The sequence below is a fragment of the Lygodium microphyllum genome, chromosome 10 (assembly GCF_053477565.2).
Source record: "Lygodium microphyllum isolate KBCC chromosome 10, Lygodium_microphyllum_v1.1.10, whole genome shotgun sequence".
Lineage (NCBI taxonomy): Eukaryota > Viridiplantae > Streptophyta > Polypodiopsida > Schizaeales > Lygodiaceae > Lygodium > Lygodium microphyllum.
Window position 1 is genome coordinate 158,252,037 of NC_141144.1, and position 144,179 is coordinate 158,396,215.

The window sequence follows — 144,179 nt, forward strand, 5'->3', positions numbered from 1 at the left end:
TTTTCCCATAAGGAAATTCGTCATTCTAAACTTCCATGCCTGGAAGTTGTTCTTGTCAAGCTTTTCAGTGACAATCTGTGAAAGAGAATCAGATGCCATTACAGAAGACTGCAAAAAATTCTGTCACTGCAAAAACCACAGCTTCAGCCTCACAAGGGCAAATCTGCAAAACTGGCGAAAGTGGTATTTGACCACACAGTCACTTCCTAGTGACGATTTTGCATAAACAGGAACCAAGGATGATTCTGAAACTCCCAATGTCTCTGCGCACAAGCATACGATGCAATTTCTACAGTAACTTTTCACCGACCTGTAGAACAGTGGTCGCACAGCATAAAACTGAGCCTTTTCTTGAGTGCGTGCAGAAAACTTCCGTCTGCAAAACAGGCCCCGAAATGGCCTCAAATCAAAAAAACAAGGTCGCCATGGGCTAAAGCCCTCCCCCGCAGCATATACTGCCCTCTTGCTTCACCGCGAAGGGCGTCTCAACCTGAGACAATGCACTCCTGCAATTTCCAGCTGTGCTACCTGCAGAGATCTGCTACCAAAACAGGAAATGAAAGCAACACTGCTCCTCTTACCAGACCACCGCGAGCTTGGCTTGCTTTCTTGAGCTCCTTACCACGAACAAGGCTCTGATACCATGTCAAGATTGTGGGAGAGAAGGAAGGAGTCTCGCTTGAAGCTTTCTTGCTTGCACAATGGGGGAAGACACACAAGGGTGGAGGCTGAAAACAGTTTTCCTCTTCTTAGTTGTGTAAGCCAAAAAAACTCAAGTACAAAGAAAATAGAAGAACCCTCTATATGGGTCTCAAACCAAACTCAACTAACTAAGGTGGCATACTAACTGAGCCACGAACTAGAGTAGATAAGGATAGCTATCATGTAGCTATTATTCATGGGCGGTGTACCAACCGCATCTGCAACTAACACGTCGGTGACATAAATGCACAACGGTCACCCTGGCGTATCACGAGTGGAGCTCGATATCTCAACAATGTTGAGCTCATTCTGAATAAAGATCCATTTGAGACTCTTATGGTTGGTTACTAGAGTAAACTTGTTACCCAACAGGTAGTGTCTCCAAAGCTTTAGAGCATGGATGACAGCTAGTAATTCCAGATCATGCGTAGCATAGTTCTTTTCATGACTCTTCAATTTCCTTGAAGAGTATGCTACCAGATGACCTTCCTGCATAAGTACACACCCCAAGGCAAGAATGCTAGCATTAGTTACTACCTCGAATTCCTTATTGAGGTCTGGAAGTTTTAGAATAGGTTCTGATACCAAACTTTGCTTCAATCTGTCGAAGCTATTCTGTTCGGGAGTTGACCATGCAATGGAAGTCTGCTTCTTCAGTAAATCCGTCAGAGGTGCTACAATCAAAGCATAGTTTTTGATGAAGACCCTATACCATCCTGTTAATCCCAGAAAGCTACATATCTCTATGATGGATACTGGTGTTGGCCACTCAAGCACATCTCTGACCTTGGCTGGGTCTACTGATATTCCTTGTGATGATACTATGAATCCCAGATATTCAATCTGACGCTTGAAGAATGCACACTTCTTCATTTTTGCATACAGCTTATGTGACCTCATTGTCTCAAGGACAATCTGAAGTTGAGGTTCATGATCTTCTTCCTGTTTAGAATAGACTAAAGTGTCATGGAAGAAGAAAAGCACGAAATCATCAAGATATGGCCTAAAGATATCCTGCATTAACCTATTGAAGGTGACAGGTGCATTCGTAAGCCCGAATGACATAACTAGGAACTCAAAGTGCCCATATCTTGTATTGAAGGCCGTCTTTGGGACATCTTCTTCCTTGATCCTTATTTGATAGTAACCTGACCTGAGATCAATCTTGGAGAAGATCTTTGCACCTTGAAGATGATCAAGAAGCTCATCTATTCTAGGAATAGGATACTTGTTCTTGACTGTTGATTGATTCAACCCTCGGTAATCAATACATAGTCGAAGTGTCCCATCCTTCTTTTTCTGGAATAGTACTGGAGCTCCCCACGGTGAATTGCTAGGCTGGATGTAGCCCTGATCTAGCAGTTGCTTGAGTTGTTCCTTCAACTCAATTGCTTCTGGTATGGACATTTTATAAGGTCTCTTTGAAATTGGTACAGCTCCAAGTACCAACCTAATCTCATGATCCACTTCTCTTTGAGGCGGAAGTTCTGTCAACTCTTCAAGGAATACGTGCGTGTATTCCTTTAGCCAAGAAGGTCCTTCATGAGACTCTTGGTTTTGATCTAATTTGTTGAGTTTGATCAAGTAAACAGGTAATCCTTTTCTGACTCCTTTTATGATCCGAGATATTTTGGCCAATAGGATTCTCGGCACTCCAGCCTCGCCTTGAGTTGTGACTAGTTCCCCTTGAGAGTTTCGAAAGGAAACTTGACCCTTTCCACAGTGAATGTGGGTGTCGTTAGGCTTAAGCCAATCCATTCCGAGTAGACACTCATGGATACCTAAATTCATGACTCTGAATTTAACCGAAGTCTTCTTTCCTCCCAGAAAGAATTCCACCTTAGCAATTTGCCTGGTATAAGTAACCTCACGACCATTTGCCAATTCCACAAGCAGGGTAGGTGCTTCTACTATGGCTATTCCTAATCTTTTTGCACATGCTGGTGAGATAAAGAAATGTGTACTGCCACAATCAATCAAGGTCTTGAAACTTTTACCTTGATAGTCCAACGGTGTCTAAATCACCGAGAACTGGCGATTCGGCCCTTTCTTGTGTAAAGCGGCATGGACTGTCGCTCTTTCAAATTCTGCTTCCATGGTCGAATCTTCCTCTTCTTCTTCTTCGCATCTTTGCCTAATTGCAATGCAGGCGGTTCTTCCTCTTCCTCGGGCAGCAGCTCCTTGACAACGGCCTGTTCCTTGGAAAGGCACTTGGCGATGTCCTCCGCCAAGCTTGGGACATTGCCTCTTGAAGTGACCGGGTTCATTGCAGTGGAAACAACAGAGGTTTCAACCATTACTTTGAGTAGGAAAAAAATTGTTGACATTATTGATCCTTGCTTTCTTTCTTGTCCCTGATTATGACCTTGAACTCTTTTCATTTGAGGTCTGAATGCTCCTCTATTCGGGTCATTATAAGACCAAGTTTTGTTACCCCTTGGTATAGCTTGCACCTCCTGAAATACTTTAAAAGTGAGACGAATTTAGAGTAGTATGCGTCAAGAGTGAGCCCTAGCTGTTTTAGCTCGTAGAACTCGTTCATTTTCTGCGTGCGATATGCAGGTGGTAAGTATCTTCCCTGCACGTCTTTCTTCAGCTTCTCCCAGGTAACGGATCCCTCTGCGATCCCTTGATCCTTGCACCATTGCTTCCACCAAAGTCTAGCTTCGCCGGTGAGCTTTAACTTGGCGAGCATAGCCTGATTGGCGGGTGCAGTACCGGCTGCTTTGAAGTAATCCTCCATGGACTCAATCCAAATTTCAGCACCAGCTTGGACGGATCTGCCTCTCACGTCAAACTCGGGTGGCTTAATCTGCTTGAGAAGTAACTTCTTCTCTTGGATCACAGCAGTACTTGATGTAGGAGGTGAATTAGGAACCTGTACCTGGGGTTGTTCCTAAATAAATATTTTTTTAATGTTATTATACGATATTCGATGTTAGCTTATATTATATCTTTAATTCAGCTATCTCGTAAACAATGTAGCTACTTAACTCTTATACACAGCCAGACATTGATAAAAGAAGTCTTTATTGGTATTTATATGGGCATAGCCCTTTCGAATACAACTTTTCATACAATGATAAGCCTATTTTTACATTTAGTTTGGGGAGAACAACATTGTATTGCATTTATCTACAGGAACTGTGTAATAGTAGGGTTTTGGGTCATGGATCTTCAGGAATCGATAAGTCATTGGAAGTTTAGGATATCCTTTCTGTTGGAATCCATACTTCTCATGGCGGCCCAATACTTTAATCTTGTCGGTGGGGATTACACGAGTTACTTCCTCATATACATATGAGTTCATCTCAACCCTCCGACCTCGAATATGTAAAGTTGAATTTACATGAGATTCCACAAAAACGAATAGCCTCACGACTTTCAAGTCTTCCAACCACTTGATCCTTTTTAGGTTGGTTTGTAGATAAGCAAACCGGTGGGCGGCTATATAGTAGATTCCTGAAGCACCCATCCATCTTCGTTCCATGTACAAAGGTGATGGATTATAGATCTGCTTCAAGATGTTCATCATCCCAATTCTTTATCTATAAAGCGGAGAATGCATTGCAGTCATAAACATGACTCGAAATACCAAAAACTTGTTCCACGCTTCGTAATTCTGCAAGACAGCATTGAAGGTAAGGAAATGTTTGGACAGCAACAATTGCTTTACTTCATTTCTTTGAGATTTCATAAAAACAATTCCGTTATTGGTCGGCTCTGATACCAATTGTAACGTGTCCACTAGTATCATCCAAGACACGTCTTAGCAGTCCATCGGAAAGGATGTCTAGAAAGCTCTGCCCGGCACTCCCATGGAATGTTACAGGATTTGCGATCTAGGGCTTTTCGCATCTGCCACATAGCGGAAGTATTATGGCCGTTCCCACCTAGGATCGACTGGAATTAGGGTTTTCCTGATTTGTCATTACCTAACAGCAACTAGCATCGGACCCAAGAGAACTACTTTACGTAGAAATGCCAGGTCCGAAGCGGATTCACGCTACACTTGGTTCAAGGAGAATGGGAAACGAGAGGGATTTCAAAGCTCAACCTCTCTGCCATAAGGCATAGTCCCATTCCGTTCCCCTAAAACAGGGTAAACCGGGTAAGACATAACTCTAGGTCAACACTTTCGTTGTTCGAGTCCTTTGACGATCATCCAGCTGTTCTTCGAGATTTGAGAAAAGTTCCTGGCCAACCTGGACCACCCAACCGTGGGACGGACCCATGGCCCATCCTCCGCACTTTCCTCGGTTTGTTTTAGTTAGGTCATTATCTAACACATTAGTTGGACATGTAACAATGAGCTTCTTTAACTAAACCGTTAAGCACTGGTTCCTTGACGTAATCTTATCACATGACATAGAAAAACAATATCAAACAAGTTCTTTATTAACATATCATCATATTTATCTTTGAAATACAAGGAGTTCCGCCCGTAGGCTTGTCCATAATCCACCCGAAGGCTATCCAGTAATCCACAAGGATCACTATTCCAAGTTTCCGCCCGTAGACTAGTATGCGGACCTCGAGATCCAATCCCGAGTCACGTTAGCCTCTTGTGCAAGACCCGCAAGGCGAGGGATTTACGGCCAGAGCCTCCCCCTAGCACCCAAGCGAGCTCCTACTCCAAGTAGTGCTCAACCGAGAGACCTCTCGTGACAGGTTCGGTCCACGTTCCCGGCACGGTCAACAACCCCCTTGGTTAGGGTCAGGCAGGCAGTCGGGGGTAACTGAAGCTGCCTCTCCCTTCAGGCCTTTAACCTGAAGTATAGATATTCATTTGATTTTCAATTCATAAATCAAACAGTGCTCTAAAATCTCTAGCAAGCACAAACATTTCCATTAATCGATCTTGTTGTTAGCGAACTGCTAAGGAAGGAATCTTTTCTTTTGAATGCATCTAGCACTCGATCCGGGGTACCTTGCAACTTGGCAAGATCCTTTATATTATGGGTTAGGGCGTACCCTATTAACCCAACTTGGTAAACCCTAAAGTTCATTGGATACTTTAGTTTTCGATTTTTAACCTTCCTTACTTAGAAGGATATCAAAGAATACATCCTTTTGCAAGATAACTTGCGTAAGAATCCGCCATCCTTGTTGAGGGTATTTAACCTTTCTTCTTGTGAATCAATCGCAAGACCATATGACTTCTTACATGCTGCGCAAGTCCTGCATCATAATATGCGATGAAACAATCCGTTTCAATTTCTTTAAGCTGACGTTTGTCAGACCTAGGGTTTCCTTTTATTATTTCCTTTAAGAACTAAGGGACAAACCCTAGTTCTTTTACGTTTACGATTTACTAACCCTACAATTAGGGAATGTGGGCAAGTATTAAAGGTATAAACGTTTCTTGGATTTTAAATCATTCCCAATGAATATTTTTCAGCATAGGTATTTCTAAGTTTATATTAATTTGGTTAACATTTAGAAGGTAATATAAAGATCACTTCCGCATGATTTGTTATCTAGGTGTCAATTGATTTTTCAATCCTAAACTTTATTGATTTGAGGTTAGGTAAATTTAATTAATCTTCATTTTTCCTTGCGAACAAAACTCATGCCAAATAAGCAATCTTTCCCTTGCTAAGTTATGCAGTTAGTAATGATAACGTCCTAGAGTTTAAGCTTGGTAAGAAACCTTTCATGAATTGCACCTTCTATGATGATTCGTTGTAAAAAGAATAGGGGTTAATGGTGCAAGATGCAGAATTATACCTTCTAGACCTAACCAAAGTATACTACTTTAGTGGGTAAATAATCTTGCTCATAATTCGTTTCAATGCATAATTCTTTTTGAAGGAAAACTATGTTTATACTTTATTTATTTTGCATGTTTAATTAAACCAAATTCCTTCGTCGTAAATAGCTAGGACAAAATATATCTTATCCCTAACAATTTATTAAAACTGATATAAAATTAAGAAGGAAAAACCTGTGTTTGGGGTGAGATATCCACATGGATACCAAGAGATGACCCTCCCACCGCTATTCCTTGGACTTTCTTAGGCGGAATCGTAGTTGTAGTCCTTCGAACGTGGAAGCTGCTTTACCTCCTTTTCAGAATTCCACCGTCGCTTCAATATTCTTCTTCTCTCTTTCGAGGCAAGGAATCATTAAGGGATTAACCACGAGAAAGGGGTAATAAGACCTTTAAGGTCTTAGCTTCTTCGGAGAAGGAAAGGTTTACAAAGCCTAAAAGAGCCCTATAGGGGTATATACTCTGTGAAAAGGGTGTGTGTGAGTGTGGTTTCAAAAAAAACATATGAAGGGGCCTTGGGAGATCTTTGGGCATAGGAGTGAAAGGGTATGGGAAGGGGGATCTTGAAGGGGTTTTTGGACACGGGGGTATGTTCCAAGCCAAGGGGAAGGTGAAGGGTGAAAGGGGGTTTCAAAAAGCACAAAAAGGGGGTTTATAGGTTAAATATGGGGGTTAGGGTGGATAAGAATTTTCAAGCCTTGGTTCTTTTTGGGGGTTCCATCCATTGGAAGGGGTTTTATGGGGGCTCCACGGGAAGGGCTTAAGGGCTCCACGGGAAGGGGTTAAGGGCTCCATGGGAAGGGGCTTAAGTGCTCCACAAGAAGGCTTAAGGGCTCCATGAGAAGGCTTAAGGGCTCCATGGGAAGGGGTTAAAGGCTCCACGGGAAGGGGCTTAAGGGCTCCATGGGAAGGGGCTTAAGGGCTCCATGGGAAGGGGATCTTAAGGGCTCCACGGGAAGGGGCTCAAGGGGTTAAAACCAGGGGGGGTTCCATCCATGGAAAGGGGGCGTAGGGGGAAAAGGTCCTTAAGGAGCCCCTTAGAAGCTTCCCCTCCCAGGAAGCTTCCTAGCTACGTGTAAGGAGGGGACCAATGGCAGCTCGGGCAGCGATGTGATAGACGGACTGCGGACTAATGGCAGAGATGATGCCGTCCTGGCCTCTGCGGCACTGAGTGCCTCAACCTCTCCCTCTCACAACATTGGCTCCCCACGTACTCTTTCCCCTAGGCTTTTACAGCAGGCGGCCAAATTCGGCTCTCCCTCCCTCACACTTAGCATGTGGCATGGCAGCTATTCTTTTCTTCTTCCATCCTCTTTCTAGCGGTAGCAGCACAAGGCTTAAATAGGGGAGGGGAGGGGGATCCTCCCTCTCCATCGTGTCATTGTGCATGAATCCTCCTTCTTCCAAGCTCCAGCAATAGGAGCTTGGTGTCCCATGCTTCCCTCCCTCTCCCTAAGCTCGACATAGGGGGCTGGGGGAAGGAGGGAGTAATAAAAAAAATTTGTCTTAATCTAATAAAAATGAATTATCCCAAAGCCCTATTCACGCATGATAAATTTAGATTTGTTACATCCAGGTACTAACCTAATGTCATGATCCACTTCTCTTTGAGGCGGGAGGTCTGTCAACTCTTCAGGGAATACGTCTGCGTATTCCTTTAGTCAAGAAGGTCCTTCACTAGACTCTTGCTTCTGATCTAACTTGTTGAGTTTGATCAAGTAAACAATTAATCCTTTTCTGACTCCTTTTATGATCTGAGATACTTTGGCCAATTGGATTCTTGGAACTCCAGCCTCACCTTGAGTTGTGACTAATTCCCTTTCAGAGTTTCGAAAGGAAACTTGACCCTTTCCACAATGAATGTGGGCGTCATTAGGCTTAAGCCATCCATTCTGAGTAGACACTCATGGATACCTAAATTCATGACTCTGAATTTGATCGAAGTCTTCTTTCCTCCTAGAAAGAATTCCACCTTAGCAGTTTGCCTGGTACAAGTAACCTCACGACCATTTGTCAATTTCACAAGCAAGGTAGGTGCTTCTACTGTGGCTATTCCTAATCTTTTTGCACAAGTTGGTGAGATAAAGGAATGTGTACTACCACAATCAATCAAGGTCTTGAAACTTTTACCTTGATAGTCCGACGGTGTCTGAATCATCGAGAACTGGCGATTCGGCCCTTTCTTGTGTAGAGCGGCATGGGCTGTCGCCCTTTCAAACTCTGCTTCCATGGTCAGATCTTCTTCTTCTTTTTCTTCACATATTTGCCTATTGGCAATGCAGGCGGTTCTTCCTCTGCCTCGGGTAGCAGCTCCTTGACCACAGCCTATTCCTTGGAAAGGCGCTTGGCGATGTCCTCCACCAAGCTTGGGACATTGCCTCTTGAAGTGGCCGGGCTCATTGCAGTGGAAACAACAGAGGTTTTGGCCATTGCCTTGAGTAGGAACAAAGTTGTTGATATTATTAGTCCTTGCTTTCTTTCTTTGTCCCTGATTATGACCTTGAACTCTCTTTATCGGAGGTCTGAATGCTCCTCTGCTTGGGTCATTATAAGACCAAGTCTTGTTACCCCTTGGTCTAGCCTACACCTCCTGAATTATAGGCACCGCTCGAATGAGTGCGTCCTGAAAATCTGATGGATGCATAGATTCGAGACTGGTATTTATCGGTGGATTTAAACCAGCACAAAATTTGGACACCTGTTGTGTCATGTCCATCTGCGACGCATACTTAAGAAGTGAGACAAATTTGGAATAGTATGCGTCAAGAGTTAGTCCCAGCTGTTTTAGCTCCTAGAACTCATTCATTTTTTGCGTGCGATATGCAGGTGGCAAGTATCTTCCCTACAGGGCTTTCTTTAGCTTCTCCCAGGTAACGGATCCCTCCGCGATCCCTTGATCCCTACACCATTGCTTCCACCAAAGCCTGGCTTCACTGGTGAGCTTTAACTTGGCGAGCATAGCTTGATTGGCGGGTGCAATACCGGATACTTTGAAGTAATCTTCCATGGATTCAATCCAAATTTCCGCATCTGCTTGGACGGACTTGCCTCTCTCGTCAAACTCGGGCGGCTTGATCTGCTTGAGAAGAAACTTCTTCTCTTGGATTATAGAAGTACTTGATGTAGGAGGCGAACTAGGAACCTCTACCTAGGATTGTGTCTAGATAAAGGTTTCTTAACGTTATTATACGATAAACGTTATTGATTTATATTACATCTTCAATTTTGTTATCACGTAGGCAATGTAACTACTTAACTTTTTATCCATTCTCATGCACAATCCGACATTGATAAAAGAAGTCTTATTTGTATTTATATGGGCATAGCCCTTTCGGAATACAACATTTCTTGCGATGATAAGCCAACTGTTACATTTAGTTTGGGGAGAACAATGTTGTATTACATTTATCTATAGGAACTCTATAATAGTATGGTTTCAAGTCATGGATCTTCAGGAATCGGTAAGTCATTGGAAGTTCAGGATATCCTTTCCGTTGGAATCCATTCTTCTCATGGCGGCCCAACACTTTAATCCTGTGGGCACGGATTACATGGGTTACTTCCTCATATACATATGAGTTCATCTCAACCCTCCGACCTCGAATATGTAAAGTTGAGTTTACGTGAGCCTTCCACAAAAATGAAGCTTCACGACTTTCAGGTCTTCCAACCACTTGATCCTTTTTAAGTTGGTTTGTAGATAAGCAAACCGGTGGGTGGCTATATAGTAGATTCCTGAAGCACCTGTCCATCTTCCTTCCATGTACAAAGGTGATGGATTATAGATTTTCTCTAAGATGTTTATCATCTCAACCAAGAGAATGTTTATCATCTCAATCCTTTGTCGGTAATGTGAAGAATGCATTGCAATCATAAACATGATTCGAAATACTAAGAACTTGTTCCACGCTTCGTAATTCTACAAGACAACATTGGAAGTAAGGAAATTTTTGGAACATCAACATTTGCTTTACTTCATTTTGTTAAGATTTCATAAAACAATTCTGTTGTTTGTTGGCTCTGATACCAACTGTAACATGTCCACTTGTATCTTCAGGACACGTCTTAGCAGTCCATCGAAAAGAATGTCTAGAAAGCTACGCCCGGCACTCCCATGGAATGTTACAGGGTTTGTGATCTAGGGCTTTCCGTGTCTGCCATGTAGCGGAAGTATTTCGGCCGTTTCCACTTAGGATTGACCTGAATTAGGGTTTCCCTTATTGGTCATTTCCTAACAGCAACTAGCGTCGGACCCAAGCGTACTACTTTATGCAGAAACACTAGGTCCAAAGTGGATTCACGCTACACTTGATTCAAGGAGAACGGAAAACGAGAGGGATGCAAAGCTCAACCTCTTTGCCATAAGGCATAGTCCCATTTTGTTCCCCTAAAACAACGTAAATCGGGTTCAATCATAACTCTAGGTCAACGCTTTTGTTGTTCATGTTCTTTGACGATTTTCCTACTGTCCATCATGATTTGAGAAAAGTTCTTGGCCAACTGGGACCACCCATCCGTAAGACGGACCTATGGCCCATCCTCCGCACTTTCCTCGGGTTGTTTTAGTTATTTAATTACCTAACACATTAGTTAGACATGTAACAACCAGCTTCTTTAATTAACCCGTTAGGCACCTATTTCTTCACGTAATCTTATCACTTGACATAGAAAAACAATATCAAACAAGTTTCTTATTAACAGGTCATCATAATTATCTTTGAAATACAAAGAGTCCAGCCCGTAGGCTTATCCACAATCCGCCCGAAGGCTATCCAGCAATACGCAGGGATCACTAATCCAATTTTCCACCCGTAGACTAATATGCGGGCCTTGAGATTCAATCGCGAGTCACGTTAGCCTCTTGTGCAAGGCCCGGAAGGCGAGGGATTTATAGCCATAGCCCCCTCTGGCACCCAAGCGTCCTCCTGCTCCAAGCAGCACTCAACGGAGAGACCTCTCGCGGTGGGTTTGTTCCACTTGCCTAGCGCGGTTAACAATCCCCTTGGTTAGGGTCAGGCAGGCAGTCGAGGGTAATTGAAGCTGCCTCTCCCTTCAGGCCTTCAACCTGAAGTATAGATATTCATTTATCTTTTAATTGATTTATCAAACAAAGCCAAACAGTGCTCTAAAATATGTAGCAAACACAAACATTTCCATTGATTTTTTTTGTTGGCAAACTGCTAAGAAATGAATCCTTCCTTTCGAATGCAACTAGCACTCGATCCGGGATGACTTGCAACTTGGCAAGATCCCCTATATCCTGGGTTAGGGCGTACCCTATTAACCCGACTTGGTCAAACCTTAAGTTCATCAGTTATTTCAATTTATCGGCTGGTCTTTAGTTTCCAATCAATCTTCTTTACTCAAGAAAGATACTAAGTTAGGATGATTATTCATCCTCTTGCAAGATAACTTGCGTAAGGACTTGCCATCCTTGTTGCGAGAATTAGGCCATTCCCTTGTGATCCAATCACAAGGTCGTATGGCTCCGCACTTGTTGCGCCAGTGTCACATCAAACTATGCGGCAATGGAGTCAAGAAACAATCTGTTTCAGGTTACTAGGCTGACATCGTTAGACCTAGGGTTTCCAAGTTTCATCTTGTAAGATTCTTAGGGACAAATCCTAGCTCATATTCAAAATATGTTTCACTATCCCTACATTCGGTGAATGTGGGAAAGTATTTTGGGTATAGGAGTTTCAATTTTGGTAATACGTATCGATTAGGTTATGTATTAATTCCTAGTGAATTTCTTGGAATTTAACTCATTCTAAACGAGTACTCCGGGGTTTAGGTATTTAGGTTTGTGCCAATTTGTTTATCTCTTGGAGATAATTACTTTAACATTTCATAAATGCATGACTCGTTGTCTATGCATAAATTAATTTTTCAACCGTAACTTATCGATTTAAGGTCAGGTATAGGTTAGGTTACTTCCGACTATTCTTTCTATAACTTTGCGATCAAAATTCATGCTAAACAAGCAACCTTTTCCTTGATAATTTATGCAGTTGACAAACGATAATTTCCTAGATTTATGCATCATAAGAACCATTTCATGCTTTGCACTTTCCATGATGATTCATTGCGAAGAGGATATGGGTTAATAGTGTGATATGCACTTTATACTTCTAGGGTTAAACGAAGTATACTATTTTAATGGGCAATAATCTAGTTTATAATTCATTTCAATGCATAAAGCTATTTGCTAGAAATGTGTTTATGCTTTCTTTAATTTGCATGTTTCATTTGAAAGTATTGATGACTAAGCTCCTTCGTTGTGAGCACATGTGCATTGAGAAACTAACCCATGTGGCTTGGGGTTTTGATATCTATCACATTTTCTATTATACGACTTTTAACCTCAACTATGCTTTATCATAGGTAAGATGTGCCATGTGTCCTTAAACTTATGTATGTGTCCTTAAACTATTCTCTCTAAGTTTTATATGTTTCTTTGGAGGTTAGTTATGTTGAAGTTTTCCATAGAGGTAGATAAGTATATGGATGCTTATTTTAGGACATTAGCCTTATGGAAAAGAGGATCCTTTTCGTCTCTTTTAGAAATGCACATGTAGTAGAAATGTGTGGAAGAAGATGAAAAAATGGCACATACAGTAGGCTCCTAATTTTCATAAATATTGAGCTAGGTCGCACGGTGCTCAATATTAAATTGTTTATCAATATATTTAACTTCATAGGGCTTGGTTGACCACCAAATAATGTTTAGGGAAGTGAGTAGAAGAGTTTTGCCAAATTTTGTAAAAAGGGATGAGAAGAAATGTCATATGATTAAGCGATCACTTAATTTAAGCCTAATTTGTTTGGTGACCACTTTCCACAAATTATATCTTGGTATGACTATTTCTAATCTCCCATTAAGTTAATATTATTGATATAGATATGTTTAATTTCCTATTCTGAAATGTAGGGAATCAAATTCCCTAGTTGTATAGCCTACAATTCCCTAATATGCTAGGTGGGAAATATGATTCCCTACTTATATGATCTATAAATCCCTACTTTAAGATGTGGAGAATAAAATTTCCTAGTTATATATAAGGAAATCATATGTGCATGACTAGGATGCCCTACCATGAGATGTGGGAAATGTAATTCACTAGTTGTGGAATGCAATTCCTAGTTATATATAGGGAATCCATATATACATACCTAGGATAAATTAGAGAACTTTCTACATTTCATAAGTTTCCCTACATAGGAATGTTTCAAAAGCTCCTTGTGTAGCTTCAATGTGCAGGATGTTGGGGCTCTAAAAAAGCGTCCCAATATCCAAAGAGATGGAGCAAATGGAGGTGGTAGTTAGGTGGGATGTCAAATCAAGTGCTTGACATGGACAACTTCCAGGTCAAAAGGGAACCCATCCTCTAGGTCATAGAATTGCTCATGTTCCACATCCTCAATATGCCCAACATGGTCAATATGTAATTCATCCCCATCATTGTACCAATCTTCCATGACATAGATACTATGAACCTTGACCTTGGCTAGGGGCACTTGGAGGCATGGTTGGTAATGTACTTATCCCCAAATTTAAAACATAGGCCTTTTTCCTTCTGTCCCTTCACAACATCCAATGAAATTAACTATTGGCCACTAGACTAGAGGGTGATGTAGTGGAATGTCTATTTTCAACATACTTACTCTTGGCATTAGAGGCAAATGCTATCACAAAACTACCATATTTTCTTTCAGCATGGAAGGGGGGATAAGTGGGTATTTTGGGGTTATTATTAGGCATGGAACTACCTCTAAAACCAGTTTCATATAAGGGGCAAATCTTGAAGGGGTACTGGGCTTTCCATAACCTTGCTAAAAATTTTCATTCTTACAGCACTTCTTTGTATATCTTTCAACCAATTGAATTACATCAAATAGTATGGGAGACTTTTGAGCCATGACATCCATTGGTAGGCTTGCTTCCAATCCATAGATGTACTTATGCAATTTGGCATCGTCACTAATGCTCTTCACATACATGGTCAAGCTCATAAACTGATTTGTGTACTCTCACACAATGAGATTACGTTGGTCAAGAGTGTACCATTGTCTTGCCCATTGCTCTTTTTTCACGGGGGATATAAATACTTCAAGCATATGCATTTTAAAGTCTTCCCAATTAATGATGTGAGTATTCTCTCAATTGATATAGCACCATCATGTGTGGAAAAATCCTTCCAAGTGGAGAGAAGCAAAAATAATCATTCTCTCCACTTGGAAAATCCTTCCAAGTGGAGAGAAGCAAAGATAATCGTTTGATCATGAGTGCGGGGATAGATATTGAGCTAGGACTCTAACTTGGATGTCCATTCCTCCAAGTCTCATGGTGAGGGAGATTACCCATTGTACTTAGTGAGAAGAATCTTGTTATATGTATATCACGAGGGCCTTCTTGCCTATGAAATCCTTCTTGTCCAACATATGATGATGTCCATTATTGCCATGTTGCCTATGATTTCCATGTTGGCCATTAATACCATCATGCACATGATGGGACTGATTCATATAAGTTCCATTGGGACTTCAAGGGAAAGTGGGGGAGCTTCGACCAATGGTGGGAGAGGGCCTCATTGGAGGGTTGGCTACATGGTTGATGGGGGAAATCAATAGAGGCTCATTATAGACATCAATGAAGAGTTCACCAACTTCACAGGTAGAAGGGAGAATACCCTTAGATCCAAGAATGCCTCATTGACCATGTACTGACTCCAATGGTGTAGGGAGTCAAAGCTCATGCTTGGATTGATTTGTCTTCTCTTGAGATGAAGCTATAGCTAGCTGAGCTAGAAGAGTGGTGAGTTGCGCTGAGTGTCCTAGAGTTTGAAAGGGCCATTTGTTGGATTTCTTCATCAAATTTGGGCATCATTTGGCAGTGGTCGGTGACCATGTCATTATATCTCTCCATGTGACAAAGCTTGTGCTAACATAAAGTGTGGTTGAGAAGGTTGTAGGGATCCATATCAGGCACTTCCTCATGCATATCACCATGATAATTTTTTGTTGAACTAGAAGCTAGGCTCATGATTAATGGAGATCTTGGAGCCTCTAATATCCCTTTGGAGTTCTTCACAAGCCCTACTTTTGCCTTTGTGGCCAACAATCTGGATGTAGTCCATAGAAACTAGTGTTAGGAAATGAGGTGTAACTTTTGGTGGGAAACTCTAATGGATGATATTTTTGATTCAAATCAAAGGGGAGGAAGTCCGCTTCAAGTTAAATATGAAGATTTATGACATAAAATTATCACATTATTTTACAATTGATTTTTGTGTCTATCCTAGAGTGGTCTACACCCTGTCCACAATGACCTTAGTGCACAAAAATAGCCATAGCTTTTAGACCGTAGCTTTGATTGGGTGGATTTCTTATTCAAAATAGAGGGGAAAAAGCCCTCCCACGTGTAATAATTTTTTTGTGTAATTTAATTTTTTTGACTCTCTTGATCGATTGTGATAAAAACAATGTCTGTCACTTGATGCAAAAGCACTATATGAATGTCTCATAGATTGAGGGGCCTAACAAACATGATAAGTAGCATCATGAGCATTCTGATCACCATCTCAAGCACATTTACATGTCCATATGCTCTATCATCACTACATAAGTTGAGGTTAATGCCATACATCTCTTCTAACTACGTACACTTCAAGTGTTGTATATATGTACCATAAGCACTGAAAGGGTATCCAAAGGAGATCATTTCATCAGGAGTGGTGGTGACCATAGGAGAGTACCTATGTCTGCATACAAGTATCAATCTATGGATTACTGGGAGATCATTGAAAAACTTTCCACCCGTTCGGGTTCTATACCCCTTCAAGATCTTAAGTGGTGGGAGGGTCACCTCTATTTTGGCTTACCACCTCGTGTGGCATCAACCTTTTTCCTTAGCCGGAGTATATATGACAAACATTTTTATTAAGCAATCGGCATGAGATGCATTAGAAAGGAGACATTGGGTTGTTTCATGAGATGCAAGAATGGACAAGAGCTATGATAGGGATTACCTTGGCAGTCTAGTGACTCACTGGCTGCTACTTACCCATTTACAAAGGCTTATTACTCACTTGTTATTAACCCAGGCACACAAGAGATCAAGAGGGGTTAATGTCAGTAAATGCAATTGAGCTGAGATCAATCATGTGGCATAAAAAAGCAATTAGAATATTGATTTCAATAGAAAAATGTATACAATGAGGGAGTGAACTAATAAAAACTTTGCAACCTTAATCTCTCGAACAAAATGAATCAAGCTCAACAATAGTAGATTAAGATAAGAGATTAAGATCGGATTGGCAGACCTCTTCTGTATTTGGAGAAGATAGTTGCAACATGATGCACCATGATGCCAATTACTTCATCAAGCAAACCCGATTGGTTGGAGCACTCCAATGGGTGAAGACTTCAAGAATTCGAATGCTTCCACTCATGATGCGGCTCGCAAGTTTGTTTCTGAGCTTGAATCTCAAATATAAAAAACTTAAATGGAGCTGTCATGGTGGTCCACTAAAATTATTTGCATGTTGAGTTGCATGACATCAATCTGAGTAAGAGGGGACAAAAGACGGTGAAGGATCTCCTAGAGGACTGAGCTTCCAGAGGTTGTGGGTTGAACTAAGAGCCTGGGTTGAGCTTCAATGGCTGCCTCAAACAATGTATAGCAAGGTTTTCACATGCGGGAGCTCAAATGCTAGAGGAGAAGATCCAAATCTTGGTCATTTAGTTCTCCAAGTGTTAGAAAGGCCAAACGAGATGTTGAGTACTAGAGAAGAAGGACAGGAGTAACAACACAATTTGTGTTGTAAATTGCAGGTTGTTGCATGGAGTTTCTATCTATTCTTGTTCACCCTCAAGGATGCTTAAAATGTTTCTAGGGGTGTGGGCAATCAAGCCCAGGTAGTGGCTGAGGTCCTGGAGGGGGCCTCAAACAAGATCTTGAGGTTTATGGGGGACTAGCGGCCATGATAGTTTGTAGGAGAAGAGAGAGAAGGAAGGCTGAGGTAAGAAGTAATTGAGATTTTTTCCCTCTTCTAACTCTTGAGTTTTTCGAATTGGCTTGGAGCCCTTTAAATTTTCATGAAAAGGAGAGACGACCTGCTAAGTTAGCCATTTTACCTCCATATATGTCTAAGTCTCCAGCCACAGCTCCTACTTGTTCTAAAAAGCTGAGACTAACTATGGTCCTTCCTACTATACCTGTACTTGTAACATGAGTAACTAGGGCTTGCGATTGGGAAAGTGAGAAACAAAAAAGGAGAAAAGGGCCAAAACTTGATGCTTTGGTTCCACTTGTAATGAATGAAGCTAAGAGGAGAGAGGAGAATGAGCTGAAGAGAGAGAAAGAAGATGAGAAGGAAAGACTAAAAGAGGAGAGAGAAAGACTGAAAAGAGGGGAGAAAGGAAAAGGAATCCATGAAATATGGAGGTGAAGGTGAAAAGTATGTTTTTGATAATAATTGGTTGCTCCAAACCAGGACTCTTACACCTTATATACCCCGGTCAGTGTGACTATGTGTTTAACCCCTAGTTCCTATGTATCCTGCTCATTACACTTCAAGGGCCACATCATTTTTATTTTTTTCCATGTACTTGTTGATATATTCATTGAGGTCTTTACAATCATCAAAATTATTCTCCATCTCTATGCCCATGCATATGTTGATGGTGTGTACATTGGTGTATTTTACGTATTGTACTAAAAATGTGGATTATATCATGTTATACATCATGAAAAAATGCTTCATGATTATGTTACACATCATAAAATTTTATTAAAGGTTGTTTTATATGCTTATAAGTTTTAGGATTTTTGTGCATTGATGTGTGCATATATATATTGTTCTCATAGTCAAGATATGATTACATCTACTGAAGAAAGCTTGTTGAAAAATACAGATTCTCTTATTAAAGTATAAATGTAAGTATATGGATATATGTATATGTGTGTATAGTGATATAGAATTTAGTTTTTGTGTGTGTCTATGCACGAGTGCATCTGCGTTTGTAGATTTGGACAACATGGAGAAAGTTTTAGAATAACATAAAACTATGTTAATAGAGAAAATTTAGCTTTGACAAGTTGAGGGTTAGATGGAAAAATGAGTTTCGACTTTATGATGGGCCAAACGGAGATCACTTAGAGGATATAGAGAGATGAAGTTTAAAATATACCTTCAAGGATTAGAAGAATCCCCTCATCAAAATTGGAAATTGTTTGCAACCACTAGCTAGGTAATGACACGACCCACAAACATCAATGGTCCTTTCATCCATTATGGTGGAGAATATTTTTTTCAACTCGGCCTTCAAGAGAACATTGTTGTCAACATTCAAGGAGGTAAGTGATGTTTGCCAACTAGAGTGTGTAGTTTGTATCCATATTCATGGAGTGTAAGACATGGATTCCCATAGCATATGGGCTTAACATTACTTTTAAGCTCATGCATATTGACACGAGCTACCATAGCGTGAGAGAACTTGGAGCATAATAACATGTTCTCCTTGAATAGGACTTCAAGATATAGCCTCATGTGATTATCCAATAGATTTCCTAATTGAATGAATAGCCCATCTCAAATATAAAATTTTCATGCAAAACTTTTGCATTTTTAAATGTGGGGCATATTGTAAAGATGTGATCACTAGTTTTCATTTTCCATTTTTTCCTTTTCAATCTTGCTAGGGAAAGAATGAAGAGAGAGTTGAGAGAGTGTGTGTTTTCTTGACATGATCTGTGCTGCCTCCTCCTACGCTGTACATATTGAGTCACACACAAAGGGAAAAAGGTGGCAAGGTTCGATGCAATACCATGGGATGGGGAACACTCCGATGTAGGGTAGCTAGTCCCTCACCCCCCATGCATAGCATATGAGACTTTACATAGTGTACAACCGCCCATAAGGGGGTAGAGAGAAACAAAGATAGGGGAAACAAAGAAAGAGAGAGAGAGAAAGAAAGATAGAAAATAAGAGAGGGAGAAATTTTAGGTGATGGATCAATTCTCATGACAACACTTAGCAAATCTTGAGTATCTCAAGCTATGGCTATTGTTTTTCATGTTTCTCATGGTCAAATACCCTCTAAGAAGGAGATTCCACAACGGATGAAATACACATTTATTGGAAAGGACATTGTTCATGTTTAGTTGGGTTCATACATACTCCATTATCTTCCTTAGTTAATAATCTTTTCTCTTGAGGAAGATAGTCTTATAATAACACAAGATCATGCACTTAATTGGTATCAACACAAGGTAAAGTATAAATAATATGAACAAGGACCCAAATGAGCAAAACTATAATAAACTTTATAGAGTGGCATGGATATTTCTAGCACCCCCTTTTGATACTTAATAAATTCTATAGTAACAAGTGATTGATGCTACAACAATGAATACTCAAGTCTCACACATAGACTAGATGTGCTTCAAAGACAACACAAAGAAGATTGAACAATTATGAAGTGTGGGATAAGAAAAAAACTTCCCACTTTAAAGAATAGGCCTTTTTCCTTCCATTCCTCCATAACCTCTGGGGAAATGAACCTTTGGCCACTTGAGCCATTGGAAGGTGATGTAGTGGAGTGTCTATTTTCAGCATACTTACTCTCAGTATTACAGCCAAGTGCTATCCCAAAAGTTTCATGCTTTCTTTCAGCATGGAAGGAGGGTGAGTGTGTATTTTAGGGTTAGTATTAGAAGTGGAAATTTCTCTCAAACCACCCCCATATGGGTCTGACCTCCATGGGGTATGGGGCTATTTATAACCTTGCTGAAAGCTCTCATTCTTATAGTACTTTCTTACATATCTTTTAGCTAATTCAATTGCATCAAATAGTATAGTGAGATGTACTTATGAAATTTGGCATCATCACTAATACTCTCCATGTACATGGTCAAATTCATAAAATAATTTGTGTACTCTTGTATATTGAGATTACAATAGTCAAGAATGTACCATCATTTTGCCAACCCCTCTTTTTTCACAATGTCATGCTGCTACACGGATGCAGTGCAAAAAACTCTAAAGTGCAAAATAATTCGACTTTATTTGTGATCTGGAGTATCAATGCCATATTAGTCATTAGTGTCAGTGTTGTCCATAGTATGGATAGTTCAAAAATATGAGATTTTTAGATAATTTTAGCCTATTTTGGATATTATTTCTTACAAATATCCTAAAAATCCATAGAAAACTTCTAGAATAGGGTGACGTGCAAAAAAACAAGTGGCTTTTCAAATGGTTTTCGTAGATTCTATGCAAAAAGAGGGGCTTTTGAATCTAGGTGTATGCGATCATAGTTTTTAGGTAGCAAATAACACTCTAGAATGAGCAGTAGAAGAAGGAGAAATCTCTGAAATTTTTGACCAAGTGTCCTCAGGCTTTACCCCCCTTTTGAAGCCAACAAAACCATCAGATTCACCACCTAAGCAACAAAGAAGAAGCTAGTGCTTCGTATGTATTTTTGGTCTACCAGGGAGCTCTAGGTTATGTAATGCTTAGCCATTGCTTTCAAGTAGTCCCCAACAAGGATTTTTTTAAATCATCTCAGGTTCTATCAATACATAGTGCTTTGAATCATTGAGCTTTGTCTTTATATTATGTAAAGGCTTTGGCATATTTTAGTCTCTTGCCTATTTTTTTCTTCTCTTCTATCTCCTATTCTCTACTTTCTTCTCTCTCTATTCCCTCGTGGATACGACCATTTGACTAAAGCCCCTCCAATATTGGTGAACCTGATGTGAAAGGTCATCATAAGAAAAGACAAGATGGGAGAACCTTCAAGCACAATTTCTAGTGATGTTTTACAACAGGTAGTGTAGAATATGAACATGCTTATGCACGTACAACAACAATAACATGTGATGTGGGATTTTCCTCAAATAGAAACTATTGTGATGAATGCTTTGTAGGTAGTAGAGCATGAGATGAAGTTGAGTAATGGTAGAAATATATTTGCATATTTGCATACCTATGCTCAAAAGATGAAGTTCTTTGGGTGTTAGATATTATCAATGCCCCACTCTCATTAGGTGCTACCAATGATCCATGGCGCTCAAAGTTGTAAGGCCCCCATTATGTGGAGAAGCCAAATGTGAGCCTGGACATTGGTTGAGTCCTGACTTGTATATTAGATGAGGTCTATGTGACCGGATGGCAAAAAGGTGACCATTGTGGGTCTAATATTTGGGTTAGACGGAGTGGTTAAGCTAGTAGCAACTCGAGGCACATTGCATCGCGTTGCGGGGTAAGGGAGTTAAAAGGGGCCCCTATTGTGGGGTCCGAGGCCCGATGGAAAAGGGAATATTCCCTGGAATATTCCATGGCCGACTAGTGGAGGCTTATATGGTAGGTCGGTCAGGCCAACCTCACAGCCTTCGTAGGCTATAAAAGCTAAATCCCTTCACAGTCATCGATCACTCATCTTTCACCCAGTCAGAGTTGTTGTTTCAGCTAACCTTAAGCTCTTCACCTATCTTCTGTCTAGATCTCCATCTAAGCTTCACGTAGTGGAAGCGCACGGGTGGACAGAGCCATCTTTGTATCACTTGTTTGGAGTTAAAGAATTTACTGATTCTCCTCTTATCTATTGTGTACTCTCTATCTCTTTCTCAGATTCTATTCACTGTGGTGTAATATTTTACATGGTATTAGAGCCCAGCGGGCTCTAGAGATCGGAGAGTGTGCAAGAGGCAAAGGCTTCAACAGCAAAGAGAAAGTATGTCGACTTCCGTAAGCGGTTCTGGCGCATCACGGAGCGATGTAGGAGGTGGTGTTGCTGTACAGGCTTTTCAACACTGAGGATTCGTCCACCAACCTTCAGCGAAGGCAAGTTAGATGGTACAAACTACACCTTGTGGAAGTTCAAAATTACAACTATCCTTGATTCTTGTGAGCTTCTGGAGACTGTGTTGGGGATTGATGCAGAACCACAGCCTACCCCCGACCCATCAAATCCTAGTGTGATGATTCCTTCGAATGCAGATCTTCTATAGCTTGGAAACGAAGGAATGTAGATGCATTGTGTGCCTTAGTTACAAGCTATTCTGACAGTGTTCTGACTTTGATTCAGCATACAACCAAAGCGTCAGAGGCTTGGAATGTACTAAGGAGTCAATATGAAACACGAAACCAAACAAGGATTCAAAACTTGGAGAATCAACTAGCAGTGGAGAAGTTTGCTGAAGGAGAGACGGTTGAAGCATTCATCACTCGGACTAAGAATCTGTGCGACCAGATGGCTGGTGTTGGGATACAAAAGACTAGCGAAGAGCTAGCTTGGAGGTGTCTTCCGATTTGTCCACAAAAGTTTGATGGACTAGTAACTGCCCTTAATACTCAAGTGAGATCTCAAGCTTTGACTTTTGAGGAGTTTTGTGCATTATTAATGGAGGAGGAGTTGAGGCAGAAAGCCCGAGAAGGAAGCAACAATGGAAATGCTGCATTCTCTACGAATGCAAAAGGCAAAGGTGGTTCCTCCACCAAAAATGATGGTGACAAAAAGAAGAAGGGCGAAAAGAAGAAGTTTCAAGGAGAGTGCTTCTACTGACTGTGACGGTTGGAAATGATGCTAAATGCCCTGCTGTGGGCACAAGTACTATTTCTTTTGTTGCTGCAAATGGTGAAGTCAAAAATCTTTCAAATGTGTTGTATGTCCCCGAAATTAGGAGAAATCTCTTATCAGTTGCTGCCATAACTGATCTTGGTCATGAAGTGAGGTTCAAGAAGATAGGTGCAGAAATTCTTGATAGTGCTGGCACAATTGTTGGCAAAGGAGAAAGAAGGAACAACCTGTATGAGCTAAGTGCTCTTACAGCCTCCGCTGGAGTGGGCACAAGTAAGCTTTGACATGAAAGTTTTGGACACATCGGATTTGCAGTATTGAAGGAGATGCAAAAGCAAGGTATGGTTGCTCACCTACCTACAATAACTGAATTGAAGGAACCATCTGAAGCTTGTATGATGGGCAAGCAACAAAGAAAGGCATTTCCACAAGAAAGCAAGAATAGAGCACAGGCTCCTCTAGAGTTGGTGTATGCTGACTTGTGTGGTAAGATGCCTACATAGGCCTTGGGGGGATCTTCTTATTTTATGTTGATTGTCGACGACTAGAATAGGAAGATGTGGGTCTACTTCCATCGTGATAAGGCTCAAGCTTTTGGTAAGTTTAAAGAATGGCTAAAACTTGTTGAGAATGAAACAGGGAAAAGTGTGAAGAAATTCAGAACATATGGTGGTGGTGAGTTCAACTCAAAGGAGTTTGAAGGCTTTTGCAAGAGCAAAGGGATCAAGCATTAATTGAGGACGCCTCACACACCTCAGCAGAACGGTGTTGTGGAACATAGGAATCGCACCATTGTGGAGATGGCAAGATGCATGCTAAAGGGCAAGGGATTGCCTAACCATTTTTGGGCTAAAGCTGTTAATACTGTAGTCTACATTCTAAATTGGAGCTACACAAAGGCTCTCAAGGGAAAAACACCTCATGAGGCTTACACTGATAAGAAACCATCTGTCTCACATTTTAGAATTTTTGGATGTGAATGTTATGCACATGTTCCAGATGAGAAGAGAAACAAGTTAAAACCAAAAAGCAAAAAATGTATCTTCTTCGGTTATAGTGATGAGCAGAAGGCTTACAAATTATATGACCAAGAGGCAAAGAAGATCATCGTGAGACGTGATGTGGTGTTCAAGGAGGAGCCGCATACAGTGGAGGAGGAGAAGGCAAGTTCTTCCACTTTATCATCAAGCGAAGAAGTAGTCCACTATGAACCTGTCTCGAGAGCTATCCCTATCCTTAAGAAGGAGGAAGCATCATCTTCAGATGATGAGAAAAAAGTTCACCAACCTGACATCACCCCACCGAAAAAGCCATTGCCGCCCTGGGTGAAGCAGCTCTATGACCACAATAATCCTATGCCTGCATCTGTTGAGGAGAAGGCAGACGGACCAAGGAGGTCTCCGAGAATAGAGGAGCAAAGGAGGGCTTCTGCTCACATAGTCAATATGGCCTTGATGGTTGAGATTATGAGAGAAGTAAAGAAGCCAACTGACTTAGAAGAAGAACTTGCAGATCCATCATGGAAGGCTGCTATGCAGGCGGAGTATGACAGCATAATGAAGAATGACAGTTGGGAGCTAGTGGATCGACCAGCAAAGCGAAAGGTTATTGGAACCAAGTGGATCTGGAAGGTAAAGTACAAGGCTGATGGTACCTTAGAAAAGTACAAAGCTAGACTGGTTACCCAAGGATTTTCACAAGTTGAAGGGTTTGATTTTCAAGAGTCATTTGCCCCAACTGCCAGAATGACCACTATTAGCACGGTACTTGCAGTGGCTGCCCACAAGAAGTGGCCAGTGTACCAAATGGATGTTAAGTCAACGTTCTTAAATGGTGACCTCAAGGAGGATGTGTACGTGGCTCAGCCACCATGGTTTGAGGCTCCCCATTTTGAGAACAAAGTGTGTAAGCTGAAGAAGGCATTATATGGGCTGAAACAAGTCCCTAGAGCATGGTACCAGTGGATAGATCAGTTCTTTTTAAACCTAAACTTCAAAAGATGTGCCTCACATACTAACTTGTATGTTTACAGGGATGGTAAAAAGTTTATAGTGATTGTCCTATATGTGGACGACCTTCTTATTACAGGTGACTATGAAGATATGATCAACCAAACTCGAAAGGCTTTGAGTTTTGAGTTTGAAATGACAGACTTGGGCTTGCTGCACTATTGTTTGGGGATTGAAGTCTGGCAGAGAGCCAGGAAAGATCTTCATCTCTCAGAAGAAGTATGCATGGGAGATCTTGAAGGCATTTGGCATGACCGAGTGCAAGAAGGGCTACACCTATGGAGGTGAATGCAAAGTTATCCATCGAGGATACATCAGCACTAGCAAACATTGGGAGGTATAGGAGGTTGGTTCAAGTTCATCTTCAGAGACTCGACATTGGGCTGAGGAGATAGTTCACCTATGGATGGACATTGAGGGGGGTGTTAGATATGATCAATGCCCCACCCTCATTAGGTGCTACCAATGATCCATGGTGCTCAAAGTTGTAAGGCCCCCATTATGAGGAGAAGCCAAATGTGATCCCGGACATTGGTTGAGTCCTTACTTGTATATCACATGAGGTCTATGTGACCGGATGGCAAAAAGGTGACCGTTGTGGGTCTAATATTTGTGTTAGACGAAGTGGTTAAGCTGGTAGCAACTCAAGGCACATTGCATCGGGTTGCGGGGTAAGAGAGTTAAAAGGGGTCCCTATTGTGGGGTCCGAGGACCGCTGAAGTGGCCCTTGGCTGGGGTGTCCCAAGGGGGCCAGCAGTCCCCCTGGTGGGGGTCTAGGGGCAGCGCCCCCGGCCCGATGGTAAAGGGAATATTCCCTAGAATATTCCATGGCCGACTAGTGGAGGCTTATATGGTAGGTCAGTCAGGCCAACCTCACGGCCTTTGCAGGCTATGAAAGCTAAACCCCTTCACAGTCATTGATCACTCATCTTTCACCCAGTCAGAGTTGTTCTTCCAGCTAGCCTTAAGCTCTTCCCATATCTTCTGTCTAGATCGCCATCTAAGCTTCACATAGTGGAAGCGCACGGGTGGACAGAGCCATCTTTCTATCAATTGTTTGGAGTTAAAGAATTTACTGATTCTCCTCTTATCTGTTGTGTAATCTCTATCTCTTTCTCAGATTCTGTTCGCTGCACCGTGTAATATTTTACATTGGGGTGGCTCAACTTGCATGGAGCCAATATTTTGTACGGGTCACTATACATGAATTGAAAACACGAGTTACTGAATTATACATGTATGTAACAACTCCAAACGATAAATAAACCATTTTAGAGGGAATAAAGGGAAAAAAATTTATTCCCTCCTCCCCCAGCCGACGTCGCGCTGGAGGGAAAGGAGGAAGGCCACAGAATGTAGCACGCTAGTGCCCATATGGGTGCTAAGGCCATGCGTGCCACCAGGTAAGAGAGGGAGGATGGAGGAGGGACAGAAGATGAAGGGAGTGTTGTCGCCACACTAAGCCATCGACGTGAGAGAGAGAGAGGGCTTGAGTGAACTGTTGCTGCTGCCTCTGCACGGACGAGATTTGTCAACATGCCGCCAGTCGCCGTTTAAGTTTTCCCCCCTCCCACGTGGAAGCTTTAGAAGCTTCTTGGGGGGGGAAGCTTCTAAAGGGCCTTCTTATCCCCCTTTCCCCTGGTGTTAAAACCCCCCTCACACCCCCCCCCCCCCCCCCCCCCCGGTTTCAACCCCTATAAGCCCCGCTCCCTTTTTTTTCCTTGAGCTTTATAAGCCCCTCCCCCCCCCCCCAAGAGAGCTAAGGCCTTAAGGGTCTTATTACCTTTTTCCCCCGTGTTTAATCCCTAAAGCCCCTATCCCTTGGCTTCGGGACCCACCCCCCCCCACCTCCCCCGTGTTCTATCTCTTGAAAACCCTTTCACCCCCCCCCCCCCCCCCCCTTTTCGTAAAACCTTACAAGGGCCCTTCTTGTGCCTCTTATTACCCCCCCCTCATGTTTAAAGGTCTATAAGCCCCTTTTCCCCCCAATAAGAGTGGGGCTTAGAGGTCCTATTATTACCCCCTCGTGCTTTTAATCTCTCTTAAGCCCTTTCCTTGGGCTTTGAAGGCCATGTAAAAAAATACCCCTTGGAACTCTCTTGCACCTTGTTTCTTTCCACACCTTTCTATTCCCCATTCGTGCAAGTTTACAAAGGCCATTAAGCCTTCCCCATGGCTTTCGATGGGTCTTAGTCATGAGAAATTTTGAAGCACCCCCTTCCGAAATCCCTACTTCAAGGAGGGAGCCTTCTAAAACTACTTTCGACGGATTGAGCAAGGGAGCGACGGTGGAATTCCAAAGAGGAGTTGTAAAGCTGCTTCCACGTCCGAAAGACTGTAATTGCGATGCCTCCTAAGAAAGTCCAAGTTGCAGCCGCGGGAGGGTCGTCTCCTAGTATCCATGTGGATATCCTCCTAGTTGTTCACGACGAAGGAACTTAGTCATCAGTACTTTTTAATGAAACATGCAAATTAAGAAAGTATAAACGCATTTCTAGCAAATAGCTTATGCATTGAAATGAATTATAAGACTAGATTATTATCCATTAAAATAGTATACTTCGGTTAAGCCTAGAAGTATAAATTGCAGCTCTCACTATTAACTCATATCGCAATGAATCATCATGGAAAGTGCAAAGCATGAAACGATTCTTACGATGCATAAACTCTATGAAATTATCGTTGTCAACTGCATAAATTAGCAAGAAAAAGGTTGCTTATTTAGCATGAATTTTGTTCGCAAAGAAAAGGGAATATTAGTTTAAATTAACCTAACCTATGCCTGACCTCAAACCGATAAGTTAGGGTTAAAAAAATCAATTTACGCATAGTCAACGAATCATGTGGAAGTAATCTCGAAATTATCTTCTAGAGTTAACCAAATTGGCATAAACCTAAAACACCTAAGTCGCGGAGTACTTGTTCGGAATAAGTTAAATTCCAAGAAATGCCTATACCTTAAATACTTGCCCACATTCACTGAATGTAGGGATAGTGAAAATGTAATTGGAAAGTGAGCTAGGGTTTGTCCCTAAGAATCTTACAAGATGAAACTTGGAAACCCTAGGTCTAACGATGTCAGCCTAGTAACCTGAAACAGATTGTTTCGTAACTCCATTGTCTCATAGTTTGATGCGACACTCGCACAACAAGTGCGGAGTTATATGATCTTGTGATTGGATCACAAGAGAATGGCCAAATTCTCGCAATGAGGTTGGCGGATCCTTACGCAAGTTATCTTGCAAGAGGATGAATACTTTAGTATCCTTCTTGAGTAAGGAAGATTAATTGGAAACTAAAGACCAGCCGATAAACTGAAGTAACAAATGAACGTAAGGTTTGACCAAGTTGGGTTAATAGGGTACGCCCTGACCCAGGATATAGGGGATCTTTCCAGGTTGCAAGTCATCCCGGATCGAGTTGCCGGTTGCATTCGAAAGGAAGGATTCATTCCTTAGTAGTTTGCCAAAAAAAAACGATCAATGGAAATGTTTGTGCTTGCTACAGATTTTTGCTTGCTATAAATGGATATCTATACTTCAGGTTGAAGTCCTGAAGGGAGAGGCAGCTTCAGTTACCCTCGACTGCTTGCCTGACCCTAACCAAGGGGGTTGTTAACCGCGCCGGGCAAGTGGACCGAACCTGCCACGAGAGGTCTCTCCGTTGAGCGCTACTTGGAGCAGGAGGATGCTTGGGTCCCAGAGGGGGCTCTAGTCGTAAATCCCTCGCCTTCCCGGCCCTGAAGAAGAGGCTATCGTGACTCGGGATTGGATCTTGAGGCCCGCATACTAGTCTATGGGTAGAAACTTGGATTAGTGATCCCTGTGGATTGTTGGATAGCCTTCAGGCAGATTGTGGATAAGCCTACGGGCTGGACTCTTTGTATTTCAAAGATAAATATGATAACCTGGTTAATAAGGAACTTGTCTAATATTGTTTTTCTATGTCAAGTGATAAGATTATGTGAATGAACCAGTGCCTAACGGGTTAATTAAAGAAGCTGATTATCACATGTCCAACTAATGTTTAGGTAATTAAATAACTAAAACAACCTGAGGAAAGTGTGGAGGATGGGCCATAGGTCTGTCCTACGGATGGGTGGTCCCGTTGGTCGGGAACTTTTCTTAAATTATGATGGACAGTAGGAAAATCGTCAAAGGACACAAACAACAAAAGCCTTGACCTAGAGTTATGATTGAACCTGATTTACGTTGTTTTAGGGGGAACGGAATGGGACTATGCCTTATGGCAAAGAGGTTGAGCTTTGCATCCCTTTCGTTTTCCATTCTTCTTGAACCAAGTGCAGGGTGAATCCGCTTCGGACATGGCGTTTATGCGTAAAGTAGTTCGCTTGGGTCCGACGCTAGTTGCCACTAGGAAATGACCAATAAAGAAAACCCTAGTTCAAGATCGTAAGTTGGAATGGCCGGAATACTTCCGCTATGTGGTAAATGCGGAAACCCCTAGACCGCAAACCTTGTAACATTCCATGGGAGTGCCGGGCGGAGCTTTCTAGACATCGTTTTTTATGGATTGCTAAGATGTGTCCTCAAGATACAAGTGGACACGTTACAATGTAGGATGCTAATTGGGTAACTTTCAAGAAGACACTCAGAGAAGAATTTTACATTGAAGACAATTACCCACAAGACTTTCTAGAAGTGGATTCTACAATTCAATAGGGCTCTTGTTGCTACAGAGTTATTAAGAGAATTTGAAAATTTATTTGAGCAATTCGATATTTCAAAACAACAAGCTCTTTTAAGTCAAAATTTTGAATTGTTTCTATATACCGAATATCTTGATCTTCAAGAGAAGCTCCATGATTTGTTAGAGGATCAAACTACAGACATAGGGCTTTAAAAAACCTAGAGGCATATTAAGAAAGTTGTTACTACATTGGTGAAAAATCATAGAAGAAGAGAAAGATTATATGTATCTCTCTTGCCCACCATTATGGGAAAAATAGTTGATGTATCCACTAAGCCACCCACTTTCGTGGCTAAGCCTATGGTTGTACATGTTGTTTCCACTATTAGGGAAAGTGTATTAGATTAATTGGTTAAACACATGCGAGATATTCAGTTAAAGGTCACAAAATTGGATAAGAAAGGACAAGAGGAGAGGGGATGGATAAGAGCTCTTAAACTAGGGAAATGATATATGTGGTGTCATAGTTTGCAGCATGAAAGGAAAGATTGTGCCACTTATCAAGAGGCCTTAGAATGAGAGATCATCTTTTGGAAAGATGGCAAGATCCATGCACAAGAAATGGGATTGACTCTCACTTTGAGATTTGGAAATAGAGGTAAGCAAATGTTGTTGGAAGACTTGGTTGTTCGAAATGCTTATGTGGTTGTACATGCTACTACTTTTGGTCTACGGTTGGATAGAATGCCTAGCCAAGTGATGGTTGGTCCGAAGATTGCAATATGGACACATGCTTTGCATGCAGCTGAAACGAAGAAAGTTACTGTTAGTGAAATGTATCATGTAGGGCAAGTCGTTCGTGACAAAAATGGTTGGGAATCACCACATATGTATATTCAATGTATACATATATAGCAAAAGTGCAAAACATGGATGTACTTGTGGAAAAGAAATGGAAAAGAGATGAAGATAATGCACATACATCTAAGGGAGTGAGAAGAAGTATGGATTAGACTAAAACTAAAAATGAGGCACCTCTCAAGTATGTTATGGAAGAGGTTGGGTAGGAGTAGAAACAAGATAGCAAGCAAGAGGTAGCTAGGATATAAGCTACAATATGATATTGAGTCACTCAACCACCAATGCCTTGGAAGATCCTATAATGAAAGAGTCAACCATTGCATCTGTAGATTTTCTTAATGCATCTAAAGAGGTTTATGAAGCTCATGTTGTACTTGATGCAGAGACTCTGTGGGAGATTGGTGAAGTGTTGAATGCACATGATTTGTAGGAAACCATTATCATTTCTAAGACAATTCATGATCTTGAGGATATGCCTTTAAATGATGTTAGATATAATGATCCACAATTGGAAACAGTTTTGGATGCTTTGTCAAAGGCCTTGATATACAATTCAAAGATACTTCAAGATATGGACTGCTTTACTATTCTCGTTGATGGTCAGCATGTATTGGATGCAAGTGAGCCTCAGTTTATGTTTGATATGGTATATAATTGTCAGTATAAGTAGATTTCCATGCATTGAACTCTAAAAGAGTAGACATGTTGCTTTTTCTTTATTGATGGGTACATTGATAGTCTTTATTGCTATGAATACCCAAGGCCTAATGCCCTTCGAGTAGATGCTTAGTATGATATTTGAGTTGTGAAAATGCTAATCATTTTAATCTATGATCCAGAGAGATGCCTTCTTATGTGCATGATGAGTGACAAGTTGATGCAATGGGTATTTTACCCGGGTGGTGCATTGCTAGCACATATCGAAGCATGTGTAGGTTTTGAGGTGGTGGATGTCGTACCATTACATAGACATAGTGTGAAAAACTCTAGAGTGCATCATCATCTATGTAATGTGTCCACTAGTATCATTCAGGACACGTCTTAGCAGTCCATCGGAAAGGATGTCTAGAAAGCTCTACCCGGCACTCCCACGGAATGAAAGGGGACTTGCGATCTAGGTCTTTCCACGTCTGCCACGTAGCGGAAGTATCCTAGCCGTTCCCACTTAGGATCGACCGGAATTAGGGTTTTCTTGATTGGTCATTACCTAACAGCAACTAGCGAACTACTTTACGCAAAAACGCCAGGTCCGAAGCGCATTCACACTGCACTTGGTTCAAGGAGAATGGGAAATGAGAGGGATGCAAAGCTCAACCTCTCTGCCATAAGGCATAGTCCCATTCCCTTCCCCTAAAACAACATAAATCGGTTAAGACGTAACTCTAGGTCATGGCTTTTGTTATTCGTTTTCTTTGACGATCATCCCGCTGTTCTTCGAGATATTGAGAAAAGTTCCTAGCCAACCGGGACCACCCAACCGTAGGACCAATCCATGGCCCATCCTCCGCACTTTCCTCGGTTTGTTTTAGTTATGTAATTATCTAACACATTAATTTGACATATAACAATCAGCTTCTTTAATTAATCTGTTAAGCACTGATTCCTTCACGTAATCTTATCATGTGACATAGAAAAACAATATCAAATGAGTTCTTTACTAACATTTCATCATTTTATCTTTGAAATACAAGGAGTTCCGCCCGTAGGCTTGTCCATAATCTGCCCGAAGGCTATCTAGTAATCCACAGGGATCACTATTCCAAGCTTCCGCCCGTAGACTAGTATGCGGGCCTCCAGATCCAATCCCGAGTCAAGTTAGCCACTTGTGCAGGACCCGGAAGGCAAGGGATTTATGGCCAGAGCCCCCCCTGGCACCCAAACGTCCTCCTGCTCCAAGTAGAGCTCAACGGAGAGACCTCACGCGGTGGGTTCAGTCCACATTCCTGGCGCGGTCAACAACCCCCTTGGTTAGGGTCAGGCAGGCAGTCGGGGGTAACTAAAATTGCCTCTCCCTTCAGGCCTTCATCTTGAAGTATAGATATTCATTTAATTTGTAATTCATAAACCAAACAGTGCTCTAAAATCTCTAGCAAACACAAAAATTTTCATTAATCGACCTTGTTGTTTGGCAAACTGCTAAGGAATGATTCTTTCCTTTCGAATGTATCAGCACTCGTTTCAAGGTGTCTTGCAACTTGGCAAGATCCTTTATATTCCGGGTTAGGGCGTACCTTATTAACCCAACTTGGTCAACCCTAAAGTTCATTGGATACTTTAGTTTTCAGTTCATAACTTTTCTTATTTAGAAGGATATCCAAGAATACATCCTTTTGCAAGATAACTTGCGTAAGGATCTGCCATCCTTGTTGAGGGTATTTACTCTTTCTTCTTGTGAATCAATCACAAGACTATATGACTTCGTACTTGATGCGCATGTTCCGCCATGAAATAATCCGTTTAAGTTTCTTTAAGTTGACGTTTGTCGGACCTAGGGTCTCTTTTTAAGGATTTCAGGGACAAACCCTAGTTCTTTTACATTTACGAATTTATTGACCCTACAATCAAGGAAGATAGTCAAGTGTTTAAGGTAAATGTTTCTTGGTCTTTAAGTCCTTCCTAAGGCATATTTCACAGCATAGGTATTTCTAAGTTTACATTAATTCCGGTTATCTTTTAGAAGATAATATTGAGATCACCTTGGCACGATTTGTTATCGTTATGACAGTTTATTTTTCAGTCCTAACTTTAATGCTTTGAGGTTAGGTAAATTCAATTAATCTTCCTTTTTTCCTTGCAACGAAACTCATGCCAAATAACAATCTTTTCCTTGCTAAGATATGCAATTAGCAATGATAACTTTCTAGAATTCAGCAACGTAAGAACCCTTTCATGAATTTCATCTTCTACGATGATTCGTTGCAAAAAGGAATAGGACTAATGGTGCAAGATGCGATTTTTATACCTTCAAGATTTAGCCGAAATATACTACTACAGTAGGCATATAATCTTGTTCGTAATTCGTTCTAATGCATGATGTTATTCGAAGGAAGCTATGTTCTATACATTATCATTTGTTCAATTAAACTAAACTCCTTCATTGAAAATAACTCGGAAAAATATATCCTATCCTTAACAATTCATCTTTGCATGATTGACTTAAAATCGATATAAAACCAAGAAGAAAAAAAAAACCTGGTTTTGGGGTGAGATATCCACATGGATACCAGGAGATGACCCTCCTGCACCTACTCCTTGGACTTTCTTAGGCGGCATCGTAGTTCGAATGTGAAGATAGCTTTTACTCTTTCTTCTGGATTTCCACCGTCTCTCTTTTGAGGCAAGAAGTCGTTCAAAAAGTTGACCACAAGAAGGGATAATAAGATCTCAAAAATCTTAGCTTCTTTGGAGAGGGAAAGGGTTTATAAAGCTTTAGAGAAAAAGGGTCTATAGGATATAATCATGGTGGAAGATTATGTGTGAGTGTGGCTTCACAAACATCTATGAAAACCCTTGGGAGATCTTTCGGGCACTGGAATGAAAGGACTTAGGGGTTTTTCAAACCCAAAGAAAAATTTGAAAGATAACACAAGGGTTTATAGTATGGGGGAAAAAGGCGTGTAAATAAAAGGGAACACAGGGTTTAGAAAGGCTTAGGGGTGTATTTTTAAAAAAATATGAGGGGTAAAACAGGGGGTTTCAAACACAAGATGGGACTTATGGATTTAGACACGGGGATTAAGGGTTTTCTTTTCCTAGAGTAAGGTGAACTTTAAGGGACTTGGATTTAATGTACCCCAAAAAAAGGGTTTTAATGTACCCCGGAAAAAGGGCTAAACGTACCCTGGAAAAGGGCTTTAATGTACCTCGGAAAAGGGCTTTAATGTACCCCGAAAAAAGGGTAAAATGTACCCCCAAAAAAGGGTTAAATCTACCACAAAAAAGGTTTAATGTGCCATGGGAAAGGGGGCTTGGGAGGAGGCCTTTAGAAGTTACTAGAAGCTTCTAAAGCTTCCAGCTACAGTCGTGGCAGAGAGAGGAGATAGGATGACGACAGCCAGCATGGCCAGGCAGCCATAATCCCAACGGAGCAGGTGGCGCCTCCTCGTACCAGCGGCGGTTCTGGTCATCAGCGACGGCGGCACGCGGCTCCCTCTAATCACGGCACGGCTTCTTCAGCTCTCCCCCCTTTTGCCGTGTACGTCATTGTTCCGATTTGGCTGCCACGAGAGTGTTGAGTTGCCTCCTGATTGTGTCCATGGCTGGCATAAGAAGCTCACGGCTAGCAGCAGCTATGGTCTTGGCGAGACACGTAGAAACACTGGTGGAATAGAGAGGGAAAGACAAAGATCTCTCTTGCTTTCTCACTGCCTATCAACCTCTCGACCCTTCCTCCTTCTCACCCCTTAGAGGGGATATTTATAGGGAAGGGGTAAGGCCTTCCCTTCCCCCCACGTGTTTGCCCGCATGTAGACTCTCCCCTCCACCTCATTCACTCTCCCATTTTACCACCATCCCCTTCCCTCAGCCACGCTTCGGCTGGGGGAAGGTAATGAAAAAAATTTCATTAAATCAATATTTATCCCTTATCCTCCTCCCAAGAGGAGGCTCCCATAGAAATACGGGGTTTTGCTAAGCTATGTCTCGATTGGGCTCAGTGGTGGCGAGTGTATTAGATTAACCCGTCCCAATGTAACATTGTCACTTCCCCAAGAGTTCACCTGGCCCTTATAATATATATATATATATATATATATTAACAAGAATATTACATTCTCTCCCCCTTAGAGGAATCGACATGTCCTCATCTCGAGATAAACTGGGGATATTGATGGTTGAGAGTGCCTTCTTCATCTACCTAAGTGGCATCCTCCTCGGGATAATATTTCCACTGGACAAGATATTCTCTCAAGGTTCTGGATCTTAAATGTCTCTCCCTAACATCTAAGATCCTATCCGGCCTTAGTTCAAGGACTCCTTGACTAGGCATTACAATTTGTTGGTCATCAAGTACATGGTTAGGGTTGGGTACATATTTTTTCAATAGGCTAATATGGAATACATTGTGAACCTTTAGGTTCTCAGGGAGTTGTAATCTATAAGCATTAGGTCCTAGGTATTTGAGGATTTTGTACGGCCCACAATACCTTGGACTTAGCTTCTTGCAGTCTCCTAGGGATAGAGAACTCTTTTTAGGGCGTACGCGAATGAAGACCATGTCTCCTTCTTCGAAGTCTCTTCCTTGACGCTTCAAATCTGTGTATGCCTTCTGTCTATCTTGGCTGCTTGGATGTCCTGTCTTATTGTCTTTATTTGATCATCCATCTCTTCCAACATTTGCCTTGACGCTTCAACCCTTAGGGTTGGATCGGAAAAGTTTAGAGGACTTCGACAATCATGACCATATAATGCCTGGAAAGGGGTCATCTGAATGCTTTGTTGGTAAGAAGCATTGTAGGAAAATTCTACCAAAGGCAAGTATTGAATCCACTTCTTGGGTTCTCGAGAGCAGTATGCCCTAAGCATATCCTCGATGACTTGGTTTACTCGCTCTGTTTGGCCATCCGTTTGGGGATGGTTGGCGGTACTAAAACAGAGTTGAGTCCCAATAGCTTCAAAGATAGCTCTCCAGAAGTGTGATGTGAAGAGAGAATCTTGATCACTAATGATTCTTCTGGGTAAACCATGTAGCTTGAATATCTCCTTGATAAACAATCTTGCAACGTCGGAGGCTTTATAGTTTGTCTTTACTGGGATAAGGTGTGCAACCTTAATAAGCATGTCAACCACAACCATGATGGAGTTGTATCCTCCCTGTACTTGGGGTAAGCCTATAACAAAATCCATACTGATGAATTCCCATTTCATTTGAGGGATGTCAAGCGGTTGCAGTTTCCGTGGCATCAAGATATGTTCGGCTTTGATATGTTGGCAAGACAAACACTTAGTGACATATTTGAGAACGTCACCTTTAAGCCTCTCCCAATGGTAGCTCTTCCTAACTGCATTGAGAGTCTTAGCATAGCCAGGATGTCCTGCGAAAGGGGAATCATGAGCTTCCCACATTATCATCTCCTTAAGTGACTGGCTTTTTGGTATACACAGCCTTGTTCTGTAGTAGACAAGTCCATTATCAATGGAAAATTCCTGATACTTAGCTTGCAACTTTTGATTCTGCTCCTTGGTAGATATTTCCTTTAGCATTGTTTGGTAGGCCAAATCATGGCATGCTTCCTCTCTAGCTAATTCAAGTATTGGATTGTTTGGCATATATACTTTTGTAGCTAGAGATCTGGCCGTTGATGGATTCTGCAAGATTAGGGAATTTAGGAATGCCTTGCGACTAAGTGCATCGGCAACTACATTCTCTTTCCCTGGTCGGTACTTGATTTCAAAATCATATTCCTCCAACACTTCAATCCACCGACGTTGCCTCATGTTGAGCTCGTTCTGGGTAAAGATCCATTTGAGGCTCTTATGGTCTATTACTAGAGTAAACTTATTATCCAACAGGTAGTGTCTCCAAAGTTTTAGAGCATGGATAACAGCTAGTAATTCCAGATCATGCGTAGCATAATTCCTTTCATGGCTCTTCAATTTCCTTGAAGAGTATGCTACTGGATGACCTTCCTGCATAAGTACACACCCCAAGGCAAGAATGCTAGCATCAGTTACTACCTCGAACTCCTTATTGAGGTCAGGAAGTTTTAGAATAGGTGTTGATACCAAACTTTGCTTTAATCTGTCGAAGCTATTTTGTTCGGAAGTTGACCATGTAATGGAAGTCTGCTTCTTTAGTAAGTCTGTAAGAGGTGCTGCAATCAAAGCATAGTTTTTGATGAAAACCCTATACCATCTTGTCAATCCAAGAAAGCTACGTATCTCTTTGACGGATAATGGTATTGGCCATTCAAGCACATCTCTGACCTTGGCTGGGTCTACTGATATTCCTTCTCATGATACTATGAATCCCAGATATTCAATCTGACGGTTGAAGGATGCACACTTCTTCATTTTTGCATACAGCTTATGTGTTCTCATTGTCTCAAGGACAATCGGAAGTTGAGGTTCATGATCTTCTTCCTGTTTAGAATAGACTAAAGTGTCATCGAAGAAGACAAGCATGAAATCATCAAGATATGGTCTAAAGATATCCTGCATTAATCTATTGAAGGTGGCAGGTGCATTCGTAAGCCCGAATGACATAACCAGAAACTCAAAGTGCCCATATCTTGTATTGAAGGCCGTCTTTGGGATATCTTCTTCCTTGATCCTTATCTGATAGTAACCTGACCTGAGATCAATCTTGGAGAAGATCTTTGCACCCTGAAGACGATCAAGAAGCTCATCTATTCTAGGAATGGGATACTTATTCTTGACTGTTGATTGGTTCAACCCTCGGTAATCGATACATAGTCGAAGTGTCCCATCTTTCTTTTTCTGAAATAGTACTGGAGCTCCCCACGGTGAATTGCTAGGCCGGATGTAGCCCTGATCTAACAGTTGTTTGAGTTGTTCCTTCAGCTCAATTGCTTCTGGTATGGACATTCTATAAGGTCTCTTTGCAATTGGTGCAGCTTTAGGTACTAACCTAATCTCATGATCTACTTCTCTTTGAGGCGGAAGTTCGGTCAATTCTTTAGGGAATACGTCAGCGTATTCCTTTAGCCAAGAAGGCCCTTCATGAGGCTCTTGCTTTTGATCTAACTTGTTGAGTTTGATCAAGTAAACGGGTAATCCTTTTCTGACTCCTTTTATGATCCGAGATATTTTGGACAATTGGATTCTTGGCACTCCTGCCTCACCTTGAGTTGTGACAAATTCCCTTTCAGAGTTTTGAAAGGAAACTTGACCCTTTCCGCAGTGAATGTGGGCGTCGTTAGGCTTAAGCCAATCCATTCCGAGTAGACACTCATGGATACCTAAATTCATGACTCTGAATTTGATTGAAGTCTTCTTTCCTCCTAGAAAGAATTCCACCTTAGTAATTTGCCTGGTACAAGTTACCTCACGACCATTTGCCAATTCCACAAGCAGGGTAGGTGCTTCTACTGTGGCTATTCCTAATCTTTTTGCACATGCTAGTGAGATAAAGGAATGTGTACTGCCACAATCAATCAAGATTTTGAAACCTTTACCTTGATAGTCCGACAGTGTCTAAATCACCGAGAACTGGTGATTCGGCCCTTTCTTGTGTAAAGCGGCATGGATTGTCGCTCTTTCGAATTCTGCTTCCATGGTCGGATCTTCCTCTTCCCCTCCTTCGCACAATTGCCTATTGGCAATGCAGGCGGTTCTTCCTCTTCCACGGGTAGCGGCCCCTCGACCACGGCTTGCTCCTTGGAAAGGCGCTTGGCGATGTCCTCCGCTGAGCTTGGGACATTGCCTCTTGAAGTGACCGGGTTCGTTGCACTGGAAACAACAGAGGTTTCAGCCATTACTTTGAGTAGGAACAAAGTTGTGTACGTTATTTGTCCTTGCTTTCTTTCTTTGTCCCTGATTATGACCTTGAACTCTCTTCATTTGAGGTCTGAATGCTCCTCTGTTCGGGTCATTATAAGACCTAGTTTTGTTACCCCTTGGTCTAGCTTGCACCTCCTGAATTATAGGTGCCGCTCCAATGAGTGCATCCTGAAGATCTGATGGACGCATAGATTCGAGACGGGTATTTACTAGTGGATTTAAGCCCGCACAAAATTTGGACACCTGCTGTGTCGTCCATCTGTGGCGTATACTTTAAAAGTGAAACGAATTTAGAGTAGTATGCGTCAAGAGTGAGTCCTAGCTGTTTTAGCTCGTAGAACTTGTTCATTTTCTACGTGCGATATGTAGGTGGTAAGTATCTTCCCTGCACGGCTTTCTTCAGCTTCTCCTAGGTAATGGATCCCTCTGCGATCCCTTGATCCCTGCACCATTGCTTCCACCAAAGTCTGGCTTCGCCGGTGAGCTTTAACTTGGTGAGCATAGCCTGATTGGTAGGTGCAGTACCAGCTGCTTTGAAGTAATCCTCCATGGATTCAATCCAAATTTCAGCATCAGCTTGGACGAATCTGCCTCTCCCGTCAAACTCGAGTGGCTTAATCTGCTTGAGAAGGAACTTCTTCTCCTGGATCACAGCAGTTCTTGATGTAGGAGGCAAATTAGGAACCTGTACCTGGGGTTGTGCCTGAATAAAGGTTTTCTTAATGTTATTATACGATAATAGACGTTAGCTTATATGACATCTTTAATTCGACTATCTCATAAACAATGTAGCTACTTAACTTTTTATCAACTCTTATACATAGCCAAACATTGATAAAAAGAAGTCTTTATTTGTATTTACATGGGCATAGCCCTTTCGAATACAACGTTTCATGTGATGATAAGCCAATCATTACATTGAGTTTGGGGAGAACAACATTGTATTGCATTTGTCTATAGGAACTGTGTAATAGTAGGGTTTTGGGTCATGGATCTTTAGGAATAAATAAGTCATTGGAAGTTCAGGATATACTTTCTGTTGGAATCCATACTTCTCATGGCGGCCCAACACTTTAATCATGTCCGCGGGGATTACACGGGTTACTTCCTCATATACATATGAGTTCATCTCAACCCTCCGACCTTGGATATGTAAAGTCGAATTTACGTGAGCTTTCACAAAAACGAACAGCTTCACGACTTTCAAGTCTTTCAACCACTTGATCCTCTTTAGGTTGGTCTGTAGATAAACAAACCGGTGGGCCGCTATATAGTAGATTCTTGAAGACCCCGTCCATCTTCGTTCTATGTATAGAGGTGATGGATTATAAATCTGCTCCAGGATGTTCATCATCCCAATTCTTTGTCTATAAAGCGGAGAATGCATTGCAGTCATAAACATGACCCGAAATACCAAAAACTTGTTCCACGCTTTGTAACTCTGCAAGACAGCATTGAAGGTAAGGAAATGTTTGGACAGCAACAATTTCTTTACTTCATTTAATTGAGATTTAATAAAAGCAATTCCGTTATTGGTCGGCTCTGATACCAACTGTAACATGTCCACTAGTATCATCCAGGACACGTCTTAGCAGTCCATCGGAAAGGATGTCTAGAAAGCTCTGCCCGGCACTCCCACGGAATGAAACGGGACTTGGGATTTAGGTCTTTCCACGTCTGCCATGTAGCGAAAGTCTCCTGGCCGTTCCCACTTAGGATCGATTGGAATTAGGGTTTTCTTGATCGGTCATTACCTAACAGCAACTAGCATCGGACCCAAGCGGACTACTTTACGCAGAAAATAAAGAACTTGTTTGATATTGTTTTTCTATGTCACGTGATAAGATTACGTGAAGGAACCAGTGCTTAACGGATTAATTAAAGAAGATGATTGTTATATGTCAAATTAATGTGTTAGATAATTACATAACTAAAACAAACTGAGGAAAGTGCGGAGGATGGGCCATGGGTCGGTCCTACGATTGGGTGGTCCCGGTTGGCCGAGAACTTTTCTCAATATCTCGAAGAACAGCGGGATGATCGTCAAAGAAAAGGAATAACGAAAGCGATGACTTAGAGTTATATCTTAACCGATTTATGCTGTTTTAGGGGAACGGAATGGGACTATGCCTTATGGCAGAGAGGTTGAGCTTTGCATCCCTCTCATTTCCCATTCTCCTTGAACCAAGTGCAGAATCATTTTATCTTTGAAATACAAGGAGTTCCGCCCGTAGGCTTGTCCATAATCTGCCCGAAGGCTATCCTGTAATCCACAGGGATCACTATTCCAAGCTTCCGCCCATAGACTAGTATGCGGGCCTCGAGATCCAATCCCGAGTCACGTTAGCCTCTTGTGCAGGACCCGGAAGGCAAGGGATTTACGGCCAGAGACCCCCCTGGCACCCAAGCATCCTCTTGCTCCAAGTAGAGCCCAACGGAGAGATCTCACGTGGCCGGTTTGGTCCACGTTCCCGGCGCGGTCAACAACCCTCTTGATTAGGGTCAGGCAGGCAGTCGGGGGTAACTGAAACTGCCTCTCCCTTCAGGCCTTTATCCTGAAGTATGAATTTCATCTTCTATGATGATTCGTTGCAAAAAGGAATAGGACTAATGGTGCAAGATGCGGTTTTTATACCTTCAAGATTTAGCCGAAATATACTACTATAGTAGGCAGATAATCTTGCTCGTAATTCGTTTTAATGCATGATGTTATTCGAAGGAAGCTATGTTCTATACATTATCATTTGTTCAATTAAACTAAACTCCTTCATTGAAAATAACTCAGAAAAATATATCCTATCCTTAACAATTCATCTTTGCATGATTGACTTAAAATCGATATAAAACCAAGAAGAAATAAAAAACTTGGTTTTGGGGTGAGATATCCACATGGATACTAGGAGATGACCCTCCCGCAGCTACTCCTTGGACTTTCTTAGGCGGCATCGCAATTCGAATGTGAAGACAGATTTTACTCTTTCTTCCGGATTCCACCGTCTCTCTTTTGAGGCAAGAAGTCGTTCAAAAAGTTGACCACAAGAAGGGATAATAAGATCCCAAAAATCTTAGCTTCTTCGGAGAGGGAAAGGGTTTATAAAGCTTTAGAGAAAAAGGGTTTATAGGATATAATCATGGTGGAAGATTATGTGTGAGTGTGGCTTCACAAACATCTATGAAAACCCTTGGGAGATCTTTCGGGCACTGGAATGAAAGGACTTAGGGGTTTTTCAAGCCCAAAGGAAAATTTGAAAGATAACACAAGGGTTTATAGTATGGGGGAAAAAGGCGTGTAAATAAAAGGGAACACGGGGTTTAGAAAGGCTTAGGGGTGTATTTTAAAAAAAATATGAGGGGTAAAACAGGGGGTTTCAAACACAATATGGGACTTATGGATTTAGGCACGGGGATTAAGGGTTTTCTTTTCCTAGAGTAAGGTGAACTTTAAGGGACTTGGGTTTAATGTACCCCGGAAAAAGGGTTTTAATGTACCCCAGAAAAAGGGCTAAATGTACCCCGAAAAAGGGCTTTAATGTACCCCAAAAAAGAGCTTTAATGTACCCCGGAAAAAGGGTAAAATGTACCCCGAAAAAAGGGTTAAATCTACCATGAAAAAGGTTTAATGTGCCACGGGAAAGGGGGCTTGGGAGGAGGCCTTTAGAAGTTACTAGAAGCTTCTAAAGCTTCCAGCTACAGTTGTGGCAGAGAGAGGAGATAGGATGACGACGGCCAGCATGGCCAGATGGCCGTAATCCCAACGGAGCAGGTGGCGGCTCCTCGTACTAGTGGCGGTTCTAGTCATCAGCGAGGCGGCACGCGGCTCCCTCTAATCACGGTGCGGCTTCTTCAGTTCTCCCCCCTTTCGCCCTGTACATCACCGTTCCGATTTGGCTACCACGAGAGTGTCGAGTTGCCTCCTGATTGCGTCTATGGCTGGCATAAGAAGCTCACGGCTAGCAGCAGTGATGGTCTCGGCGAGACGCGTAGAAACACTGGTGGAATAGAGAGGGAAAGACAAAGATCTCTCTTGCTTTCTCACTGCCTATCAACCTCTTGACCCTTCCTCCTTCTCACCCCTTAGAGGGGATATTTATAGGGAAGGGGTAAGGCCTTCCCTTCCCCCCACGTGTTTGCTCGCATGTAGACTCTCCCCTCCCCTTCCCTCAGTCACGCTTCGCCTGGGGGAAGGTAATAAAAAATTTTGCATTAAATCAATATTTATCCCTTATCCTCCTCGGAAGAGGAGGTTCCCACAGAAATACGGGGTTTTGCTAAGCTATGTCTCGATTGGGCTCAATGGCGAGTGTATTAGATTAACCCGTCCCAATGTAACATTGTCACTTCCCCGAGACTTCACCTGGACTTTATAATATATATATATATATATATATATATATATATATATTAACAAGAATATTACAATCTGGCCTTCTTATTGATCCAGAGAGTCAATGCCATATTAGTCCACTAGTGTCAGTACCCATCATAGTATAGGCGATTCAAAAATATAGGAGTTTTTGGATAATTTTAGCCTATTTTTTATATTTTGGATATTATTTTTTGCAAATATCCTAGAAAGGTATAGAAAACTTCTAGAATAGGGTGACATGCAAAAAACCAAGTGTCTTTTCAGTGAGTTTTGGGAGGTCTCATGCAAAAAGAAGGGCTTTCAAATTCGTGCACAGATGTGATCACAGTTTTCAAGCAATAAACAACATTTCAGACAAAGAGGAAGAATAAGGAGTGATCTGGGAGAATCGTGAGCAAGTGTCATGTGATTTTACCCCCCTTTCATCAAAGCCAATGAAACCATCAGATTTTCCATTCGAGGAATATAAAGAAGCTGGAGTTTGGTGTATGTTTTTGGTCAACTAGGGAGCTCCATGAGATCTAATGCTTGAAGATTACTTTCGAGAGGTCCAGGACAAGGATTTTGTTTATCATCTCATGTTCTATCAATACATAGTGCTTTGAATCATTGATCTTTGTCTTTATATTGTGTAAATGCTTTGGTAGATTTGAATCCCTTGCCTATTCTTTTTCTTATTTTCTATCTCTTATTCTCTCTTTCCTTCCCTCTCTAATCCCGCATGGGTACGACCTTTTGACTTAAAACCCTCTAACAATGGGGGATACAATTTTTTGAACCATATGCATTTTAAAGTCTTTTCAATCAATGAATAGATGATTCTCTTGATTGATATAGCACCACCATGTGTGGGTGAATCCTTCAAAGTGGAGAGAGCCAAAGATAATTTCTTGATAATCCGCAAGCGGATAGATGTTAAAGTAGGACTCTAACTTGGATGTCCATTCTCCCAAGTATGATGGTGAGGGAGATTTCCCATTGTACTTACTGAGAAGATTCTTGTTACAAAGATCAAGAGGGCCTTGCTACCCATGGAAACCTTGCTATCCATATATACCATGATGGCCATACGTACCTTCCTGCCCATACATACCATGTTGTGCATTTATCCCATGTTGCCCTTTATAGACATACTACCCATTTTTTCCATGTTGCCCATGATTTCCATAATGTCAAACCATTAATATCATACTTTCCATTATGTGACTAATTCATATAAGTTCCTTTGGGGGGAGCTTCTACCAATGGTGGGAGAGGGCCTCAATGGAGGGTTGGATGCATGGATGATGGGGAAGCTCAGCAAAGGCTTTCCATGAGCATGAGAGAATTCAAAAAATTCATAGATAGAAGGGAGAATATCCTTGGATCCAAGAATGCCATGTGTACCATGTAGGGGCTCTAGTGGTGGAGGGCATTGAGACTTGCACTTGGATGCATTCACCTTTTCTAAGGAGGAAGTGGTAGCTAGCTGAGCTACAAGAGTGTTGAGCTGCTCCAGGGTTTGCTAAGTTCGATCATTTTCTTTCTTCATCAAATTTTGACATCATTTGGCAATGGTTGGTGACTATATCATTATGCCTCTCCATGTGATGAAGCTTATGCTAACATAAAGTGTGCTAGAGTAGGCACTGTAGGGATCCCTATCAGGCACTTCCTCATGCACATCACCATGGAAATATTATATCAAGCTACGTTCATCATTCATTGAGGCCTTTGAGTCTCTCATCTCCCTCTAGAGCTCTTCATGGGACTTAGTTTTGCCTTTCTGGCTAGCCATCTAGATGAAGTCCATAGGACCCATTCTTAGTAAATGGGATATAACTTTTGGTCGAAAACTCTGATTGGTGAGATTCATGATTCAAATCAAAAGGGAGAAGGCCATCTTCAATAGTAGCTATTAAGATTGGTGATAGAAAATAATCATAATTTTCTACAATTGTATTTCTGTGACTATCATCCTAGAGTTATTTGCACCCTATCCACAATGATCTCAGTGCACAAAAATGGTCTTAACTTTCAAACCTTACTCTTCTTGGGGAGATTTTTTATTCTAATTAGAAGGGGAAAATCCCTCTTTCAGATGAGATATAGGGTTTAGTCTCAAGCATAATATAGAATTTTCTATAATTGAATCTTAATGACTATCCTGATTGACTAATATGACTAAAAACACTATTTGTCCTTGATGCAAATGCACTACATGGATTATCATAGACTAAGGGGCCTGTGAAAAATCATAAATAGCATCCTAAGCATACTGATCACAATTCTGAGCACATTTGTATATCCATATGCTTTGTCATCATCACTGCATAAGTGGAGCTTAATGCCATACATCTCTTCTGGATGTATACACCTCAAGTGTCATACATGGGTACTATAAGCAATGAGAGGGTGTCCAAAGGGGACTATTTCATCATCGAGAGTGGTGGTGACCATAGGAGGGTACCTACACCTGCATACAAGTATCAGACTCTGGATCAGAGGGAGGTGGGCAAAGCTACCCTTGGGCCAAGTTGTGTACCCCTTCAAGGTCTTAATAAGTGGTAAGGGAGGGTCACCTCTCTTTTGGCTTATCACCTCCTTTTTGGCATTGGTCTTTTTCCTCAGTCCGAGTATACATGGAAAAAAATTTCGTTGATCAATTATCATGAGATGCATTGGAAAGGAAACATTGGGTCGTTTCATGAAATGCAAGGATGAACAAGAGCATGGATAGGGATTACCTTGGCAGTCTAGTGACTCATTGGTGGCTACTACTACTTACCCATCTACAAATTCTTATTACTTGGGATTAATTTAAAGTACATAAGATCAAGAAGGAGTTAATGTGAGAAAATGCAATTGATTTAGGATTATTCATGATGCATTAGGAGGCAAACGAGGTATTGTTTTCAATGGGAATATGCATAAAATGAAGGATTGAACTAGTACAGTCTATGCAACCTTAAACTCTCTAAAAAAGGGAATTAAGCACACTAAGTGGATTAAGATGAGAGATTAATATCAGATTGACATACCTCTTTAGTGATTGGGAAAGATGGTTGAAGCATGATTCACCATGATGACAATTTCTTCATTAAGTAAGCCAAATTGGCATACCTCTTTAGTGATTGGGAAAGATGGTTGAAGCATGATTCACCATGATGACAATTTCTTCATTAAGCAAGCCAAATTGGTTGGAGCAATCCAATGGATATAAATAGGCCATGAATGCACGTTATATAGAGAATATATATATAGTGAACCTCCCGAGTGTGGAACCCCTAAAATTTGCATGAAAGGGAGTGAAGACCTACCAAGTTAACCATTTTACCTTCAAATATATTTGAGTCTCTAGTTATAGCTTCTACGTGCTCCAAAAAGCTGAAACTAACTATGGTCCTTCATTTTGTACATGGACGTGTAACTTGAGTAACTAGGATTTTAGATTTGAAAAGGGACTAGATGGAGAAAGAATAAAGAAGAAAAGGACCAAATCTTGATGCTTTGATACTAGTTCTAATGAATGAATCTTAGAGGAGAGAGGAGAATGAGCTAAAGAGAGAAGGAAGAAGAGAAATAAAGACTAAAAGAGGAGAGAGAAAGAAATAAAAGAGGGATGAAAGGAGAAGGAATCCATGGAAGATGAAGATGAAGGTGAAGAGTATGTTCTTGATAATAATTGGTTTTCCTAAACGCAAACTCACTACAAGGATACGAAGGCATAGCAATAGCGGTTTCTAACGCAAAATAGTGGTGTCGCTATTTGCATTGCTATTATCATTGCAAATGTGACACTAATAGTGACGTAAATAGCGTCGGTGCTCAGACAAAAAAACATAGGCCGAAACCCGAGCATGTTATTTTGCGTGAACAAACTAAAGAGAGAGCCAAAGGGAGAGCAAACTCCATCTTGAATTTGAGAGGAAGAGGGAGAGAAAGAGAGAAAGAGGGAGATGGAAAGCTTCTCAGTGCCACCGCCGCCATTCGCGAAGAAGAGGAGGAAGTGTACAGAGGGCGAAGAGGAGCCGTCGTCGTAAAGAGGAGCTGCCAAATCCATCCTTGGGCCTTTACAGTGAGTGCATTTTTCCTTCTTGCTTTATTTTTGTTTTTTCTCTTTTTATTTTACTTGTTTTTGTTAAAAATCATGTGTATTGAGAGAGGGAGAAAATATTAAATATAATAGGAAAAGAGAGAAAGAGAGGGAGAGGGAGAGGGAGGAAGAAAGAGAGGGAGAGAGAGGTTGTTGTTATTGTTATTTTTGTTTTATTTCATCTTCTTTTTTTAAATTGTTTGTTGTTGTTGTGGTAGCGGTAGCAGTAGTTGTTGTTTACTTTCTTATTTTCTTGTTTGTTGTTTTTGAGGTTGTCGTAGTTGTAGTAGCGATAGTGGTAGCAGTAGTTGTTGTTTAATTTCTTATTTTCTTGTTTATTGTTGTTGTGGTTATTGTTTAATTTCTTATTTTCTTGTTTATTGTTGTTGTGGTAGTCATAGTAGTAGTAATGGTAGTGGTAGTGATAGTAGTAGTAGTTGTTTAATTTCTTCTCTTCTAGTTTGTTGTTGTGGTAGTTGTAGTCATCATAGTAATGATTGTAGTAGTAGCAATAGTAGTTTTCTTGTTTGTTGCTGTTGCAGTAGTAGTAGTTTTTTTCTTTTCTTGTTTATTATTGTTTAGTTTTCTTGTTTTTTGTTGTTGTTGTTGTTGTTGTTGTTGTAGTTTTTTCTTCTTTTCTTGTTTGTTGTTATTGCAGTAGTAGTAGTAGTAGTTGTTGTTTTTGTTGTTTTTTCTTCTTTTCTTGTTTATTGTAGTGGTAATGGTTTGTTGTTGTGGTAGTCATAGTCATAGTCATAGTCGTCGTAGTTGTCGTGGTTGTAGTAGTAGTAGTTGTTGTTGTTGTTTTTTTTTTTCTTCTTCTTCTTCTTTTCTTGTTTATTGTAGTGGTAGTGGTTTGTTTTTGTGGTAGTCGTAGTCATAGTCGAAGTCCTCGTAGTTGTCGTGGTTGTAGTAGTAGTAGTAGTAGTGGTTTTCTTGTTTGTTGTTGTAGTAGTAGTAGTAGTAGTAGTTTTTTTTTCCCTTTTCTTGTTTGTTGTTGTTGTTGTTGTTGATTTTTCTTCTATTCTTATTTATTGTAGTGGTAGTGGTAGTGGTAGTGGGAGTAGTAGAGAGAGAGAGAGTTGTTGTGGTAGTCGTAGTCATCATCGTCGTGATTGTAGTAAAAGTACTAGTAGTAGTAATAGTAGTTTTCTTGTTTGTTGTTGTTGTAGTAGTAGTTTTTTTTCTTTTCTTTTTTATTGTTGTTTAGTTTTCTTGCTTGTTGTAGTAGTAGTAGTAGTAGTTTCCTCGTGCTCTCCAACGGTTTTCTCATTCGTTGCTAGAGACCTTTGTTTGAGTGGGGGTGTTGGAGCTATATATATCTCACCCTATCTAGACTAGGTCGCATATATATATATATATATATTTATTTATTTATTTATATATAGTGATTAATATGAAATAGTCTTTGGGAGTGTACATGCTGTGTCTCTTCTCTCTTGCATCTCGACATATCTTCTCTCTCTACATCTCAACAAGTTATAACATGCCTTATGTTAGTTACTATTCTTGGCAAGGACCTCCTTTATGTTTGCATAAATTTTATGCATCTAATGGTGCTTGTATGGACATGTTTTGATGTTGGGATATGGTGATAATGTCCTGAGATATTTTTGAGCTGATTTGAGCTATTCTTGAGCATATTTTAATTGTCATTTTGTTTTTGTAATGGAGTTTACATCTAGCACTTATCTAGACACATAATCCATAAACCAGTTTGATATTGGTCAAGTGCTTCAAGTGGTTGTATTGAATCCTTGGGTGTCATATACATGTATAGAGATATTTATTAGAGTTTTTGAATTGCAGATCTAAACTTCAATTTCCATTTTTGGATCTTGGTTTCACTATCATTGATTGTGGAAAATACACTTGGTTTATGCCTTGAGTAGTTGATGATATTTGCAATTACAACTAGTAAAATATGATAGGGTTCTGGAGATTGTTTGAAGGCACTATTGTTGCGTAATTGAAAAGACATTGCATTATTTTGAACTAGTAGCATTATGGCTAATACAACAAGAACTCATTATATCACTTAAATTGTGGGGGAGAAGCTTGACAATAAGAACTTTGCTCCATGGAAGTTCAGAATGAAAAAATTCTAGATTGGAAGAGGTCATTGGGATTTACGTAGTGGAGATGAAGCCAACGGACCGAGATTTCCCGATAGAAATCCTACTCTTGAGTAGTAGAGAGCTCATAAATAGTGGATGAAAAGATCTTCTAAAGTTCTACATTTCTTCTTCTTATGCATAGCAAAATGCTATGCTATGCAAATCACTAATGTCAGGCTCCAAAGGATGCATAGGCAATTCTTATGAAAAACTATAGCAATGTCACTCATGCATGGAAAATTCAATTAAAGTAACAATTCAATAACATGTCAAGAAATTGCAAAAGCATGCAATTTTATACCATAGAAATTAAAATCATTTCAAATTAGCATGCTTCTATTGGGTCAAAGATCAAGGATGGTGACATGATTCTAGTTACTTTAAATGATTTGGGCTAGGAATACAAAGCCTTTGACACATCGATTTCTATACAACCAAACCCCCCTAATTGGGATGAGTTATTTGCATTGCTACTACATGAAGAAGTCAAGCTTGGTTTGAATACATGTTTGAGTACCTCTAAGAGAAGAGATATAACCTTTTACTTTAGTCAGAGAGCTTGTGGTGGTAGGGAAAATGGAGCCTCTCCAAGTTGTGGTGACACTCGAAATGCTTATGGATAGCAATAATAAAATACCTTGCAGAATCAAAATACATGAGGTCAAAGAGGATGAGGATTCTTTCGAAGTAGGGAAAAATCACCTACAAGCAGGGGTGGTTCTTGGTAGCCTCATGATCAATTGAATAGAGATAAAGATTGTCATTCTTACGACAAGTATGGACATATTAATTTTTTCAAAATAAAAAGTAGGTTATTATAAAAGTAGAAGGCAAGCAACATGATTAGTATGCATCCTCTAGCAATCCTAGTGATGATTGGTCGGATATGCTATTTTCTATGACACATGTATCGAAGGTATGCTTGAGTAATGCAAGGCTAATGAAAAGTGGTACATTGACTCAGGTGCCTAAAATCATATGATCTCACATGGAGAATGGTTTGCAAGATGATTGCAAACACTCATGGGTATGTATGTACTAGTGATGATACACAACACTGCATCAAGCATACATGTGTTGTACCTCTAGTCATGCATGATAGAAAGATAAAGAGTCCATATGATGTGTTTCATGTACTATCTATCACACAGAAAGTATAATGGATTGCAAAAATGGCAAAGAAGAATCTACAAGTTTGATTTAATAAAGATAGTTGTTTCATTATAGAGTATGAAAATGGCTACTAGTTGATTTAAACTAAAGGCAGAAGGGATAGAACTATGTTTATCTTGGATGCTTCTATTCTTGAGTTAAAGGCAACCATGTTTTCTCATGACATTGGAGTAGTTAGAGATGTGAACATTTTGCATAAGAGCATTGAACATGTAAATATACAATGACTAAAAACCATGCATCAGAAAAAGATTATACTTGGTCTGCTGTCAAAGTTTAAGTATATGGAGTTAGTACATGTATGCTCCACTTGCCAGATCGGAAAGTAAGCAAGGATTCTGTAAAGAGTTTGGATGTTGTATCTCACACACAAGTACTTCGTTGAGTATGGCTTTAAAATGCAGCTTACATGGAGTTAGCTAAATGGTGTGGCAAAGAGGAAAAATAGGGTGCTTATGGAAGTTGCAAGAGCCATGCTAAATGAGAAGAATTTTCTGAGCTGTTATTGGATTGAAGGTGTTGCAAGTGTAATATATGTCTTAAATCAAACTCTTACAATTGGTATTCATGATCTTATACCATATGAGAAAATATATAGACACAATCTTATATCATCCATATTAAAGTCTTTGAATGTATTTCTTACATATAAGTGCCAAGTGACAAGAGTAAGAAGTTAGATCTAAAGGCTACTAAGTGTATCTTTATTTGCTACGCATAGGACACAAAAGCTTACAAATGCTACAATGCGACTAGTCATGTGAGACATTGGTTAGCAAGGATGTAGTATTTGATGTGCTAGCTTCATGTTATGGTGGTCCAAATGTGGTTATTTTTTATGGACCAATAGATGATACTCATGCTACAAATTATATTATGGATAGTACCATTATTAGTGGGCCTATAAGTGACACATCCTCTACTATTAGCTAGGTCACTTGTGCAATCATGGCTCTATGTCTAGTGACATGGATATATCGGTGAGGGGGAGGCTAGATAAAGGCAAAGAAAAATGTTACTAGGTCACTTACTTTTGGTTATGAGTCACTTGGTCGTGTCAATATTGAAAATGAGCTTAGTATACCATATGTTACCATGCTTGGAGTTAGGCAAAGCAAATATGTAGCACCTCATGAGAGGGAATTGTATAGTGCACTACAATTAAAAGGTTAGAGAGAGTAAGAAAGCCTAGTGATAGGTTGACTTATAGTGGGTATTTAGTCAAACACTTTGCTTACATGACTAAATTGATGGATCACAAACGAGCTTACGAAGTTCAATGAAGTAGTTAGCAATGAGAATTGTGGGTAGCTATGGATGAACAATATGCTGCGTTAGCTTAAAAGTGAAATGCAAAGTAGAAAGATCGCTGGAGAGATACAAAACATAACTGGTAACTAAAGATATGTGGAGTAGTATGGCCTTGATTATGAGGAAAATTTTAGCCCAGTTGTAGAAATGGACACTATGAGAACTATCATTTCTTTGGCATTGTTTAAGGGATGGAAGCTTTGGCAGATGGATATCAAAAATTGCATTTCTGAGGTTATAAAGGGTATGTGGAGTGGTATCGTCTTGATTATGAGGAGACTCTCAACCCAGTTGTAAAAATGGACACTTTGAGAACTATCATTGCTTTGGCAATGTCTAAGGGATGGAAGCTTTGGCACTTGGATATCAAAAACGCCTTTCTAAATGGAGATTTTATTGAGGAAGTGTATATGGAACAACCTAAGGGTTATGTATATCCTGATTTTATCTGAATCATTTGTAGACTAAACAGAATACTTTGTGGTTTTAAAAATGTACCAAGAGCATGTAATGCTTCAATTAGCTTGTATTTACAACAACTTGGATTTTAGATGGAAAATATAGATCATAGTCTATTCACTAAGACAGAGACAGGGTATACGGTTTTGGTTATTTTATGTAGATGTCATGATCATTACCAGCAATGATGAACATAGTATTGCAAAAATTAAATCCATGTTATATGCAAAGTTTAAAGTTAAAGACTTGGGAGAGCTGGAATATTTTCTTGGCATTGAGGTAGTGACTACAACTCAAGGAATTTGGCCACTACAGAAATAGTGTGCATAGGATATGCTAATCAAGTATGGAATGATGGATTGTAAGGCCATGGAAACATTGCTAGATTATGATGTCATGCTTGGAGTTGATGTTAGCAATGAGATAGAGAATGTTACAATACACATGAAAATGGTCCATCCTACCATTACTCATCTTAATCTCAATTATTTAGTGGGATTGATTAGTTAGTTTATGAAAAATCCACAAAAACCTTACCTGGATGTAGTTAAGAGGATTATGTAGTATGTGAGGGTACTTCTAATTATGGGATATTTTATGGGTTTGGAAGACAAGCATAAATATTATTATGATCATCTTTCATATTCGCATTCAGCCCATTCAACATCTCTAGGAATGAGATAGAGAATGTTACAATACACATGCAAATGGTCCATCTTACCATTACTCATCTTAATTTAAATTATTTATCGGGGTTGATTAGTTAGTTTATGAAAAATCCACACAAACCTTACTTGGATGTAGTTAAGAGGATTATGTAGTATGTGAAGGGTACTTCTAATTATGGGCTAGTTTATGAGTTTGGAAGACAAGCATAGAGATGTTGAATGGGCTAAATGTGGATATGAAAGGTGATCATACTAATGGTTATGCTTTTGGTCTTGGAAGTAGTATGGTCAGTTGGAGAATTAAAAAATAGTCTACAGTTTCTCTCTCTAGCATAGAGGAAGACTATAGAGGTGTGGCCTTGATGGACCTAAAAACGGACCGGCATTGGCTCATGCACTAGCCGGGCCTCGTCACTATGCACAAGACAACCCCTCGGCCTCGCGGCTAGGAGCGTCTATCAAAATCTCTGCCTTCCTAAACATTGCGTTTGTATACGTTGTAGTCCAACTGATCCTAACCCAATATTACTCCTCAGAGGGAGTCCCTTTCACATAGCCAAAAGGCTCAAATCACATACACATGGGGTTCCTCCTACGGCTGAATGCCGTCAACCCTCTGCGACTCTCCTACACCTTAGGGATTGGCCCCTCGATGCGTCGCTCAACATATAGACATTTCGCACAAAATCCACTCAAGGTACCAAATAAGCGTGTCCAGGAATGTACCATTGTCCTTACTTGATTTCCCCTTTGGGACCCGCATCTACCTACAGCATGGGTACCTCACTGCCTCTCAACGTAGGTCATGTCCTAATAAACCAATTGCAATGCATGTCCAGGAGCTGGTCACTGATATTTTCTAAATTCTTTTCATGCTCTATGCAATTGGTGGATGCCTAGTGCTCAAACATTTAGCAAACAGTATCGTTCACAAGTGCAAAAACATTCTTTTAATGGTTTCCAACTACCGTTCATGCTTCATTGCATGGGCCTAGCACCGAGGTGATCCTCGTGCTACTAAGCTCTTAATTTTAATTATCATCCATCCTAAATGCTATGCATAGAAATCAGCAAATTTCCATCATCTCACACTGCATTTAGACATATTTCAACTTCTCTACCCTTCCCCATTTAAATATTGCGTCGTTGCATAGATTTATAGGCATTTTACCATCATTTTATGTGAAAAAACCAGAAAAACACACACTAGAACAAGAAGGTGGGGTTGAACTAAGGCAAATCCTCATACTTCAGTCCCCACAAACATTCACAAACATTGCTCTTATTTATCCTTATTTTTCGAAGCCCAAAATGTATTTTTCCCCTATTTTTTAGGGTTTTTTTTTCACCATTTTCTTGCAAATTTTCCCATTTTCTCCCATTTTTTAATTGCTGAAAATTAAGTTCAGTTTATGAGCTATGGCCCTTAGCTCATTTCAGCAGAAAAAGAATTTTAGTAGGTGTGGATTAATTTATTGCATCATTTTTAGCCCAAAAAACCTATTTTCCTTCATTTTTATGGTTTTTCGTGTCTCGGTTTTCTATTTTCTGCCATCCCGCACATGTTTTTCTGATTTTTAAATGATGAATAGCCAGAAAACAACTCAAAGCACGACATACTCAAAACTCAATCCATATGAACACATTTTTATCAACCAAATTTGCATCAAAAGGCCATTTTCTTTGTAAAAACAATTATTACCGTGTCTTGCGGGTTTTTTCATTAAATCTGGCACGTCCCACGACTGATTTCCAGCCACGAATTCTGCTTGGAATCAGCAATCTACAATGATTTGGCATTGCCCTTCAGTCTCGTCAAGAATCGTCCGGCCATCCATTTCCATTCTACTCTTCCACGCACGAACGGGGGTTAAGAGGAGAGAGAAGGAGGAGAGAGAAATACTGATTCTCTCTCTCTCTCTCTACAGTCCACCATTGCGGGAGCGGAGACCGGCGATACGGAGCGTAGGATAGATGTAGTCAGCCTGTGTGCTCTCTCATATACCTTACATGGAGGCTAGCATCTCGATTATGGGGGGGGGGGGGCGCCGTTTTTTTCGTGTGAAGAGGAGGAGTTCAGCCTGCCGCCTGATTCGATCAGTTTTGGGTGGGGGGGGCTCCCAAAGGGCACCCCCCACTAATCACACCCTTTGCCTCTTCAAATTTGGCCACTCTCTTGGGCGTCCCGGCCGGTTCCCGTCCAGTTTCCGCATACGGACTCCGATCGTCAGTCTGAAAATTTCTGTGAGCTCGTCTCAACATCCCGCACTGACTGGCAGCTCCACTGACTGGCACAGGCGCACGGAAAAATTATGAAAATTCTCGGAGTGTCGTACGGGCGCCCGTCAAGCACTTGACGCTTAAAATCGTCCTAGGTCGAGCCGCCGCCTTCGTGGTTGAGCATTTTTCCCGGCATTTCCACATTTTTCTCCTATTTTTAGGCACGTTCCGGGGCCTAAAATCCATCCTTCATTGGCGACCACGGGATAGGACGACTCAGTCCGTTGAACCCACGAACATATCTGCACATAAACAACCAAAGGAGCATCAAACTGCTACAAAACAAATATGCAATAAAACACAGCACAATGCTCACCCTACCCTTGACAAAACCAAGGCATGAAATCCACGAGGAGTAGGCCCAGCATAATCTGCCAGAAAGCCTAAAGCTAGTTACTAACCGACGGCTTCAACACGGCCAGACTAAAAGAATTGTCAAAGAGGTTGCCCTAAGTGGTGGTCTGAATTGCCTACCTAACTAAGGACAACTGAACCAGGAGCTCCTCCTAGGCGAGGACTCCTATAGCCTGAATTTTATTTCATCATATTTTTTTTTTAGGGTCTCATTTTCCATACTCGGGCGTGTAAAAAGGAGGGAGTTGAGCGTAGTGACCCAAGGAGGACAGGGCATCGGCCTTGGGTCCTGTCCCGGTACCCAAGAACCTACCAAGCCCTCGCGAGGCGACACTTAATCCTTTTCTGATGCTCACTTTTGTTTTCGCTCCAACCTTCCTTATTTTCTTTTTTCTGGCAAGATGTCACCCCAAGGAAGGGCAAGGCATCGGCCCCGAGTCTGATTCGTCCCCAGGAACCTACCAGGCCTTCGCAAGGCGATGATCAACTGCTTTTAAGATTTTTCTTTTCTTTTCTTCTTTTAGGGGTTAGAACCCCTTTTTACACACCTCCGTATTTATATTTTTATCTTTAGGTATTCAGGGTTTTTTCCCTTTTTATCATCATCATTTTTTTTTCCTCTGGCAGGCTTCTCTATCGGCCTCACAACTAATAGTGACTCCTAGAACGGCTGCCTAGCAAGTCAGCAGAACAGGGTCACTAGAACTGCCTTCTAGGACAGATCTTTCAATGTTTGGCAATGCCTTCACAGGAGGCAACAACTAGTCAGACCTCCTTGAGATATACCGAACCTAAACCTGGGACTTCATGCCTTGGTTGCCGGTCCCCAACAAAAATATATCCCCTCGACAAGTACAAATACACATATAACAGGAAAGAAAGGTACTCATAAAGGAGAGGTATCACCTGGATTGGCCACAAGAAGCTACCATCACAGCAAAAGGCTCCTCCAGGCTCCACCAAATGCCACGAACCACGAAACCTGTCCAGCACGACACTTAAAACAAAAACCGCCTAAACGCACCCGCACCAGACAGGGGAATGGCCCTCTTGGCCTAATGAAATCAACATGACTTTGCTAATATATTGGCCCTCTTGGCCTAATGAAATCAAACAATAATTCTTTGATCAATGTCGGCCCTCTTGGCCTAACAAAATCAAACAGTACTACGCATAACATCCTCCTGGAAACAACTGCGATAGACATCAAAGCATAACATTCCCAGGGGGACAGGGCTCGTAGCCCTAAGCTAAGTGCATTAAATTATGACCCATCCCTCTTGCGTATATCGCAAGAGGTGTTCGCATCACATGTCGTCTAATTAGTCTGTGGGTCCAAGATAATAAAGCGAGATGAGTCTCGCCTACCCTCTGCATCACCCAGATCAACCATCGTCTGCCAAAGAGGGCATGTTCAGAAAGCATACCCCACAAACGACCAGGTCCTGTCTCATCGTCAATAGATATATCGGGACTAGGACCACAATTAAAGAAGAGGTCTTCTTCATACGCAAAATTAGCCAATGAATCGACAAACTGATTCCAATTCCGTGGAATCAGTTGAAAAGACACTCTATCAAATTCGTCTAGCAGGGCTATGGCAGTATGATGGTACATACAAAGGATGGGGTTTCGTACCATGTATGTCCCATTGAGTTGATTTAAAACCAACTGAGAGTCCCCTTTCACCAACAACTGGCGAATACCACCCTTCTTTGCAATATTCAAACCCATAATCAGGGCTTTGTATTCTGCCATATTATTGGTAAAATTCGCCCCGAGATAAGCAGCTAACTTCATGACAATGCGTCGTCGGGGGTCTCGGATGACAACTCCTACACTTCCTTTTTTGCCCGGACCCCTGGACGCCCCATCAAAGTACAAGGTGTACGTCCATAAAGGGTTTACATATCCCGCCATCCGGAACTCTACTCGTAATTATGGTAATCGAAATTCAGCATATTCAACGGGTGGACTGTAGGCTCCATCCCTCCATCATCATTGAATTCAACAGGGATGCTCGTCAAAATTTGTAGGCAGTGATGGTAGAAGACCTTGATCTCCCAAATAAATGTCCCGCCTTCTTGCTCAATCACCTTGTATCCTTTGCTCCACCAAATGAGCTTTCCCTGATGATACCTCTGTTCTAAATATGGGTGTTCTAAATAAGGGATGAGACGACCCATCAACCTCTATCACGATTTCCTTACAGATATTTGATCGATCGCGCCTAGACCTGCAAGGCAGTCATAGCATTAGTGCAATCAGAAATAATAAGGTTTAATCTTATTAAGATTAACCTTATTTTTAAATTCTATCCCCTCAAGGTCAACTAACAAGACTATGGATTTATTCTTTCCTATCCTAATGATCCTATAGGGCCCATCCCATTTGGGCTCTAGCTTGCCTGGAAATAATTCTCGTCGTGCGTCGTAATACAGAACAAGCTGTCCTTTCTTGAAGGTGTATTTCTTGGCTTTGAGGTCGTGCAACTGCTTCATTTGGCGCTTTGCCACTTCTTGGTGCAATAAGCTCTGCAACTTAAGCTCATCTAAATGTGCCAGTGTCGTCAAGCGCTCAAAAAGTGCGTCTTCATCGCTCAAAGAATGATTGATGGCAAACCGAATAGTTGGCAACTCAATCTCTAAAGGCAAGACACACTCCTCCCCATATACTAACTTTGAATGGGGTATGGCCAGTGGCTCATTTGAAAGTCGTATTATAGGCCCACACTGCCACGGGTAACTTTTTATCCCAATCTCGTTTCTTTTCCGACACAATTTTGGACAGGATGCCCACAAGCTGCTTGTTGGTGCTTTCAACTTGCCCATTGGCTTGCGAATTATATGGAGTTGTCTTGTTATGCTTGATTTGCCACATCTCTGTCAAACCTTTGATCACCTTATTTAGGAAATGGGTTCCTCGGTCCGACACTAATTCTTTTGGCGGACCAAACTGGCATATTATATGCTCTAAAAGGAAACTAGCAGTTTCTTTAGCATCATCTCTCCTTGTTGCACGTGCTTCTGACCACTTTGTAAAGTAGTCTGTTGCGACAATGATGTACCTCTTTTGCGTAGTCGACGACGGAGTAATAGGACCCACAAAGTCTATTCCCCACTTCTCAAATGGAAGTATCGCCATAATAGGGGTGAGTGGTCGTTTCCTATTCTCTCGACTATCATGTTGTTGACAAATATCGCATCTCTTAACATATGCAAACGCATCCTGGAAGATGGCAGGCCACCAATAACCTACCCTTAAAGCCTTTTGTGCTGTAAGTCATCCAGCAAAATGGCCACCGCAAGCAGAATCATGGCACTCTTCCAAAATGAATGGCACCTCATCAGGCATCACACATCGGCGATAGATGTCATCAACCCCTTGCCGATATAATGTACCTACGATCAAAGCAAACTTTAACGCTTGCTGCTTAATTTTCCTTTTCTCAGCCTTAGATAATTCGGATCCCGCCTCTCCTGTTGATAAATAATGCGTTATTGCAGCATACCAGGAGGGAATAGATGCCGTATCTATTTTAAATAACAACTCCATGTCACTACCTTCAGCCACAGATTCTTTCAGCTCCCCAAAGTCCACTAGACATTCCACGATGCCTTGCAACATTGGTGGCTTACTCCTGATTTCATAATCAAATTCCTGCAAAGTGATCAACCACTTTGCTAGACGATCGGGCGGTTGTAGCTTATTCATCAACAGTCGAAGTCCCTCCGCCTTCGTATAAAGCACGACTTTCTCATAGAGAATATAATGCCTGAATTTCTTGGCCCCAAAGACCATCGCTAGACACAACTTCTCCATGTAAGTATAATTGATTTCGGATACCCCTAGCTTCCGACTAGCAAAAGCAATCGGGTGGTACCACTTCTCTTCCCAAATTTGGGCTAAACAGCAGCTGATACTATACATCGTGGCTGCTGAAAATATATAAAACACCTCACCTCTTTTAGGTGGTTTTAAAACGGGCGCTCTTGCTAGCTCTTGTTTCACATCCTCGAATGCTACCTTACAAGGGTCACCCCATACAAATGAACAGCTAAAGGACAATAAATTTGTAAGCGGCAACGCTCTTTCTGCTAAGGCGTTGATGAATCTACGGTAATAACCAACCGAAGACAGAAAGCTATGAACTTCCTTCGGAGTGCGTGGTGGACCCATGGCAACTATAACTTTAACCTTCTCGGGGTCTGTCGCAATTCCTACCGAAGTGACCACATGACCCAACAATAGCCCATAAGGTACTCCAAAAACACACTTCCGTGGGTTTAGGGCGATGCAAAATTGTCTACAGCGCTCAAAGCATTTTCTTAGAATGATCAACTGCCTTTCTCTCAAGGTGGCAGCCCCTAAGTCATCAATAAACACCTTCAACTCTTCAGGGGATATGTCATCGAATGTCTTATCTGCTGTTCGTTGCCACGAACCAGGCGCATTGCATAAACCAAAGGCCATCACATGGTACGCAAAAGTACCAAATACAGTGATAAAAGTTGTTTTCAACTTGTCCTCTTCTGCAATTGCCATTTGATTGTATCCTGCAAAGCAATCCATAAACGAATATATCTCCCTACCCGCTAATTGATCCAAAATCTGGTCAATAAATGGCAACGGGTAGTAGTCCTTAACTGTCTGCTTATTCAGCTCCCTAAAGTCTACACATAAACGGATTTGATTATTCTTCTTCTTTCTAATCACAACTGGCGAACACCATTCCGTGTGTTGCACAGGAAAAATCAAACCCGCTTTTTGAAGCTTCTGTAACTCTTCAAACAGCCCGTCCCTCAGTTCAAAAGGCATACGCCTTACTTTCTGCCGTACAAGACGACTGCCCTCTTTCAACGGAATTGTATGAACAGCAAGACTAGGAGGAATGCCTCTCAACTCATCATAACTCCAGGCAAAGATATCACGGAATTCCTGGATCAAGGCCACATAGTCCTCCCTTTCTGCTGAGCTGAGCATAGAACCTAATTTGATTGGCCGCGAATCATCAGGCATACCAAGGTCTAGCTCAATAACATCTGCATCTCTTATATGATCTTGGCCCTCTATCGGCTCATTCAAAGTGATCTGATAGATGTCTTCCATGGTGGATCCCTCTTTGGACTCATCACTCGATGATGTCTCACTGCCAGATAAATCTTCTAATGTCTCCAATTCTGTAGAAGATAGAGGAGCTCTCTCACTCTGCGGGGACTCAGGATAAGCATCAACTACCACACGCTGGGCACCTCTGCCGAATATTAGTCGACCGGCAGGTATATCCACTTGGCAGTCCGCTTGCAAGATCCAAGGTCGTCCGAGTAATACTTGGTAACTTGGACGGCCTGCAAAACGAATCACCCTAAAGTCCAACAGGCATTCTACGTTTGCAACAGTGACATGGACCTTAGTAATGCAGCCTTCTGGCTGTCTCAAACTATCATCTGCCATTCTGAGAATTGTGGAGGTATCTTTCTGGATCGCAAGACCCAACCTTTCCATCAGTTCAGAACTCATAATGTTAACAGATGATCCCGTGTCGACAATGGCATAATCTACTAATATCCCATCGACATAGGCTGCAACCCTTAGGCAATGCTTCTCAGCATGCTCGAACCAGTCATTACCAACTCGCGCAATACCCAAAGGTTCTACGATATACCCAGTACGCAGGATCTTTCTAAATTCCTTGCGTACTCCTGGGGAAAGCTTAATAAGCTGTAAGAGGTTCACATCCGGCTTGACTTCGCAAAGAGAGCTCGCCAAATCGAATTCATGATAGTTTGATAGAGCTCACTTTTCACGCCAAACCATCCGCTCTTTAGGTCGCTGAACTGGCTTTAATGCCTCCTTTTTAACTTTCACCTTCTTCTTTGGTGGTTCCTTATCGCCTTTACTCTCTACGGGCTTCAAAGGTCCCCCTTCCATGGCAGGATCCAAAACTTGTGTTCCTTTGTCGCCTTGTTTAGGGTTTCCGTCGACAGGCTTATCCTTGTCGGCTTCTCTACCCTTTTGACCTTTTGTAAGTACAGCTCGCAAATTAGAGGTTTCAGCATCATTAACGCATACAGCTTCAATCAAACTAACCCCACTACCACTTGGTAGCTCCTCCACTGTAGTCTTTGGTCGTTGAAGTATTTGTTTAGGCCCATCTTCTCGCTAGGAATCATTTCCTGAGGCACGATGATTAACAGGCCCTGGTTGTCGACTTCCTCGCTGGAGGGAACTGATCTTACTCCAGCAAGTAGCTCCTAAATGGCCAGATTTTCCACAAATGTCGCACTTAACATTGGGGCAATTTCTTGGATAGTGCTGCCCACCACACCATTTGCAACTAAACCTCGAAGGTGCACCCTCCTCTGGGTATCTACTTCCTATCAAATTTTGTTGTTTTTTAAGGAAGTTGACATCAATGGCTATTTGTCGATACTGCTCCGTAATCATGTCAGTATAATGCTTCATCATGTCCTTAACCTCGCCAAGAACATTGGAAGAACTCGACTCATAGCCTTGGTCATTACCCTGTCGTTCCATCGGCCTAACAATTCGATTAGGTACTGGTTGTTGAGCCACAAGCATGGTATTAGAATTGACCGCCTGGCCTCCACTACTTGGAGCCATTTGACTGCCCGTAGGCATCGACATGCTAGGGGGAGCTGGTAATAAAGGGACATTCTGTATCATGTTCCCTCTCCCATTAGGGTTAGCCATCGCTATCCCTTGGCTACTACTGCCATTGGCCATTGACACATTGTTTCCCAATACTAAACCCATATTCGAATTGCCTCGAGAAGCATAGGCTGCTTGTAGTCGGGATTCCACCTCTTGGGCTCATGTAATGGCAGTATCTATATCCCCCAAGGAGACACTACTCAACTGCAATTGGATATTAAAGTCCAAACCATGAAGGAAATATTGCAATTGGGCAGCTGCGGGGATAGGAATAGAGGTGTCCAACTTACGGAAAACCTCTTTTATCTTCTTCGCATAAGCACGAATATCCTCGTGTGGTTCTTGGCGGGTCACGTTGAGTACACACAACCAATATTGCCCACCCCTTTCAGGGGCAAACTCCCTTCGAAAAGCTCCATAAAATGCATCAATGTTCAATATGGTTCCAGCTTCTAAACCATGATACCATATAGCGGCTCTTCCTTTGAGAGTCATGTTGAAGAACATCATTAAATGTCCTTCTTCTTGGATGCGACAATTAAACATCAGCTTTTGAAACTCCCTAATGTGGAGTTCCGCATCTTCCTCAACTAGCCCATTAAAAATGGGTAGCGGGTAACCTAGAGCCGGCAAATCCGTCGTTCCTGCTGGAATTGCAATAGGCTGCGCCATGACAAGGATTGGATTTGCACTAGGAATAGGGGACGGTGGGGTTACACCTCCCGTACTTGACATGGACTGGCTTATAGAAGGAAGGGGAGCACTAAAGCTTCCACCTTCTCCTAACTTACTGCTTGTGGCCCCAAGACCACTAGATCCACTCCCTCGTAAGGGTTCAGCGCCGCTACGCTTAGGAGAATATCTCCTACAAATTTCAGCACGTCGCCTAGCTTTTTCGTCTCTTTCTTGCTTTTGGATTTCTGCTAGACGATGCTTATCAATAAATAACGGATCAATCTCAGTATCCTTTGGCATAAACTGCTAGTTGGTGTTGAGATATCGAGCTCCACTCGTGATACGCCAGGGTGACCGTTGTGTTTTTATGTCACCGACTTGTCAGTTGCAGATGCGGTTGGTACACCACCCCTGAATAATAGCTACATGATAGCTATCCTTATCTACTCTAGTTCGTGGCTCAGTTAGTATGCCACCTTAGTTAGTTGAGTTTGGTTTGAGACCCATATAAAGGGTTCTTCTATTTCTTTGTACTTGAGTTCTTTTGGCTTACACAACTAAGAAGAGGAAAACTGTTTTCAGCCTCCACCCTTGTGTGTCTTCCCCCATTGTGCAAGCAAGAAAGCTTCAAGCGAGACTCCTTCCTTCTCTCCCACAATCTTGACATGGTATCAGAGCCTTGTTCGTGGTAAGGAGCTCAAGAAAGCAAGCCAAGCTCGCGGTGGTCTGGTAAGAGGAGCAGTGTTGCTTTCATTCTCTGTTTTGGGAGCAGATCTCTGCAGGTAGCACAGCCGAAAATTGCAGGAGTGCATTGTCTCAGGTTGAGACGCCCTTCGCGGTGAAGCAAGAGGGCAGTATATGCTGCGGGAGAGAGCTTTAGCTCATGGCGACCCTATTTTTTTGATTTGAGGCCATTTCGGGGCCTGTTTTGGAGGCGGAAGTTTTCTGCACACACTCAGGAAAAGGCTCAGTTTTATGCTGTTTAGCCACTATTCTACAGGTCAATGAAAAGTTACTGTAGAAATTGCATCGTATGCTTGTGCGCAGAGACATTGGGAGTTTTAGAATCATCCTTGGTTCCTGTTTATGCAAAATCGTCACTAGGAAGTGACTGTGTGGTCAAATACCACTTTCGCCAGTTTTGCAGATTTGCCCTTGTGAGGGTGAAGCTAAGTTTTTGCAGTGACAAAATTTTTCGCAGTGTTCTGTAATGGCGTCTGATTCTCTTTCACAGATTGTAACTGAAAAGCTTGACAAGAATAACTTCCAAGCATGGAAGTTTAGAATGACGAATTTCCTTATGGGAAAAGGATATTGGGAATTTGTTGCAGGAAATGAAGAAGAACTAGTTCTTCCTGATGTTCCCAATCAACAGCAAATGCAGGCATTTAAAGCATGGCATGAGAGAGCCAGGAAAGTTATGTATTGGCTATCTATCAGCATTTCAGACTCTATGATTGTACATATTCAGGATGCAAGTACGCCAAAGGAGGCATGGGATACTTTGTCAAAAATGTATAGCACAAATACGCAAGCCAGGAAAATGCAGCTCAAGCAAGAGTTGCACAATGTGCAAAGAGAAAATATGAGCATCAACGACTACCACATGAAGGTGAAGAAGATTGCAGATGCACTTGCTTCCATTGGGTCACCAGTGGAAGATGATGATTTAGTTTCTGTGACCTTGAATGGTCTAGGAAAGGATTATGCACAGTTTCGGACATCCATTTCAGTTCGTGAAAGATTTCCTGATTTTGAGGAGCTGATTGCTCTTCTAATTTCTAAGGAGCAAAGAAATGGTGGTGCATCTTCTTCAGGAGGAACTTCAAAAGAAGCTGTCTTCTACTCAAATGCTAGAAGAGGTAGAGGCAGAGGTAGAGGAGGCCGATTTGGAGGCCGTGGCAGAAATCAAAATATGCAGCAAACTCAAGAAAACCAGTCCTATGGAGGAGGACGTGGTAACTTTAGAGGCAGGGGGAGCCAAAGAGGTCGTGGTGGATGGCAAAGAGGCCAAAATGCAAACAGTAATGTTGAATGCTACTATTGTGGTAAAATGGGTCATATGGCTAAAGACTGCTATAAAAAGCAGAATGACATCATGAATGGAAAACTGCAACAAGGAAATTATGCATCTTCTAGTAGACAGGGTGATGACAGAAATGAGCATTTGTTTATGGTGCAACACATGAACAATTCTGTGACAAATGCAGAAGAAAGCAACGATGTGTGGTATGTTGACTCAGGTGCATCAAACCACATGACAGGTCATGCAGAATGGATGGAGGATGCAAGGAAAATGGAAAAACCAGGATTTGTGGAGACTCGTGATGATACTGCACATCCGATTGTGCAGATTGGAAAAATTCCTTTGTCTATGCAGGATGGGAAAAAGAAATACCTGTCCGATATATTTCATGTCCCGAATATCACCAAGAATCTGGTTTCTGTTGGTCAAATTGTTGAACAGGGCTTGCAGGTCAGATTTAATCCTCATGGATGCTTTGTTGAGGATATGAAAAATAAAGGTCGCTTGATAGCAAAAGGAAAAAAGAAGAGCAGAATGTTTACATCGGATGTAGACATGCTTGAATTGAGTGCAGCAATGTTTGCACATGGGACCGGTGTAGTTGCAGATATTGATATCTGGCATAAACACATTGGTCATGTTAATGTACAGCGACTTAAATCAATGCAGGCCCAAAAAATTGTTGCAGGATTGCCTAAATTCAAGGTTGCAGAAATGCATAAGGTATGTGAAGCCTGTCAGTTTGGAAAACAGGCAAGGAAACCATTTCCTAGACATGTTCAAGAGAGTAAGAAGCCATTGGAATTAATCGACTCTGATGTGTGGACTACTAAAGCTGCATCTCTTGGAGGCTGTCATTATTTTGTCAGTTTTATTGATGACTACAGCAGAAAAGTTTGGGTGTATTTTATGAAAAAGAAAAGTGAAGTTTTTGGGCATTTCAAAACTCTTAAAGCTATGGTTGAAAAAAAAACAGGCCTGCAAGTAAAATGCCTAAGGTCAGATGGAGGGGGAGAGTACCTCTCAAATAAGTTTGCAAGGTTCCTGCAGGAGCATGGCATAAAGCAGCAATATTCATGCAGTCATACCCCACAGTAAAATGGAATTGCAGAAAGAAAAAATAGGCATATTGGAGAGGTATCTCGTGCCATGCTTAATGAAAAAGACCTGCCAGATTTTTATTGGGCTGAAGCAGTTGCTACAGCAGTCTACATAATGAACAGGACTCCCACTGCAGCAATATATAGAATGACTCCAGAGGAGAGGTATACTGGTAGGAAACCAGATATTTCTCATTTGAAAATTTTTGGTTGCATTGCCTATGTACATGTGCCAGATGAGTTGAGATCCAAGTTGGATCCAAAAGCTGAGAAGTGCATCTTTATTGGTTACTCTCTGCAGCAAAAAGGGTATAGATGCTATAACCCTTCTACTCGTAAGTTTACAGTGAGCAGAGATGTTGTTTTTTATGAGATGAGTAGCTGGTATAAACCAGTAAATGTGATTGATGATGTAGATGCACAAAATGGTAATGCTGCACAGAATTCACAGCAGCAGTCACAAAATATTAGTGGACCTGGAGCGTCCTCTAGCAGTGGTTCACATTCTTCGCCATGGACAGGCAGATTGAGATCAGGAGAATCTTCTGAAGGCAGTGCAAATAGTGGTATGCAGGTATCACGAAAAGGAAAAGAGAAGGTAGATCAGCCCATGTTTGATGTGAATGCAGGTCACTCTTATGTGGATGGTGAATCCAGTGGCTCAGAACAGAGCATTGATGATGAGTTGGGTATTCCTTCTATTGTTACACCTGGAGTAAGGAAGACCAGGGATGTTTTGAGAGCACCTAGGATTGAACCCACTTTGCGCAGGTCTACCAGAGTTAGGTATCCTGTGGATAGGCTGAAATATGATGGATTTACAGCCATTCACTATGCATATATGGTCAAGGTGATACAAGAACCAGAACCCACTTCTTTTGAGCAAGCCATGGGAAAAGAAAAATGGGAGAAAGCCATGGATGAAGAAATGGATGCCTTGGAAGCAAATGCTACATGGGAATTGGTACCTTTGCCTAAAGGTAAGAATGCAATTGGTTGTAAGTGGGTTTATAAGGTGAAGCACAATGTAGATGGTTCTGTGAACAGATACAAGGCAAGATTAGTGGTCAAGGGGTATGCACAAACATATGGCATTGACTATGAAGAAACATTCAGTCCGGTTGCAAGGATGGCAACCCTAAGAGCAGTCATTGCTATGGCTGCATCAAAGGGATGGTCTTTACATCAGATGGATGTAAAGAATGCCTTCTTGCATGGTGATTTGCAAGAAGAGGTCTATATGGAGCAGCCACCAGGTTATGTGCATGCTGTTCATCCTGAGTTTGTTTGCAGGTTGAAGAAAGCCTTGTATGGCTTGAAGCAAGCACCTAGAGCATGGTCTGACAAGATAGGACAGTATCTTGTCACTATTGGCTTTTAGATTTCCAAGGCAGATTTCTCACTTTATGTGAGAAAAACAGAGAAAGGTATTATGCTACTTGTCATTTATGTTGATGATTTGATTATGACAGGTGACAGTGATGAAGATATCCTTCATGTGAAAATGCTATTGAAGCAGAAGTTTGAGATGAAGGATTTGGGAGAACTGCGTTATTTCTTGGGCATTGAGGTGATTAGATCACCAAGTGGGATACAGCTCTTGCAAAGGCAGTATGGATTGGACATGCTGTCCAAATATGGGATGACAGGCTGTAAGCCTATTTCAATTCCTTTGGAGAAAAATGTGAAGCTGAGCACAGATGCAGGTGAGCTTCTAGAAGACCCTAATATGTACAGACGCATAGTAGGAAGTTTGATTTATATGACTATTACCAGGCCAGATTTGAGCTATGCTGTTGGATTGGTAAGTCAGTTTATGCAGGCTCCAAGGAAACTACATTTGGATGCGGCTAGACGCATACTCAGGTATGTGAAGTCCAGATTGCAGTATGGACTATTTTATGAGACTGGGGTTCAGATACGGTTGCATGGATACACTGATGCTGATTGGGCTGGTAGTATTTCTGATAGACGATCTACCAGTGGATATGTGTTCTCTTTTGGGAGTGCTGCAGTCACTTGGAGCAGCAAGAAACAGCCTACAGTTGCCTTGTCGAGCACAGAGGCTGAGTACAGGGGTGCAGCAATGGCTGCATGTGAGGTAGCTTGGTTGCATAAGCTACTTTATGATATGCATCAGTCTACAAATGGGCCAGTTGTCATTTATTGTGACAACATGAGTAGTATACACTTGGCAAATAACCCAGTCTATCATGCTAGAACAAAGCACATTGAGGTGCATTATCACTATGTGCGAGAGAGGGTTTTACTAGGTCTTATTGATCTAGTTTATGTCAGCACAGAGGATCAGGTAGCTGACATATTCACGAAGGCATTGGGCGCAGAGAAGCTGCGCAAGTTCAGAGACCTGCTTGGTGTGCAGGAATTGGGATTGAGCTCGAGGGGGAGTGTTGAGATATCGAGCTCCACTCGTGATACGCCAGGGTGACCGTTGTGTATTTATGTCATCGACTTGTTAGTTGCAGATGTGGTTGGTACACCGCCCCTGAATAATAGCTACATGATAGCTATCCTTATCTACTCTAGTTCGTGGCTCAGTTAGTATGCCACCTTAGTTAGTTGAGTTTGGTTTGAGACCCATATAGAGGGTTCTTCTATTTCTTTGTACTTGAGTTCTTTTGGCTTACACAACTAAGAAGAGGAAAACTGTTTTCAGCCTCCACCCTTGTGTGTCTTCCCCCATTGTGCAAGCAAGAAAGCTTCAAGCGAGACTCCTTCCTTCTCTCCCACAATCTTGACAGTTGGTCCCTAAACAACCAGGATTCGAGAATCGCCACTTTTAAGCGGCTCCCGGCAGACGCACCACTGATGGACCTAAAAACGGGCCGGCATTGGCTCATGCACTAGCCGGGCCTCGTCACTACGCACAAGACAACCCCTCGGCCTCGCGGCCAGGAGCGTCTATCAAAATCTCTGCCTTCCTAAACATTGCGTTTGTATACGTTGTAGTCCAACTGATCCTAACCCAATATTACTCCTCAGAGGGAGTCCCTTTCACATAGCCAAAAGGCTCAAATCACATACACATGGGGTTCCTCCTACGGCTGAATGCCGTCAACCCTCTGCGACTCTCCTACACCTTGGGGATTGGCCCATCGATGCATCGCTCAACATATAGACATTTCGCACAAAATCCACTCAAGGTACCAAATAAGCGTGTCCAGGAATGTACCATTGTCCGTACTTGATTTCCCCTTTGCGACCCGCGTCTACCTACAACATGGGTACCTCATTGCCTCTCAACGTAGGTCATGTCCTAATAAACCAATTGCAATGCATGTCCAGGAGCTGGTCACTGATATTTTCTAAATTCTTTTCATGCTCTATGCAATTGGTGGATGCCTAGTGCTCAAACATTTAGCAAACAGTATCGTGCACAAGTGCAAAAACATTCTTTTAATGGTTTCCAACTACCGTTCGTGCTTCGTTGCATGGGCCTAGCACCGAGGTGATCCTCGTGCTACTAAGCTCTTAATTTTAATTATCATCCATCCTAAATGCTATGCATAGAAATCAGCAACTTTCCATCATCTCACACGGCATTTAGACATATTTCAACTTCTCTACCCTTCCCCATTTAAATATTGCGTCGTTGCATAGATTTATAGGCATTTTACCATCATTTTATGTGAAAAAACCAGAAAAACACACACTAGAACAAGAAGGTGGGGTTGAACTGAGGCAAATCCTCATACTTCAGTCCCCACAAACATTCACAAACATTGCTCTTATTTATCCTTATTTTTCGAAGCCCAAAATGTATTTTTCCCCTATTTTTTAGGGTTTTTTTCACCATTTTTTTGCAAATTTTCCCATTTTCTCCCATTTTTTAATTGCTGAAAATTAAGTTCAGTTTATGAGCTGTGGCCTTTAGTTCATCTCAGCAGAAAAATAATTTTAGTAGGTGTGGATTAATTTATTGCATCATTTTTAGCCCAAAAAACCCTATTTTCCTTCATTTTTATGGTTTTTCGTGTCTCGGTTTTCTATTTTCCGCCATCCCGCACATGTTTTTCTGATTTTTAAATGATGAACAGCCAGAAAACAACTCAAAGCACGACATACTCAAAACTCAATCCATATGAACACATTTTTATCAACCAAATTTGCATCAAAAGGCCATTTTCTTTGTAAAAACAATTATTACCGTGTCTTGCGGGTTTTTTCATTAAATCTGGCACGTCCCACGACTGATTTCCAGCCATGAATTCTACTTGGAATCAGCAATCTACAATGATTTGGCATTGCCCTTCAGTCTCGTCAAGAATCGGCATCCGTCCGGCCATCCATTTCCATTCTACTCTTCCACGCACGAACGGGGGTTAAGAGGAGAGAGAAAGACTGATTTTCTCTCGCTCTCTACAGTCCACCATTGCAGGAGCGGAGACTGGCAATACGGAGCGTAGGATAGATGTAGTCAGCCTGTGTGCTCTCTCATATGCCTTACATGGAGGCTAGCATCTCGATTATGGGGGGGGGCGCCGTTTTTTTCGCGTGAAGAGGACGAGTTCAGCCTGCCGCCTGATTCGATCAGTTTTGGGTGGGGGGGGCTCCCAAAGGGCACCCCCCACTAATCACACCCTTTGCCTCTTCAAATTTGGCCACTCTCTTGGGCGTCCCGGCCGGTTCCCGTCCAGTTTCTGCATACGGACTCCGATCGTCAGTCTGAAAATTTCTGTGAGCTCGTCTCGACATCCCACACTGACTGGCAGCTCCACTGACTGGCACAGGCGCATGGAAAAATTATGAAAATTCTCGGAGTTTCGTACGGGCGTCCGTCAAGCACTTGACGCTTAAAATCGTCCTAGGTCGAGCCGTCGCCTTCGTGGTTGAGCATTTTTCCCCGCATTTCCACATTTTTCTCCTATTTTTAGGCACGTTCCGGGGCCTAAAATCCATCCTTCAGGCCTTTAATTTCATGTAAAGGAGTGTGGCTTTTTAAACTATTACATGACTTGGATATATAGATAGAAAATAAGGTCACATTGCATTGTGATAAAATGAGTAGTGTGTTGTTGGCTAGCAACCCAATTTACCATGCTAGATCAAAGCACATAAAAGGTCATTATCACTTCATCAAGAAAACGATACTTATAGGAAAGATAGATTTTCTTTTCATGTGAAGACTCAAGACTGGGTTGCTGACATATTTACTAAATCACTTGGTAGAGATAATTTTATTTACTTCAGGGAGCTATTGGAGTACATCAAATCTCTTGAGCTTGTTGAAAAACAAGGATCTAGAGCATGGTTGTGGTGGTTCAAAGACGGGAAGAAGACTCATGTAGACATAGACTTAGACACTGATTGTCACACAAGTGAATTAGATTTCAAGATTGAGACTTGAACTCATAAACACAATCTTGTGTGTGGACAATGACACTAACACTTTATTGAAAAGAAAAGATTACTATCATTGCATTAAGAAAAGGAAGTAAGTACAATGCTTTATAGGAAAGTAGTAAACTGCAGTAGGTACCACTGTGCATATGGGATAGGTAAGCCTACATGTCCTTAGCCTTGAAGCCCCATAGAAAGAGGCTACCAGTAGGTGTGATTGTCTGAATCTCAACACCCCTCCTCAATCACAACCTGAAAGGCACAAAGTGTGTAGAGGCTGTAATGAGAACCACCTGCAAAGTGTGGGCACACCACAAACATGGTAGACACCAGAGGTTGTCACAGAAAAAGGCTAAGTGTGGGCACCAAAACATGGTGGACATCTAGAGGCTATAACAGGGGCCTCAAAAAGTGTACATGGACTGTAATGCCAAGTTACATGGGGAGTTTACAAAGCTTATGGAAAGACGCATTAGGGCTAGGAAATACAAGCCTTTTAAAACAGTCTATCAGAGTAATGAGAGTAGAAGGACTGGTGAGGTTTGTCCTTTCGATCCTGGGAGTCTTCATCTTCATTTTCATCTTCTTCTTTTGTTCCATGGTCTTCTTCTTCTTTCACAGCTGTAAGATAGGCATTTTGAGACCTCTTTCTTGCATGGCACAACTTCCTAGTGTGTCCGGTCCTTTTGCAGAAGTCACAAAAGAGCTAATCCTTCTTGCCTTTGTACTTGTTGCCAACATATAATGCATGTTCATCTCTAGAGGTACTTGGTTCTTCCTTAGTTTTTAGCTTCTTTTCCTCTTCTAATAGTGATGCTTGGATATCAACAAGTTCAGGATTTGGCATGTTGATTAAAGTTTTTGACACATTATTATATTCAGGAGGCAAAGTCTTAAGTAGAACAACAATGCTAAAATCTTCTTCCATTTTAATGTTCATTCTTGCAAGTTGGGTTAGAAGTCCTTCCATGTAATTTGAGCTATGGCAAGTGATGTGATGGACTTCATTTCAAGCCTAAAAAACTCAATCAAGAGACCATATTTTGATGATTTAGACTGTGCACCGAACAAGGTGTCAAGTCTCTTCCATGCATCCTGTGAGGTCTCACAGTTATCCACATGGTGGATATAGTTGTCATCTAGCTCAAGTTTGATAATGCCGTGGGCTTTGTCATCATTCTTTTGCCAAGTAGCTACAAGGTCCGCATCCTGAGGTTTCTTCTCTTTGCCATTTGTGATGGCCCAAAGACCCTTCTTCATCAATATGAGCTTGATGCGGGTTTGCCATGTGTGAAACCCAACTCCCTTGAACCGAGCTATGGGTGAGTATTTTCCCATGCTGAAGAGCTAGAGCAATAGCAAATTAGTTCCAAGATTCTCAGATTTTACAAGTGAAAGAGCAGATTACAATGTGTCAAGAGACACAAGTAATGGTAGTGTGAAAACACACTATGTCTGACTTGATGTTGAGCTTGAATCTTCCTTTTTGAGGCTTCGATCCTTTGTCAATCTTTCCAGGTTCTTCCCCTCCTTGATTTGATGCTGGGGCAGTAGATCAGAGTGGCAATTGGTTGCTCCAGGTGGCAGGAGAGAGAAAATGATGAGATTTTTGTGCTTTGATGAAAATGGCTATGGCTGACAGTTTAGGGTTTCAGAGAGGGGCCTAGTTTTTTTGCTCTGTGTGGGCTGAATACTTGATCATTTCCCAAACTTTTTTTATGGAAAGAAAGCTTGACTCATGGGCTTTCATTGCCCCATAACCATCGTCAGGATCTGGTCGAGCAGCAGGTGCACAAGACGACGAAACAAAAACAGGTTCATATCAAGCTCATATTATTCTCCTATTAGTATGTATGACCACACAACATTAGCCTTGTCCAGTTGTATCAACAAGTGTGGGACATTAAATAAGCAGTGGTCTTAGACCCAGTGTGAATGGTCCTATGGACCTTAGTACTATTGTATACACTTATGCTATGTGTGTGGTTATGAGATATTGAATGAAAGAAGAATAGAGCATGCTTGTTCTTCACTTTGTCTCTACCTCTCTCAATCTCAACATGGTATCAAAGCACCCATGACTGGGCTCTGTGGAAAGCATGTGTGAAGAAGGCTGGAAAATTGAAGCTTTAAGGTTCTTGAGAAGAAGGGCTAAGTGCTCCTGCTCTTGTAGAGGTATGCATCTACTCATTGTGAGGTCTATGGTTGATATAAGTACTTGAGGCCAATATGGAGCATGAATGCATGGTTAACATGAGTCTGGAGCTCTCAAACATGTCCAAAACAACCACTGGAGCATGGATACATGCAAAGAAGACATATAAAATAGATGTTATGCATTGAAGCTAAAATTTCTTACTGAAAATACACAAATCTGGAAGTCTAAAGCAGATTGAAAAACTGTCAAAAAGTGTGGGCAGCAAGCATTGGCCTTCTTGAAGCATTACATGTCTTTGGCTGACTTTTGTGGTGAGAGAAATGACTTGACATATATGTGTCAAATGTTTTGAGCATTGAGAAGGGAGTTGGATGCAAATGTTTCGAGCTAAAGCAAGTGGCTTGACATGGTTTTGAATGTCAATGAACTGTGGATGAGCTGTGAATGTCTTGGTTGCTACTGTGTCTTGAAGATGGGACAATCTTGGAAACTTTCAGGTTCATGTATTGGTTCCCATGTATGGCGGCATATGTCAATGACATTTTGAGAGGTTTGGTGGGGTGAAATATATTGTCATTGACTATTTTTCTTGGTTGGAATTTACAGCAAGTGTACCTTGCTCTTGTACTTGGAGTTCATGATGTATTCAGTGTCAGATTGATATGTTTGGAAGCCCATATGCAAAGATAAAACTTTGAACTGCTGTAAGTGTTCTTGGGGAATGTATCCTTTGTGTTGAGCTCAAAGAAGAGTTGCTGGTTATTTTTAGTTTTAGCCTATAGACTGCTTGTCTTTACATGAACAATTTTCCCAAATACATGCTGGTTTTGCATTGAATGCAGTCTATACATGCATGCTACAATACCTAGGTGATTGTCAAGTGTCAAGAGGTGAATGTACCATTGTTTTCAGGCTGAAATATTGATTGTTTGAGCACAGGGGTTGCTGAAAACTATCATAAACAATTGCAGGCTGAAACTGAATTGTCAGGAAGATTTTGGCTTGCAGGTAGTCAGATAGAGCATACGACATGGCTAATGCAAAGAGGACTGACAACATAACCCGGATAGTGGGCGAAAAGCTTGACAGTAACAATTATGCCCTATGGAAGTTCTGCATGGAGAACTTCTTAATAGGGAAAGGCTATTGGGAGTTGGTGACTGGAGCAAAAGTTGAACCTAAGCTCCCAGATCAACCTACGGTTGATCAGAGATGATTACACCGACCTTGGACGGAAAGAGCTTGTAGAGTCTTGCACTGGCTCTCTTTATGTATCTCAGATGCCATGGTAATGCAGATAATGAATTGCAACTCTCCTAAGAATGCATGGGACATTTTGGTCAAGTATTATGGCACAACCATAAGTGCTAGGAAGATACAGTTGAAGCAGAAGTTCAACAACATGGAGAGGAAGAGCAGGTCTATACACGATTATGTCACAGAGGTTGAGACCATTGCAGATCAGTTGGCATCTATTGATTCACAGGTTGAAGATGAAGACATGGTTGCTGTGACTTTGAATGGCTTGGGGCCTGAGTATAAGTCTTTTGACACTTCTATGTCTGTGTGGGCTGAAATGCCTGATTTCAATGAGCTGGTTGCATTGCTTATCCATGAAGAGGTTAAGCTTGGCTTGGCTACAGGATCTAGCAGTTCTAAAAACAAGGATGCAGTTTTCTATTCCAATCAACGCGGCCGTGGAAACCATGGTAGAGCCTATGGATCTGGCAGAGGAGGCCAACAAAATGCATCCTATGGCAATAACAACCAGCAGGTATCAAATGCAAGAGGTGGTGGAAACTTTAGAGGTAGGGGGAGGTCTAGCCCTAGAGGTAGAGGCTCCTGGCAACAACAGCGTCCATCTGACAATCCAAACAAGGATAAGGATTGTCATTACTGCGGGAAGTATGGGCATATTGCCAAGGGTTGCTGGAAGAAGCAGGGCAATCAAAAAGGAAAACAACATGGACATTTTGCTACGTCTAGTCAGGAGATGATACTTCAGGAGATAGATTGTTTGCCATGCAGTATGTAAAAGATAGAGTTGCTGAAAAATGCAGTGATAATGTAGTTTGGTATATTGATTCAAGGGCATCGAACCACATGACTCCTCATGGTGATTGGTTCACTAATATGGTGGCTGAAAAACATGGCTATGTCTATACAGGTGATGACACGTAGCATAGCATTGAGCATAAAGGCAAAGTGCCTCTTGTGGTTCATGATGGCGGAAAGAAAAATTTACATGATGTATTGCATGTTCCTTTGATTACAAAGAACTTACTGTCTGTTGGTGCTCAGATGAGGGCAAAGCAAAACTTGCTAGTTAGATTCAACAAGCATGGTTGCTTTATTGAAGAGTTTGGCAATGGATGCAAGTTGATAGCTCGTGGCCATAGGAATGGCAGAATGTTTACTCTTGATGCTAGCTTACCAGAGCTAAATTCAGCTATGTTTGCCCATAGTTCTGGCACTATCAGAGATTTGGAAATTTGGCACAAGAGAGTGGGGCATGTAAATTTGCAAAGGCTGCAAATTATGCAAAAAAATAGCTCGTTACAGGTTTACCGAAGTTCCAATGTTGAGATATTGGTCATGTATGCAATGCTTTTGCCAGTTTGGTAAGCAGTCAAGGTTGCCATTTGTTAGGCATGTAAGGTAGAGTACACGTCCATTGCAGTTAGTGCACTCTGATGTTTGGGGGCTAGCCCATAATGTATCCATGGGAGGCTCGAAGTATTATGTGACATTCATTGATGATTATAGTCGCTATACTTGGGTTTACATTCTGAAGACAAAGGATGAGGTGTTTGCTGTTTTTCAGTAGTTTAAAAAGCTGATTGAAAAGAAATTTGACTGCTATATCTCTTGCTTGAGATCAGATAGCGGTGGGGAGTATGTCTCAAATGAGTTTGACAAATTTTTGGTTGAAAATGGTGGTGGGGAGTATGTGTCAAATGAGTTTGACAAATTTTTGGTTGAAAATGGAATACATAGGCAGCTTACATGTGCAGCTACACTCCTTAGTAGAATGGGGTAGCTGAAAAAAAGAACAGGGTCTTGATGGAAGCTGCTCGTGCCATGATGAATGAGAAGAAGATGCTGCTCTATTATTGGGCTGAGGCTGTTATGACAGCCACGTATATCTTGAATCGAACTCCCACTGCAGGTATTCATGAGATGACACCGTTTGAGAAGCTGTATGGCTATAAGCCAGATGTAAGTCACATGAAAGTCTTTGGTTGTCTTGCTTATGTGCATATTCTAGATGAAAAAATGAAGAAGCTGAATCAAAAAGTGCATAAGTGTATTTTCATTGGATATTCGCAGGAGAAGAAGGCATACAAATGCTACAATCCCTCTACCAGGGAGACCTTGGTGAGCAGGGATGTTATTTTTTATGAGATGGATTCTTGGTATGTATCACTGGCCACAGTGCCATGAGATATGCCTTCTACTCATGTATCTACAGTTGATATGCAGTAGAGGAGTGCTATGACAGGACCTAGTAGTCAGACAGTATCCCCATGGACAGGGAGATTGAGGAGCTCACCATCCACTGATACCAGTATGTCAGTGAGGGGGAGATATGATGTCGTGGATAGCAAAGGAAAAGAGAAAGTTACTGAGGATGTATTTGGGATGATGACACCTAGTAGAATGACTTTTGGATATGAGTCTGCTAACACTTTAGACAGTGAACTTGGTGTTCCAACTGCCTATATGCCTTGCACAAGGCAGAGCAGGTACATTTCGCCTCATGAGAGAGGGAAATCGAGCAGTGCACCATAGCCTAGACACTCACAGAGGGTCAGATACCCTGTTGACAGGTTGACATATAGTGGCTACACTGCAAAGCATTATGCTTACATGACAAAAGTAATGGAGATCAATGAACCAGGTACATATGCTGAAGCAATGGAAGATGAGAACTAGTGTGCAGCCATGGATGAAGAAATGAATGCCTTGGCTGAAAATAAGACATGGGATCTTGTGCCACTGCCTGAAGGAAAAAAGACCATTGGCTGAAAATGGGTCTACAAAATCAAATGCAAGTTGGATGGCAGTGTGAAAAGGTACAAAGCTAGGTTGGTTGCTAAGGGGTATGCCCTGTAAAATATTACACGGTGCAGCGAACAGAATCTGAGAAAGAGATAGAGAGTACATAATAGAAAAGAGGAGAATCAGTAAATTCTTTAACTCCAAACAACTGATACAAAGATGGCTCTGTCCACCCGTGCGCTTCCACTGTGTGAAGCTTAGATGGCGATCTAGACAGAAGATAGGTGAAGAGCTTAAGGCTAGCTGGAACAACAACTCTGACAGGGTGAAAGATGAGTGATCGATGGCTATGAAGGGGTTTAGCTTTTATAGCCTGCGAAGGCCATGAGGTTGGCCTGACCGACCTACATATAAGCCTCCACTAGTCAGCCAGGGAATATTCCAGGGAATATTTCCTTTACCATCGGGACCCCCCAGCCAGGGGCCGCTTTCGCGGCCCCCGGACCCCACAATAGGGGCCCCTTTTAACTCCCTTACCCCGCAACTCGCTGCAATGCGCCTCGAGTTGCTATCAGCTTAACCACTCCCTCTAACCCAAAGATTAGACCCACAACGGTCACCTTTTTGCCATCCGGTCACATAGACCTCATCTGATATACAAGTCAGGACTCAACCAATGTCGGGGCTCACATTTGACTTCTCCTCATAATGGGGGCCTTACAACTTTGAGCACCATGGATCATTGGTAGCACCTAATGAGGGTGGGGCATTGATCATATCTAACGCCCCCCCTCAATGTCCACCCATAGGTGAACTATCTCCTCGGCCCAATGCCGAGTCTCTGAAGATGAACTTGAAGCAGATCCTTTGTAAGTGCTTTGGTGAAGATATCTGCTCCATTCTCCTCTGTTGGATAGTAGACCAGTTCCACTATACCATCCTCCATCAAATCACGCACATAGTGATACTGGATCTCTATATGTTTGGTGCGTGCATGAAACACTGGATTTTTGGCAATGGCGATGCAACTTTGATTGTCAAATCTCAGCACAGTTGGTTCTTCATCCTGCACTCCCATATGCCATAGAATCCTTCTCAACCATACTACTTCACATGCAGCAAAACAAGCTACCTTGTACTCTGCTTCGGTGAAAGACGATGCCACTGTTGGCTGCTTCTTACTAATCCAAGAGAAAATTCGTGAACCCAAAGAGAAAAAATAACCAGAAACTGACTTCCTGGAATCACTGTCTCCTGCCCAATCTGAGTCACAGTTTCCCACAAGAGAAGTTTCGAAATTGTATGTGATACCATAGTCAAGAGTTTTCTTCAAGTATCGGAGCACCCGCATCCAAGCCTTCCAATGACTCTCATGAGGTTTGTTTGAGAACCTGCTCAAAAAACCAACAAAAAAACTGATATCTAGTCTGGAGTTACACAAGTAGATCAGACTGCCGACCAACCTCCTATACCTCCCAATGTCTGCTAGTGCTGATGTATCCTCGACGGATAACTTTGCATTCACCTCCATAGGTGTAGCTATCTCCTTGCACTCGGTCATGCCAAATGCCTTCAAGATCTCCCATGCATACTTCTTCTGAGAGATGAAGATCTTTCATGGCTCTTGCCAGACTTCAATCCCCAAACAATAGTGCAGCAAGCCCAAGTCTGTCATTTCAAACTTAGAACTCAAAGCCTTTCGAGCTTGGTTGATCATATCTTCATAGTCACCTGTAATAAGAAGGTCGTCCACATATAGGACAATCACTATAGACTTTTTACCATCCCTGTAAACATACAAGTTAGCATCTGAGGCACATCTTTTGAAGTTTAGGTTTAAAAAGAACTTATCTATCCGCTGATACCATGCTCTAAGGGCTTATTTCAGCCCATATAATGCCTTCTTCAGCTTACACACTTTGTTCTCAGAATGGGGGGCCTCAAACCCTAGTGGTTGAGCCACGTAAACCTCCTCCTTGAGGTCACCATTTAAGAACACTGACTTAACATCCATTTGGTACACTGGCCACTTCTTGTGGGCAGCCACTGCAAGTACCATGCGAATAGTGGTCATTTTTGGCAGTTGGGGCAAATGACTCTTGAAAATCAAACCCTTCAACTTGTGAAAATCCTTGGGCAACCAGTCTATCTTTGTACTTTTCTAGGGTACCATCAGCCTTGTACTTTACATTTCAGATCCACTTGGTGCCAATAACTTTCCGCTTTGCTGGTCGATCCACTAGCTCCCAAGTGTCATTCTTCATTATGCTATCATACTCCGCCTGCATAGCAGCCTTCCATGATGGATTTGCAAGTGCTTCTTCTAAGTCAGTTGGCTCCTTTACTTCTCTCATAATCTCAAACATCAAGGCCATATTGACTATGTGACCAGAAGCTCTCCTTTGCTCCTCTATTCTCTGAGACCTCCTTGGTCTATCTGCCTTCTCCTCAGTAGATGCAGACATAGGATTATTGTGGTCATAGAGCTGCTTCACCCAGCGCGGCAATGGCTTTTCCGGTGGGGTAATGTCAGGTTGGTGAACTTTTTCCTCATCATCTGAAGATGATGCTTCCTCCTCCTTAAGGATAGGGATAGCTCTCGGGACAGGTTCATAGTGGCCTACTTCTTCGCTTGATGATAAAGTGGAAGAACTTGCCTTCTCCTCCTCCACTGTATGCGGCTCCTCCTTGAAAACTACATCACGGCTCGCGATGATCTTCTTTGCCTCTTGAGAGCGGAATTTTGGTGCCGAGAAGTGCTTAAAAATAGCTAAAAATTATGAATATCAAGGGAAAAATATTCAATGTCGAAGGCGGTGGCTCGATCTAGGAGGATTTTAAGCGCCAAAGTGCTTTAAAGGTGCCCGAGCGACACTTGTTGATTTTTCATAATTTTTGAGACTGTCGTGCAGGTTGACAAGAGTTACTTGCCAATGCGGGATGCCAAGCCGGATGCCCAGGATTTTTCAAGAGCTCAATTCGGAGTCCGGACGGGGAAATGGCCTAGAAATCGGTCAAGATGCTAAGAGGTGGACAAAATTTGGCCAAAATGGGCAAGTGAACCTTGGGAGCCCAAGATTTAAATGTAGCATGAAATTTTTCATGCAATGAGGGATGAAAAAATGTGAAGAGGGTGTGAGCAGGAGGGCGCCGAAATTTGCGCCCTCTTGTTGATCATGCCTCTCCCTGCTTGCAAAAAACCCCTGCAACTGATGATTGCCCTTCATTCCCTCCTGGATTCCAATCATCTCACCGCCTCTCGCCCGTCAAATGGTGGTCTCTATGAAGAATTCTGATTTCATTCTTTCTCTCTTCTCCCTCCCTCTCCCCTAAGGGCAGATTCATGTGGTGAAGAAGAGGAAGAAGAATGGATGACGAATGCTTGTCCAATGAAGATCGGATTGCTCCGTGGTGCAAGAGGAATGAAGATTGCTGATTGTGGACTGTCATGAGCATTAATGGTGGCTAGAAATCAGTCTCGAGATATGGCAAATAAAAACCTGCAACCCACGAAGAACGGTAATCTCATTTTTACAAAGGAAATTGATGTTTTATGCAATTTGCTTCATGAATACTTGTTCCCATGGGATGATTATGCAATATGATGTTGTTTGCAATGTCTTCCAACTGTTTATGATCAGAAAATCAGAAAATCATAAGTGTTGTGATTGAAATTAATAGTGTAAAACTCGTAAAATACACGAAATAGGGAAAAATTGGGTATTTTTGAGATATAAATGGAAAATGTAACAAGACGCACCAACTAAATTTGTGTTTTTGCTGCAAATGAACCTAAGGGCCACAGCCCACAACTCATTTTGAATTTTCAGTCATTTAATATTGCAAAAAAATACAAGAAAAATAGGGAAAATGGGAAAAAAAAGGGAAAAAACGGATTTTGAGTGCCGAAAATTAAGACAAAAATAAGATTCATGTTTGTGGATGTATGGGGGGTTTGAATTATGACGTTTAGTCTCAGTTCAGCCCTATCTTTATGTTTCAGTGAGTTTTTATAGCTTTTTATACAATAAAAATGTGAAAAATAAACCCTAAACCTATGCACCATGCACAACCTAAACGGGTGAGGGGGTAGAGTGTATGAAAGGTGTTTAAATGCTGAATGAAATGATGAAAAGATTGCTAGTTTTTATGCATACCATTTAGATTGGTCGATATCTAAAAATTAAGAACCTAGTAGCACGAGGGTTTCTTGGTGTTAGGTTCATGCAACGCCGCATACAAGTAATAGTCAAAATCATTGAAAGAAATGTTTTCTACATGTGCACCAATGCTGATTTTCTTAATTGTTTGAGCACGTGGACATTCACAATTTACATGAAGCATAAAATGATAAAAGGTATTAGACAATATCTCCTGGATGCATGGCAATTACTTTCTAGAGACATGACCGACGTTAAGTGAGATAGGTTGTCCAAGCTGTAGGCTAGGCGTTGGGTCTAAGGGAAAGAAAGTGAGGAAAATGGTACATTCTTGGATACGATCAATTGGTACCTTGAGTGGAAATGTGTGCGATATTGTGTTATATATGTTTAGCGACGCATCGAGGGGCCAATCGCCAAGGTGTAGGAGAGTCACAGTGAGGTAGGGGCAGTCAGCTGTGGGAGGACCTCCTATGTTTGTACCTTGTGCTATTTGGCAAATGTGCTAGGGACTCCCTCTGAGGAGTGTTAATTGGGTTAGAGTTGGACTACGAGATATGATACAAATGCAATATGTTTAGGAAGATGATGTATGTGTCATCCACGCTCCTAGCCGCGAGGTTGTGGGGTTGTTGAGCGCATGATAGAGGTCCAGCTAGTGCATGAGCCAGTGCCGGCCCGTTTTAGGTCCCATCAATGGTGCGTCTGCCGAGAGTCGCTTAGAAGTGGCGGTCCTCGAATCCTAGTTTTCTAGGGACCAGTTAGCAGTTTATGCCAAAGGATACTAAGATTGATCTGTTATTCATTGATAAGCATCATCTAGCATAAATCCAAAAGCAAAAGAGAGATGAAAGAGCTAGGCGACATGCTGAAATTCTTAGGAGGTATTCCCCTAAGCGTAGTGGTGCTGAACCCTTACGAGGGAGTGGATCTAGTGGTCTTGGTGCCACAAGCTATAAGTTAGGAGAAGGTGGAAGCTGTAGGGCTCCCCTTTCTTCCATAAGCCAGTCTACATCAAGTGCGGGTGGTGTAACCCCACCGTCCACTATTTCTAGTGCAAATCCAATTTCCGTCATGGCGCAACCCATCGCAATTCCTGCAGGAACGACGGATTTGCCGGCTCTAGGTTACCCGCTACCCATTTTTAATGGGCTAGTTGAGGAAGATGCGGAACTCCACATCAGGGAGTTTCAAAAGCTAATGTTTAACTGTCGCATCCAAGAAGAAGGATATTTAATGATGTTCTTCAACATGACTCTCAAAGGAAGAGCTGCCATATGGTATCATGGTTTAGAAGCCGGAACCATATTGAATATTGATTCATTTTATGGAGCTTTTCGAAGGGAGTTCTCCCCTGAAAGGGGTGGGCAATATTGGTTGTGTGTACTCAATGTGACCCGCCAAGAACCACACGAGGATATTCGTGCTTATGCAAAGAAACTAAAAGAGGTTTTTCGTAAGTTGGACACCTCTATTCCTATCCCCGCAGCTGCCCAATCGCAATATTTTCTGCATGGTTTGGACTTTAAATTCCAGTTGCAGTTGAGTAGTGTCCCTTTGGGGGATATAGATACTGCCATTACACGAGCACAAGAAGTGGAATCCTGACTACAAGCAACCTATGCCTCTCGAGGCAATTCGAATATGGGTCTAGCATTGGGGAATAATATGGTGATAGCCAATGGCAGTAGTGGCCCAAGGATAGCGATGGCTAATCGTAATGGGAGAGGGAACATGATGCAAAATGTGCCTTTATTACCAGCTCCCCCTAGCATGTCGATTCCTATGGGTAGTCAAATGGCTCCAAATGGTGGAGGTCATGTAGTTAATCCTAATACCATGCCTGTGGTTCAACAACTAGTGCCTAATCGAATTGTTAGGCCGATGGAATGACAGGGTAATGATCAAGGCTACGAGTCGAGTGCTTCCAATGTTCTTGGCGAGGTTAAGGACATGATGAAGCATTATACCGACATGATTACGGAGCAGTATCGACAAATAGCTGTTCATGTTAACTTCCTTAAAAAACAACAAAATTTGATAGGAAGTAGATACCCAGATGAGGGTGCACCTTCGAGCTTTAGTTGCAAATGGTGTGGTGGGCAATATTATCCATGAAATTTCCCAAATGTCAAGTGTGACATTTGTGGAAAATCCAGCCATTTAGCAGCCACTTGCTGGAGTAAGATTAGTTCCCTCCAGCGAGGTAGTCGGCAACCAGGGCCTGTTAATCATTGTGCACAAGGAAACGATTCCCAGCGAGAAGACGGGCCTAAACAAATACTCCAACAACCAAAGACTACAGTGGAGGAGCTGCCTAGTGGTAGTGGGGTTAGTTTGATTGAGGCTGTGCGTGTTAATGACGCTGAAACCTCTAATCTGCGAGCTGTCCTTACAAGAGGTCAAAAGGGTAGAGAGGCCGACAAGGATAAGCCTGTCGACGGAAACCCTAAACAAGGCGACAAAGGAACGCAAGTTCTGGATCCTGCCATGGAAGGGGGAGCTCTAAAGCCCGTGGAGAGTAAAGCCGATGTTAACAAGGATAAGGAACCACCGAGGAAGAAGATGAAAGTTAAAAAAGAAGAAATAAAGCCAGTTCAGCGACCTAAAGAGCAGATGGTTTGGCGTGAAAAGCGAACTCTGCCGAACTATCGTGAATTCGATTTGGCGAGCTCTCTTTGCGAAGTCAAGCCATATGTGAACCTTCTACAGCTTATTAAGCTTTCCCTAGGAGTACGCAAAGAATTTAGAAAGATCCTGCGTACCGGGTATATCATAGAACTTTTGGGTATTGCTCAAGTTGGTGATGACTGGTTCGAGCATGCTGAGAAGCATTGCCCAAGGGTTGCAGCCTATGTCAATGGGATAATAGTAGATTATGCCATTGTCGACACAGGATCATCTGTTAACATTATGAGGGTAGAACACAAGCTAGCCCATCATTTCTATGGCCCCTACCAAATCCTTAAGAGAGTTTGTGACTTGGCCTACCAATTAGAGCCTCCCCCTACCACCAAGATTCACAATGTGTTTCATGTCCACCAACTAAAGCCCTTCATTGGTACCTCAATAGACTATGTGGAAGAACTTTCCCCCATAGACGAAGAAGGTATCATTCAATATATTCCTAAAGCAAACATTAGACAATGATATAAGCACTTAAGATCTCGATCCATCAAGGAGTACCTCATCAAATGGAAAGGCCTACCCCTAGAAGAAGCCTCTTGGCTCCCAACCACTATTTTCCATAAATTTTCTCATCTCCAAGATGTCCAATGGGCTGAAGACTAGCCAATTATGCCCTCATTTGACCACCCCCTACCTGTAGACTACACACTATTTTAGAATAGTTTTGTAATTGCCCAAATCTCAAGAATGTGCTTCCTACATGGGTTGAAAGTACATGTCACAAGCTCTAATTTCAACATTCAACACGCCCCATTTGGAGCAAGTTATCAAAATTTATGACAAGTTTACCTCAACAGGCTTATCATGGATAGTATACTATCCCCACCAGTCTTTACCCATCCATTTTCACTATAATGTAGCTGAGAGTAGTACTTTGCACCACCCCACTCCTTAAGCGCATCTATCACTCCCCTCTAGTTGTGATGGGGCTCGTGAACAAGGTGGATTCCTTGTGCGAGAAGTTGATGGGGATGCCAGTCCTTTTCGAGTATCATGTTAATTTAATGTGCACGTAGGTGATTCCACTACGGGTAATTTCATAAAATACATATTTAAATTAATGGACGCTTATGAGTTTAGAGTATACTCTTATCAAAATAAGATTAGGATAGAGTTCCAACCTATGTATTTATTTTGTAGAGCTGAAGACTGCTAGGTATTCACTTTTTTCAGTTTAATTGTATTATTTTCTAACAATTGTGAATGCTTCAATTGATGTGTAGTGCTGGTAGTGGTGGCATTGAGAAGCACTAGGCAGTTGCGTGTGATGCCAATATTTATTTTGACGTGCTTATTTATTGAAGCGCTTGACATATATTTATTATTTTGTATGCGCATGGACACATGGTTTAAATATTCATTATTGGACATTGTATTTGGGCACTGTTTGACTCTTGGGCCGCCCAACCGCTTTTTTTTTAATTTAGACAAAAGAAAACACAAAAGTTAAAGTATGCTAATTGTAAAATTGGGCTATTTTTTAGCTTGGAGATGAATAAAATATTAAATACATGCTTTATCGAGTGCTCACACAAGGCATGGGGGGAGATTGTACCCAATTGGTCTTTTTGCCTCATGTTGTGTAAGTCTACCTTCTTATTTTTTGTGCAAAAGTAGAGTTATTTTGTTCTTCGGGACCTTCCGATGCTCGCTATGTACACATCTAGCATCCGATCTCTGCGCACCAATGGTATCAAAGCAAAGTTGAGATCAAGGGCTTCCAATCTCTTACCATCTCATGCGAAGGCAAAGCTCTTGGAACAAATGGGCTCTACAGTCAGTCTCGCGACAACCTGTCAATACAACGTGTTCCTAGTGGTGAAGTACCCCCTGCTACATTGTTGGATCGTGAAGGACCACTCTTTGGAGACGGAGGACCACTTGGGAAGCTCCTTCATGAAGACATTTTTTTTTCTCGGAGATAATAGTAAGAATCTTCATTAAGATTAGCTTTAAGCTTATAAAAAGCTTTGCTTTGCTTAAGCTTTTACAATTTATCGAATCGCGGCGGGAGGATATCCTCACTGGCGATGATCACAGCGTCAGTATGCCGTCGTCCTACGTTGAACAAAAAAGATTAATTCAAGATTTTTACTCTTAAAGCTATAAAGCTTAAATATTTAATTCTTAATCTCCTGCATAGAGGAAGTCCACATTGAGCTCTTCTCCGAATCAATCCCGAACTCATTTTAACCTCTTTGCAAGGCCCTGTTCGTGCTTGCAGAGCCGAATTCCAGCAAATAGATTGCTATTCACAGTCTACACGGACGAAGTATACGCTTGGAAGAAGACCATGGCATTAACTTCCGTATCCATAAAGAAGAAAGATCGCAAAAATCCTCATTTTTTTTTTAAAGAGCAAGTCTTGTAAACCCGACTTTGAGCTACGCTCATCCCGCTAACAAGATTTCAAATGTGTGAGGTTGTTTGAACTTTTGCAGGATGTCTAATCAAAACATTGAAGATTTTATGGCCGAATGTGATTTACCGAAACCAACGATGGAGCAAAAATTGGACTTAATTATGATGCAGCTTCAAGAGAAACGAAAAGCATGTCAAACTTTGCAAGCTCAACTGGTCACTCTTCAACAATCTACTGCTGATCAAGATGGGCTGCAACCTGAAGATGTTATATGACATACAATCGATGCAACACTTGAAGCACAATCTATCCAAAAAGAAGCCAAGATAAGTAAAGGAAATTTCAAATTTCGTACTTTTAATGGGTCACATGATGAAAAGACTATTCTCGCTTTTATCAGTCAGTTTAATGATTATTTCCATGAAGAACAGTATGCTGAGAAAGACAAACTCAAGTGTTTCACTAATCATCTAGTGGATAAAGCATCACTATGGTGGACCATTGTCCGCAAACGTATCGATTGTCCTACTACTTGGGAGACTTTTAAAATGAAATTTTTACAAAATTTTCTTCCATCTCAATTCCATGAAAAAGCAATCAAACAGTGGGATCTTCTGCAACAAAGAGATCATGAGCCTATTTCACAATATACTGAGCGTTTCTGGAATGTCTTATTGCAACTTCGAATGTTGAAGATGAAGTTGAGGTGACCCATAAGTGTAAGTTTATGTCTAATTTGCTTGGTCATTTCTATGCGGAAGTGAACATGTTCAAGCCAACAACTCTCGAGGATGTGATTTTCTTGGCCGATGATGTTGAAGACAAAATTCGAGTATGAGAGAAGCGACCACAACAATTCTCAAATAATGGTAACTTCGGTACAAAGCAATTCAGTTCTAACTTTTGAAGATCCAATCAAAACCGCTTTTTGTTCCAGCTGCATTATGTAAATCTTGGACACGATCTCCTGCTTTACCATTAAACACAAATCCAAATCCTAAGCCATCTTTCCAGCCAAATCCCAACATTCCTAAACTTTCCACAATTACCAATAATGTTTCTAAAGCCAAATCCATAGTCTGCTATAAGTACCATCAACTTGGACATCTAGCGATGAATTGTCAATTCAAAAAGCCGACTGTTCACATCAATTACTTGGGAGCGACTGAAAATGAAGACCATGAAGAAATTCCAGATTTCATGGAAGATGATGACGATATCAGCACTACTTCATATACTTTACCAGGTATGCCAAATCCCCATTCTCTAATAACGATGAAATGTCTTGTGCATGGTAGATAAAAGATTGTTTTACATGATGATGGGAGCACACACGATTTTATTTTTGCAAAATTGGTCAAAGAATTGAATTTACATACTATTTCCACTCATTATCACATCAAGGTTGCATTCTTAGGCACTAGATACAATGGATCACAAGAAGTGCATGACATAGAAATTAAAATTGGTGATTATGCTGAATGCAGAAATTTCTTAGTTGTGCCTTTGCAATCTAGTGACATTATCTTAGAAATGCCTTGGCATCATCAATATAATCCCGAAATAGATTATTCCACAAATTCAATGAAGATTTATTCTAATGGAAAACAAATCACATTGTATGATATGCACACCTTCGATAATTTTACATTGCTTAGTCATACATAGGCTAATCGTGCATTAAGAAAATGTAGCAAATCCTACTTAATATGTGTGAATGAAATTGCAGTTAAGGAAAATCAGATGCATCCTAGGTATGCACAATTTCTTTCATAATTTAAAGATTATTTTGCTGTGCTAACTTATTCCTTGGATTACCACCCACATGTCCCGAAGATCATAAAATAGACTTAATTTTTGGATCGCAACCACCATGTAAATCACCTTATAGATATAATCAAATTGAATAGAAAGAAATTCAAACCCAAGTTGAAGAGTTGTTAACTCGAGGACTCATTAGGCCGAGTAGCTCTTCTTTTGGTGCACCTGTCCTATTAGTTTTAAAGTAAATAACACATATAGGCTATGCATTGATTATCATGCCCTAAATAAGATCACTATCAAGAATAGATATCCGATCCCTAAGGTAGACGACCTCATGAATAAACTATAAGGGGCTACAATATTCATTAAAATAGATCTTAAATCTAGATACCATCAAGTATGATTGGACACATCTGATATTTTCAAAACTACATTTAGGACTCAATTTGGACATTATGAATTCCTTGTTATGCCGTTTGGTTTAACTAATGCACCAGCCACATTCAGTCATATGATGAATCCCATATTTTTAAAGCATCAACATTGTGTCATTGTTTTCTTTGATGACATGTTGGTTTTCAGTAAAAATGAGAACGAGCAGTATGAATATTTATCTTTGGTTTTCAAATTATTAAAAGAGAATCAATTATATGCTAATCTTGAAAAGAGTGAATTTTTCCAAATCCAAATTGAATACTTAGGACATATTGTTTCATCTAAAGGTATTAAAATTGACCCTAAAAAGATAGAAGCAATTTTGAATTGGCCGATATCTAAAAATGTACAGGAATTATGTTCTTTCTTAGGTCTTGATAGCTTTTATAGAAAATTTATGAGAAATTTTTTATTGCTTGCATTACCTTTGACAAAATTATTAAAGAAAGGTATTGTGTATCATTGGTCCAAAAATCAGCAAAAGTCTTTTGACTTATTGAAACATGCCTTAACACATGCTCATGTATTGCAACTCCCTGACTTTAGTAAACCATTTTTCTGAGTAGTCACTGACGCTACTAGATCTCGAATAGGAGCTATCCTTATGCAAGATTCACATCCCATAGCCTACTGTAGCTGCAAACCTAAACCATCTAAACTCAAGTATTCTACCTATGATAAGGAATTACTAGCTGTAGTACAAGCTTTACATCAATGGAAACACTATTTAATGGGATCTGAATTCATGATTAAAAATGACCAAAAAAGTATCCGACATTTCCTTAGTCAGTCACAAATCTCTAACTGTCGTATTAAATGGGCTGCTTTTATTCAAAGTTTTCATCCACTTATCCAATATCAACCCGAAACAGAAAATGTTGTTGTCAATGCCTTGAATAGAAGGCCAAGTATTCATAATATTTTTGTTATATCTTTTGATTTCCTGATTCCTATGAAATACCTATGACCAAGACCCCAGTTTTCAAGCTGATTGGAATAAATTAGTTGCAAATAACAGGATTCCAATAGATTCATTGTCTTATACTGATGGATTTATGTTTTATAAGAAAATGTTGTTACGCTGTCGTAGAGTTCACACAAGGGCTGCAGAACACGGGGTTCAAGATACATCAATGGAAGAGACTAACAAGAAGAAAAATTGAATTGTTGATGCCAAAGTACACTATATTTCTTGTCAAATGAGTTACATGAAGCTCATGTTCAGAAAAATCTGAACATATTCAGTTTCCTGTTTGTGAAGAGATCTTTGCAAAGATTGCAATATTAGCATACATTTCTACAGGTACGATTGATAGCCAGATGGTGTAGTTCCTAATCCTGATCCATATCCATAACCATTATAAGAGCTAGGAGTATTGATGAAGGCTGAAGTTCTGTAGTCCAGATTGTCATACAAGTAAGATCCTGGAAGTGAAATAGGACTCCTGTTCCCAGCACTGTAACCAGGATAATGGCCAACACTGAGAGGATGATGATTAAAGCCAGCTTAAGCTGACCCTGCACCATAGGTAGATACACCTATTTCAGTATACTGGGCCCTTTCAGATCCATGAAATGAGGGTTTCTCATAAGAGGTTGTGCAATTGACACATTCAATGGACCCTCCAATATCACATGAAATGTCTGCAAAGCCAGCAAGTCGGCTATGCACACTTCCATCTACAGCTAATAGTTTCTGAAGTTGCTTATTGGTGAGCAGTCTAGGATATCTTGTCTCCCAGTAAATACAGTTCACAATGACAGAAGCATAAGGCGCAATAGTTTCATGAAACACAGAGTGATATTGTTCAGGATGAGCATAGTAGTTTGCTTTGTCAAAACCCTGTTCAGGATCATTTGACGACACCATGTGCTCTGCAGATACCACACAACCATACACTTGATAGGTTCCTCCTTTTGATCCCAGAAAAGACTGGTTTGTCTTCTCCTGCAATTTTGGCAGTTTAGAAGCATCAATACACGTATGTGATAGCAGAAGAAATATTTCTTGGGCTCCATGAGAAACATTTCCAGTGCCGGTGAAGATAAAGACCAAGGGGCTTAATTGAGATGGCAAACCACTTGACCTTATTTCATTCCCCCGCTGCAAGAACGCGCTGACTGTATATCATGCCCGTGATTGTGCTTTACAGCCGTCACCAATTATAGACTAGGATATGAGACAAGATCCAGGAGTATTCTGATTAGTTTGTACAGCACAAAATCCACAATGCATCTTCAAACATCTTGTTCGTTGGTTTTTCTGTTTTTCCGCCCATGTCTTCATCAACTTCCTCTCCATCACCATCAATATGTCTTCTGCAGATTTATTGCCTTTTCTTTATCTATTGCACCATTGAGAGGATTCTCGCCTTCGTCGAAGAGCGGAATCTTTTTTTGCACTAGTCTTCTTCGCACCTCAATCCCTCATCTTCCTACTACGCCACTTTCCATCCCTTCATGCTACTTCCTCTGCTTGATCGTCCTCACCAGATGGTATTGTTGCAGCAGAGCGCTGAAGTTGTCTTTTCATTTTCATAAAAAAGAAGCTCGATTATTCTGCTTTGACTCATTCTTTTGCTGTCATCGTATCAATACCATCGTTAGCTTCATTTCCTCCTGTTCAATGCCGTCTCAAAGTGCAAATACTGAATCGCTGAATCCTTGAGGCCAATGCCGTATCAAAGCCCAAATACTGATGCAAGGCAGAAGCGAAGCCCTAAAAAAAAACCTGCTTTTTCCTCTTGCTTTTTCCCTCCAAAAGCGGTTCAAAACCAAATTAGTTTTCCCTTCTCCTCTTTTTAGCTGAGAGAGGATTAAAAAAAACTCCTCTTAGCCAAGATAGTTTCTTTACACCCTTATGAGATCTATACACCAACATTGATTTTGACCTTGAGGATTATGTTTAAAGTCATGCATTACCCCTTTGACAGTCAGCTTTACAATGAGTAATCTGCGCATAAACTTTGACTTCGGCCTTGAAAATTGGATGGCAAAATACTCCCTCGGTGCTTCACTAATGCTTTACTCGCTTAAGCAGCTTTTGAGAGACTTCCTTCAACTCTATGTCATGGGAACTTTTGAACTTAGATGATCGCTTCCACAAACCTTTCTTTGATTCCATAATTCCCTGCATTTTTCTTAGAGATCATCATTGAAATCATCAGCTTGATAATGTCCTTTGGCATTAGTTTTTCATATTTTTCTAACACACATACATCATGCATCCAAACAGAATCACACACACACACTAACGGAATATATACATTGAATGCGGATTATCGTAATGCATCACACACACAATGAATCACACACAGAAAATAACACAAATGCACAACAAAAGAAATGGAGGTGTTTACGGCTCGGATGCGCAGCAACACGACACTTTTCAGCAAGATGGGAGACTCACAAGAAGAGTTGACAGATGATAATGTCATGAAGAACCTGTTTCAGTCATTTACCATTTATATGCAGCAGCAAGCTCACGCGAAACGTGATAGTGATGCTATGGATGCCTTGAAAGCTGTCCAACAAGAGATGAAGCAGTTTAATGGCCAGCAAGTGTCAACTTACCTGCATTTGTATGAAGAAAAGATGAAGTTTTTTGGGGTTTCTCAAGATGTTTGGAGCCGCTACTTCTTGCGGATCGTGGTCCGCACTCTTAAAGTCCGAATTTCAGAAATTCAAGAAACACATGCAGGTTGGGCAGAGTTTAAGAAGGCATTGAAAGATGAATATTTCGTGGAGGATACAGGTCTTATGAATCGCAGGAATTTTTTAGCATGGGTTTCTATGCCTAATAAGGGACTTTCAGTTACCGCTCTTCTACGAGAGTTTGAGAGCCGCTATGATCAGTTGGATGGAACTGAGCAGCAAGCTTTGGAGATGCAGAAAGTGGAGTTATTTTTACAAGCTGTTGATGCTGATTTACAAGAAAAGTTGGATGATCTTTTGGAAGATCAAGCTACTGATTCAGGTTTAAAGACCGATTGGAGACATGTCATTGATGCTGTGAATGCTCTTGTTAAGAAGCAGCGCAGGAGAGTACGATTGCATCGTAATACAGGATCAGTTTCTGAAAAATCCTTGGAGACTTCTTCTTCTACCCCTGCTGCAACTTCTTTGCCTAAGCCTACTCCTCCTGCTATGAATCCACCAGTTCCTACTGCTCCAGTGCCCTTATCTGTAGATGATGTTATTAAAGGCTTGGCAGATTTGACGATTGAAGTAGTCAAAGCTGAAGTTGGTAAGTTAAAGGAGCAACTTATGTCAGTACCTACTATAGCACTTGCTCCAGCAACTGCTTTTCCAGCTGGTCAAAGAAAAGGGAGATGATGTATTTGATGCGATAGTACAGAGCACCAACACTACAGAGATTGTGATGCTTTTCAGGAAGCGCGTAAGAAGAATGTAGTGTTCTGGGGACAAGATGGGAAGATATGGCTAAGAGAGACTGGCGCTCCTCTTGACACGAACTTCGGTAAGGGAGGCATGAAGAAGCTTGTTGATGATATGGCTGCGCGATCAGCTTATGTGAGTGTTAGAGGAGATGCTTTAGCTTATGGAGTCCAGCTTGAGCAAAAATTAGATGGAGATTCTGCTTTATGGTCATCTGCCTTGGAGATAGTGAGAAGAGGGAAAGTTCAGGCATCTACTATGACTTGTGTGGGCTCCAGCATCCGAGGAGAAACGGGATGGGATTCTCCTGTTGACAGGTATTCTATTTTTGCTTATATGGCTAAAACACAGGGTTTAGATGCCATGGTTGAGGAAAAGAGAAGAAGAGATGAGGAGGGTCCCAGCACCTCCAAAAAGACTAGAGGGGGTGACTTTGTTTCACCACCTGTTACACTTCCACCTATGTCAAGTTCTCCAGCTCAATCAGGTCCTGAACACCCTATGGGAGACAAGCAGATGAAAGAGAAGAGGCAACCAAGAAAAGAGCCAGGATTCAAGCTCTTGTCAGACCTTGATATGCAAACGGATATGAGTAAGATTTTTCATGAAAGATTTTTGAATAGTGAAGTCACTTTTACTGTTGGAGAAGCTCTTGGGATTGCTAGAAGAGAAATACAGGATCAGATGCAGGATCTTTTGCGAAGGAAACGACATGCGATGGAGGGACCTGTTTTACAGGGATTGTGGCATGGAGCTCTTGGGGAAGAGCATGATGAGGCAGTGATGGTTGAGAATGCTTCTGTTAATCCGCAATTGGAGAAAATAGTTCAGCCTATGCAGTATGAAGATGATGATACCCCATTCTCATTCCTCGCAGCCATTTTTCATGAAGTCATTGGGCTACAACAACCACTGAGACGGTGGTAAGGATTGGAGAGAAACAAAATCCTTTGATCGCTTTAGTCGATCATGGTTCTGAGATTAATCTTATTGCTCGAGGTGTTTATGAGAGTGGCAAGTCGCCTATGGATGCAGAGCATGGCTGGCGCATGAGAGCCGCCAATAATACTTCTGGTGATATGTATGCTGCCTGTCCGAGTATCAGAATTTCTATTGGTAATGTTGAAGAGGATTATCATTTCTTTGTTCAGGATTCTTGCTCTTATCCGATTATTCTTGGATAGCCTTTCATTACAAAAGCAAGAATGTACCATGGAATATATGTCCTATACCTGTGCCAAAGCTGATAGAGTTGCTAAATGAGAAGATTAAGATGGGAATTTTGGAACCCTCTTCTGCACCCTATTCTAACAGGTGGTTTACTGTACCAAAGAAGAATGGTACTTTGAGATTTATTCAAGATATTCAGCCCGTGAACAAAGTGACAATCAGGAATGTGGGAACAGGTCCAGTTGTGGATGAATTTGCTGAGGCTTTTGCAGGACGAGCCATCTATTCTCTAGGTGACTTGTATTCAGGTTATGATCAGTTTCAGCTTGCCCTAGAAAGCAGGGATATTACTACTATGCGGACACCTATTGGTCTTGTGAGGATGTGTACCTTGCCTCAAGGTGCCACAAACTCAGTTGCTCATATGATGAATGCTATGCATAGAGTTCTACGAGACTATATTTCGCAGTATACCATGCCTTTTCTAGATGATGTGCCTATTAAAGGTTGTGCAAAAGAAGAAAAGAATGAAAGTCTTGATTTGCGTGGATGTAGACAGTTTGTGGCTGACCACTTGGTTGCTTGTGAGCAAATATTGACACGATTATAGGAGGTAAACTTGACTCTTTCAGGGCTGAAATCTGTCTTTGGTGTTAATGAAGTCATCATAGTTGGGCATATGGTTAGATATTATGGCAGGAAGCCTTTACCTGCAAAGGTGGATGCCATAAGCAGGATTGCAGAGTATTGCTCGACTACTTCAGAGGTGCGGAGATTTGTGGGAGCTTGTGTATTTTACATGATTTGGATTCCTCATTTTGCTCATATAGCAGATGTTCTCTATCAGCTGCTTCAAAAGGGGCAGAAATTTCATTGGGATGAGAAGCATTCGAAAGCCATGCGTAAACTCAAGAAGCTGTTGCAGTCAGCTCCTACTCTTCGCAAGGCAGATTATCAGTGTGGACGGCCGATCATGTTGACAGTTGATACTAGCCCTATTGGCATAGATTGGGTAGTGGGACAAGATGATGCTGATGGAAAAAGATATGCAATCTGCTTTGGAGCTAAAGTTCTTAATGAGCGACAGAGGAGATATCCGCAAATCAAAAGAGAGTTGTGGGGAGTAGTTACTGCACTGAAGTGTGATAAAGGGTATTTCATTGGAGCTTCAGTTGTTGTGGAAACAGATTGTTTGCCTTTGCTTGGCATGATTACTAGTTGCTCAACTCCAAATATAGCGATGCCTCGGTGGATTGCCTATATCAAATCATTGAATCCAGAATTTCGACACATAGCAGGGAAATATAATCCAGTTGCTGACATGCTATCTAGAGCGAGATATGAGGATGAGGAGTCAATGCTTGCAAAAGATGATGAGACAAAGTTTGCAACTTCTATCCTTGTTCATGATTGTCATGTATCTACAGTTGAAGCCTTTATTGAAGAACTTTATGTTGACGAGTGGCTGCAAATTGGACAATATCTAAGTTCATTGACTCGAAGAGCTGATTGGACAGATGATGAATTCAAGAAAATCAGAAGGAAGGCTTATGGGTATTTCTTAAAAGATGGTTTTCTTTGGAAGCATCCAAAGAAGAGAGGCGGCTTGCCCTTGAGAGTAGTTTGTGATGTAGCGATGCAGATACAGATTATGCGAGAGTTTCATGAGAGCTCATGGGCTGGACATAGAGGTGTGTGGGCTACCTATGAGAAAATCAAAGAAAGATACTGGTGTAAAGGGATGTATAAAGATGTTTCTCACTTTGTGGAGACTTGCAGGGACTGCCAGCTTTACTCTTTAGTGCGACATTGTGATGAGTTGCATCCGACTTATCCACTATGTATGCATTATAAGTGGGTGGTAGACTTGGTTACTTTGCCAGTGGGACTTTGGCAGATGAGATATCTTGTCTTGGCTAGGGAGGATCTTACAAACTATGTTGAAGGCAGATCTTTGCGGACAAAGACCACCACTACAGTATGTAAATTCTTGTTGGAAGAAATATTTTGCAGGTATGGATGTATAGGCAAGATTACAGCTGATCGTGGAGAGCTAGATGCAGATGAAGCTAGAGAATTTTTCTCACGGCTTGGGATTAAATTGGCTCTTACTACTGCCTATAATCCAGAGGGAAATGGCAAGAGTGAAAGAGGACATCCGTCGATATTAAAAGCATTGGCAAAAGCTTGTAGAGGTCAGATTGGGGATTGGCCGAGATTACTACCTTTTGCGTTGTGGGCTGATCGCTCTACACATAGTGTGACTACTGGATACATGCCTGCAGAGTTGATGTATGGCCAAAAACCTGTCATGCCTACAGAAATTTGTACTCTCACTTGGAGTGTTCTTCCGTGGCATGAGAATTTATCAAGGGAAGAGCTTCTAGCTCTTCGAATTCGTCAACTAGAGAGAAGAAGAGAAGATGTGCAGCTAGCAGTTGATCGTTTGAAAGCAGCCCGACTCAGAAACAAGGACAGGTTTGATTTAAGGCATCACTTGAGGCCTAGAGCCATAAAAGAAGGAGATTGGGTTCTAGTCTATGACAGTAGTCTAGAGAATCAGCATAGTAGCATGAGAAAAATGGTTCAAAGATGGTTTGGACCGTATGAGGTGAAACAGGTTTTTGACAATGGTACCTATGAGTTGGCTGAATTAGATGGAACAATATTGAGGGTGCCCATTGCTGGAAAACGAGTCAAGATTTTCAAGAGAAGAGAAGATGAAGAATATGCACTTGAAGCATTGACAGAAGAAGAGCAAGTAGAAGAAAGTCAAGCAGAAGAAGCAGAGAATATGGATGATGAAGTTGATGGAGAAACAGGTCTACTAGAAACAGAAGATGGACTCGACCTGTTTGTGGATTTGAATGATCCTGGATAGTTGGCTCATCCGGAGGATGCGCATGTTTAGAGGGGGTGGATGTCGTGCTGCTGCGCATCCGAGTCGTATACACCTCCATTTCTTTTGTTGTGCATTTGTGTTATTTTCTGCGTGTGATTCATTGTGTGTGAGATGCATTATGATAATCCGCATCCAATGTATATATTCCGTTAGTGTGTGTGTATGATTTTGTTTGGATGGATGATGTGTGTGTATTAGAAAAATATGAAAAACTGATGCCAAAGGACATTATCAAACTGATAATTTCAATGATGATCTCTAAGAAAAGTGCAGGGAATTATGGAATCAAAGGAAGGTTTGCGGAAGCAATCATCTAAGTTCAAAAGTTCCCATGACACAGAGTTGAAGGAAGTCTCTCAAAAGCTGCTTAAGCGAGCAAAGCACTAGTGAAGCACCGAGGGAGTATTTTGCCATCCAATTTTCAAGACCGAAGTCGAAGTTTATGCGCAGATTACTCATTGTAAAGCTGACTGTCAAAGGGGTAATGCATGACTTTAAACATAAACCTCAAAGTCAAAATCAATGTTGATGCTTAGATCTTGTAAGGGTGTACAGAAATTATCTTGTCAAAGAGGAGGTCTTATTTTATTCCTGCTCAACTAAAAAAGGAGAAGGGGAGACTAATTTGGTTTCAAAAACCGTTTTTGGAGGGAAAAAGCATCTTTTGGGTAAAAAAAAGCAAGGGATTTTTTTAAGGCACCTTTGGGAACGAAAGGAGGAGGAATCGAGAACCTGAGAGGAGGGCCACGTCCTGGAACCTTGCTTCCCCTCTTACTCTCTAACTCTGCATCTTGCAGTGAAACGTCTTCTTTAGTGTGAAAAGTGGTCGCAAGGAGACAGTGAAGGAAATGAGCCAGCATGGTGGCTGAGAAGATTTAATGGAAGAACAGAGAAAATGGAATTGTCAAGTTATCAGGATAGTGAGGATCTTTAGTTCTGGTTCAACAGTTGATTCTTTGATCGTGTCAGATTATGTTCGATACTTTTTACATCAGCATATGATGCAGCTAGGAAGACCTGCGACTGTGAAGACAGCTGCAAATCTAGTTCGTGAATTATCATATAACAACAAGTCTTTGTTAGAAACGTAGCGTGGGCTGTTGAAGATCACGGAGGCAGGGGGTAGAGAGCGTATTCTATTGTCGATTGAGCCCTAGTGAAAATGGAGCCTTGGACTACCAACTGAATGAACGCACCTCACTCCAGATGGGGACGACCATAATGGCCGTGTAGTACAATGGCGGTGTGGTCCTTAGCGCACGCGCATGAGAGTAGAAAACTCCAGCCTTCCGATCGACCTTCGCCTCAGGTTCTTTTTCCAAAATAGTTTCCGGTTCTTAAGGCGGGCCTTTAGCTTGGAAACGCTGTTAATGCCTCTCCCTGCTGAGCTTAGTCGTAGTGTGGCTCGGAATTTGGGTTTCTTTGATCGAATCTTTACACAGTTCTTTGACAGAATTCGCCAAGTTTGGATTCTACGAATACTTTAAGAAGTACTATACTGATTTGGCTGGGCCAAAGAACGCTGAATAGTACAAGACCCTTATTTACCTGGCGGAATCAGCTTCTGCAGAATTCATTGCTGAAATTGGTTTATGTCCTTTTGAAGTTGTGAAAGTTCGTGTTCAAACCCAGCCAGGTTTTACTAGAGACTTGGCTGATGGATTTCCCAAGTTTGTTGAAGATGAGGTCTATGTGAGCGGATGGCCAAAAGGTGACTGTTGTGGGTCTAATCTTTGGGTTAGACGGAGTGGTTAAGCTGGTAGCAACTCGAGGCGCATTGCATCGAGTTGCAGTGTAAGGGAGTTAAAAGGGGCCCCTATTGTGGAGGCTCATATGGTAGGTCGGCCGACCTAACAACCTTCACGGGCTATAAAAACTAAACCCCTTCGCAGCCATCTCTCACTCATCTTTCACCCAGTTAGAGTTGTTGTTCTAGCTAGCCTTAAGCTCTTCACCTATCTTCTGTCTAGATCGCCATCTAAGCTTCACACAGTGGAAGCACACGGGTGGACAAAGCCATCTTTGTATCAGTTGTTTGGAGTTAAAGAATTTATTGATTCTCCTCTTATCTGTTGTGTACTCTCTATCTCTTTCTCAGATTCTGTTCGCTGCGCTGTGTAATACTTTACATGGTATCAGAGCCCAGGGGGCTCTAGAGATCGGAGAGTGTGTTTGAGACAAAGGCTTCAACAGCAAAGAAGAACTATGTCGACTTTCGGAAGCGGTTCTGGTGCATCAGGAAATGGTGCAGGAGGTGGTGTTGCTATACCGGCTATTCAAATATTGAGGATTCGTCCACCAACCTTCAGCGAAGGCAAGTTAGATGGTACAAACTACACCTTATGGAAGTTCAAAATTACAACTATCCTTGATTATTATGAGCTTCTGGAGACTGTGCTGGGGACTAACGCAGAACCACAGCCTACCTCCGACCCATCAAATCCTAGTGTGATGATTCCTCCGAATGCAGATCTTCTATGAGCTTGGAAACGAAGGAATGCAGATGCATTGTGTGCCTTAGTTACAAGCTGTTCTGACTTTGATTCAGCATACAACCAAAGCGTCAGAGGCTTGGAATGTACTAAGGAGTCAGTATGAAACATGAAACCAAACAAGGATTCAAAACTTGGAGAATCAACTAGCAGCGGAGAAGTTTGCTGAAGGAGAGACGGTTGAAGCAATCATCACTCGGATTAAGAATCTGCACGACCAGATGGCTGGCACTGGGATACAAAAGAGTAGCGAAGAGCTAGCTCGGAGGTGTCTTCGGATTTGTCCACAAAAGTTTGATGGACTAGTAACTGCCCTTAATACTCAGGTGAGACCTCAAGCTTTGACTTTTGAGGAGTTTTGTGCATTATTAATGGAGGAGGAGTTGAGGCTGAAAGCCCAAGAAGGAAGCAACAATGGAGATGCTGCATTCTCTGCCAATGAAAAAGGTAAAGGTGGTTCCTTCACCAAAAATGATGGTGACAAAAAGAAGAAGGGCGGAAAGAAGAAGTTTCAAGGAGAGTGCTTCTACTGCAAGAAGAAAGGACATGCAATTGTAGATTGTCGTGTCAAGAAGGCAGATGAAAAGAATGGTACCCTTAAAAGTAAAGGGAAAGAGACAGCCAATACGGTTGAAGCAGAGCTGGAATTATTCATGGCGACCATTGAGGAAGTGTGCTCCTTAGCGCAAGAAGAATCTACCACTGACTCATGGGTGTTGGATAGTGGGGCCTCCCGTCACATGACCAACAAGAAAGGTCTATACAGTTCTATACAACCTCTAGAAGAATCCATCACTGTGACGGTTGGAAATGATGCTAAATGCCCTCCTGCGGGCACAGGTACTATTTCTTTTGTTGTTGCAAATGGTGAAGTCAAAAAGCTTTCAAATGTATTGTATGTTCCCAAAATCAGGAGAAATCTGTTATCAGTTGCTACCATAACTGATCTTGGTCATGAAGTGAGGTTCAAGAAGACATGTGCAGAAATTCTTGATAGTGCTGGCACAATTGTTGGCAAATGAGAAAGAAGGAACAACCTGTATAAGCTAAGTGCTCTTACAGCCACCGCTGGAGTGGGCACAAGTAAACTTTGGCATGAAAGGTTTTGACACATTGGATTTGCAGTATTGAAGGAGATGCAAAAGCAAGGTATGGTTGCTCACCTACCTAAAATAACTGAATTGAAGGAACCATGTGAAGCTTGTATGATGGGCAAGCAACAGAGAAAGGCATTTCCACAAGAAAGCAAGAATAGAGCACAAGCTCCTCTAGAGTTGTTGCATGCTGACTTGTGTGTAAAGATGCCTACACAGGCCTTGGGGGGATCTTCTTATTTTATGTTGATTGTCGACGACTACAATAGGAAGATGTGGGTGTACTTCCTTCGTGATAAGGCTCAAGCTTTTGGTAAGTTTAAAGAATGGCTAAAATTTGTTGAGAATGAAACAGGGAAAAGTGTGAAGAAATTTAGAACAGATAGTGGTGGTGAGTTCAACTCAAAGAAGTTTGAAGGTTTTTGCAAGAGCAAAGGGATCAAGCGTCAATTGACGACGCCTCACACACCTTAGCAGAACGGTGTTGTGGAACGTAGGAATTGCACCATTGTGGAGATGGCAAGATGCATGCTAAAGGGCAAGGGATTGCCTAACCATTTTTGGGCTGAAGCTGTTAATACTGCAGTCTACATTCTAAATCGGAGCTATACAAAGGCTCTCAAGGGAAAAACATCTCATGAGGCTTACACTGGTAAGAAACCATCTGTCTCACATTTCAAAATTTTTGGATGTGAATGTTATGCACATGTTCCAGATGAGAAGAGAAACAAGTTATAACCAAAAAGCAGAAAATGTATCTTCTTGGGTTATAGTGATGAGCAGAAGGCTTACAAATTATATGACCAAGAGGCAAAGAACATCGTGAGCCGTGATGTGATGTTCAAGGAGGAGCCGCATATAGTGGAGGAGGAGAAGGCAAGTTCTTCAACTTTATCATCAAGAGAAGAAGTAGTCCACTATGAACCTGTCCCGAGAGCTATCCCTATCCTTAAGGAGGAGGAAGCATCATCTTTAGATGATGAGGAAAAAGTTCATCAACCTGACATCACCCCACCGGAAAAGCCATTGCCACGCTAGGTGAAGCAGCTCTATGACCACAATAATCCTATGCCTGCATCTGTTGAGGAGTAGGCAGACGGACCAAGGAGGTCTCAGAGAATAGAGGAGCAAAGGAGGGCTTCTGCTCACATAGTCAATATGGCCTTGATGGTTGAGATTATGAGAGAAGTAAAGGAGCCAATTGACTTAGAAGAAGCACTCGCAGATCCATCATGGAAGGCTGCTATGCAGGCGGAGTATGATAGCATAATGAAGAATGACACTTGGGAGCTGGTGGATCGACCAGCAAAGCGGAAGGTTATTGGCACCAAGTGGATCTGGAAGGTAAAGTACAAGGCTGATGGTACCTTAGAAAAGTACAAAGCTAGACTGGTTGCCCAAGGATTTTCACAAGTTGAAGGGTTTGATTTTCAAGAGTCATTTGCCCCAACTGCCAAAATGACCACTATTCGCACGGTACTTGTAGTGGCTGCCCACAAGAAGTGGCCAGTGTACCAAATGGATGTTAAGTCAGCATTCTTAAATGGTGACCTCAAGGAGGAGGTATACATGGCTCAGCCACCAGGGTTTGAGGCCCTCCATTCTGAGAACAAAGTGTGTAAGCTGAAGAAGGCATTGTATGGGCTGAAACAAGCCCCCAGAGCATGGTACCATCGAATAGATAGATTCTTTTTAAAATTAAACTTCAAAAGATATGCCTCAGATGCTAACTTGTATGTTTAGAGGGATGGTAAATGGTCTGTAGTGATTGTCCTATATGTGGACGACCTTCTTATTACAGGTGACTATGAAGATATGATCAACCAAACTCGAAAGGCTTTGAGTTCTGAGTTTGAAATGACAGACTTAGGCTTGCTGCACTATTGTTTGGGGATTGAAGTCTAGCAGGAGCCAGGAAAGATCTTCATCTCTCAAAAGAAGTATGCATGGGAGATCTTGAAGGCATTTGGCATGACCGAGTGTAAGGAGATAGCTACACCTATGGAGGTGAATGCAAAGTTATCCGTCGAGGATACATTAGCACTAGTAGACATTGGGAGGTATAGGAGGTTGGTCAACAGTCTGATCTACTTGTGTAACACTAGACTAGATATCAGTTTTGTTGCTGGTGTTTTGAGCAGGTTCTCAAACAAACCTCATGAGAGTCATTGGAAGGCTGGGATGCGGGTGCTCAAATACTTGAAGAAAACTCTTGACTATGGTATCACATACAGTTTCAGAACTTCTCTTATGGGGAACTGTGACTCAGATTGGGCAGGAGACATTGATTCCAGGAAGTCAGTTTCTGGTTATTGTTTCTCTTTGGGTTCAGGAATTTTCTCATGGATTAGAAAGAAGCAACCAACAGTGGCATTGTCTTCTACCGAAGCAGAGTACAAGGCAGCTTGTTTTGTTGCATGTGAAGCCGTATGGTTGAGAAGGATTCTATGGCATATGGGAGTGCAAGATGAAGAACCGACTGTGCTAAGATGTGACAATCAGAGTTGCATCGCCATTGCCAAAAATCCAGTGTTTCATACACGCACCAAACATATAGAGATTCAGTATCACTATGTGCGTGATTTGATGGAGGATGGGATAGTGGAACTGATCTACTGTCCAACAGAGGAGAATGGAGCAGATATCTTCACCAAAGCACTTACGAAGGATCTGTTTCAAGTTCATCTTCAGAGATTCGGCATTGGGCCGAGGAGATAGTTCACCTATGGGTGGACATTGAGGGGGGATGTTAGATATGATCAATGCCCCACCCTCATTAGGTGCTACCAATGATCCATGGTGCTCAAAGTTGTAAGGCCCCCATTATGAGAAGAAGCCAAATGTGAGCCGGGACATTGGTTGAGTTCTGACTTGTATATCAGATGAGGTCTATGTGACAGGATGGCAAAAAGGTGACTGTTGTGGATCTAATCTTTGGGTTAGACGGAGTGGTTAAGCTGGTAGCAACTCAAGGTGCATTGCATCGAGTTGCGGTGTAAGGGAGTTAAAAGGGGCCCCTATTGTGGGGTCCGGGGGCCGCGGAAGTGGCCCCTGGCTGGGGGGTCTCAGGGGGGCCAGCAGCCCCCCTGGCGGGGGTCCGGGGGCAGCGTCCCCGGAACGATGGTAAAGGGAATATTCATTGGCCGACTAATGGAGGCACATATGGTAGGTCGGTCTTAGCAGGCCGATCTAATGACCTTCGCAGGCTATAAAAACTAAACCCCTTCGCAACCATCTCTCACTCATCTTTCACCCAGTCAGAGTTGTTGTTCCAGCTAGCCTTAAGCTCTTCACCTATCTTCTGTCTAGATCGCCATCTAAGCTTCACACAGTGGAAGCGCACGGGTGGACAGAGCCATCTTTGTATCAGTTGTTTGGAGTTAAAGAATTTATTGATTCTCCTCTTATCTATTGTGTACTCTCTATCTCTTTCTCAGATTCTGTTCGCTACGCCGTGTAATATTTTACAGTATCTTCATCCATTAGTTGATGAGCTTAAGATTTTGCGGGAGGAGGGGGTCACCATGCAAGATATGAGCAAGCGCGATGGTCGACGGTCTGCTAATATTTGAGCCCTTCTCATGTGGATGATGCATGACTTTTCAGGATTTGGAGAGTGCTCATTGGTAATATCGATCATATTTTGTTTAAGTTTGTATTCACTAGTGGATAGAGGTGTTGGGACGGGTTTGGTTACCTCAGGTTATCATGCATATCCATTGTGCGGGCCACAGTTAGACTCCCAAAGGTCACAAACCATGAAGAAGATGGTATATTAAGGACACGCCGCTTTCTTACCAGAGGGCCATGAACTCAGGGATGGTTTTCTTGGATGACCTCCAACAAGTATGAATGCCCAAAGCTGGTACAAGTTGCAAAATGGTCCACACGGAGTCACATCCAAATGGAATGCAACGGTTCTCAAGTTGCCATATTGGACCCACTTACATATTAACCACTTGTTGGATCCCATACATATTTTCAAGAATGTGGGAACCTTGCTATGGGACCACATCACAAGAAAGAGAGACACTTTAGGGACACGAATGGATTTGAACGAGGGAGGCAAGATGGAGGTACTTTGGCCATAGTCGAGTGTTGACGGTAGCTTGCTATGGGACCACATCACAGGAAAGAGAGACACTATAAGGGCATGAACGTATTTGAAGGAGGTAGGAAAGATGAAAGTGCTTTGGCCGCAATCGAGTGCTGATGGTCGCTTGCAGCTACCTCGCGCTCCTTGGGTTTTGTCCACTAAATAATTGAAGGGGAGCTATAAGCTCTACCCCAAGACCTACGGACCACTTATTGCTCAAGTGTTTCGAACCGAGCTACCATGGCTACCTCTCACATAGGCGACGCGCAATGCCTACCTTATGGGTGTAGTGAGCTTACCTTGATGCTCGATCGAGTACCCTCCTCTTTCTTGCACACAGGTAGCTCCACGATCCTTGAGGCAAGCTCAAGCAACCTCAATCCCTCTCCCATGAGCTTCATCCTCCATAGCCACGTGCGAGACAAGAGAAGAGAAGAGAGGAGGGTGAAGATAAAGAGAGAAGATGGAGAGCTTCTTCTCCAAGATCCCTCACTCTCACACAATCACTCCCTCACACTCTCTCAATCCCTCTCTCAAGAATAAGCAAGAAGGCAAGAAACAAGAGAAGAAGAAGAAGAAGCTTTGGCCACACACAAGAATGATATTCTCATTCACTTTTTGAACTTTATATACATGCCCTACGTTTCATGGGCGGTCATTCCCTTTTTTACATGGCCGACCATTAGCCGAGGCCCATTTCTCATTTCCCACCGTTCTAATCTATCCTATTCCCAACTAATGCATACAATTTGCACAGGAGTGAGCCTGGCGCTCTTTTACAAGGATTCTGGAGGGCTTTCATACTTAATGGTGCACTTTTTACTCTTTTACTTTCCTTGGGCGACTCTAAGACTTCTTGAGGGTCGTGCCCGTGCTTTTAATTTTTTCAGGGTCTAGTTACCGGTTAAGGCGCCTTTTTCTTCCTTTTGTTCTGCGTCTTTTGCTATTTCCTTTTTTCCATTTCCCGCTCCTCTATGCTGCGGTAAACATTACCCCCCTCCTAGCCAAGTGCCAGTCCGTGGCACTGTGGTGGGAAGTAGTGGGATAGATGATGCTATTGCTAGGTCGAACTGGTTGGTAGATGACACTGATGCTTGTGAATGAGAGGTGATGGAGTTTGATGACGATGACCAGGAGAGATTCCGACGTGCTTTAGACTTCATGAAAATGCTCAGGATTTCACACACAGTTGTGGCTCCCATTATGCGACGACTGATAGAGGTTTCAATTGGCTGGTGGAAAATAGGTAGCCGGTTATCCTTTGGTCAACAGAAACGCTTGATCAATAAGCAATCCCTTAGGAGAGTGGTGTTGGAGGGATTTATCCTGGAGAAACCCCCCTAAACTCTGTCTTGACAAAGGTTTGCTTTGTCTTCGCATGGAAGATCTTTGTCTTTGTTTTTGAAGATCTTGTTATCCTAAGGATCCTTGTCTTCGATTTGAAGATCTTCAGCTTTGATTTCAAGATCTTTAGGTTTTATTTCAAGATCTTCATTGCTGAGCTGAAGATCTTGAACCTTGCATTGAAAATCCTCAGGCTTGTGGAATCAATAAGTGATCCGTAGATCTTGAGGCGGTAGGCATGCATCTTTGGAAGATGAGGTTCCAAAATCTAAGCCAATGGCAGATCCATCACTGGGTTTTCCTTCTGCTTGATTTGTTCAGTCATGGCAGCCATCAGTAAGCAGATGATTGGCAACATGAAATCTGTTGAGCCATTTTAACCTTCGCAAGCAAAGCTCCTGAAGTTGCAATAATGGAGTCATGTCCGACTCATGGAAAAATTCCTTGTCATTGGAGGATGTAGTGGATGATCTTCTTCAGCCAAGCAACCAGTTCTTGAAACACAAATATAACGTGCAAGAAAAGTTATGCACTTCCTAGGGGGTGTGTCTGACTCACTGTGTAGTGCATGGTGCCCATGCCAGTTGAACTGGGAGATGGGTCTAACCTTGGGCAAGCCCTTGGTAATGTCCCACACTTGAGAACCTAGTTCGTGCGTCGTTGGAGGTGCAGTGCAAAACTTAGGGTGACAGGTCTAAAAATCCTGCCCTTGATGTGTCCTAAGTGTGAAGTGGGGAAGGGGCTAGGGAGAACCCTAGATGCAGTGACTGTGGTGCGTAATAACAATGAAGGGAGACTGCAAGCACATGTGAAGTGTTCTCCTTGTTAACTTGGTTAGTAGTAGATTCATCTTTCAGCTTTGCTATTTTTTGCTCTTGTCTTTCTCTCCAGTCATCTTGTCTTTGTTTCCTTATGGCTTTTTCTCTCTTTTCTTTTTTTTTTTGAGAATAAGAATGAGAGAGGGAGTACAATTGTCAAGGCATATCATGGAGCGGTCGCAGGCATTGAGATAAGAATGCGCGACTTTGTAGGTATTCTTTAATATCGGCCTTAGCTCTCAAGGGAGTGGTTGACAAGAAAGGGTGATTACACCTTGTGAAGCGGGTGTCACTCATATTTTCTAAGAGCTCTAGATAGAAGGAAGGAAGGACAGTAGCCCGCATCATTTACCTAGTTATAGCTCTACTATCTATTCCTAGGTTGATATCAAAGAAGAGTGGGGGGATATGGGCTTCCTCTGCTATGGGTTTTTGGAGTAGCAGGAATTTGATAAGTCGGAGGCAATTACAAGTGGTCAAAAACGTTGGATCTAGGCAGGAAGAGAAGTCTGCAAGGAAACGATTTATAGAAGGAAGTATCTCTTCTAACCTAAACAGTAAGCATTCATCAGGGCTCCTAGCATTTACATTATATATTTTTGGGAAGTCGTAATCCCCATGCAAGTCTCTATCATAGTCCACTCCATGCCTAGGGGGTAGGGCATGTAGATAGGATCATTGTGCTCTTCAGGGAGTGAACTGCAAAAGGCAGTCCATGCATCAAAATTGGTGTCCCAAATCCTCCTCCACCATTTCGGTTGTGCCTTGTAGTCTTGGATGGTTTTGGGAACCAGATTGACCTTATCTTTCTAGTAATCCTATGGTTCTTGTCGCCACCTAGTTATTATCAGGCTCCTCTCTTCAATCCACATGTTTGCAAGTTCATTAGCCAGATCCTTGATCTTGGCTAAGACTCCTAGAGGTAGGGCCCGGTCCAGAGAGCATGGAAAAGAAAATGAGAGCTCAAACAGCCTTTTCTGGAACTCTTGCTGACGCCAGATGACCAACTCCTGGAGGCAGTCTACAAGATGTGCATCACCTCTCACTGGCATGGGCTCTTCAGGAAGTTGTCTTGGAATTGTGCGTGCTCAGCGTTGGGCCTCCTCAGCTAATTCTTTTCTTCTCCTCCTTGCTGCAACTATACGCTCAGGCAGATGGGCATCTGCAGGTTCTTCCTGTGGGAGATCGGGTTGAGGCGCACTCGGCATTCTTTGTTGCTCTTCTTCACCACCTTGCTCGAAATCCGGACCCTCTTCGACATGTCGGTCAACCACAGATGGGATGACTAGCAGTGGTGGTGGTGGTGGCTGTTCATGCTCCTCAAAACCTAGCTCCTTGAGCTCAGCAGTGGAAAGGCCCATACAGTGTAAGTAGTGGAGTTATTGCTCCTTAGTGATCCCTGTACTCGTTGGGAGCTCCCGCTCTTGAAGACCATATCTTAGAGCTCTTAAGGGTAAAATGGCTTCAGTTCCATACGTCAGCCTAAAAGGCGTCTATCCTACAGCTGTTTTGCATGGTTGCAAGAGTTGGTAAGGAAGCCTGTGAGATGGCATGTACAATGTATATATTGATGTGGCAATCACCTCCGAGTTGAGTGCCAAGATCCTAGATCTCGGCCGTGCTCAAATTGCGGTAGATTCGGGCATGATGCAGTGCATTGCAGAATGCCGAGGAGATACCCATACGCGCAGCAGTACAACCCTCCATACTTAGGTAATAGGCCACCCAATTTCTTTGGGAGGGGAGCCCACTTAGCTCTCCCAGCACCGGAATCTAGTTTCTGTTGGTCAAATGGTTGAACAGGGCTTGCAGGTCAGATTTAATCCTCATGGATGCTTTGTTGAGGATATGAAAAATAAAGGTTGCTTGATAGCAAAAGGAAAGAAGAAGGGCAGAATGTTTACGTTGGATGCAGACATGTCTGAATTGAGTGCAGCAATGTTTGCACATGGGACCGGTGTAGTTACAGATATTGATATCTGGCATAAACGCATTGGTCATGTTAATGTACAGCGACTTAAATCAATGCAGGCCCAAAATATTGTTGCAGGATTGCCTAAATTCAAGGTTGCAGAAATGCATAAGGTATGTGAAGCCTGTCAGTTTGGAAAACAGGCAAGGAAACCATTTCCTAGACATATTCAAGAGAGTAAGAAGCCATTGGAATTAATCCACTCTGATGTGTGGACTACTAAAGCTGCGTCTCTTAGAGGCTGTCATTATTTTGTCAGTTTTTTATCGGTCGGTGCCGATGATGGCTTTAGGAAGAGGAAGAGGCAAGGCTTTGGAGGGCCAAAGCCAAGATCCAGTCACATGCTGGACTTGCGGCCACCTAGGCCACATTTCATCACGCTGCCCAGAACGAGAACAAGCTAACAAGGACAAAGCGGATCTCCGATGCACAGAGTGTGGAATCACACATCGGTTTCCTGACTGTCCTAGGCGGAAGCCATCAACCAACTCTGCCAACATGCCATCGGTGCCTTTGGGGCTTTTTGGAGTGGAAACCTTTGATAGTGAGGATACACCCATCCCACTGCATGTTATGACACGAGCTCAAACAAAACAGGCAGGCATCTTTTTGCCAGGGCCAAGTAACCTTGACGCAACCTCAATAGGAAAGAAAAGCCAGAGGAGATAGAAAAAGAGAATCGATGCAAAGATAACTCTTAAAACCAAGAAAGTGACTACATTAGTAACGGGAAAGAGGGTCACAGACGCAGAGGCAAAGACCTCAGCTCCTAAGACAGTCGAGCTAGGGAGTGCCAAGGTAGTGGAATATCCCCATCCCAAACGGCAGCTCGAGGCTATAGCTAAGGTTAAGGAGTGGGTCAAGGACACCCAAAAGCACCTCAAGGATGCTGAACGCAGATTAGAAGATCCTATTGACGATTTCTCCAGCATGAGCACACCAGTCTCACCTTCAAAACCACAAGCTACGAGCATACCTGCACCACTGGGGGAAACTCAACAGCAAGGCCAAGGGGAAACTTGCCAGGGAAGACAGGACGCATGGCCTAGAAATGCTAGCCTCAGGGAAAGACAAGATCCCAGTAGCCTCCTCACAACCTTGTTGTCTACTCCGGTAACTCTAAGCTTGGAAGACCTGCTTAGGCAGAATCATTCCTTATGGCAAGAGTTAAAAGACTCGATGGAGGGACACACAGGACTTGCTGGTGCTGATCTGCAAGATCATGATGCGGTTACACAGATCCCAAGTCTAACTCTACACTCAACTCCTAAGTCTTTACACATCAATGCTTTTTGGGAAGGCATTGAAATGCATGCAGTTTTACCCATCCTAGCCTTAGGAGATATGACGTGAAAAGGAATTTTAGACACATGCACAGGTGTTAGTATACTAAGCCATGTAGTCTTAGAGGCATGGGGAAACCCTCCTGTAGAAACTGCCAGGTTTAATGTCACGTTAGCAAATGGAATGAAGGTAAGACCATTCGGGGTCTTAAAGAATTGGCCAGTGAAGATTGCCGGTGTGCAATTTTTGAAGGACTGGGGCAATGGTTTGATTTTCCTAGGAAATAGAACTAGTACAGTAAGGGTAGAGATGGACACTTAGAAGATGACCCCTGTTGACCTAGATGCCATCTCAGCTATGCTGAAAGGCGATACTCAAACGACCAAACCCTATGGATCACTCACTAAATATATTCCTTGCCTTGAGGATGAGAGGGATTGGATGCACGTTTTGGCAACCATTGACCTACCATTCTCGGATGAGGAAGAACTATATCGGCGGCTGGCTGCTAAAGCCGCAACCATGCCAATTGAGGAGCCAATTGTGCCACTCTGCATGATGGCAAGAAGCTCACTCAACCCAAGCAAACCAGCCTCATTCTATATCCCTAACAACAAACTAGAGCTTCAGGAAATCGTAGAGTATCTGACCAATAAACTAGAAGGCAACTTGGCTGCTAACTTAAAACCTCTACGTGATCTATTAGCTAAGCCAGAATGGAAATGTACCGAGGTCCACGACCTGAATTTGTTATATAACTGGGCTTTAACTGATGACAAGGATACTGGAGAGGAAATCTTAGGTGATGATGAGCAGTTAGAAGGACAGGACTCTGATGACGAGGAGTATGAGGACTGTCGCTTTACGGGAGAGGAGAGTGAAAAAGAGATAGATACAATAGAGTACGACATGAAAGGAAAAGCGATAGAACAAATCAGGGCAGACTTGAGGCCTAGGAGAGGAACGACCAGTGAGAATGAAAAAAGAGTCATGCGAATGGAGTGTAACAGATCCTGGCTAGAACACATAGGAGCCGTGGATTACGAGCAAGCCGGAGTGGCACGACCATGGGTAATCCCATTGCTCAAGACAGATGCACCTACTGAACTACGACCCCCTGGGGAAACACCTTCCTCAAGTGAGGGATGTGAGTTTAACTCAGAGTCAGAAGTCAGCACTAAGAGTGATCTCGAGATACCACAACCTTCTAAAGTCAAATGCACCAAGGGAGACTTGCCAGTCCACCTAAGGCGCACGAGGCTAAAGGAGGAGGCCAGGAAGCAAGCAAAGGACTCAGAAGCAGAAAGGCAAAAGAAACCGCAAGATGTACCCAAATGGTTTACAAAATTTAAAAAGGGTGACAGAGTGGTGATTCTGCTAGGTGCGAAAAGACAAGGCCAAACTAGTGAACCGATCGAGGGACCCGCCAAATTCAAGGAAGTTAACTTGGATGGAGAAGGTAAAAAGCCAAGGCCTTATTCATTACAGATGACTTGATGGAGGATGAAGTGCACTATCTTTAAGGATATGCTTAGGTGCAAACTGGAAGTGTTTGTAGACGACTTATGCGTACACTCTAGTTGGGCCGAACACTTAGAGAAATTGAGAGCTATCTTTGAAAGGTGTAGGTTGTACCACCTCTCATTGAACCCCTTAAAGTGTCAGTTCTGGGTGAAACACGGATGCATCTTAGGGCACGTAGTGTCAAGGAACGGCATTGCCACTGACTTTTCTAAAGTCAGAGTCATTGTTGACTTACCCCCACCCAATAACTACAAGGGAGTTCAATGCTTCTTAGGACACACTGGATATTATCGATTCTTTGTACTAAATTACGCACTAATTGCTAGACCATTGTACAAGCTCTTGATAGTGTTCTAGTGGATTGAGGAATGCCAGCGCGTATATGAGGAGTTGAAAAAGGCTCTTACTACTGCACCAATCTTACGAGCCCCAGACTAGAACATAACGTTTCATGTACACATAGATGCCTCTAAGTTCGCTATTGGAGCCATGCTATGCCAGCCTGGTGAACATAACTTAGATTACCCGGTGAGTTCTGCCAGCAGGCAGCTCACAGAGATCGAGATGAACTATTCCACGACAGAAAGGGAGGGGTTGGCCATGGTATTTGCGGTAAAGAAATTTAGGCATTACCTGTTGGCCACTCCCTTTGTCTTGTTTGTTGACCATCAAGCCTTGCTATATCTTGAGATTCTCATTTCCGCCATCCCCTGGTCGTGGTCTACACTCTTTCCCTTATCCTACACACTAGCAGTTGCTTTTTCCCCCGAAGTAATTGATCTCTCAAGGTCCCTCTGGCTTGCAGTCTCTCGGTTGGTAGTCCTCATGCTGCGTTCCCTGAGTTGATCATTTACGTGTATTGCCTCCTCGAAAACTCTAGCTAGCACATCTCGTTGCAAGGTGGATTACTGGCCAAAGCCTTGTTGTAATATTTCCGCACACTCCGTACCGTAAATATTAACTGTCCGCACGCGGTGTAAACCCTGTGCAAAGGTATTCCCTACTTCGCAAGTTATTAGTAACTTAAACCATACCATTCACGAGGTCTCCACGTCGATAATTAAAAGCCGGGGTTGAAGACCGTATAACCACAAGGGAACGACCGCTTGGGAAGGGCAATAGGATAAATTAAGGCAATTTTTTTTTTTACTATTATCCCTTCCCCCAGCCGATGCATGGCTGGAGGAGAGGGAGTGTGGAGGGGGGATGGCCAAGTGAGGGACTGCATGAGGGGAGTCCTCCACGTGTGTGGAGTCCCTCTTCCCCACCCCCATGCCTATATAAACACCCCCCATCAAGGGGGTTTGCTGGGGGGGAGGGAGAGAAAGGAGCTGTGGAGGAGGAATTGAGGGAGAGAGAGAGGGCCGTGCTGGAGAGGGAGGGCCGTGCTGGTCGCCATGGGAGTCGCCGCCATCGTGCAGGAGCCGCCGTGCTGCCGCCAGCTGCCGTAGCTGCCGCCCAGTCCGCCCAGTCCACCAGTCACGCTGCCGGCCGTCCGCCTGTCGCAGGCCATCTCAGCCGCCGCCACGTTGTTCACGACCCCCCACGTGGTCCTGAAGAAGCTAAAGCTTCTTAGAAGCTTCTTAGAAGCTTCTAAGGGGGGGGGCCTCCTTAACCCCCTTTCCCACGACATCTCCCCAAAGGTCCATTAATACCCCCTCCCCGGGACTTTGAAGAGGGGAAGGTGAAGCCGTAAGGACCCCCACTAGACCGTCGGGAAAGGCTTTCCGCAATAAGTCTTTAAAGCCCTTTTACCGCAAGCGACATCCCTTAAAGAAATCTTCCGCCTACGAGGAAAGGCAAAGGTCAGAAGGTTGCATGTCAAGGCAAGACAACCCGTAGACGACAAAAGCGAATTCAGAAACCGAATCTACGCCTAAGATGGCCCCCAAAAGATCACAAGGTGCGAACGCGGGAGGCTCATCTCCGAATGTACAAGTGGACATATCCCCGACTCCACAAGTCCAGGTTCTTCCGAGTTATTTCTGCATAAGGAAAAGATTAGGCGCGCTTAGCTCATAAAGGCAATTGCATTTTTACGTTTAATTTTAATGCATACGGAAATTGGAAAGAAATACATGTGACAAAGCATCTCCTGAAACATTAGGTAAGATTGAAATATGTCGTGAATTTGAACGAGTAGAAGGCTAGTTGCATGTAGTTCTGGTACCTTATCAAGGTAATGAATCTAAACTTAGGCAAAGAAATGGAATTTTTAAGTACATTATCTTCCGTCCTAGACATGGTAGAAATAAGCGTGTGCCGCACATTAGGCAACATACTTCTCGTAATGATTTCATAGGAAAAGGTTAGCACCTTAAGGTATCATCCGGAAAGAAATAATAGAGTACTAAAGTGAATGTATGGACTTGCAAACAGCTTGTAAGATGGAATAAATTAACACTAGTTTTGTATGAGTTTCATTGACTACTTCGTAGCTAGGAGAATGTTGTGTATTGCGTAGTCGTCATGTGAAAAATGTCATTCATTAAGAGCCGCAATTAGGAGTCAAAGCATAAGATGCCAAAGTGTAGACAACAAGGTTGTAGGTACGACTATTGATGTAAGACCTAGTAGGTCCTAGGAAAAGTTAGTAGCCAGATTATCGTGCACCAAAGAAAGATAAAGTTATCATGGGCCATGTGATGCGTAAAGGCAATAAATCGCATGTTTACGCGTGTTGGTGTAGTTGTAAGTATTGTTACCCGTTAGATTTAGATTATTACCCTTGAGAAGGATCATCCTTGTCGCAAGACAAGCATAATTGAATTGACTAAGTAATCTAAACCACAAGGATTCGTATGGACATGAGTGAGTCGATATGATAGGAATCCTAAGTGTTAACTAGGGTTTTAGTGCGATTCGACCTAGCTTTAGACAAAAACCGTGATTCTAAAGATCCTACACATGTTCACAAAATGTCAAAGCAATGGGATGTTCATGCATGAAATGATCTAAGGTTTTATCCTAAGGATCATGACGAAACTCCGACGAAGTTGCCTATTTCTAGGACCATGGGCCAACATAATTAGAAATGGTTTGGAGGATACCCTAAACCCCTGCTACTCGGCTGGAGGTAAATTCCGTGACCGGAAAACGCTAAACAATGGGTAGAATAATCCCGTGAAATTAGATGCAATACATGTGCAAAAAGCTGCAACATTGTATAGACTTGAGATTTGTCCACAAGAGAGTTTTGTCATCTCTCGAAATGAGGTTGGCAAGTTATTGAAGGAATTTAACTTACAAGAGGATGAGTAATCATCCTGTTACTCACTTTCCTTGGGGAATAATTGCCAAGGGAAAGGAAAGTTAGGTATTTGCAAAGGACCAAACAATAAACTAAAGCGACATGGTCGCTGGATCCTGCCACAACAAAACCTAAAGTATTGGTAGGGTATGACCCTAACCCAAGAATGATAGGAATCTTGCCAAGTTGCAATTGATTCCGGATCGAATGCGGGTTGCATTCCGAGAAAAGGAGTCACTCCTTAACAGTTGCCAGCTAAACGACCATTGAAATTGATTGTGCTTGTAATAGTTTAGAAAGGACTGTTTGCATTGTTTGCTCAATGAACTAAAGGATGAAAAGATATCTAAATACTTCAGGTTGAAGGCCTGAAGGGAGAGGCAGCTTTAGTTACCCCCGACTGCCTGCCTAACCCTAACCAAGGGGGTTGTTAGCCGCGCCGGGAACGTGGACCGAACCCGCCGTGAGAGGTCTCTCCATTGAGTTCTGCTTGGAGCAGGAGGATGCTTGGGTGCCAGGGGGGGCTCTGGCTATAAATCCCTCGCCTTCCGGGTCCTGCACAAGAGACTAACGTGACTCGGGATTGGAGCTCGAGGCCCGCATACTAGTCTACGGGCGGAAACTTGGATTAGTGATCCCTGGTGGATTACTGGATAGCCTTCGGGCGGATTATGATTACGCCTACAGGCGGGAACTCCTTGTATTTCAAAGATAAAAGGATAAAATGATAATAAAGAAGTTGTTTGGCATTGTTTTCTTTATGTCCTGTGATAAGATTACGTGAAGGAACCAGTGCATAACAGGGTTAATCAAAGAAGCAGTTTGTATATGTCAAACTAATGTGGTAGGTAATTACATAACTAAAACAAACCGAGGAAAGTGCGGAGGATGGACCATGGGTCCGTCCTATGGACGAGTGGTCCCGGTTAGCCGGGAACTTTTCTCAAAGTCTTCAGCGAACAGAGGATGATCGTCATCACCGAAACAAGTAACGAGAACGATGACTTAGAATTAACTATTACCCGATTCGTGCTGTTTTAGGGGAACGGAATGGGACTATGCCTTGTGGCAGAGAGGTCGAGCCTTGCATCCCTCTCGTTTCCCATTCTCCTTGAACCAAGTGCAGCTTGAATCCGCTTCAGACTGGGTGTTTCTACGTAAAGTTGTTCGATCGGGGCTGACGCTAGTTGCTGCTAGCTAATGACCAAATAGGAAAACCCAAATTCAGGTCGATCCTAAGTGGGAACGGCCAGGATACTTCCGCTACGTGGCAGACGCGGGAAGACCTAGATCGGAAGTCCCGTAACATTCCATGGGAGTGCCGGGCGGAGCTTTCTAGACATCCTTCCCGATGGACTGCTAAGACGTGTCCGGAATGATTCTAGCGGACACGTTACAGTTGGTATCAGAGCCAACCAACAAAGGACTTGTTTTTAGGAAATTTTAATAAGAAGAAGTAAAGCAAATGTTGTGTCCCAAACATTTCCTTACTTTGATTACTGTCTTCCAGAATTATGAAGCATGGAACAGGTTCTTAGTGTTCCGAGTCATGTTTATGACCGCGATGCATTCCACAAATTATCGACAAAGGGTTGAGATGATGAACATCCTAGACCGCATTTACAATCCATCACCTGTGTACGTGGAATGGAGATGGACGGGTGTTACAGGGATCTATTACATAACTGCCTATCAACCTGCGTACCTTCAAATTAACTTGAAGAGAATCAAGTGGATGGAGGATTTGAAGATCGTAAAGCTGTTCGTCTTTATTGAGGCTCACACAAACGCGACCCTACAGGTTGGAGGTCGAAGGGTTAACCAGAATAAGTATGTGTACGGGGAAGTGATTCAAAGAATCCCTGCCGACCGAATCAAGGTTTTGGGACGTCGTGAGAAGAATAGATATCAAAGGAAAAGATACCCTAATCTTCCAATGAACTATCGATTCCTGAAAATCAATGACCCCAATCCGTACTACTACTCAGTTCCTGTAGCTGAATGCAACAACATCTTAGTCTCCTCGAATTAATGTATTAACTTGTTCCATCGGCCCAAGAAATAACTATACCACGAAAGGGCTATGCTGATATGAATGGAATAAAACTTTTTTCCGATTGTATTAACTATGAATATTGATAAAGAAGTAAGGTGAATTGGTCACTTGGCTGAAGGAATATGTGGACGTAGTTTCTAAAGAGTTAACAGAACACCCGCTTCAAAGAGAAGTAGATCATGAGATCAAGATAGTAATAGGAGCTGCGCCAATTGCGAAGAGACCCTATAGAATGTCTATATCGGAAGCAATTGAGTTGAAGGAACAACTCAAGCAACTACTAGATTAGGGCTACATCCATCCTAGTAGTTCACCATGGGGAGCTCCAGTCCTATTCCAGAAAAAAGAAAGATGGGACACTTCGACTATGTATTGATTACCGTGGGTTGAATCAATCAACAGTCAAGAACAAGTACCCTATTCCTAGAATAGATGAGCTTCTTGATCGCCTTCAAGGTGCAAAGATCTTCTCCAAAATTGATCTCAGGTCAGGCTACTATCAAATCAGGATCAAGGATGAGGATATTCCTATAACGGCCTTCAATACAGGATATGGGCACTTTGAATTCTTGGCTATGTCATTCGGCCTTACAAATACACCTGCCACCTTCAATAGATTAATTCAGGATAATTTTAGACCATATTTTGATGATTTCGTGCTTGTCTTCTTCGACGACATTTTAGTCTATTCTAAACAGGAAGAAGATCATGAGGCCCAACTATGGATTGTGTTGGAGACAATGAGGTCTCATAAGCTGTATGCAAAAATGAAGAAGTGTGCATTCTTCAAACGTCAGATTGAATATCTAAGATTCATAGTATCATTAGAAGGAATATCAGTAGATCCAGCCAAAGTCAGAGATATGCTTGAATGGCCAATACCAGTATGTGTCAAAGAGATACGTAGTTTCTTGGCTTGATAGGATGGTATAGGATCTTTATCAAAAACTATGCCTTGATTGCAGCACCTTTGACAAAATTATTGAAGAAGCAAACGCCTATTACATGGTCAACTCCTGAGAAAAATAGTTTCGACCAATTGAAGCAATGTTTGGTATCAGCACCTATTCTGAGACTTCCTGATCTCAGTAAGGAGTTCGAGGTAGTAACTGATGCTAGCATTCTTGCCTTGGGGTGTGTTCTTATGCAGAAAGGTCATCCAGTAGCATATTCTTCAAGGAAATTGAAGAGTCACGAAAAGAATTATGCCACTCATGATCTGAAGTTATTAGCTGTCATCCATGCTCTAAAGCTTTGGAGACACTACCTATTGGGAAATAAGTTCACTCTAGTAACCGATCATAAGAGTCTCAAATGGATTTTTACCCAGAACGAGCTCAACATGAGGCAACGTTGATGGATTGAAGTATTGGAGGAATATGATTTTGAAATCAAGTATCGACCAGGGAAAGAGAATGTGGTTGCCGATGCACTCAGTCGCAAGGCATTCCTAAACTCCCTAATCTTGCAGAATCCATCAACGGCCAGATCTCTGGCTACAAAGGTATCTATGAAGCCAAGCAACCCTATACTCGAATTAGCTAGAGAGGAAGCATGCCATGACTTAGCTTACCAAGCAATGATAAAAGAAATATCTACCAAGGATCAGAATCCGAAGTTGCAAGCAAAGTATCATGAATTTTCTATTGACAATGGACTTATTTACTATAGAACAAGGCTATGTATACTAGCAAGCCAGTCACTTAAGCAGAAGATATTGTGGGAAGCTCATGATTCCCCTTTCGCCGGACATCCTGGCTATGCAAAAACTCTTAATGCAGTCAGGAAGAGCTATTATTGGGAGAGGCTCAAAGGTGACGTCCTCAAATATGTCACCGAATGTTTGTCTTGCCAACGTATCAAGGTTGAACATGTCATGATGCCAGGAAAATTACAACCACTTGACATTCCCCAAATGAAATGGGAATTCATCAGTATGGATTTTGTGGTGGGCTTACCCCAAGTCCAAGGAGGATACAACTCCATTATGGTTGTAGTTGACATGCTTACTAAGGTTGCACACCTGATCCCAGTAAAGACAAACTATAAAGCCTCCGATATTGCAAGAGTGTTTATCAAAGAAATATTCAAGCTACATGGGTTACCTAGAAGGATCATTAGCGATCGAGATTCTCTTTTCACTTCACACTTCTGGAGAGCTATCTTTGAAGCTATTGGAACTCAGCTCTATTTTAGCACTCCCTACCATCCCCAAACAGATGGACAAACAGAGCGAGTAAATCAAATCATTGAGGATATGCTTAGGGCTTACTGCTGTCGAGAGCCAAAGAGATGGATTCAATATTTGCCGTTAGTAGAATTTGCTTACAATGCTTCTTATAAGCAGAGCATTCAAATGACTCCTTTTCAGGCATTGTATGGTCATGATTGTCGAAGTCCTCTAGATTTTTCTGATCCTACCCTGAGAGTGGAAGCTTCAAGACAAATGTTGGAGGACATGGATGACCAAATAAGGTCAATAAGACAAGACATACAAGCAGCCAATGATAGACAAAAGGCATATGCAGATTTGAAGTGCCAAGAGCGGATCTTCGGAGAAGGAGACATGGTCTTCATTCGTGTACGGCCGAAAAAGAGTTCTTTATCTCTAGGTAAATGCAAGAAGCTAAGTCCAAGGTATTGTGGACCATATAAAATCCTCAAATGCCTAGGACCCAATGCTTATAAATTGCAACTTCCTGATAACCTAAAAGTTCACAATGTATTCCATATTAGTCTCTTAAAAAAGTATGTACCCAACCCAAATCATGTACTTGATGACCAACAAATTGTAATGCCTAGTCAAGGAATCCTTGAACTACGGCCGGAAAAGATTTTAGATGTTAGGGAGAGACAGTTGAGATCTAGAACCTTGAGAGAATGCCTCGTCCAATGGAAAGATTACCCCGAAGAGGATGCTACCTGGATGGACGAAAGCTCTCTCAATCTTCAATATCCCCAGTTTATCTCGAGATGAGGACATCTCGATTCTTCTAAGGGGGAGAGAATGTAATATTTCCGCACACTCTGTACCGTAAATATTAACTGTCCGCACGCGGTGTAAACCCTGTGCAAAGGTATTCCCTACTTCGCAAGTTATTAGTAACTTAAACCATACCATTCACGAGGTCTCCACGTCGATAATTAAAAGCCGCGGTTGAAGACCGTATAACCGCAAGGGAACGACCGCTTGGGAAGGGCAATAGGATAAATTAAGGCAATTTTTTTTTTTACTATTATCCCTTCCCCCAGCTGATGCATGGCTGGAGGAGAGGGAGTGTGGAGGGGGGATGGCCAAGTGAGGGACTGCATGAGGGGAGTCCTCCACGTGTGTGGAGTCCCTCTTCCCCACCCCCATGCCTATATAAACACCCCCCATCAAGGGGGTGTGCTGGGGGGGAGGGAGAGAAAGGAGCTGTGGAGGAGGAATTGAGGGAGAGAGAGAGGGCCGTGCTGGAGAGGGAGGGCCGTGCTGGTCGCCATGGGAGTCGCCGCCATCGTGCAGGAGCCGCCGTGCTGCTGCCAGCTGCCGTAGCTGCCGCCCAGTCCGCCCTCTCCACCAGTCACGCTCTCGGCCGTCCGCCTGTCGCAGGCCATCTCAGCTGCCGCCATGCTGTTCACGACCCCCCACGTGGTCCTGAAGAAGCTGAAGCTTCTAAGGGGGGGGGCCTCCTTAACCCCCTTTCCCACGACATCTCCCCAAAGGTCCATTAATACCCCCTCCCCGGGACTTTGAAGAGGGGAAGGTGAAGCCGTAAGGACCCCCACTAGACCGTCGGGAAAGGCTTTCCGCAATAAGTCTTTAAAGCCCTTTTACCGCAAGCGACATCCCGTAAAGAAATCTTCCGCCTACGAGGAAAGGCAAAGGTCGGAAGGTTGCATGTCAAGGCAAGACAACCCGTAGACGACAAAAGCAAATTCAGAAACCGAATCTACGCCTATGATGGCCCCCAAAAGATCACAAGGTGCGAACACGGGAGGCTCATCTCCGAATGTACAAGTGGACATCTCCCCGACTCCACAAGTCCAGGTTCTTCCGAGTTATTTCCGCATAAGGAAAAGATTAGGCGCGCTTAGCTCATAAAGGCAATTGCATTTTTACGTTTAATTTTAATGCATACGGAAATTGGAAAGAAATACATGTGACAAAGCATCTCCTGAAACATTAGGTAAGATTGAAATATGTCGTGAATTTGAACGAGTAGAAGGCTAGTTGCATGTAGTTCTGGTACCTTATCAAGGTAATGAATCTAAACTTAGGCAAAGAAATGGAATTTTTAAGTACATTATCTTCCGTCCTAGACATGGTAGAAATAAGCGTGTGCCGCACATTAGGCAACATACTTCTCGTAATGATTTCATAGGAAAAGGTTAGCACCTTAAGGTATCATCCGCAAAGAAATAATAGAGTACTAAAGTGAACATATGGACTTGCAAACAGCTTGTAAGATGGAATAAATTAACACTAGTTTTGTATGAGTTTCATTGACTACTTCGTAGCTAGGAGAATGTTGTGTATTGCGTAGTCGTCATGTGAAAAATGTCATTCATTAAGAGCCGCAATTAGGAGTCAAAGCATAAGATGCCAAAGTGTAGACAACAAGGTTGTAGGTATGACTATTGATGTAAGACCTAGTAGGTCCTAGGAAAAGTTAGTAGCCAGATTATCGTGCACCAAAGAAAGATAAAGTTATCATGGGCCATGTGATGCGTAAAGGCAATAAATCGCATGTTTACGCGTGTTGGTGTAGTTGTAAGTATTGTTACCCGTTAGATTTAGATTATTACCCTTGAGAAGGATCATCCTTGTCGCAAGACAAGCATAATTGAATTGACTAAGTAATCTAAACCACAAGGATTCGTATGGACATGATTGAGTCGATATGATAGGAATCCTAAGTGTTAACTAGGGTTTTAGTGCGATTCGACCTAGCTTTAGACAAAAACCGTGATTCTAAAGATCCTACACATGTTCAGAAAATGTCGAAGCAATGGGATGTTCATGCGTGAAATGATCTAAGGTTTTATCCTAAGGATCATGACGAAACTCCGACGGAGTTGCCTATTTCTAGGACCGTGGGCCAACATAATTAGAAATGGTTTGGAGGATACCCTAAACCCCTGCTACTCGGCTGGAGGTAAATTCCGTGACCGGAAAACGCTAAACAATGGGTAGAATAATCCCGTGAAATTAGATGCAATACATGTGCAAAAAGCTGCAACATTGTATAGACTTGAGATTTGTCCACAAGAGAGTTTTGTCATCTCTCGAAATGAGGTTGGCAAGCTATTGAAGGAATTTAACTTACAAGAGGATGAATAATCATCCTGTTACTCACTTTCCTTGGGGAATAATTGCCAAGGGAAAGGAAAGTTAGGTATTTGCAAAGGACCAGACAATAAACTAAAGCGACATGGTCGCTGGATCCTGCCACAACAAAACCTAAAGTATTGGTAGGGTATGACCCTAACCCAAGAATGATAGGAATCTTGCCAAGTTGCAATTGATTCCGGATCGAATGTGGGTTGCATTCGGAGAAAAGGATTCACTCCTTAACAATTGCCAGCTAAACGACCATTGAAATTGATTGTGCTTGTAACAGTTTAGAAAGGACTGTTTGCATTGTTTGCTCAATGAACTAAAGGGTGAAAATATATCTAAATACTTCAGGTTGAAGGCCTGAAGGGAGAGGCAGCTTCAGTTACCCCCGACTGCCTGCCTAACCCTAACCAAGGGGGTTGTTAGCCGCGCCGGGAACGTGGACCGAACCCACCGTGAGAGGTCTCTCCGTTGAGTTCTGCTTGGAGCAGGAGGACGCTTGGGTGCCAGGGGGGGCTCTGGCTGTAAATCCCTCGCCTTCCGGGTCCTGCACAAGAGACTAACGTGACTCGGGATTGGATCTCGAGGCCCGCATACTAGTCTACGGGCGGAAACTTGGATTAGTGATCCCTGGTGGATTACTGGATAGCCTTCGGGCGGATTATGATTACGCCTACAGGCGGGAACTCCTTGTATTTCAAAGATAAAATGATAAAATGATAATAAAGAAGTTGTTTGGCATTGTTTTCTTTATGTCCTGTGATAAGATTACGTAAAGGAACCAGTGCATAACAGGGTTAATCAAAGAAGCTGTTTGTATATGTCAAACTAATGTGGTAGGTAATTACATAACTAAAACAAACCGAGGAAAGTGCGGAGGATGGACCATGGGTCCGTCCTATGGACGGGTGGTCCCGGTTAGCCGGGAACTTTTCTCAAAGTCTTCAGCGAACAGAGGATGATCGTCATCACCAAAACAAGTAACGAGAACGATGACTTGGAATTAACTATTACCCGATTCGCGCTGTTTTAGGGGAACGGAATGGGACTATGCCTTGTGGCAGAGAGGTCGAGCCTTGCATCCCTCTCGTTTCCCATTCTCCTTGAACCAAGTGCAGCTTGAATCCGCTTTAGACCGGGCGTTTCTACGTAAAGTAGTTCAATCGGGGCTGACGCTAGTTGCTGCTAGCTAATGACCAAATAGGAAAACCCAAATTCAGGTCGATCCTAAGTGGGAACGGCCAAGATACTTCCGCTACGTGGCAGACGCGGGAAGACCTAGATCGCAAGTCCCGTAACATTCCATGGGAGTGCCGGGCGGAGCTTTCTAGACATCCTTCCTGATGGACTGCTAAGACGTGTCCGGAATGATTCTAGCGGAGACGTTACACTTGTAGAGCTCCTCACTCCGAATCCCGTTCATGAACACTGTAGACACTGCCCTCTCGGTAGGTCGCTCATTGGCAGAGATTCTCTTGTAGTGGCTACGCACCTGAGTGACGTAATCCCTAACGTCTTCCTTCTCCCTTTGATTGATATTCATCAATCTAACGATGAGGTTATCCGAATACCCTGTCTCCGAAAACCTCTTGATGAAGAGGCCCTTAAGGCGAACAAAGTTCGTATGTTCTGCATCATCTAGACTAGAATACCAGGTCCTCCCCTTATCGCCTAAGCACAGGCCGAAAGCTTGAGCTCGCTGCGCAGGGTCAGTAAGACCGTTTGCCTCACATACTTGCTCGAACTGCTCCATAAAGCTGTACGGGTCATTGTTAGGTTCGTATCTAGCTAGTTGTTTTGCTATGATGGGGATTCTAGTCTACCCTGTAGCCCCTTACGTGACTCCCAATCCCGATAGTAGCACGGTAGCTAGGGCAGTAGCGCTCTGTTCAATGGACGTATTGTCCAAGAGTCGCTTTGCTACCAGTTCGCTCAATGTCATCTCAGCCTCTACTGCCCGTTCCCTCTCTACATTCGGTCCAGATTTGGCCACTCCAGCTAGGTCTAGCACTCGTCTAGCCTTGTACATATCTACGTCTTGCTATAGACTTCTAGCCCTTTGCTCATGGTTGTAGGCAATTATGCCTTCTAACGCTCTCTTGATTGCTCTTCTCTCTTCTTCCAGGTTTGCTACCACTTCCTCTACAGGTCTATCCTGGATCACGGTCCTAGTGAGTAGACCGTAGTTGTGGACTAGTTCCTGGACTGAGGTTGGAAATTCTCCTAAGTATAATTGGTCCTCTCCTCATTCGCCTCTTGATCCCGACATTGTTTCTGCTTCCAGCTCCACGAGGTTTTCAATAAATACAAGCAGCTCCGGCAGCGTCCAATCCTCTATATTGTTTCTTTTCATGTCTTCATGTCTTCTCCAGGTCCTACTAGTAGGGCACTCATACAGCTGTCTAAGTCTTGGGGTCTTCTCCTACTAGTGGGTTCCTTAATGTTATTAGATATCCTGATGTGTTTCTTGTTATTTGAAAGCAGCTGCAATCCTTATTCACACGTTATGCTTAGTGCTTTTGTGGTGCTTGGTGCAAAAACAGGCTTTTCTCTTTTCTTGCAGTGCAAACTTAGTGGAACACAAGAGTGAAGTGCTGATGTAGAAAGCATTGAATGTGAACTCCACTCTGTTTCTCTCCACATTCTTAGCCTGATTTGAGTTCTAAGCTCGGTTCCCGGCTATCCTATGGTCTTTCTGAAGGTTTGTGCTGTGTTTTCTATTCTGCTCTAAGTTCGATTGGTCTCTGAGGTTCTAATGGTCAAAATGGATCTTGGGGGTGTTCACGATTGTGTCCTGGGGGTCAGGTCTGTGGCAGGGTCAACTAAAGATCCTTATTTTTCCTTTTGGAAGGATGGTCTGATTCCTAGAATCGGACAGGGCTGGTCCGACTCTAGTAGTCAGACGGTTCGATTCTTGCAATCGGACAGAGTGGTCCGAGTCCAGCAGTAGCATAGGTTGGGTCCGATTCCTAAAGTTTGATGGTCTGACTATGATGGGCGGTTCGAGTGCCACCTCGCACGTCCGATCGGACTGTCCGATCCGGTAGTGGGATCCGATTCTAAAATTGTTTGGTCCGATCCGAATGTTGGATGGTCCGACTTGCACGCAGTCAGACTACCTCAGTCGGACGGTCCGATTCTTGGAATGAGACAGTCCGACTCCAGGACTCGGGTGGTCCGATTCTGGGAATCGGACCACTGAGACCTCGTCCGACTGCGTTTAGCAACAGGCGCGATTTCGACGCGTTTCGGTCCCACTTGACACCTGCTACACACAATCACAAGAGACTTTCCAGATATGATTAGGGCACTACTAAGAAGCACCAGACTCACTGGAGTAGCACAAATTGATGGCACCTAGAATCGTGATAGCGATCCCTCTTCCTGGCAACCCGAAGCTCTCTCTCTCTCTCTCTCACACAAAGCTAACCATTGACATGAGGGTTTCCCTAGCCTCCCAAGCCTCTTAAGGTCCTTTCCTAGCACTGCAAAACCATAAAGCTAGTTGCCTTTTCCCTGTTTTACCCATAAATTTGAATCTGGTCCCCTGTTTCCCTGTTTCTAGCAGCAGCCAAAACCTTCTATTTTCTCTTTTCTTAACCTAATCTAACCTTAATCTAGTGCAGCCAAAATGCAAAACAGAGATGTAGAATGGTAGTCCTACACTAATGCTTCCAACAAACCAAAACACTTACTTGTTTCACGGATTAAATCCTCCTAAATCTCCTAGCTATCTCGAGCACCGGTCCTAGCTATTTGATGCGCGCGGCGCTCAAGGCTCGATTCTGTCTGTCCCGGCAAACGGAACCAAAATGAAGGGGAGCTACAAGCTCTACCCCGAGATCTACGGACCACTTATTGCTCAAGTGTTTCGAACCGAGTGGTCATGGCTACCTCTCACATAGCCGACGCGCAATGCCTACCTTACGGGTGTAGTGAGCTTACCTTAATGCTCGATCGAGTACCCTCCTCTTTCTTGCACACCGGTAGCTCCACGATACTTGAGGCAAGCTCAAGCAGCCTCAATCCCTCTCCCATGAGCTTTATCCTCCATAGCCACGCGCGAGACAAGAGAAGAGAAGAGAGGACGGAAAGATGAAGAGAGAAGATGGAGAGCTTATTCTCCAAGATCCCTCACTCTCACACAATCACTCCCTCACTCCCTCACACTCTCTCAATCGCTCCCTCAAGCACAAGCAAGAACGCAAGAAACAAGAGAAGAAGAAGAAGAAGCTTTGGCCACACACAAGGATGATATTCTCATTCACTTTTTGAACTTTATATACATGCCCTACTTTTCATGGGCGGTCATCCCCTTTTTTACATGGCCGGCCATTAGCCTAGGCCCATTTCTCATTTCCCACCATTCTAATCTATCCTATTCCCAACTAATGCATACAATTTGCACAGGAGTGAGCCTGGCGCTCTTTTACAAGGATTCGGGAGCACTTTCACACTTAATGGTGCGCTTTTTACTCTTTTACTTTCCTTGGGCGACTCTAAGACTTCCTGAGGATCGTGCCCGTGCTTTTAATTTTTTCAGGGTTTGGTTACCGGTTAAGGCGTTTTTTTTTTCATTTTGTCCTGCACCTTTTGCTATTTCTTTTTTTCCATTTCCCGCTCCTCTGTGCTGCGGTAAACAATAAGAGTGCATTGTGAAGCAAATAGTCAAGTTTATCCACACTCTAATGGATATGATGCGTTCTCTTAGGTCTGCATTTTCTCCAGACAACCAATTATCAAGGCTAAAATCCCATGATTAGCATAAGATATGTCAGGTTTGTACTACGAATGGATTATAAGTGGCCTACATATTTTACTATTTGGAGTGTAGTTGTTGTTCATAATGCTTTCTCGTTTGTGGCAGTTTCTACTACCGATCGCGATCGTAGGATGCCTTACTCCAGAAATATGCCGCTCCACAACAAATTGTGGTATCATGACAAGGTTCGAGTAAGAGAGCCAACAATGAGAAATGGATCCAAACATGGTTATAGATGAGATTGAGTATTTTGAAAAGTTGCAAAGTATTGTCACAATGGATTGCTGTAGCTTCTCCATGATCCTATTCGATGTGCAGTGGTTCAAAGTGGTACTTGAAGGAGTTGGAGCAGCAGTTTGAGAAGGTCTATCTGGATTTCTAGAAATACATTCTGAAAAAAAATGAACGGATTTGCGCAACAAGTTTGTGTTGCCGGACCATTGTGAACAAGTGCATGAACTCATGTGTTTTTTAATTCTATTATGACATTATACATGTCACAATAGTTAAATCTCTCTTGTATGTGATTGTGAACAGGTAATTTTCTATCTAAACCCTCGACAACCTCGATGGTCGTATTTTATACCTTAAACTCCTCGAAGTGCAAGAGTATATGATCAAACGATATTCCGAGCATAGATGAGGACAATATGCAAATAGAGGGGTCGATATTGCAAGGGGTGGAGGCCACCGAAAGCTTGGAGCATGTAGAGGAGCCAACATCGGGGCTAACAATGATGGAAATACAAGAGTCCATTGAGAACGAGGTGGAATCATCCTTTTGTGGTGACATGTCTATCGAACTTCTAGTGTATGCGGAGTTGTGTCAGGAGATTGACATGAGAACGAGGTGGAATCATCCTTTTGTGGTGACATGTCTATCGAACTTCTAGTATATGCGGAGTTGTGTCAGGGGAGGAGATTGACATGGGACCAAAGGGTTCTTGGAGCATCCACCTACTCAATTTGTTGAGGAATCGCTTATATGGGTACATAAGATATGCATTATAAGTAAGATCATTTTTTTAATATTTATATTATCGTGCTTTATATGATTTATATTGATTATGCTATTATTTTTTGTCTATGCAGGTGATATTTGTGGATATTTAGATCATTAGGATGAGTCGAGGGATGAGCAACGAGGAGCTACAGGAGATCTCCACGCATATGTCTCCAGATTAGATGGCAAGATTCAGAGATGGTGGACTAGGAGCTATCTTGGACACCGTCAGGCCGCTCTATTAGATCTACTTTGGCGTGCTCTAATGCTTTAGTTTCTAGCAGATGAGGTCAATGCTCCAGACTTGGGCCAGACGGAGGGAGTGGTTCAAGGAGATGATGCACAGTTCCGAATGTAGTGATCCCGAGGTCGGATCGGGATATAGGTGCTATTTCATGCTCTCGCAGCGGTTTGAGAGAGCGTGGCTCATGTGGATGCTGTGGAGGTACAAACACAATGTCTCCATCTTGTCGTTCAGCTGGAGTTACGTTACCTCTGGGATTTGTCACACCTGTGGAGATGTCTACTCCACTCACTCGGGCTTTTGCTCAGCCTTCCACAGATGGCACCCCTATGGGTGCTACTCCGATAGATACTACCCTGGTAGGTACACCAGATGTACAGGGGTCTCCTGGATATGCCCAGGAGCGTGGTCACATGTGGGAGAGGACCCATCTTAGGCATACCCCAGAGAGGTATGCCTACCTTGTAGATGATAAGTCAAGAGCCATCATCATGAATGATGAGGGGAGGAGGGTGATGGTTCACATGAGAGAGTTATGCCAACAAGTTTTTCGTCACAATGTCTTGGATCATTGGAAGAACATACCGGAGGGGAGCAATGACTACATAGTAGCATCCTTGCATGAGGAGTTTCCGGTACTAGCCGCAGTAGATAGGTTTTCTACGGGCTGGATGATGGAGTGCATGCGTGCATATATGTCACACAGACAATTGAACGCACGCAAGGCACTCAAGAGTGGGGCTTCAAAGCCCGAGTGGCTAGACGCGGACGACTGGCATTGACACAGGGAGGAGGCTATAGATTCTCCAGGACGTTGGAGACAACAGTGCGAGGTGGTGAGGGCAAGAGTAGAGGCCGGAGTTGTCTATCATCTTGGGAGTGGCGGCCACAGGACATATCTAGAGGACTTTGTAAGTTTTTCTTTTGTTTTGCTTGCTTTTTTTTTTGCAATATCCTTTGTATTGACAATCGTGTTTCTAATAGTTGTATTTTGTTTTCTTTGTAGCACTCCATTATAAATCGCGATCCCACTGGCCTTGAGACTCGATATGCAGAGAGGCACGGTCTCACCACATTGATCGACCAAGTGTATGGACGCGGCGGCCCTCTAAGTCACTCATCTTTCTTGTGTGTAGTTACCATATTTAATTAGAATGTATTATTGTAAAGTGGACTGATGTGTAGTTGTTTCTTTTTTTGCAAAGTCCGTTCGATGCTCCTTTGCGGCGGGACAAGGTTTCAGATGGCGAGGATCTATAACTCGCCCTTGGATCCCTGGAGCTCACATACCCTTCTTTTTTGGTCACGTGATCTATGTAGACATTTTCTATGTAGTAGTAGTATCTTGCCATGAATGTATCGGTCACTTTCATTATGCGATCATGTATTTATCTCATGTATGAGTGTTATGATTTAAGTACACTTTGCCCTTATTTACACAAGTGTTTTTTTCCCTATTACTGTCGCTATTAGCATCGCAAATTTACTGCATGCATCACTATTAGTATCGCAAAATGCATCGCAAAGCGTTGTTATCAGCGTCGCTATTTGCGTCGGTATCAGTGTTGACGACGGGGGCAAATTTCTTTATGAATATTTTCATTACTTTTAATATAGCTATAAGGCATATATCTTGTAGTGTAGGTTCACAATAAAATCAAGCACTTAAAAACAGCCTAAAACTTATATTGAGCCCATAATACCATTCAAAGCCTTGTTTTAAAAAAATCCCATTATACTCTCTAGTATACTACCAATATATATTTTTTACAATGTATCTCTTGAAAACATTTTGTATGTTTTTGTGCTTAATTATCATAATATTGAGGTGTTTTTAGACATTCATGTTATGTGGTATATGTGTTAATATTTTCAAAGTATGAAAGATGAAAATTGATGAAAACAAGTCAAATGTGACATCCAAGAGGCCCTAGACACTATTACATGTGAAAGACTAAGACAATAGTAATTAAACTATCTATCCTATCAAAAAAAAAATATTTTTTACTTTTTAAAAAAAATTTACATATACATGGTTGCTTTGATAATGGATGGTAAGTTGTTATTTGATAAAGGATAAAGGCTAAGTAGCCAGTGCCTCAATGATCAAGTGGTCATTCTACTTAATCATGGAGTTCTCAATTGATGTTCCAAATAAAGAATTAAACCATCATATATAAATAAAATGTGAAACATTTGAGGATGAATTAAAAAAAAATATTTTTCATTACATATCAAAGTTTATAGAGCACATTGCACTACATTGTATATTTAAAAAACTCTAGGCCCTTGGCATCACTAATCTCTCTCCCCTCTTATTGTTCTAACTAATTACATGTCTCTTTGTATGATTGTTACCCACTTGGTATGAATTGTGCATATATATGCATCCTTAAAAAGGGTGACAAGATGAGATTCTACGGCTCCCTACATAGCCTCCAATTCAAGCCCTTTCACTGTTCCATGACTCTACAATCTTCCATTAGCAACTAAAGTTGTGGGTCAGCTGAACTACACTGATAGGTCAATCAAAAATATCTAGTAAGGAACAATGGATGGGTTGATTCTCATCATCATTGAGTGCTACGAGCTCCTTCAGAATTGGAAATTTTTAACTTTCTCATAGCAATCCTAGAGTAGCTTCAAATCCATTGGATCCTTTTGAATTTGAAGAGTAGTAAAAAATTGATACCAAAACTCATAGCAATCCGAAACTTGAGCTATAAAGCTCATGGATGGACTAGTACATATACTGCCAAGGCCAAAGGTGTAGCACTTGTAGAAGGAGGTCCTAGCTACCCAAGAGTTTGGTGTTGTTATTACGTACCTACATATGGCTTGTCATTCTCAGTAGGAATAGGACAGAGTACTCAATATGGATCATGAAGAACAACCTAAAATTGGTGTAGCACCTTATCCCAATCCTCCTTAATTTTCTCCTAGCAGGGTTAGTGGAGGGTATCCAAATAATTACGCTTGATGGGTGCACCAAGTCCTCCTCTACTTCAACACCACTCATCGAAGCACACAAGGTGATGGCCTCTATTTTTGCATGTGCTAGCTAGTCTTGAATAGCATTAGTGAAATTGAATTGAGTAGCCTAATATGCAATCAGGCACTAGTGGTGCTCTTGAGTAGTGATGGACTTACTCTTACAAGATAGTCTTCTCCTCCTGCACTATCGTGACCTATGCTCGCAACATATCTAACTCTTGTTAGATAATAACATAATGATCAAGCTCAATAATAAGGAACTCCACATAGTGTTGGGCCATATTTAGGTTTTATTAACTAGACCAGAACTTAAGAGGACAATAAATTAGGTTAGTATTTGGGCCGCAACAATCTCATAGTATCAAACATAATGCTATTTATTTGAGAAGCCAACTACTCATGAGGTTACTTCACTCCACGTTCTGAGCTCTTTTACATGGCAAGGTAGATCATGAAGTTGAGCTTACTACTAGTCGACCCTCACTCCAACAAAGCACTAGTTAGCCATGGTTGATCAAGATGCAAGTCTACACCTTTGTATTCTATTGTTGGTGATTCTGAGCTCCTAATTGTTTGTAGGCAGACTAGATATACCCAACGATGCCTCTACTTCGCTAAAGCAGATCTCATCATTGAGGTGTTGTGAAGTTGAATCTAGGGTTGCTACTCAGTCTCAGTGCTGCCAGAAACTAGACCTACCCCACTGGCTTGATTAGGTGATGTTAGAGCCCCAAATGGGTAGGCACCAACTAGATTGAGACTCATGAGTCCCAAGCATTGGGAATAAAATGGTGAAGTGATGCATATGCACCATGATAGAAAATTGAGTGGCCATCCTCTTGCATTCATGTATCATGCTCTCTTGTAGCATCTCAATCCAATTGAGGTGCATATGATCTCTTCCAAGAAGAACATCCAATTCACTTTCTTGGACATGTTGAAGGTTTTGGTTTGTAAGTAGAGAGCCTCTAAGAAAAATTTAAACACCACTTCCTTTGCTTTGTGGACCTCATACACCCCCTAAGCATGTATTCACCCCCTAAGCATGTTGTGTAGGAAGGCATGCTTCTAGGACATGTCACTATAGGTGATATAGTTTCTTGAATCCATCAAAGGTGACCATAGTAATGCAAACAAAAAGCCTCAAACTCTCCATTAGTGATTTTGCAATTTGTTGGGTAGGTCCACTAACATGGGCCCATGTTATCATTCCATTGAATAAGTTTACCCATGTTTCAAAACCTACATTCAACTAGGATGAGACTACATATTTAGCTTTTTGATGGCTCACGCTCATGCTTTCAAAGGCTTTGATTCTAGTTGCCCCATATGGGAATAGGGAATTTCTATCTCTGTCTGATGTGTTAGATTGTGCTATTGACAATATACTAATATAGGAGGATTCAAAATGTTGATTTCAGCCTATTTATGATGCTAGCCAATGGTTCTTCATGGTTTAAAGAGGATTTTGCAGACCATTAATTAAAAATAGCTCAACTACCAAAATTTCAAGGTATAGAGTACATTTTCTTGAACCTCTTATTGTAGGTCATTTTGTGTGTAGTGCATAGGACAACTACTCCAATTGAAGGCCATAGGTAGCAACTTCTCTTGCCACCTCTCACATCACATAAGAAGAGCGAAAAAGAGACTCGTCCAACAATTTCTTCATACCACCCTTACCGAAATTTGGTTTAATTGGTAGCTCTATAATCCCAAAACATATCATCTTGTCCTTCCATACTACCAATTTCAGCCTTTTTGCCCTTCCAAATCTTGACACTCCTTCAACTCATGGTTTGAACTATCACATCACATGCAACGACAAACACAATCATTCCTGGAAGAATTTGTAGGAGTAGACAAAGTTGGGGCTGAAATCGGAGCTAGACTAAGTGGCTGCTACTCCATTCTGGTCATCTTGATTTGTAGGTCTTTTAAGCCCTTCGAAATTTCCTCCATCATACCTTCAACATTTGGTTTTGTAGATGGTCTGACAACCACATCACGAATAGGCATAGGCATAGGCATAGGATGAGAAATAGGAGAAGTAGTGGATGGTGCAACATGATAAGTACGAGAGGTTGAGGTAGGAGAAGACATCACTGACTGCATCCTATTCTGCAAATGAGCCTTCCATCTTCGCCTCTTTGTAAATGTAGAAACTGCATTGACAGCATCTTGCTAATCTATCTTCAGTCCCATAGGTTGTGTACCATCTTCAAGAAGCTCTCCTAACTCATCTTGAAGTGTAGGATCTGTCGCCTACAAGAATAACTCCACTTTCTCTAAGCTTAGAGCACTTAGCTCTAATGCATCCAACTCGTTATATTGCTCTTTAGACTCCTGCAACAACTCAGAAGCAACAAGACCTTTATTGGGCTGATAGCCACTCTTTAAATATCTTTTGTGTAGCAATACCATAATCCTCCTAAAAATATTCATCTTTGAGCAGTTTTGTGAAAACATTCCAATTAGAGTCCTGCACAAACAAATCTGTCACTCTAACGCGCAAAAAAGCAGGCATGACAAACCATAAGAAATAGTTGCTCCAATTGGTCGAAACTCGGAAGAAGCGCATCTCGCTTTCAAACGTTTTAATATAGGAGGCTGAAACGTTCTAGCTATCAAATAATTTGCGCTCACTAACCATAGCCTCGATTGCCTTGGTCGCACCATGCATATCCTCTTATTCTTGATGCAATAGTCTCGTTTTTTATCCAACAGTTGCTTATGTAACTGCTATTGTATAGATAACTAAATCTATTGATTGTGCATCATAATGGTTAAAGAAAGAGTTTGTAATAAAGTCTTCATCTCATCAGTGAAAAAGGAAGATGCGGTTGATGAAGAGAGTGGATTATTTGAAGAGTCTCCAATCTCAATAATCAAAAGGGACGCTTTCACGTCGGGTTCACTAGATGTTGCATGGAAGTTACATGGGGGTTCATGAAAGTCGCTTACTGCACGGTCACTTTATATGATCAAAATATTTTTGAGGAAGACAAGGTCAAATTCTCAAACTGAGAAAGAAGAGAAGAAGGTGGAATGTTACGTTTTATCAAAAGATCTTCAACGAAGGCGAGGAGCACCAAGCTCAAACTCAAGCCACTCTCGTAAAATTTGAGAATGAGAACTTTGAATAGGGCAAGGAGCTCATAGATCGACTCAAAAGTCACTTCATAGAACTTGATGATGATCTTCAAAAGTAGGCGAGAAGCTTAAAGCTCAACTCAAGCCACCTTCATAAGCGACTCGATGGCAAAAACGTCAAGGTAGGCGAGGGGCTTAAAGCTCGACCTCAAGCCTTCTCTCCCAAATTGGATGGCAAGATCTTCGAAGAGGGCAAGGGATACAAGCTCCACCTCTAGCCTCTCTCACTTGATTTTGATGACCCCTAAGGCTCTCATAGTATCACCCTTATATAGTTTTCTCTCCTATATCATCACGTTTTTGCTTTTCTTTCCCCCCAAAAAAACCAAGGTGTTTAGCTTAAAACATTACTAAGTTTTATGCTTTTCAAGCTTATGATTTAAGAAAGTAAAAACGCTAAACTGTTGTGTTGTTTCTTCTCTTCATTACAATCTTAAACATTAAGCTTTTTTGACACCCTTTTTGCCACCTTCACATATGTCGACTAACTATTGATGTAGCATGTAATGTAGTTGAGACGACATAATAGTAGCTCCAGTAACTTGAGGATGAATAGGAGGCCACTAAGGCTGCAAATCAGTGATAGCTGCCAAGTACATAAGATTTTCCTATAAACTTGCCTGATATGCTACACATTCGTTCAATTTCCAAGTTTTTGGTTGTCCAATATTTCCAGAATAAGCTATTTGTTCTCATTCTAGTATGTTTGAATGATTTCTGTTGTCACATCGTGCGGAGGGTAGGACCCCATGTAGGGCTGCATCGGGTGCTACTACATATGAGTGTGAGAGAGAGTGCGCTTGTATATATACTATGGAAGATTAAAGCATGTACAGATTTTCCATTGTATCCAACATCATTATTATTTGACATACTAGCAAAATGATCAAATGCCATGCCCTCCTTATCGATTCTCCCTTTCTCTTCTCACAACTCCTATGTTTTGAGGTTCCAATTCCCTTTCTCCTTTGCCTTCAATCAAACTTTTTCAAGGCCCCCACAAAGAGGACAAGGAGGGTCATGCCACTACATAAGGGGAGTGGCTTTTTTAAGCATTCTGCATGATAAACATGCTAATAAACAAGGACACCTATGACTCTCAGATCCCTGTTTCCAAAAATATTTTGAGTACTCCATGATGTACTCTCTAGAGCTGCCTTCGTGCACAACCCGCACTTCTATACTTCTCCAGAAGAAGTGCTCTATGACACCTCATACTATCTAGAACCAACACGCATGCGAGGTCCTCCACTAGAAGACTCGAGCATCCCACCCACTATGGATTCGGATGAGATATTTGCACCATGCCATCTTAAACTACCAGATTGTGATGATTCAATTAACGCAGAAAAAGCTTCAGATGTCCATGAATCTGCTTTTTCACATCTTAATCGATACAAGCCATCGATGCTACCTCTATTTATGTGCCTTAGTGTCTCCATTTCCATTGGTAGCACTTTAGTGCTTACTCCATAGCTGAATGTCCCATGTGTTCTCTACCTTGAGAGGAAGTTTGATTGGAATAAAATTGCACTAAGTCCATATGCTTGTGACTACCTGTTACATAGCCTATGCTCCAAGTCATGTGGTATCTTTGGTGTTGCAGATTCAAAAGACATAGATGTCTCTTGGCTTGAACCTGGAGATAATTTTAAAGTTTGATCTATCATTGGATCCCCAACAATTCCAAAAGCCCGTTGAGAGTGGTGGATACTCTCAATGCTATTCTAGACATAAAGGAAACCATCTAGAGTTTCATGTGAATGCCCAAAAAAAATCACCACTACTCACACGGCTTTCACTTCTGGCATGGCTAGCACTTCTATTGAAATTAATGATACCACTTAGGTCCACATATCTTGAATATCCTCCTTCAATAGCAATGCCTTGTGATGCAAGCTCGAGGTTAGGTTCAAGCGCAGTGGTGTCAATAGGCACACAAAGCACGTCCAAAATCTTGAAGACAACTCTATCAATCTTCATGTTTACCACCCAAATTCAACCCCCTTAAATCACATTGATAAGACAACCTCTTTTTTGTCATTGATTTCCTTTTCTTCAATATTATTGGAACTTCCATGGAAACAACTATCCTTAACATTCTAATGTATAAGGTATCCAATTCCTTGAACAAGATTCTCCATACATTGTACAAGTATTGTGCATTCATCTTTGCTTGTGAGTTCTTCCACATTGAACATCAAACATACTTCCTCAATTTCCATTGGTAAGGGATGTTTTAACCATTTTAGCTTTCCATAACAATACTTAATAAAATAATCACCATGGCATCATAACAACTTCATTAGACTCTATATTACCCTCAAATGTTTTACTTAGCCAAATCCACCTTGCAAAAGCTCTATGGAAGCAATGATTCAATCTCAATCCGATTGCTTGAAATGCTCACAAGGAAATTATCATGGCAAAATTCATAACTCCATAATATGCATTCTACCCATATAGTATCTCCTACAAAATGATGAAAACTCCTCAATATAAACCTATTTATGCAATGTATCCTAGAGAATATGCATTGAAAAATGTACATGGTGCCCAACCATTCATATGATTTGAGATTTATGCAATGTTGAATCCATGATATGCAATCAATCAGCTAATGCTTCCACATGAAAATTTTTGAATGCATTAAAGAAAATGTGCCTAGACTATCTACACGTGCTCGTGAATCATGCCAAATGCAAATTTAAAAAAACACACACAATGAGAAACAAATTCCTAATGATGGTGAGTAATGATATCAAAATCTTGGGAAAAATTTCTGCCCTCAAGTTCGCAGTGGTGGTCACGCATCGTCATGACATCTACCCTCTCTAAACGTGCACATGCTCTGGTATGTGCCAAATTGTTTACCACTTGCAACATTATTTCCACCAGGATCATATGGAAAAATTTTGGGGTAATATCACAAGTAGGTAAGTTGATATAGGTTATCAGAGCATCCTCCTAGATCATATGGATAAATCAAAGTAGGTAAGTTTTCATAGATCATCACAACATCTAGTGGCTTGATATTCTCTTCTACAAAAATCTTCTCCATATAGCATTCAAATCTTCTTTGGTTGGTTGATATTCAAACAATCATGTGACTCCAAACACTCTTTCCTCCTTCAATTGAATAAGTCTTGTTTTTGCCTTGACCACTTTGGTGTTTATATCCATATCCATCTCCATAAATGGCATTAACATAGGCAAATCCTCATCACTATCCGAAGGTAATATGACCTTCTTGTCAACTGACTTATATTTTGTTTGTACTCTGGCTTCTTTGCTACACTCTACAAATTTTAGCTTTTGTTGTAAATACCCTGGTAAACACAAATTTTATTGTGTATAAACAACACCCAACTATTTTTGCTGAAATATTTCAGCAAATAATACTTTTTGATGAGAATTCTCAGCACCCAAATTTTCTTTTTACATGAAATCAGAAATTTCACCATTCATCGCCAGAGAATAGACTTGTAGGACATATGACATCTCTTGATTTTCAGTTTCCAGCAATGTTGAAAGATCTGATATAGTATCCGAGCATGATAGCCTGTCATAAAGACCATCATTAATCTCCTCATCACAATCAATCTCGACAATCTTCTTCGAGTTTGTAGTCATCTTAATGTCAAAAAGAAACTTGAATCTAGGTTTCTTTTCTAGCTTTGAATCTTTTGTTTTCGGGCCTTTTTGATCTTCCTATACTTTCGGTTTTTGAACATTAGCCATACTCTAGTGTAGTTCTGAAGAAGAAGGCTGAGAAACTGGATCATTCCTCCTGGTCACCCTCTTTGAACCTTCAGGCTAATCATTATCTCTTTTTTGCTTCTCCTCAACGAGTGCTTCAAATCCTTGATATTTTTCCATATAAGCATAAATAGAAAAGACATCAACTTGATCATTCCATCTAGTCCCTTTTCTGATCGCATCTCCTACAGCTGAAAGTTAAGATGATGAAGCTTTTCCCTTCTTCTCTGCATGCAATGCATAGAACCAGAAAGGATATTTGTCCTTTGGTAACTACTCCAACTGAAGGCCATATAGGTAGCACCTTCTCTTGCTCCTCTCGCATCACATAAAAAGAGTGCAAAAGAGACTCCTCCAATAATTTATTCATACCACCATTACCGAAATTTGGTTTAATCGGTTGCTTTGTATCCCCAAAACATATCATATTGTCCTTCTAGACTACCAACTTTAGCCTTTTTACCTCTTCAAAATCTTGGCAGTCCTTTAGCTCATGATCTGGACTATCATACTACATGCAACGACAAGCATGATCATTCTTAGAAGAATTTACAAGAGTAGAAGAAGTTGGGGCTGAAGTTGTAGCTACACTAAGTGGCTCCTGCTCCATTCTAGTCATCGTCATTTGTAGGTCTTTTAAGTTCTTTAAAATTTCCTCCACCATATCTTCAACAGTCAGTTTTGTAGATGGTCTGACAACCATAGCATGAATAGGCATAGGCATAGGCATAGGATGAGAAATAGTAGAAGTAGTGCATGGTGCAATAGGAGAAGTAAGAACGGTTGTGGAAGGAGAAGACATCAATGGTGATGAGTGCACCCCGTTTTGCAAACGAGCCTTCCATCTCCACCTCTTTGTAAGCGTAGAAACCACATTGACAGTATCCTACCAATCCATCTTCAATCCCACACATTGCATATGGTGTTCAAGAAGCTCTCCCAACTCATCCTGAAGTCTAGGATCAACCGTTTGCAAGAATAACTCCACTTTGTCTAAGTTTAGAGCTCTACCCTCTAGTGCATCCGATTGTTTATATCATTGTTCAAACTCCCGCAATAGCTCAAAAGCACCACGACCTTTGTTGGCCTGATAGACCCACTCTTTGAATGTCTTTCATGTAGCAATACCATAATCCTCCTGAAAATATTCATCTTTGAGCTCTTTCTTGGAAACATTCCAGTTAGAGTCTTGCACAAACAAATTTTTCACTCTAACCCTCAAAGCAGGCATGACAAGCTGTAAGAAATAGTTGCTCCAATTGGTCGGAAATCTAAAGAAGTGCATCTGGCTTTCAAAGGCCAAATTTAATGTAGGAGGCTAAAACATTCGGACCATCAAATAATTTGAGCTCACCAACCACAACCTAAATCGCCTTGGTCGCACCATGCGTATTCTCTTGTTCTTGATGCAACAATCGTTGTTGATCCAAGTGCTACTGATGTAACTATTACTGCTACATAGATAATTGCATCTGTTGATTCTGCATCATAATGATCGAAGAAAGAGTTTGTAGTAAAGTCTTCATCTCATCAGTCAAAAAGGAAGAACTACTTGATGAAGAGGGTGGATTGTTCGAAGAGTCTCCCATCTGGATGATCAGATGAGATGCTTTCACATCACGTTCACCAGATCTCGCATGGAATTGGTGCGAGGGTTCATGAAAGTCGCTCGCCGCAATGGCAGTTTGTGATGGGAGAACTCAAAGTAAAAAATATATCCAAAAGAATTTCAGATTCAAGTCAAATGAGAAAGCAAATTCTTGATTAAAGATATAAACTAGATAGAGGTTCAAAAGACTTTCAAATATAATCAAAAGATGTTTTAGCAAGATAAGGTCAAATTCTCAAATTGAGAGAGAAGAGAATAAGGTGGACTGTTAGGTTTTATGGAAAGATCTTCAAGGAAGGCAAGTAGCACCAAGCTCCAACTCAAGCCACTCTAGTAGAATTTGAGTATGAGAACTCTCAAGACGGCAAGGAGCTCATAGCTTGACTCAAAAGCCACTTCATGGAACCTGATGATGATCTTCAAAAGTAGGTGAGAAGCTTAAAGCTCAACTCAAGACGTCTTCATTAGTGACTCGGTTGGCAGAAACTTCAATGTAGGCAAGGGACTTAAAGCTCGACCTCAAGCCTTCTCTCCTGAATTTGATGGCAAGATCTTTGAAAAAGGCAAGGGATACAAGCTCTAAGTCTAGCTTCTCTCACTTGATTTTGATGGCCCCTAAGGCTCTCATAATATCACCCTTATATAGTTTTCTCTCCTACATCTTCACCTTTGTGCTTTTCTTTTTCCCCCAAAAAAACTAAGGCATTTATCTTAAAACATTAAGGTTCATGCTTTTAAGGCTTATGCTTTAAGAAAGCATAAACGCTGAACTGCTACATCGTTTCATCTCTTCATTACAAGCTTAATTATTAAGCGTTTTTGCCACCCTTTATGCCACCTTCACATATGTTGACTGCCTATTGATGTAGCATGTAATGTAGTTGAGACGACATAATAGCAGTTGGAGGAACTTGAGGATGAATAGGAGGTGGTTGAGGCTGTGAATCAATGATAGTTGCCATCGTGCCACGTACATAAGATTTTCCTGTAACCTTGCCTGATATGTTGCACATTCGTTCAATTTCCAAGGTTTTGGTTGTCCAATATTGCCAGAATAATCCGCTTATTCTCATCCCAATCCTTTTGAATGATTTCTAACGTCACGTTCTGCAGAGGGTAGGACCCCATGTGGGGCTGCATCGGGTGCTGCTCCATATGAGTGAGAGAGAGAGAGTGCGCCAGTATATTATATACAGTGGAATCTCAAAGCGTGTACATATTTTCCATTGTATCCAACATCATTATTGTTTGATATGCCAGCAAAAATATCAGATGCCATGCCCTCCTTACATATTTTCCCCTTCCCTTCTAACAAGTCTTGGGTTTTGAGAATACCATTATCATTTCTAAGAGAGTTCATGAGCTTGAGGATATGCCTTTAAATGATGTTAGATATAATGATCCACAATTGGAAACGGTTTTGGATGCTTTGTCAAAGGCCTTGATATGCAATTCAAAGATACTTCGAGATGTGGACTGCTTTACTATTTTCGGTGATGGTCAGGATGTATCAGATGCAAGTGAGGCTTAGTTTATGTTTGATGTGGTACATAATTGTCAGTATAAGTAGATTTCAATGCATTGGACTCTAAAAGAGTAGACATGTTGCTTTGTCTTTATTGATGGGTGCATTGATAGTCTTTATTGCTATGAACACCCAAGGCCTAATGACCTTGGAGTAGATGCTTAGTATGATATTTGAGTTGTGAAAATGCTAATCATTTTTATCTATGATCCAGAGAGATGCCTTCTTATGTGCATGATGAGTGACAAGTTGATGCAATGGGTATTTTACATGGGTGGTGCATTGGTAGCACATATCGAAGCATGTGCAGGTTTTGAGGGGGTGGATGTCATACCATTACATAGACATAGTGTGAAAAACCCTAGAGTGCATCATCGTCTAGCCTTCTTATTGATCTAGAGAGTCAATGGCATATTTGTCCACTAGTGTCAATATCCATCATAGTATAGGCGATTCAAAAATATAAGATTTTTGGATAATTTTAGTGGCCTATTTTTTATATTTTGGATATTATTTTTTGCAAATATCCTAGAAAGGTATAGAAAACTTCTAAAATAGGGTGACACACAAAAAATCAAGTGTCTTTTCAGTGAGTTTTGGGAGGTCTCATGCAAAAAGAAGGGCTTTCAAATTCGTGCAGGGATGTGATCACAGTTTTCAAGCAATAAACAACATTTCAGACGAGGAGGAAGAAGAAGGAGTGATCTGGGAGAATCATAAGCAAGTGTCATGTGATTTTACCCCCCTTTCATCAAAGCCAATGAAACCATCAAATTTTCCATTCAAGGAATATAAAGAAGCTAGAGTTTGGTGCATGTTTTTGGTAAACTAGGGAGCTCCATGAGATCTAATGCTTGAAGATTGCTTTCGAGAGGTCCATGGCAAGGATTTTGTTTATCATCTCATGTTCTATCAATACATAGTGCTTTGAATCATTGATCTTTGTCTTTATATTGTGTAAATGCTTTGGTATATTTGAATCCCTTGCCTATTATTTTTCTTATTTTCTATCTCTTATTCTCTCTTTCCTTCCCTCTCTAATCCCGCTGGCGTGGGTATGACCTTTTGACTTAAAACCCTCTAACAATGGGGGATACAATATTTTGAACCACATGCATTTTAAAGTCTTTTCAATCAATGAATAGATGATTCTCTTGATTGATATAGCACCACCATGTGTGGGTGAATCCTTTGAAGTGGAGAGAGGCAAAGATAATTTCTTGATAATCTGTGAGTGAATAGATGTTAAAGTAGGACTCTAACTTGGATGTCCATTCTCCTAAGTTTGATGGTTAAAGTAGGACTCTAACTTGGATGTCCATTCTCCCAAGTATGATGGTGAGGGAGATTTCCCATTGTACTTAGTGAGAATATTCTTGTTACAAAGATCATGTGGGCCTTGCTACCCATGGAACCCTTGCTATCCATATATACCATGATGGCTATACGTACCTTCTTGCCCATACATACCATATTGTGCATTTATCCCATGCTGCCCATTATAGACATACTGCCCATTGTTTCCATGTTACCCATGATTTCCATACTTTCAAACCATGAATACCATAATTTTCATGATGGGACTAATTGATATAAGTTCCATTGGGGCTTTGAGGGAGAGTAGGGGAGCTTCTACCAATGGTGGGAGAGGGCCTCAATGGAGGGTTGGATGCATGGATGATGGGGAAGCTCAGCAAAGGCTTTCCATGAGCATGACAGAATTCACAAAATTCATAGATAGAAGGGGGAATATCTTTGGATCCAAGAATGCCATGTGTACCATGTAGGGGCTCTAGTGGTGGAGGGCATCGAGACTCACGCTTGGATGCATTCACCTTTTCTAAGGAGGAAGTGGTAGCTAGCTGAGCTACAAGAGTGTTGAGTTGCTCCAGGGTTTGCTAAGTTTGATCGTTTTCTCAATTTCTTCATCAAATTTTGACATCATTTGGCAATGGTTGGTGACTATAACATTATACCTCTCCATGTGATGAAGCTTAGGCTAACATTAAGTGTGCTTGAGTAGGTGCTGTAGGGATCCATATCAGGCACTTCCTCATGCAAATCACCATGGAGATGTTCTGCAATCGGATTTCTATGTCTATTATCCTAGACTGATTTGCACCCTTTCCACAATGATCTCAGTGCAAAAAAATGGTCATAAC